This window comes from Tachypleus tridentatus, chromosome 3 (assembly GCF_004210375.1).
Source record: "Tachypleus tridentatus isolate NWPU-2018 chromosome 3, ASM421037v1, whole genome shotgun sequence".
NCBI classification, from domain to species: domain Eukaryota; kingdom Metazoa; phylum Arthropoda; class Merostomata; order Xiphosura; family Limulidae; genus Tachypleus; species Tachypleus tridentatus.
In genome coordinates, this window is record NC_134827.1 from 31717381 (window position 1) to 31861559 (window position 144179).

A 144179-nucleotide genomic window follows, 5' to 3' on the forward strand; every position below is an offset into this window, starting at 1 on the left:
AGTTGTCTCACTGGCGTTATTAAGTTCAGACTGGTATATTTCATAGTTGTCTCACTGGCCTTATTAAGTTCAGACTGGTATTACTTATATATAACGCGGGTCTATATAGCTTACTATGGTTTGTTTAAGTTGCTTTGTATACATTAGTTGGGTTTTAAAGCCTGGTTTTGTATCAAGTTGTTATCGCCCTAACTCGTCTAATAATACAAAACTATACGCACTACATACATATATTATTAGGTGTGTTGTCCTTACTATTTCCTTATATCCTTCTTGCTAAACTTAGGAACGACATATAACAGAACATTATAGTGAAAATATAAACATATCGTCTACAATGTACAACTGTAGTGTAAATAAATGATACATTACGTATATTAATAAAACTGTGTAATCGTGGTCTCGTGTTTTTTGAATGCCCTGCTTTACAACTATACATTATGCGTTACAAACTCCAAGTAGACAAAAATGAAAACTTACTCTATTTAAATTTAATGGCACTTATAAATAGTAAGCAAACAATACGTGGTTCTTTTGTATACCTGTGGTTTTTCGATTAAAATCCGTTTTGCAACCAGTGTATTCAAACTGTTTACATTCTTTAAATACAATTCCCAAATAACTTTTAAGATATTTTAAAGAAATTATTTATTTTACATTACAATCTCCACATTTCACATCAAAATAGGCTTACATTCGCACAAAAGCAGAAGAAAAAAAACAACCCAGCAACAACATATTTACAAAACAAGGCTCACAAGCTACACGTATGAGTCACGTGTCTCTGGCATATAGAAACATTTCGTCTCCAGGTGGCTCCAGTGGTATTGGTGGAGGAAGAAAAGTTGGTTTCAAGGCTTCGTAAAGTCTATCTGGACGGCATTGCTGTTTTGAAAGAATAAAAACTATACTAAGTCAAAGTTTCTTGTATACTGAAACGCTGTTGACGACAGTAATGTAAGAAATCCGAGCGATCAATAAAAGTAAACAGAAAACAATTCCTATTGGTTTAAAGTACGTCATTCTATGCTATTAATATCCTTTGTAGAAAAACACGGTCATTGCTAGTAAGCGCTTATAAAATTACAGTCTCAACCGAAAGGAAAAATAAATCAGACTGAAAACTAAGTCACCATAATATTAAGAATAAAATAAAAAATAAATGTATGTTTGTCTGTAAGAAATAAATAATAAAATGTAGCTACGTGGAAATGTTCTACCGGAGTATGTTCTTAGCCAATAAAACTGCTTCAAGTTACATCAAAATGTTTTAGTAAAGCATTTATGACGACGGTTGACGAAGAGATCCGAATTCGTTTTGTTTTCTTTCATAAGGTTCAGAGATCAGAATGGATTACCCAAGTTGGATTTTCTGCAGATCGAACCCCAGATTTTGGTGTTAAAACGTTAAATCTTTGTTCTCAGCCTCATGGGAAAGGGACAATTTATTGTGTGTAATGTAATTATTTTCTAATAATAAAGCAAGTAATGACAAACGGCAAAAGGGCTGTCCTATCTAACCATAAACCATCAAAAAAGAAAACTAAAACCTTTTAACAACAGGATAGTTTAGAGACACCACATAAATGAAGTAAAAAGTATATTTGTTAATTAATCAAAACCATGACTATACATAATGAATTAATTATTGTTATGCTATATTGTCAATGGTTACTTTATTACTTATTAAGTAATTATGAGTTTAACGTTCTATTTTTGTCCTTACCAGCAAGATACGACTGTTCAAGGAACTTCATAATTTTGACCATGACGGTAATGTTTACCAAATTTTTTCTTTTCTAATTTATACACTTATATTTGGTCAAAGGGAGGTTTTTAATCTCACGTGATGATAACGTGAGAAGATATGAGCAAAATAAGTTGTTATTAAGTGCAACGGGGTAGTTGAGCACTGGCAGCAGGGGTATCGAAAGCCGGTTGTTGGTGGTTTAAGTCTGCAGACATGAAACTGGGAGACCTAAGTAAGATAACCTTGATGAGGAGAAACCCACTTACAAAAACATGCATCTCAGAACGGCTGGTATGGTATTAACTTTTATTGATAAGGAGAGAACAACGTTTCGACCTTCTTGACCTGAAGATCACCTATGAAGGTCGAAATGTTATTCTCTCCTTATCAGTAAAAGTGTTTAGTACCCACACCAGCCGTTCTGAGACACATTAAAATAACCTTGGCTGTTGGTCACTGTGTTAGCGACATTGTTATTGATACATTAAAATAACCTTGGCTGTTGGTCACTGTGTTAGCGACATTGTTATTGATACATTAAAATAACCTTGGCTGTTGGTCACTGTGTTAGTGACCTTGTTATTGATACATTAAAATAACCTTGGCTGTTGGTCACTGTGTTAGTGACATTGTTATTGATACATTAAAATAACCTTGGCTGTTGGTCACTGTGTTAGTGACATTGTTATTGATACATTAAAATAACCTTGGCTGTTGGTCACTGTGTTAGCGACATTGTTATTGATACATTAAAATAACCTTGGCTGTTGGTCACTGTGTTAGCGACATTGTTATTGATACATTAAAATAACCTTGGCTGTTGGTCACTGTGTTAGTGACATTGTTATTGATACATTAAAATAACCTTGGCTGTTGGTCACTGTGTTAGTGACATTGTTATTGATACATTAAAATAACCTTGGCTGTTGGTCACTGTGTTGGCGACATCGTTATTGATACATTAAAATAACCTTGGCTGTTGGTCACTGTGTTGGCGACATCGTTATTGATACATTAAAATAACCTTGGCTGTTGGTCACTGTGTTAGTGATATTGTTATTGATACATTAAAATAACCTTGGCTGTTGGTAACTGTGTTAGCGACATTGTTATTGATACATTAAAATAACCTTGGCTGTTGGTCACTGTGTTAGAGACCTTGTTATTAATACATTAAAATAACCTTCGCTGTTGGTCACTGTGTTAGCGACATCGTTATTGATACATTAAAATAACCTTCGCTGTTGGTCACTGTGTTAGCGACATCGTTATTGATACATTAAAATAACCTTGGCTGTTGGTCACTGTGTTAGAGACCTTGTTATTGATACATTAAAATAACCTTCGCTGTTGGTCACTGTGTTAGCGACATCGTTATTGATACATTAAAATAACCTTGGCTGTTGGTTACTGTGTTGGCGACATAAGAAACACACACACAATAATGATCCTAAAAATATTGTAGGTACAAAACAAATTAGCAAATAAGTGACTGTTTAGCGTTATTTGTGAAATTAGTCCGACCGTTCGTTTGTTTAGTAGATCTTGTAAACAGATGAGTAAAACGCTTTTCTTACCACTAACTGGACTAGACTATCTCCTATTCATCGAACAAGGCTTAGCATGGCCAGGTGGTTAAGGCACTCATCTGAGGGTCGACCGAATTTTTGTTCACATTACAACTTGTCATATTTATATTGTAGTTCGTTTTCGTACCAATAGTCTAAACAAAAGTCGTGTTTAAATTATTTTTGGTGAGAAAAGGAACTTCCAATGATCAAATAAACAGTAACACAGACTCAAACATCTCGGTGATTAGTTTCATAATTTATTTTTATGTCGTGTTTTTGTTTGTTTGTTTATTTATTGTAAGCGTGACATTTGCCGTTTTAAAAAGAGTACATTATTACCGATGTAAAAAGATTATTTCAATTATTTTAATTACATACATGAACTAGCAGCCACTTAACACAATTCATTGAAACAAGAATTTGTTGGATTATAAAAGGTTTTCTTGACTGTCAGTGTATTTTACCAAAATAAACACAAATATAAACATTGAAATTAGAAATGTATTCGTTCGCTAAATTTTCAAATTATCTCATATATTTCAAGTATAAAAATAAACAGATGTAATTTATATTAGGCTGGATATGGATCCTTTTTCTACACAGTCGACGTAAATGTAAACTAATAATACAACAGGTAGACTTGTGCTGTCATCTAGTGACTGATTAGTGTGTTATGAAAATCGTTTCGAATAAGAACAAATAAATTACTTGTGTTGAATTACAACAGTAATTCACCTTTCATGATTAAAAAACCCGATTAAAAAACGCATTATTATATCCAACCTATAAAACTTTAATACAATTACGCCAGTAATACGAGTTTAAGTATTTATCTATCTTATTATTATAGTGTTATAATATGAACCTAAACACTTTGAATCCAAAATAACAATAGTTCCCTTCATCATATTCGTTCAATATGTTTGAAATCAACTAACGATAAAAGTTAGATCTAAAACAACAATAAATATTCCTTGTCTTGTACTTAAGATTGAGAAACCAATTGCATTTCTTTTTGCTTAAATTTAAGTAAGGGAACTAAATGAAAATCTTTCGTTGGTTTGTTTCAGAGCAAAGCCACACTGGGCTATTTGCTGTGTTTACTACGGGGAATTGAACCTTGGGTTTGGCGTAGTAACTCCATAAACTTATGATTGTCCCGTGGGGGACAATGAAGTAGGCTGAGAACGGCTGCAGAAATAAAATGATGGTAAGTGATTTTTCACGCATAAAATCAATAACAAATGCCATCCTTTCTAGGGTTAATAAAAATTAATGTAGTCAGCTATTGTTTCTTCAAAGTAGAAGGTAGGGAAAAAACAAGTTTAATAACGTGCTTAAGTCTCGGTGATTAAATATTTATTTATTGTTCTTATATCAAAGAACCGAATTACTCTATTGATTTACCTCGTCGATAAGATACTGTCCATGTTTACCTGCCTGCTGATGTAGAGATTGTCCCCACGTTTATCCCGGAATCCTCGGGTCAAAGTCCGAATTGCTGAAGTTCCTGGGTCCCCTAAATGATGCTCATGAACTGTGTCGTAAGGAGTTGCGTAAGGATGACCTTCATCGTCCCCAGGTAACAGAACTGGTGAAATATGGATTTCAGACATTTTATTTTTCATTGATTCTCATCTCAAACATTTGTCTTTACTGTTTTAAAACATCTACACGTCCCTATCAAGAGAACAGTTATGACGTACATACACACCCAATGTTTGGGTACAATTACTGACCGTACTACTGGCAGTCTTGGGTTAATACTAGACGTAATAAAAATTTGGAAGGTTTAGACTAATGACAGATCCTTTTTGAAATATATATGTAAAAACGGTTCAGTTTGGGTTGAGAAAATATTTTACGTTGAGGACCGAACAGCGTTTCGACCTTCTTCAGTCATCGTCAGGTTTACAAAGAAAGAAAGAGGTAACTGACCGGAAGCTGACCACATGTTTGAAAGAGGTTGTGTAACTGAGTGTCGGAATGTAGAGGGCATGCTTAGATGTTTGATTATATTTATTAATACAGGTATAAAGGTGTTCCTTTGTATTGGCTTATTTTGGGCTTGAGTTGTTGCATAAGTAAGGCTTCTTTAATACTGCGTTTGTTTATGTTTGTTTCTTTATTTAGTATTGAGTGTTTTCTATAGTTATGTTGTGTTTATTTGATTTGCAGTGTTCAAAAATGCGTGAAGGTGACTTTTTGTGTTCTTTGAATCTGGTTTCCATTTTTCTACTTGTTTCTCCAATATAGAAGTCGTGGCAGTTATCACATTGTATTTTATAAATAATGTTGGTGTGGTGTTTGTCAGTGTAGTTTTTACATAGTATAGACCTCAGGTTTGTGCCTGGTTTTTGAATAAATTTGGTATTAACTGGAATATCATATTTTGTTACCAGTTTTTGCCAAATGTTGGTTATTTTTCTGCTGATGTCGGGAATATATGGTATGCAGCAGTATATGGTTTCGTGATTTTTTTGATTCGTCACCTTCAGATGTTTTCGAACACTGCAAGTCAAATAAACACAACATAACCATAGAAAACATTCAAATACTAAATATAGAAAATATAAACAAACGCAAAATTAAAGAAGCCTTACTTATACAACAACTTAAACCCAAAATAAACCAACACAAAGGAACACCTTTATACCTAAATTAATATAATAAAATAAATAACATTATATATTCAAACATCTAACCCCGCCCTCTACATTCCGACACTCAGTTACACAACCCCTTTCAAACATGTGGTCAGCTTCCGGTCAGTTACCTCTTTCTTTCTTTGTAAACCTGACGATGACCGAAGAAGGTCGAAACGTTGTTCGCTCCTCTACGTAAAATATTTTCTCAACCCAAATGAGCCGTTTTTACATATATATTTCTCTACAAGTGGGTTTTCTCAACATCACAGATCCTTTTTGACAATATGATCGAATGGCAACCAGACAAAAAACACAATGGTTTCTTTTATAGCCCAATAAGAATTATATTTGTATAAGCGTCATCACTGATAAACTGGAAGACATAAAGTAAATTATATGGCAAGAACAAAGAGAATAAAAAATGAAATGTGTAATTTTGTAATTCGTTTCGAAGTTTGACAACGATTTCACATTCTGACGTAGTTTATATTAAGCTAACATCCAGGTACATATGACTCAGTGTCATATTTTCTTTTCCATGTTCATGTTTAAAACGAACTTTAAGTAAAGAGATATTTAACCTCAGACAAAAAGATTGTGTGAGATAAAATTTCCAATAACTGTCAAGACAGTTATGCTATTATTGTAAAAGATAAATCGAAGTACACGTTACCACTGGCAGATGGCACCACTGATGATATAGGACGAGACTGGCTAGAAGAAGATGATCTTTGTGTTCCATCATCACTGGAAATTCCAGTTGACATGCATCCGTGGTTAGGTGGCGCTTCAATTTCCTTCAGAACCATAGTCTCCGCGGCTCGTCTGGATTTAAACTGTGAATTTCTGGATCCTTCTGATAAATCCAACGATTTTTCTCGTTACGAGCTCATCTCTAAATTATTTCTTGTTATTCAAAGAATAAAACTGAACATAGATCACATAAACAATCAACGCAGTATAATATACTAATACGCATGTAACTATTTTTCGAGATAATGTTTCTAACATTGTAGTTCAACTGCATTTGTTCTGTATTTCTTAATTTTGGACGGCAGTACCACATTTCATCACCAGAATCATTGATGTTTTCTGTTGTTTTTTTTTTAATTTCGCGCAAAGTTACTCGAAGGCTATCTGCGCTAGCCGTCCCTGATTTAGCAGTATAAGACTAGAGGGAAGGCAGATAGTCATCACCATCCACCGCCAACCCTTGGGCTACTTTAACCAACGAATAGTGGGATTGACTGTCACTTTATAACGTCCCCATGGCTGAAAGGGCGAGCATGTTCGGTGTGACGGAGATTCGAGCCCGCGATTCTCGGATTACGAGTCGAATGATTTAACCACGTGGCCATACTGGACCTCCGATGGTACTAAAAAATTCATAGTAAAGGTTTATAAATTGTGCTTTTTGAAAAGATAATTCGAGTAAAAATAAACAATGATATAAAAATCAATAATTGGTGTTAAAATAAATAATAATACCTTATTAACCCTTAACCTTATTCGAATTTGCAAATGACTCATATAAAAATTAATAAAATTTATGTTTCACAAACTTCGTCTAGTTCATACCATAACAGTTGTTCTTTATGAAGTTTCATAATAAAAATAGCGTCTCAACCGCCACCAGTGGAACAGCGATATGTCTGCGGACTTACAACACTAGAATCCGGGTTTAAATACTTGTGGTGGGCAGACCACAGACAGTCTATTCTGTAGGTCTGTGCTTAACTTCAAAACAATAGACTCGACATGGCTAGGTTGATAAGGCACTCGACTCGTAATCCTAGGGTCGTGGGTTCGAATCCCCGTCACGTCAAACATGCTCGTCTTTTCAGCCGTGAAAGCGTTATAAAGTGACGGTTAATCCAACTATTCGTTGATAAGAGAGTATCCCAAGAGTTGGAGGTGGGTGGTGATGACTAGCTGCCTTCCCTCTGGTCTTATACTGCAAAATTAGGGACGGCTAGCGCAGATAGCCCTCGAGTAGCTTTTCGCGAAATTAAAAAAAAAAATTCGTATAATTTACTCTATTCTTTATATTCTATTATAAATCACCCCCAGTGTCTCAGCGATATGTCTACGGATTTACAACGCTAAAATCCGGGTTTCGATACCCGTGTTGGGTTGGGCAGAGCACAGAGAGCCCATTGTGTAGCTTTGTGCTTGAATCAAAAACAAGAACAACCTATTATAAGTCATTCGGCTTACGACGTTTAGGTAAGCAGAAGACAGTTAACCCTTTCTGTGACTTCACGACAACCAAATCACTCGTCATTGTGCTCCTCAATATCTCTAGTTAGTTTACAGTAGATTTAGGCTTACCACTGCTGCTGCTGTGATGGAAACTTCTCTTATTACACAGAACACAGCCGACAACAATGATGATGATGATGATAACAACTGAAGTGATAACAGGCACAATTATGGTGACATCCAAGAGGAAAGGTAATGTTAGCTCAGACTCTTCAGGCCTCGGAGGAGTGGTCAGCACTTCTAACACAGGCCCTTCTGTTTCAGAAAAAAAACAAAAAAAGTTTCGTTTTGAGTTACAGCTTTTACAGAAGAAAAATCAGTTTTTAGAACGTACGACGTTTCGATTACTGGTGGAGCGTTTCAGTATTTAAATCAATATTGAACATCCAACAGTGTATTTAAATTGTGGAACTGATTGTGGCTACTTATTCAAAATGCAATACAAAATGCAATGTAACAGTTGCCTGGCCTTTTTACAAAGGTGAAACAGGACATCAATTGAAGATCAGTTTAATTTGTTTGTTTATTTGTTTTGAATTTCGCGCAAAGCTACACGAGGGCTATCTGCGCTCGATCAGGTTAAAAGAACACCAAAAACACCTTTCGAAAAAATCCGTAAGTATATGAATAAAAACAAAGTGTTTTCTTGAACATAACGTCACAGTGCTAGTCATAAGCCTAACACTAAGAGAAGAAAAAAAATCAGAGAAGGTTTACTAATAAAGTCAGTGAACCCCACAGTCAACAAATACCCACGTGCATCTCTATATATCATTATTTCCCCACACATTCCTAAGCTAGGGCAAATATTTTTCATACAATATTCCATATTATTTTTCGTTTAACCGTACATAAAATCTGCAAAATTCATCCAGACTGATATTTACCAGCATGAGTAACTACAATCAACTCTAGAATATAAATATGTTATTAGATTTTGAATACTGAAACATATTTTACTGTAAAACCACCTGTAGTGGATAATGATCGCATCAGTGATCGAAACGGCTTAACTGTTATAATAATTAATTTTACTTACTGTAAAAGCTGTAAACTGTGATAAAATAGATAAATATTTTGCTAAGAAGTATGAATTTAAAAACACCGAACCAAACCTAACAATGGCAACATGGCCCTCAGGTTCAAACAGTTTTCATGACTATTAGAAGTTACTTTATAATATATATAGAGTAAAGTCTGTTAATAAATAACTCTTAGATTCAAATAGTAAAATTTTCATTCAAACACAAGCCTAATAGAAAAATAAAATTATTGAGTCTTGGAAATGGTAAAATATAAATTGGTTTTAACAATGAAATTCCTGCTGATAACAATACATAAAGATAATACAAAACCTGTTATATTGGTGATGAAGATAAAACACGTGGATTTAACAATGATAACAATGCTTATTGATAGATAAAACATATTATATTGTGATGCAAACAGATTACGTGGTTTTATAAACGTTGTTCGTACTTGATAACAATACAAACAAACCAATCCACCTGACAATGTGTTCTGATTGGTAAAAATGTTTATTAACAATACACAACCTGCTATATCTTCTTGGTAAGGTAAACAGAGCACGCACAGTTTACCAACTACAGTAATGTAATATTTAAAAGAAATAATTCTATAATATAATATAAAATCCGATATGTTCGTGATCCACAAACAATAAGTGCAAAACGACTGGTTTGGGTTGAGAAAATTTTTATGTGGAGGTTCGAACAACGTTTCGACCTTCTTCGGTCATTGTCACGTTTACAAAGAAAGAAAGAGGTAACTGAACGATAGCTGACCACATGCTTGAATGCAGTTCTGTAATTGAGTGTGGAAATGTAGAGGGCGTGCTTATATGTTAGATATATTTATTAATATAGGTATAAAGGCGTTCCTTTATATTGGTTTATTTTGGGTTTAAGTTGTTGTATAAGTAAGGCTTCTTTAATTTTGCGTTTGTTTATGTTTGTTTCTTTATTTAGTATTTGAGTGTTTTCTATGGTTATGTTGTGTTTATTTCACTTGCGGTGTTCGAAAACGTGTGAAGGTGAATTTTTATGTTCTTTGAATCTGGTTTTCTCAACCCAAACCAGCCGTTTTTACACAATTTCTCTACAAGTGGGTTTTCTCGTCATCACTGAATAAATGAAGTCTAATAATACGGTTTGTAATAAGGCTTACTGATACTATAGTATCCACGATACTTGTGATACTAAGAATGGCTCAAAGTATATAGTTCCAAGCATTAAATACTGTTAAAATGCATTAAGGATTTTTAGATAACTATGTTTTTGTTATCAAACTCCAAAGAATCAACCAATTAATTATTTATAATTTTATCTATATAATCTATATAATTATATCCATATAATAATATGCTTGTTCTTGTGTCTGTCACGAAAATGACGTGTGTGCGCATGCGCATTTAGATAGTAGTGCGCGCACGCATTATCGTGAGAGACAAAGTAAGTGTTATTACAATATAGCAGCTGAAACTCGCAAGACATTTGCTCTCATATAAGTGTCTTTATTGCAACAGTGCTTTTTAAATACAAGATTTATATAATAATACATATACATTTATATAATCGTATACATAAAAATATTGTCATACTACAACTCTGCTTTCAGTACGCCTTACAAACATGCGCAGTAAGACGTTTACCCAGAAAAACAGCGCAGGCGCGTGCCTGCGCCAGAGAGCTCTAAAACTCAACAAACAAGTCATCACAATTGCTCCATGAACAAAAAATGTGGAAGTAAATACTCTTTATTAAACATATATTAAATTAATATTAAAATATTGAAGTTTTCAAAAAGGTATGACGTTAAGTCTTGGAACAGCACTATAGATTTATTTATAGATAGTACTAAGTACAATATAGTTTAGCCCTAACTAAGCTAATGTTAAAAACGTACAGAGTACAGTGATTATTCATCTCTTTATCGAACTTAGGCCTAACAGTACTAGAGGTTTTATAGCGTACGACCTAGTGGATATACCCATTTCGGTGTCTACAATTACATTTCATTTGCGTTATTATTCAAATCTTGCATTTAAAGAAATGCTGTTACAATAAATATAGGTAGAATGGAAGAAACGTCATCTGTGATATTGTAATTTTCCTGAAAGGGAGCCGAAGATCATCTGGAGAGTCACCTGTTTTAACTATTTACACCTCTATACAGTAGTGTGTCGTCTGTCAGTTAGTCTGTAGACATTAAAATGACGTCACATAAGGGACTCTTACCAGTTGCAATTTGTACTGTTGTGACGTCACTAAAATATGCACATACCATGAACCACGAGAAGAATTATGCACTCTGTATGCTACAACACAGCACGACATATAAATTTCAAAAGGGAAAATTAAATACATTTGTTACTCTTAATTTTGGTTCTATTCACTTTTGAAACAAATTACTTACGGATGCCCTGCACAAATACATCTAATCATATACCGAATTCAAGATACCTTACCTTCATATGTAATATTCAATGTTTGAAACTCATATTGCGCTTCTGTTGCTCCCGCGCTGCTGTAGGCTGTCACTTGGAGGTCGTACCACGTTCCTGGAGAGAGATTTTGTATTGTGTACTGCGATTGGCTGGAGAGTACTCGTTCTTTTATGGTCCTCCAATGAGAAAGGGGCTTTCTTCGTAGCTTTATCGAAAAACTTTCAATGGGACATCCACCACTTTGCCATGTAAAAAGGTTGAGCCTTGCAGACGTTGTATCAGAGAAAATAAAGTCGTTCTTAGAAGGTGATAGAGGAGCTGAGAAACAGGGAAACATTTGTTACTGAGCAATAGCTTAAGATATAAGTAAGTTGTACGTTAACTAGGGTTAGCATAAGTTAGTGTTAGTTGTACGTTAACTAGGGTTAGTATAAGTTAGTGTTAGTTGTACGTTAACTAGGGTTAGCATAAGTTAGTGTTAGTTGTACGTTAACTAGGGTTAGCATAAGTTAGTGTTAGTTGTACGTTAACTAAGGTTAGCATAAGTTCGTGTTAGTTGTACGTTAACTAGGGTTAGCATAAGTTCGTGTTAGTTGTACGTTAACTAGGGTTAGCATAAGTTAGTGTTAGTTGTACGTTAACTAGGGTTAACATAAGTTAGTGTTAGTTGTACGTTAACTCGGGTTAACATAAGTTAGTGTTAGTTGTACGTTAAAAAGAGTTCACATCAGTTGATGACAGTTGTACGTTAAACAGTTAACATCAGTTGTTGATAGTTGCACGTTAACTAGAGTTCCATTCTAAAATATTTACGGATTGCGACGACTCCTTTTAATATAGCTCAAAGGAAAGACCAATAATATCTGTAATTACAAGTCCATGAAAGGACAAGTTCACCTGTAACAAACAAAGTCAACTGTGACTTAATCTCCCAAGTTTGAAGGACTGACAATCTTACATCTTATAAGGATTGACAGAAACAAACACACGCACTTACACGAAAAACTAAATATTAAATTCGCTTTTGTAGAATGGATGGTTTTAAAACTCTCTCCGAGGGCATATAACACTAATAAATCGGATTTAGATATCTGATAAAAGCAGAACACAGAAAGCCCATTGTGTAGTTTAACCACTAATAAGCATACCAAAAGCTTAAATATAATCAAGACATCCGTTTATATAACCAGTTAGAACAGGTGGCACACTGCATGCTTGCGAACTTACAATGTTAAAAACCTGGTTACAATTACCGTGGTGGGCAGAACACAGTGTAGCTTTCTGCTTAATTAAAAAACAAACAAATAATATGGAGCTGGGAATGTTATTAATATGGTGCTGATCCGTTTGTGGTGTTTTATTGAAATCTATCAAAGATTTAAAATATTCCTTGGGTCGTCCATCACATTACGAATACCTTCCAACGAATGACCACGTGATGGTGTTAGAAGTGTAACTGTGTGAACCTACTTCAGCATCCATAATTGGTCTTCAATTCTGAATTTTGCTTTCTTTTAGCCCTAATTACATTTAAAATATGAGGTTTACGAATGATTTTGAAATATGTTGCGCGACGTCCCTCCTATTTTTTTTCTCCATATATTTGTAATAATACAATAAATTATAACATTTCAAGACGGAAAAAACTTACCAGCGCCATCTGTACGACCAGTCAAGAACTCGCTTGGCTCGCTTCTCCCTACACTGTTCACTGACACGATATAAAATTGATACCTAGAACCACATTTAAGCCCTCTAGCGATATAGGACGTTTCTTGAGAACGAAGGGTGGTCTTCACCCAGTCATGGTGCTCCTCTCTCTGGTATAAAATATATTCTAGGAATAATAACAAAAGTTTTGTAAAATGTTAAAAATAACTAACAGAATACATCTCTTTGTTGGCTTTAAAAATCCAAGACGAAATGAAACAAGTCGTGACGATAATATTAATAAGAGAAAAATAATAGTAACTTATGACAACCTACCGGACAATATAAAATTAGGTTTTAATAAACATTCGTATTGTCACAAAACGAGTATGTTTAAAAACACCCTAATACAAAATAAAATTCGATGAGTTACATGACGGTTATTATATTTAGAAACACGACAGACGACTTATGTTAAATTCTACACTCGTCAAGCAAACTGTGATTTGAAATAAATATTTACAGACGTAAGCTGAGATTTACATAACTTACATTCATGCTCTTTGAAATATTTCTGAACTGAAATCGCAAAGAACTTCTCAGCTGTGAGAAGGCTGTGACAACGTTTGTCTGTTCCGTTTGTTTTTGAATTTCGCGCAAAGCTACACGAGGGCCATCTGCGCTAGCCTTCCTTAATTTAGCAGTGTAAGACTAGAGGAAAGGCAACTAGTCATCACCACCCACCGCCAACTCTTAAACGTCACATTATAATGCCCCCACGAGTGAAAATGTGAACATGTTTGATGTAAAAGGGTTTCGAACTCGCGACCTTTGGATTACGACTCGAGTGCCTTAACCACCTTGTTCGTTCCGTGTATTGTTTTCAGTTTTACTTAAAACAAAGAACACTTCTTATGAACTGTGACGGTTTAATATACAATACAATGTAAATTAACTTCAACAATAAAATTATATTGTTTATGAATGAACAGGCTCACAAAAAAAATCTCTTTAATTTTAAATTGTCCTTCCTTTTCTTAACTAACTATAAACTGTCGTTTATTTATGAATTAATTTTAACTGTCATGTATTTTTAATTATTTTTAAATTGTCTATTCCGAAATAGAGTAAACACAAACCCCTCGGTGGACTCAGCAGATAGCCCAATGTGGCTTTGCGATAAGAAAACAGACAGACAAACAGTAAACATAAACTGTTGTTGTTGTTTTAATTAAGCACAAAGCTACACAGTGGGCTATCTGTGCTCTGCCCACCACGGGTATCGAAACCCGGTTTTAGCGTTGTAAGTCCGCAGACATACCACTGAGCCACTGGGGGTAAACATAAACTGACACAAAAATACACATTTATTTTAGAAGATGTAAAATATTTTATTTAGGCTCACTTGTGACACTTGCTGGTTGATTTCGACCTAAAACTGGAGATTTTGGTAAAACCTACCTGTCACAGGACTATCGAACCTCTGTCTGTCTTTCCAGGAGATTGTCAAAGTGTGTGACGTAGATGAGGTGAGGTCTAGTAGTGGCGACGTAGGAGGCACTGTTTAAAGATTCGTACAATGTATAAACTTGTTACGATATCAATCAATAACATGTTCCATGCAGAACTTGTCAAGATATATTTACTGGTTTATCTATCTCCACTAAGTACGTTAAACCTACAGACAGTTCACAATAATTTTTTTTTTTTTCACACAGCTGAGAATGAAAATTCAATCATAACTTGTTTCGTTAAGATCAAAGCTAACCACGTGCTACCTATTTGCACTACAGTAAACTCACTGATCTCAAATGAAGTGACTGCTGGCGTTTAATAGATGAGGTCGAATGAAGTAACAGACTGTTTAATGAATGTCTCTTGAAATTGTCCAAACATTTTAGTAACACAGAAACAAAGCAACTTTAAACAGTAAGTGGTCTTAAACAATAAATCACGATATATATATTTTTTTTCTCATTTAAAGATTCCAGTTTACCAGCGCATAAGAAAAACATTATTATGGTTCTAAATAAATGTGTGTGATTCAATTTTAGAACACCATATGTTTTATTAACCCTAAAGCTAGCTATTTAAGTGCTCACTACGCCTAACTACTGGGTAAACATAGATAGAATAACAGAAAAACGAAAATCTGACATCTAAAGCTGATTAAGAACGAAACAGCTTAGTAGTTTTACTTTAAGACTTAGTGTGTGATTTAATGATACATTAACAGACAGGTCAAAGAAATAACCACTACTGGGAAAACGTGGAGGAAGTGGCCCTCCCCTTAGACTACAATTGACCATTTTATAATGACTCAAATGGCATTTTGTCTTGGACAAGAACGTGTCTAAAACAACCAAAGGAATGTTTTCTTGGCAAAAACTGGGTTTCAATACTTGTGGTGGACACAGCACAGACTGACTATTATGTATGTTTCTGCTTAACTACAAACAGACAAACTCATCATGATAATGCTATCACAGTTTTCACGACTACGAAAAAGTTACGCATTGACTTAACTTATGTTTAATTAGCACCATTATTAATTAATGGATTCTATTTAGTTTATATTACAATATATAATATCGTGCAATGTATCTAAACAACCTGCCAGGCCATATAACAACAAAGGTTCACATATGGTAATTAACCATACGTTGGCAAGTACAAACTACAAATGCTCAAATGTAACATCCCCATTAAACAAATCAAATGTTAAAACGCGGAATAAATTAATTATCCAATAGCTTAAAAATCATATTGTGTCTTAGGCCTTTCTCACCATCAGCCAACGTTTCAATCAGTACACTCTCGGACAGCGGACCTGATCCTTTTCCGTTAAATGCTTGAACCGAAACGGCGTACTTCGTCGATCGCTGCAAGTTTGTCACGTGAGTTTCCATTTCTTTCTTGTCGTTTATTTCTACAGTTTTGTACATAGACGTTTCTGGTGACGTCACTATGGTATATCTGATGTAGTAACCTTTGATTCTGCCGTTCCAGAATTGTTCTTCTGGCGGCTAAGACAAAACATTAACAGTTTTAAAAATAAAGTGTCCTCTGAGCACACCTCAAACCATCATTCTCATTTAACTTATAACAAATACGTATGTATAAGTTTAGAAGCCATTATTAGCGTTGATATATTACAGGAAGCTAACACTATTCTTTAAGTATTGTTTAGAAATCATTATTACATAACAACAGAAGCGAAGTAACTTTCAGAACAGCCAATGAAATCAAATCACAACAAATCAAAATGTTGGTATCGATATTCTGTTTTATGTCATTCACAATAAGTAGAATCTTCCCCGCGAATTATTCATTTTTATTATATTTACATCTTTGTTTTTCAAACCAAAATAATCCTACATAAAATCTATTTTAACATCCTGTAGAATGAATCAAATAGTTATCCGATTGTTGAAATCCGCCAGTTCCTCGTTGCTGTCCAATCAACAGAGCTCATCGTGTGGTCTGATTCTTACCGTCTAATCAACGGAGCTCATCGTGTGGTCTGATTCCTACCGTCCAATCAAAATGTTAGCTATAGTTACTTTTGCTCAGGCTCTTATTATTAACATATTTTTTGTTTACAGTATTGTTAAACGTGCGTATGTAGTGTGAATACGCACCTAAATTCACCAGATCCTCAATGTGGATTTACACCGCTAGAAACCGGGTTTCGATACTCGTGGTGGATAGAGCACAGGTAGCCCTTCATAGAGCTTTGTTCATAATTCAAATCAATCATTCGATCAACCATTTAACCCATTTTCAAAACAAATTCCAAAGATGTCAAAAGTTTCTCCTTTGTTCCCCGAACTTTTGTTTTTCTTTTTTGGTGAAATTTACCCACAATTCATAGTGCAATTTGACCTTTCTGATTTGAGAGATTTTTAAGATATAATGCATTCAGGCGTTAACGAACCAATCAAAAAACGGCAGAATCTAATGATTGGATTATTTGGTTTATTTGTAGGAGAGAAATGTCAGACTTAAATATTTTGTAGTCTTGTGGTGAGTCAGTGCTATGTCTGCGGTCTTATATCGCTAAAATCCCGGACTTTATCCCTTGCGGTGAAAGCAGACAGTCCATTGTGCAGTTTTGTGCTTACAAACATAACAAAATAATAACAACTAACCAAAAAAATTCACGTAAGAACCTCGTTGTCTTTTGAAGTACTCATTAATTTACAAGTTATTTAATGTTTTATATTACTTCACTATAGTTTATTTGCATGCGATCAATAAATTCAATTAACCTTTTGACTGCCAAGTATTTCAGCTGCTACAATACAACTCTAATGGTTCTTCATTTTGTAACTTTTTCGTGACGCCATTTTGGATCGAAAGTGAAATAATTTGTAAGTAGGTCAAATGCATGTATGGTGCTGACATCTAGCGTTGAAGTTAGATATTATTGAGAACGAATTAACTTGTCCGTAGCACTGTGTTACCGATCGGCTTGGACGAGTTATCTCGTCTACGGCACTGAACAGGTTAAGAAAACAGTAAAGAATTTCGACAAATAGTTTTATTTTACGTTTTTGTATGACCAAAAGTGCTTATATGCCCAGAAGTGTTTCTTTCCTAATACAACATAAGAATAAAAAACACGTTTTGTAAAAATAATAAAGATGAAACATTATAGAATGGACGGCAACTGCCTGTGGTGGAGGCACAAGTAAAGAGGACCACGTTTCGAAAGTCTTCCGCCTTTCGTCTTCAGAAGACTTTCGAAACATTGTCCTCTACACTTGTGTCTCCACAACAGGCAGTTGCCGTCCATTCTATATAGTTTCATCATGAATTCTCTGCCTAAACAATCTATCAAATAATAATAAAGATAATTTTTATAATTCTGTTACACAAACTAAAGTATGACTATGCCTACAATATCACAACTGTAACTACGTCTACAATATCACAATTGTAACTACGTCTACAATATCACAACTGTAACTACATCTACAATATCACAACTATAACTATATCCAAACCTATTCACCATCTGAACTGTCGTGTGCTTTGATTCATACTGTCCAATCATCGTCGTGTGGTTTGATTTATATCATCCAATCAGAACTTTACACGTAGTAATTTTTAACACAAAAATAGTTATCTTGGTGCCGGCTCTAAAGGTATGTTTAACTATTGACTTGAGAATAGAGATGACAGTTCGGTGATAACCGTACGACTAAGATGTCTTCTTAAATAAGAAGAAACTTTCCCAATAACGAAGTTAATCAAGTTGATAATAATTTAACTCACTTAATCAACTGCACGCCATAACAACTGCTGTTCATCGAGTTGATACCTTGATCTCTACTATGCTCTGTCTTATAAAAGCCAAGCTGGTATCGAGTGAAAGGTCTCGTCAGCACCGGCTATTGCGGATATAATGTGTTTAACTTATGGTCACGTATTATTATTTATTTATTCTCACACATTTCTGATATTGGCTTGGAACACCAGGTGGCTGCACAAAAAGTTCGCTGGAAGGACTACAAAACTGTGAGGAAGAGGTCACATGGGGGACCTGACTGCATTATATTCGGGTCAGTAGCACGTGTACAGTGTCCAGAAATGTTACCAGCCGAAGAGAATCGAAAATTCTGTATTACAAGCACATATTACGAAGCAATGTGTCATGTTTTGCTTTGCAAACATAAACAGCCCTTCGCTTCGAGCAAGGTTTGGACGATTTAAATTAGAGCAGTAAATTTCGAGTTCGAACCACACAGATATTTAACAATTGCCAATATACTTTTTCCCTGTTCTCCTTGCTCTGGCATACTATCCAATTTCCGGTTATTAAAAGCGGTGGATAGAGCTCCCTGTTCATAGAACTGGTGTTTCATCACTACACCAGTCTCTTGTTCCTACACTGTCTCAGAACTGCATCCACAACTAATGGACGCAAAAAACAAGCAAGCTTCAACATGTGTCTGGAGTGTCGGTATGAGATATTTTGCGGTTAAAGCTCGAGGGATTATTGAGGTAATAAAGAACTTTAGATTTTCTTTGCCCTTTTCGTGGTAGTAGTGAGGGTTGTACTTAAAGATTTATGGTTTTAGAATACTTGAAATGATTAATATGGCATATTTGAAGATGCTTCAAGCAGTCAGGGGAAGTTAAGAGAGCTAGAAGTGACTCGAACAAAGAAATATTAGCTTCCCTTACAAAGATGTAATGTGGTAGGTGTCTGTTAGAAATCATATAAAGAGTTTCCTAACATTATGATATGACAGATGTAATGGCGGTAAATTAAGTTAAAATATCCGATTATTTCATAAAATATTTTACTGAATCTTCGAACCAAAACACACTGAACGAGTATATTACTCAAGAAATTTGACACTACGTAAGAGTTCCATCTATCGGTATACTGTTCAAAAGTACCACTTACTTCCCACGAGACCTTAACTGAATTTGGCCCTGTTGCTGTGGTTTGCACGTTCAGTGGAGGTGCCCCTGGTGCTGAGAACAGTTATGAACAGAACGTTAGAACGACAAAAATAAAACAAAATGCCGAAAACCTTTATCTTTTGTATTTCTAATATTTAGCAATAATTTTTTTTTTTAAATAATCAATTTTTTGGGTAAAATTAACTGTAAAACTAATATTCATTCAAATGTTAACAACACTTCTATAACATTTAGCTATGTAAGTATATTTACTCCAGCTCTGTTATTGAATATTTCTAAATTAAAATGTTACTCAGTGATGGGTTCAACGCACCGCTGTGGAACTCTTTTACAAAATTATCGCTTAGCAACAGCATGACACGAGTAAAAGCGACATCTAACAAAATTCCAATTTAACAATATTTATTTAAAATTCTTTAAGCTGGAATATTATATTATTTTTCGAGCGTAATCTTTTACCTGTAAAAGTAAAATCTAATCACGTGGAATTTTTGAAGTAAAAATATTTTCAACTTAGAGATAAACCCAATCAAATTATCATTCATTAGTTATTTTGTATAATATCTGGTGCAAATATAACAGTGTTCGTGATGTTTATTTACTTTGGATTTCACATTATTTTTTATTAAAGCTTCCAAAATATTTTTTTTTGTTTACACATAATATTTCACACGTTTAAAAAATTTATTTTGTATTAACTAGAATGATATATTCAGGATTACGGTGCTAAATATCGGTTTTCAATACCCGTGGTAGGCACAGCATATATAGCCCATTGTGTAGCTGTGTACTTATCAACAACCAAAGCAATACTTTTGGTTTTTCCATGTTCTTAGCATCTAGTAATTATGTCCTTAGCATCTAGTAATTATGTTCTTAGCATCTAGCAGTTATTTCACCACTTAACTGTTTTATCTATATATAAATGTTTTTGCAGTCCATGCATTTCATTTTACAAATATTTCATTATTATATTTTATTGTTTATTTTTGTAATTCCGTTAGATGTCTCTGTCATCATTGTAGTGCTGTTTCCATGGAAACGTTTGTGAAAGATCCTCAGTGTAATACCAAATGTATCACTATGTAACATTTTGTCTAACGAAGGTTCCAGTAAAGGAGCTAAAGGGTGAAACAACTAGGTGCAATTGTTCTGCGCCCCTTGAATTGAGGATCTAGCCTAACTAAGAAAAAAATATTAAAATATTTAATCAAAAACTGAATTATCATGGGTAAACATGTTTGAAACTGAGTTTTCTATAACGATAGCGATTTTAATTATTTCATATTAACATATTATGTAATTTTTCATTAATACATTCTCACAGCTTGAAATGCTCAGAATATGACTAATAGGTAGTATTTATAGTTTCTTGATCGCTCAATTTGCTGATATACAATACAGCAAACTCGGGTTCGATTCCCGTGATGTACAGAATGCAATATCCCATTGTGTGCATCATACAATGATTTATGTATCAAGTTTCCTTTTGCTAGCCCTACAGAATTATTCTAGGCTATCTAAAGCCTTAACTCGGCCCTGGTAAGTACCATGGACACTTTTATGAACGTTCTCCACTGTTGTGCTGAACCAATGACCAGGTCACATCTTATATGACAATTGTTATTTATGTGGGAAAAATATCTTAGAAATTTGATTTATCCCAACATTTTACTGCGTCAAGTAGCTTCATTTGCTTGGAATGTTTCACTTTTATTGCATAACAATATCTAATGCTTTGTTTGTTTTTGAATTTTGCGCAAAGCTACACGAGGGCTATCTACGCTAGCCGTCCCTAATTTAGCAGTTTAAGGCTACTGAGAAAAGTAGGCTAGACATCACCACCCACTGCCAACTCTTGGGCTACTCTTTTACCAACGAATAGAGGGATTGACCAACACATTATAACGCCCCCACGGCTGAAAGGGCGAGAATGTTGGTACGGCAGGGATTCGAACTCGCGACCCTCAGATTACGACTGGAATGCCTTAACCCACTTCGATGTGTCGGGCAATAAATCTAATCCTAATAGAAATATTATTTACATAGATTAATACTTAAATGATATTATGTTCCACGTAGGAATTGTGCTGAACTAGAATTAGCGTAAAAATTGTAGTATATGTTTATTGTACTACCACGTTCATATCATATTTTAACTCATATTTTGAGCACAAGTGAGGTCAGATGTCAAGTAACACATCTATAAAAAAACTTGTGTTGTATTACGTATTCGAAATACAACTCTAAATAAATATTTATTTTATGATATCTGATGGTAACCAACATATATTATTATTTGATATATAGAAATCCCCGTACAGAGTAATATAATTATAATGAACGTCTGAAATTTAATATTTTATTTTTTTCTGGTTGTTGCATATTTAACTATAAAAATGTACTTCTTCAAAGTGTTAGACGTAATAATGAACATGTAAATAATATAGAAAACTAAAAATATTTTCATTATTTCCAGTTACCTTCTTCTTCTGTTTCTGCCGTAGAGATGGTGCTGTAGTTACTCTTTCCAACAGTGTTCTCGGCAAAAACACGCACCTTGTAAATTGTGGCGGGAGTAAGTCCGTGAATGATTACAAATGTTTGAGGGGAAGGAACACTTATTTCTTGCCACGTGTCTAAACCAATAGAAAAATACAAAAATTTGACATGCGTTCTCAGTAATGTGTAGATTTACATAGAGAAAGTTCTTATATTTTTTGTGAACCACTTATCTAACTAATTATCACAAAACGTTGTTATTTTTTTAAATTCACTAACCTAATATCTACACAGCTGTCTGTTTCTGTCTCTAGTTTGTTCAATATTGATTTGAAACATCTTCATCAGTTAACCTTTCAGCGGCACAGCGATACGTCTGCGGATTTAGAATGCTAGAAACCGAGTTTCGATACCTGCGGTGGGCGGAGCACAGATAGCCCACTTTGTGTATAAAACCAATCAATCTTCATTAATTATTATCGATTCGAAATAATAGGAACCGAAAAGTAGAACAGTAAAGACCAGAGGTCCAATATTACATCTGAAGGCTTATTAAAAAGGATTTCGATGCCCGTGATGGACACACAAACTGATAGTCCACTGTGTAGCTTTACACTTGACAATAAAACAACAACGATCGTGGTGTAACGAGTTTGAATGTTTTATAAGTGGCCCTTTGAAGGTGTATAAGTTATCGTTCCGGGCTGCAGTTTAAAAGATCCAAGGTTTTAACGTTGGTGTGTCACTGAATAAGTTCCGCACGTTTAGGCGTCAGGGCTTTATCACCGTGCTACTAAATCCCACTATTAGATTAGGGGTTTGAGACAGCGAATGATCCTAACTGGTCGTCGTTACATTTGAGCCCGACATGGCCAGGTGGTTAAGACCCTCCAATCACACCAAACATGCTCGTCCTTTCAGCCATGGGGGCGTTAAATGTTTCAACCAATCACACTATTCGTTAGTTAAAAACGTAACCCAAAAGTTGGTATTTGGTAGTAATGACTAGCTGCCTTTCCTCTAGTCTTACACTGCCAGCGCAGATTACACTCGTATAGCTTTGCGGGAAATTCAAAGTAAGCAAACAAACAAATCTTTTCTTTTATCGGCAGTTTACGTTACGTCTCACAACGCTTGGAAACTTAAGAATTTCTTATATGATCGTCAAACACACCTGTCTTACAAAGCGATCTTCGGACTGAGATAATTAATACTAATAGCCTCTATCCTAAAGGGACCCGGCATGGCCAAGCGTGTTAAGGCGTTCGACGCGTAATCCGAGGGTCGCGGGTTCGAATCTCCGTCGCACCAAAACATGCTCGCCCTTTCAGCCAAGGGGGCGTTATAATGTGATGGTAAATCCCACTATTCGCTTGTAATACAGTAGCCCAAGAGTTGGCGGTGGGTTTTGATGACCAGCTGCCTTCCCTCTAGTCTCATCACAATATAACGATCCCACGACTCAAAGGGCGAGAATATTCGGAAAAGGTTATTGAAAAACCATGACCTTGTCCATCAGACTGTTATAGAGGACAATTTAGTTTGGTTTGAATTCCGCGATAGCCGCTCCTGACTTAACAGTGAAATACTAGAAGGAAGGCAGCTAGTCATCACTACCCACCGCCAACTCTTGGGCTACTCTTTTACCAACGAATAGTGAGATTGACCGTAACATTATAATGCCCCCACGGCTGAAAGGGTGAACATGTTTGGTGCGACCTGGATTCGAACCCGCGACTCTCAGATGACGAGTCGAACGCCTTAACCCACCTGGCCATGTCGGGCCTCCAGAGATGGAAATCTGATAATCTTACCCTCTCCTACAAACTGGAGTTGTCAGTATTCTAGTTAAAGCCCCATGATCGTGCACCTCGCTAGTCATTACTATCATGTTCTTAACATATTTTACACCCGATTTTGTTCTAAACACTCAGTTACACATAAACATAGAGTCAAGTATAGAAAGAACATTCATGGTAAAGAATTTCCTCTTTTCATTTATGTAATATACATAACACAGTGGTGTGGGAGAATTATGTAATATACATAACACAGAGGTGTGGGAGAATTATGTAATATACATAACACAGAGGTGTGGGAGAATTATGTAATATACATAACACAGAGGTGTGGGAGAATTATGTAATATACATAACACAGAGGTGTGGGAGAATTATGTAATATACATAACATAGTGGTGTGGAGAACAATGTAATATACATAACATAGTGGTGTGGGAGAATTATGTGATATACATAACATAGTGGTGTGGGAGAATTATGTAATATACATAACATAGTGGTGTGGGAGAATTATGTAATATACATAACACAGAGGTGTGGGAGAATTATGTAATATACATAACATAGTGGTGTGGGAGAATTATGTAATATACATAACATAGTGGTGTGGGAGAATTATGTAATATACATAACACAGTGGTGTGGGAGAATTATGTAATATACATAACATAGTGGTGTGGGAGAATTATGTAATATACATAACATAGTGGTGTGGGAGAATTATGTAATATACATAACACAGTGGTGTGGGAGAATTATGTAATATACATAACACAGAGGTGTGGGAGAATTATGTAATATACATAACATAGTGGTGTGGGAGAATTATGTAATATACACACAACATAGTGGTGTGGGAGAACTATGTAATATACATAACACAGTGGTGTGGGAGAATAATGTAATATACATAACACAGAGGTGTGGGAGAATTATGTAATATACATAACACAGTGGTGTGGGAGAATTATGTAATATACATAACACAGTGGTGTGGGAGAATTATGTAATATACATAACACAGTGGTGTGGGAGAATTATGTAATATACATAACACAGAGATGTGGGAGAATTATGTAATATACATAACACAGTGGTGTGGGAAAATTATGTAATATACATAACACAGTGGTGTGGGAGAATTATGTAATATACATAACACAGTGGTGTGGGAGAATTATGTAATATACATAACACTGTGGTGTGGGAGAATTATGTATTTCCTTTTTTACAGCTTTTGGGTTTACATTGATATCAGCTCATTCATTTATTCACAGTTATCCAGTTTTTTAAAAGTATAAAAAAGTTTTCTGAATGGGTATTGATGTCACAGATGAACAACAGGTGTCTCTTTAAATAAAGTCAACAGAGCTCACCTTACCATCACACAGGATTGGATGTGGCCTTTCACAAAAGATTTCCCATTCAACTCACCTGAAACGTCGGAAGCGTATTCAACACTGTAATGTGTGATGGCGCTGTGACCATCAAAGGGTTTCCTCCAGGTTACAGTCAAACTTCTTCCGGTGCTATTTTCAATTCGTACACCAGAGGGCGCAGACGGCGTCTCTGTAAAGACACTGTTCTATCCGTAAAGCTTGTCAAAGTTGAAAACTGCATGAAAAAGGCAAAAATCTAATATTCTTTATCTGAATAATAGCATGTATGAATAATTGGCTGTTATAACCACTTTGGTTAACTGATAATCCATATTCTCAACCAGAACCGGGAGATTTTATAGTCCAAAAATTGTTTCAGTTACACAAATAACTGGTTAATTTTCTTCTCGTAAGACAGTGAAATCGACTGAATATTAGCTGGAAGAATGAATGAACAAGAGTTCCCTCCTCTTTCGATTTTTTATTTAAAGGTTTTATATATAAGATTGGTATGTTCTTCCTTTCGCTTACATGTCTGATATGGTTATTTTAAAGATTGGTTTAAAGAGATTTTTTAAAGCAATTCTAGGACTGAACTGGATTTCAAAAAGAGCTTGAAGCAAAATTAATAGAATAGAAAGTATCTTGGATTTGATATATCAAGTTGCATGCATACAGTGATTAGATGTTTCCTAAAAAAATGAATTCTACGTCCTTCAACCAAAATGAAATGATGCAGGTCCAATCATATTAATGAAGACATAACGTTCTAAGCAAGCCGTTTTTACAGACTTCAAACGTTACTTATAAAATACTCTGTAATTCAAGAAATAGCAAGTGGTAGTCAAGACAGTATGTATGTGATTCAAAATTACCTTGCCTGCAGAAGTTTTTAATTTCATTCAGAGAATTGTCCTGAGGCAAAAAAAAACAACTGGTGGTCGACAGATGGAGCCACAAACAAAGTAGAGAGATACCGTTTTTACTTTTGTTTTCCCCATCGCACTAAATATGCTCGCCCTTTCAGCCGTAAGGGTGTTATAATGTGACGGTCAATCCCGCTATTCGTTGGTAAAAAAGCAGCCCAAGAGTTGACGGTGGGTGGTGATGACTAGCTGCCTTCCCTCTAGTCTTACACTGCAAAATTAGGGACGGCTAGCGCAGATAGCCTTCGAGTAGCTTTGGACGAAATTCTAAAACAAACAAATAAACATGCTTTTGTTTTTGTTTATTTTCGCCCAGTGCTACACGAGAGCTATCTGCGCTAGCCGTCCCTAATTTAGAAGTGTAAGGCTAGAGGAAAGGCGGCTAGTTATCACAACCCATGACTAGGTGCGAAAAAAGTAGTAAGATGATGTAACGTATGTTTTAATTCGTTTTATTTCTTTAGGTTACTCTGAATTCTGCGAACATAAATGGTAATCATTATTCAGTGAGGAGTCTAGTAGGGGCAAAGAATATTTAGATATCACAAAAACGAATAAAGACACTGCCTTTAATAAAGTAGGACGGGTATTCATCGATTACAAAAATAATACATTAGAAATGATATATATTTATTATGTTTAGTAAGTTTATTTTGCTTTGGCCTAATCTAGAACCAAACGAAATATTAATTGTTTCAGGTTTCAAGACAAATGGCTAATGATAGGAGACGTCGCACATATAAATCTGAACTTGGCCCGGCATGGCCAAGCGTGTTAAGGCGTGGGACTCGTAAGCTGAGGGTCGCGGGCTCGCATCCCCGTTGCGCCAAACATGCTCGCCCTTTCAGCCGTGGGGGCGTTATAATGTGACGGTCAATCGCACTATTCGTTGCTAAAAGAGTAGCCAAAGAGTTGGCAGTGGGTGGTGATGACTAGCTGCCTTCCCTCTTGTCTTACACTGCTAAATTCGGGACGGCTAGCACAGATAGCCCTCGAGTAGCTTTGTGCGAAATTCAAAAACAAACAAACATATAAAACAAGGACTGATACTGGTATTGACTCCATTATTGTCCGTAAGACTTCACGTGGTTATACATATAAATTTTCTTCTTGTTTGTTGTTGTTCTAGAGCAAATCCACATAGCTGTTATGTCCACCGCGAGGAACCAAATTCCGTATTTTAGCGTTGTAAGTGTTTAAACTCACCATGGAACCAGGCTCGACTCGTAATCTGAGGGCCGCGGCTCGAATACCCGACTGAAACACCAGTGAGGTGACGACACTTTGTTTCGGGTTATGCTGTTTCTATGAGGTATTAACGGGACATTATTGGCAAACTAGGGTGCAGATTTAATTTGGTAAAACGTGACCGTGATATCTAATCTAAAATCTGGTTAATTTTTCCAAGGGAACCTGCTCTGATGACGATTTAATTTTAAATATATTTAACTCAAAAAGCATCAACACTAATCACACCATTTTCTAATCAAGACTTGTTTTCATCTACTTAACTGTTTCCAGTGGAAGTCGGTAAACATTCAGGAAAAGAGAAGTCATTAGGTTTAAATAACAACGAATAAACAATTTTCTAAGACAGCTACATTGTTGTAAGTTTTAACTCAAACTTATTGGTACAAATAATCAGTGTAAGTTACTTCTGAGCTACAAATACCTCTTATTGAACTACTTATGACTACGACGTTTGGCTCATCCATTCTGAGGACTCCTCATGGATAATATGTGCAGCTTGTAACCTATACTTAAGTATTAATAAGTTACGTTTAAACAGTGAGAGTTTATTCATATATTACACGGGTGGTCTACTGGTTAACGTATCTGACAAGAGACCCAAGATTTTCGAGTTCAAAACCTGGTACTATAAACACTGCTTAAATACCAACTTTCATGATTCGTATTTTGCTGGAAAGCAGTGATATTATTGGCTACCTTCTCCATCTTTAAACAACAATATAGAGAGGAAACTCCCAATAAGCCTTCACTCCAATCTTTGTACAAAATATCATCTGACAGCAAAGTGTCCTAATAAACCATTGTATCCTCACTGTTGAGGTCCTCATCAAGTCAGACAATTTACTATACTGGATTCCCCTCCAAACAACTGCAATATCTCTAAGCTGAGCCATCTGATATAATTTTATAAATCCTGAGGAGAACTACCTCTACAATCTGATGCACCTGTTACCATCATGGTTCCTGTTGGTACCACCAGTCCAGTTAACACTTTTTTGGAACTCACTTTTTCAACTTCTAACCATACAAGATGTTATCCAATCCATTACACTACAAAATATTTCAACGAGCTTTTTTCCTCTACGGTATCTATTGGGCAGTAAAGTCTGATTTTAAAATCAGTATACATATTCCTGGCTTAGCTCTTGCTTTCGTTTACATCACTTGGGGGGGAGGGGTGCCGAAAGGCGAGGATATATAGAGTCTGTCTGTTAAAATGTTTCTTGTTAAGGTTCTCTTCTATCTAGCAAACCAAGCTCTTTGGGAAGCTTTACTAGATGAGGAATCATACCAGTCCTCAATGAGACCTTCCTGAAAATGACATCAAAGATAAAAGTACCTGAGTAGATCTGCGGCTACCCTTTAAACATTTATTTATCTACCCATTCGTTACATTCTCCGGACCAACTTTTCCTGAGCGCCTTATTTTCCCTGCCTACTTTTCTTCCGGAATCGCCAAATTTTTGTAACTTATTATTATCATTCTGGTTTTACCAAACTGGAGTCTGAATGATCCAGTGAATAGCGTTGAACTATTGTTGTTTTGAATTAAGCACAAAGCTACACAATGAGCCATCTGTGCTCTGCTCACCACGGGTATCGAAACCAGGTTTATAGCGTTGTAAGTCCTCAGGCATACCGCTGAGCCACTGGGAGGGGCACCGATGAACTACCAACCAAGATAACCTGTATAACGTTTTTCAAGTTACCGTAATACCAGTTAGCCATTTTGTAGGATTCATGTTGAAAGAGATACTATTAATTCCTTGACGACCCTTATAACAATCACTCTCACCTTTAGTGGTTCCTTACATGTCCCTGTTTATCATTAAGCACTATAAAGACAATTTACACGTCCATCAGCACTATCAATAGTCAGTTCCCAATCATAGCAGTCTTAATGTATTGGTACACTTACACATCCATTAGCACTATCAATAGTCAGTTCCCAATCATAGCAGTCTTAATGTATTGGTACACTTACACATCCATTAGCACTATCAATAGTCAGTTCCCAATCATAGCAGTCTTAATGTATTGGTACATTTACACATCCATTAGCACTATCAATAGTCAGTTCCCAATCATAGCAGTCTTAATGTATTGGTATATTTACACATCCATCAGCACTATCAATAGTCAGTTCCCAATCATAGCAGTCTTAATGTATTGGTACACTTACACGTCCATCAGCACTATCAATAGTCAGTTCCCAATCATAGCAGTCTTAATCTATTGGTACACTTACACGTCCATTAGCACTATCAATAGTCAGTTCCCAATCCTAGCAGTCTTAATCTATTGGTACACTTACACATCCATTAGCACTATCAATAGTCAGTTCCCAATCCTAGCAGTCTTAATCTATTGGTACACTTACACATCCATTAGCACTATCAATAGTCAGTTCCCAACCATAGCAGTCTTAATGTATTGGTACACTTACACGTCCATTAGTATTATCAATAGTCAGTTCCCAATCATGGCAGTCTTAATGTATTGGTACATTTACATGTCCATTAGCACTATCAATAGTCAGTTCCCAATCCTAGCAGTCTTAATGTATTGGTACATTTACACGTCCATTAGTATTATCAATAGTCAGTTCCCAATCCTAGCAGTATTAATGTATTGGTACATTTACACATCCATTAGCACTCTCAATAGTCAGTTCCCAATCATAGCAGTCTTAATGTATTGGTACATTTACACGTCCATTAGCACTATCAATAGTCAGTTCCCAATCCTAGCAGTCTTAATCTATTGGTACACTTACACGTCCATTAGCACTATCAATAGTCAGTTCCCAATCCTAGCAGTCTTAATCTATTGGTACACTTACACATCCATTAGCACTATCAATAGTCAGTTCCCAACCATAGCAGTCTTAATGTATTGGTACACTTACACGTCCATTAGCACTATCAATAGTCAGTTCCCAACCATAGCAGTCTTAATGTATTGGTACACTTACACGTCCATTAGTATTATCAATAGTCAGTTCCCAATCATAGCAGTCTTAATGTATTGGTACATTTACATGTCCATTAGCACTATCAATAGTCAGTTCCCAATCCTAGCAGTCTTAATGTATTGGTACATTTACACGTCCATTAGCACTATCAATAGTCAGTTCCCAATCCTAGCAGTCTTAATGTATTGGTACATTTACACGTCCATTAGCACTATCAATAGTCAGTTCCCAATCCTAGCAGTCTTAATGTATTGGTACATTTACACGTCCATTAGCACTATCAATAGTCAGTTCCCAATCATAGCAGTCTTAATGTATTGGTACACTTACACGTCCATTAGTATTATCAATAGTCAGTTCCCACTCCTAGCAGTCTTAATGTATTGGTACATTTACACGTCCATTAGCACTATCAATAGTCAGTTCCCAATCTTAGCAGTCTTAATGTATTTGTACATTTACACGTCCATTAGCACTATCAATAGTCAGTTCCCAATCTTAGCAGTCTTAATTTATTGGTGCATTTACACATCCATTAGCACTATCAATAGTCAGTTCCCAATTCTAGCAGTCTTAATGTATTGGTACACTTACACATCCATTAGCACTATCAATAGTCAGTTCCCAATCATAGCAGTCTTAATGTATTGGTACATTTACACGTCCATTAGCACTATCAATAGTCAGTTCCCAATCATAGCAGTCTTAATGTATTGGTACACTTACACGTCCATTAGCACTATCAATAGTCAGTTCCCAATCATAGCAGTCTTAATGTATTGGTACATTTACACGTCCATTAGCACTATCAATAGTCAGTTCCCAATCATAGCAGTCTTAATGTATTGGTACACTTACACGTCCATTAGTATTATCAATAGTCAGTTCCCAATCCTAGCAGTTTTAATGTATTGGTACATTTACACGTCCATTAGCACTATCAATAGTCAGTTCCCAATCCTAGCAGTCTTAATGTATTGGTACATTTACACGTCCATTAGCACTATCAATAGTCAGTTTCCAATCTTAGCAGTCTTAATGTATTGGTACATTTACACGTCCATTAGCACTATCAATAGTCAGTTCCCAATCTTAGCAGTCTTAATTTATTGGTGCATTTACACATCCATTAGCACTATCAATAGTCAGTTCCCAATTCTAGCAGTCTTAATGTATTGGTACATTTACACATCCATTAGCACTCTCAATAGTCAGTTCCCAATCCTAGCAGTCTTAATGTATTGGTACATTTACACGTCCATTAGCACTATCAATAGTCAGTTTCCAATCTTAGCAGTCTTAATGTATTGGTACATTTACACGTCCATTAGCACTATCAATAGTCAGTTCCCAATCTTAGCAGTCTTAATTTATTGGTGCATTTACACATCCATTAGCACTATCAATAGTCAGTTCCCAATTCTAGCAGTCTTAATGTATTGGTACACTTACACATCCATTAGCACTATCAATAGCCAGTTTCCAATCCTAGCAGTCTTAATGTATTGGTACATTTACACGTCCATTAGCACTATCAATAGTCAGTTCCCAATCATAGCAGTCTTAATGTATTGATTCACTTACACATCCATTAGCACTATCAATAGTCAGTTCCCAATCCTAGCAGTCTTAATTTATTGGTACATTTACACGTCCATCAGCACTATCAATAGTCAGTTCCCAATCCTAGGAGTCTTTATATATTGGTACATTTACACATCCATTAGCACTATCAATAGTCAGTTCCCAATCATAGCAGTCTTAATGTATTGGTACACTTACACATCCATTAGCACTATCAATAGTCAGTTCCCAATCATAGCAGTCTTAATGTATTGGTACATTTACACATCCATTAGCACTATCAATAGTCAGTTCCCAATCATAGCAGTCTTAATGTATTGGTATATTTACACATCCATCAGCACTATCAATAGTCAGTTCCCAATCATAGCAGTCTTAATGTATTGGTACACTTACACGTCCATCAGCACTATCAATAGTCAGTTCCCAATCATAGCAGTCTTAATCTATTGGTACACTTACACGTCCATTAGCACTATCAATAGTCAGTTCCCAATCCTAGCAGTCTTAATCTATTGGTACACTTACACATCCATTAGCACTATCAATAGTCAGTTCCCAATCCTAGCAGTCTTAATCTATTGGTACACTTACACATCCATTAGCACTATCAATAGTCAGTTCCCAATCATAGCAGTCTTAATGTATTGGTACATTTACACATCCATTAGCACTATCAATAGTCAGTTCCCAATCATAGCAGTCTTAATGTATTGGTATATTTACACATCCATCAGCACTATCAATGGTCAGTTCCCAATCATAGCAGTCTTAATGTATTGGTACACTTACACGTCCATCAGCACTATCAATAGTCAGTTCCCAATCATAGCAGTCTTAATCTATTGGTACACTTACACGTCCATTAGCACTATCAATAGTCAGTTCCCAATCCTAGCAGTCTTAATCTATTGGTACACTTACACATCCATTAGCACTATCAATAGTCAGTTCCCAATCCTAGCAGTCTTAATCTATTGGTACACTTACACATCCATTAGCACTATCAATAGTCAGTTCCCAACCATAGCAGTCTTAATGTATTGGTACACTTACACGTCCATTAGTATTATCAATAGTCAGTTCCCAATCATGGCAGTCTTAATGTATTGGTACATTTACATGTCCATTAGCACTATCAATAGTCAGTTCCCAATCCTAGCAGTCTTAATGTATTGGTACATTTACACGTCCATTAGTATTATCAATAGTCAGTTCCCAATCCTAGCAGTATTAATGTATTGGTACATTTACACATCCATTAGCACTCTCAATAGTCAGTTCCCAATCATAGCAGTCTTAATGTATTGGTACATTTACACATCCATTAGCACTATCAATAGTCAGTTCCCAATTCTAGCAGTCTTAATGTATTGGTACACTTACACATCCATTAGCACTATCAATAGTCAGTTCCCAATCATAGCAGTCTTAATGTATTGGTACATTTACACGTCCATTAGCACTATCAATAGTCAGTTCCCAATCATAGCAGTCTTAATGTATTGGTACACTTACACGTCCATTAGCACTATCAATAGTCAGTTCCCAATCATAGCAGTCTTAATGTATTGGTACATTTACACGTCCATTAGCACTATCAATAGTCAGTTCCCAATCATAGCAGTCTTAATGTATTGGTACACTTACACGTCCATTAGTATTATCAATAGTCAGTTCCCAATCCTAGCAGTTTTAATGTATTGGTACATTTACACGTCCATTAGCACTATCAATAGTCAGTTCCCAATCCTAGCAGTCTTAATGTATTGGTACATTTACACGTCCATTAGCACTATCAATAGTCAGTTTCCAATCTTAGCAGTCTTAATGTATTGGTACATTTACACGTCCATTAGCACTATCAATAGTCAGTTCCCAATCTTAGCAGTCTTAATTTATTGGTGCATTTACACATCCATTAGCACTATCAATAGTCAGTTCCCAATTCTAGCAGTCTTAATGTATTGGTACATTTACACGTCCATTAGCACTATCAATAGCCAGTTTCCAATCCTAGCAGTCTTAATGTATTGGTACATTTACACGTCCATTAGCACTATCAATAGTCAGTTCCAAATCCAAGCAGTCTTAATGTATTGGTACATTTACACATCCATTAGCACTATCAATAGTCAGTTCCCAATCATAGCAGTCTTAATGTATTGGTACACTTACACGTCCATTAGTATTATCAATAGTCAGTTCCCAATCCTAGCAGTCTTAATGTATTGGTACATTTACACGTCCATTAGCACTATCAATAGTCAGTTCCCAATCTTAGCAGTCTTAATGTATTGGTACATTTACACGTCCATTAGCACTATCAATAGTCAGTTCCCAATCTTAGCAGTCTTAATTTATTGGTGCATTTACACATCCATTAGCACTATCAATAGTCAGTTCCCAATTCTAGCAGTCTTAATGTATTGGTACACTTACACATGCATTAGCACTATCAATAGTCAGTTCCCAATCATAGCAGTCTTAATGTATTGGTACATTTACACGTCCATTAGCACTATCAATAGTCAGTTCCCAATCATAGCAGTCTTAATGTATTGGTACACTTACACGTCCATTAGCACTATCAATAGTCAGTTCCCAATCATAGCAGTCTTAATGTATTGGTACATTTACACGTCCATTAGCACTATCAATAGTCAGTTCCCAATCATAGCAGTCTTAATGTATTGGTACACTTACACGTCCATTAGTATTATCAATAGTCAGTTCCCAATCCTAGCAGTTTTAATGTATTGGTACATTTACACGTCCATTAGCACTATCAATAGTCAGTTCCCAATCCTAGCAGTCTTAATGTATTGGTACATTTACACGTCCATTAGCACTATCAATAGTCAGTTTCCAATCTTAGCAGTCTTAATGTATTGGTACATTTACACGTCCATTAGCACTATCAATAGTCAGTTCCCAATCTTAGCAGTCTTAATTTATTGGTGCATTTACACATCCATTAGCACTATCAATAGTCAGTTCCCAATTCTAGCAGTCTTAATGTATTGGTACACTTACACATCCATTAGCACTATCAATAGCCAGTTTCCAATCCTAGCAGTCTTAATGTATTGGTACATTTACACGTCCATTAGCACTATCAATAGTCAGTTCCAAATCCAAGCAGTCTTAATGTATTGGTACATTTACACATCCATTAGCACTATCAATAGTCAGTTCCCAATCCTAGCAGTCTTAATTTATTGGTACATTTACACGTCCATCAGCACTATCAATAGTCAGTTCCCAATCCTAGGAGTCTTTATATATTGGTACACTTACACATCCATTAGCACTATCAATAGTCAGTTCCAAATCCTAGCAGTCTTAATTTATTGGTACATTTACACGTCCATTAGCACTATCAATAGTCAGTTCCCAATCATAGCAGTCTTAATGTATTGATTCACTTACACATCCATTAGCACTATCAATAGTCAGTTCCCAATCCTAGCAGTCTTAATTTATTGGTACATTTACACGTCCATCAGCACTATCAATAGTCAGTTCCCAATCCTAGGAGTCTTTATATATTGGTACATTTACACATCCATTAGCACTATCAATAGTCAGTTCCCAATCCTAGCAGTCTTAATCTATTGGTACATTTACACGTCCATCAGCACTATCAATAGTCAGTTCCCAATCCTAGCAGTCTTAATGTATTGGTACATTTACACGTCCATCAGCACTATCAATAGTCAGTTCCCAATCTTAGGAGTCTTTATATATTGGTACACTTACACATCCATTAGCACTATCAATAGTCAGTTCCCAATCATAGCAGTCTTAATGTATTGGTACATTTACACGTCCATTAGCACTATCAATAGTCAGTTCCCAATCATAGCAGTCTTAATGTATTGGTACACTTACACGTCCATTAGCACTATCAATAGTCAGTTCCCAATCATAGCAGTCTTAATGTATTGGTACATTTACACGTCCATTAGCACTATCAATAGTCAGTTCCCAATCATAGCAGTCTTAATGTATTGGTACACTTACACGTCCATTAGTATTATCAATAGTCAGTTCCCAATCCTAGCAGTTTTAATGTATTGGTACATTTACACGTCCATTAGCACTATCAATAGTCAGTTCCCAATCGTAGCAGTCTTAATGTATTGGTACATTTACACGTCCATTAGCACTATCAATAGTCAGTTCCCAATCTTAGCAGTCTTAATGTATTGGTACACTTACACATCCATTAGCACTATCAATAGCCAGTTTCCAATCCTAGCAGTCTTAATGTATTGGTACATTTACACGTCCATTAGCACTATCAATAGTCAGTTCCAAATCCAAGCAGTCTTAATGTATTGGTACATTTACACATCCATTAGCACTATCAATAGTCAGTTCCCAATCCTAGCAGTCTTAATTTATTGGTACATTTACACGTCCATCAGCACTATCAATAGTCAGTTCCCAATCCTAGGAGTCTTTATATATTGGTACACTTACACATCCATTAGCACTATCAATAGTCAGTTCCAAATCCTAGGAGTCTTTATATATTGGTACACTTACACATCCATTAGCACTATCAATAGTCAGTTCCCAATCCTAGCAGTCTTAATGTATTGGTACATTTACACATCCATTAGCACTATCAATAGTCAGTTCCCAATCCTAGGAGTCTTTATATATTGGTACACTTACACATCCATTAGCACTATCAATATTCAGTTCCCAATCCTGGAAATATTTAAACGATTTAAGCCTTTCTCCCTTGGAAACTTCAGTGGATCTCATCAACATAATTACCAATCGCTTACATCGTAAATGGAAGAACGTGACGTGTCAGTTCGTCATAAGTCAAGCTACGTCAGGTTTTCAAAACTCTGACAATTAAGTAACCTCCCCGTATTAACAGGAGGCCCGGCATGGCCAGATGGTTAAGGCATTCGACTCGTAATATGAGGGTCGCTGGTTCCCCGTCACACCAAACATGCTCGTCCTTTCAGCCGTGTGGGCGTTATAATGTAACGGTCAATCGCACTATTCGTTGTTAAAAGAACAGTCCAAGAGTTGGCAGTGTGTAATAATCTAGTCTTACGCTGCTAAATTAGGGACGGCTAGCGCAGATAGCCCTTGAGTAGCTTTGCGCGAAATTCAAAACAAACCAATTATCTGGATGTCGTATCTACCAACGAAATGTAGCTGCTCCGTGACAACAAAGAAATGTTTTAAGTTTTTCCTGAGTGTATTATTCGTGAGTATTAGTAATCCATACAAATTTATTTTAAGACTGTTTTGGCCTGCTCAGAAATCTCATTAAACAAGATAGTATATAATATAATACAGTTGAAATAACTTTAAACTGTTGTATCTCTCACAGAAAAACATATCAATAAAAGAAGAAGGGATGAGAAAAACACGTTGAAAATATCTCACCTTGCACTACTACCTGAAATATTCCTGTTGAATTCCCGTACATATTGGAAATGTGACACATGAATAACCCAGAGTCGTTTCTCTGTACATCTGATATGTATAGCACAGACCTGACCATCGATTTTTTGGCTGTTTCTTCCAAAATATACCTGAGACAATTAATTAAAAATATAATTTATAGTATCCACAAAAGAATATATTTTCTCATTGTAACGTTCTACTGATAGATATATTATTGGAATGGTAAATTCATGTTTAACATTTGTTTATACATGGCTATACTTTCTCTGTTCTATGTGGCGCTAATGCGGTTACGAACTGTATAAATGGCTTTTATTTATATATAAACACACTTCATCTGTTCTATGGATCACTTAGATGGTTATGGACTATCTAAATGGTTGTCAACTGATCGGGTGGTTTCAATTACATAGATAGTTGTGAGCCACATAGACCTTCTGTGTACTTACAGATGTCTACCAACTGTCTAGTGGGTATTAATTGACTCATAATTTTATAAACTGTCAGAATGCTTAGAGGTTTTTGTGTCACTTTGAATGTGATTTTCCCATTTTCATTTTAAATTCGAACTGGTATTATCAGTTTCACTGAAAATGCGCATGCGTCAACTCATGAATTTCGTTGTGATGCACATATATAAGCTGTTATTGTTTCTCCAAAAGAACATTTGTTTTTGCTTAAAATTGTTGGAAAAGTCACATTCAAGTTCTATTTATTTATTTGACAAAAGCAATAGTGTTAATATTGACGCTAAAATTTCAAAAACTACAAATAAAAAAAACATACAGGATTAAACCAGAAATTCTGTAACTCTTGCAATAAATATAAAGTTACTTAACCACATCATATCGAACATACCAGAAGGTTATTTTGAGCAACTCACAAATTAACAGTGATCATTATTACATGACGTGAGATACTTCAGTACTCTTGGCATTAAATATTTGGGTTATCTATTAAAGTGAAATCTGTTTTATTCTATTGTGATTATTTTTATTTCCGTCTTCTTTATTAGCTGTATTTTGTGCGACTGGTTATGACAACAAGGAGAGTTAATAACGGTCGAAATGAATGAGGTTTTCTACGTCTTATCTCATTAAATCCAGTTACAATTCTGATGTGAAGATATGTAACTAGTATCTGAAGTTATAATACGTCATTTCCTTTGTAACTGTTTTTTCACTTAAATGTTTGATGGAAGTGAATCAGAAAAGTCAAAGAGATAAAAATGGGAAAACATTAATTTTAAGTTAAGTGGTGGTTTATAAAAAAGTGGAAAAGCGAAAGGAAACGTTGAATACAACAGGATTATACAACACTAACTAAGTATTTATATATCTACATACGTATAGAATAACAGATAGATAAGTGGTTTTCTACACAGACAGATGACTCAAGTTATATTACATTACTGTAAGAAGCAATTCTACACTGGTAAGGGTATTCCCATATTGTCATTTCTAGGGGGTCTGAGAGTATGGTTCCCCAAATGATTTTTGAAAATTTTTAAACTATGAGATTGAATCTTGAGCCATTTTCAGTAGCCGATTTAGGGTCGTGTGGGCCCAAGGGCTAATAATTTTCTGTGGTCCTACATCCCATGTAATTTTACCTAAATACTCCGCTGACCATTTTAACTACAAATACTGTACACACGCAATGTAATGTATTGAATCAAAAGAAAGTTTTAATACGTAAGAAAAAGTGACCAGGTCATGACCTGACTGGTCTTACTGCTTCCTACGGTTCTTTATTATTATATTACATGTAGAAAACAAAATAATGTTTATTTCTCTTGAAATTCATTTCGTCCAAATCATTTAGTAACTCGACATATTTTTTTCACTTCTTTATAATGTTTGATAACTAAACTAATAACGAGGCTTATAAAAGTTTGTAAAAGTTTAGATCAGTTGAAAACTATATATCAATAAGTTCTTCGTGGCTGCCAATTACGCTAACAATAAAGTAAGTGATTAACTAGAAATTAAAGACGAAAAATAAAACAAGTATAAAAAAAATGCTAGGTTAATCCATATTTCACCTCTACATTATCACGTGGATGTATCTTACCTCCCGTCATACGAAGGAGTGATGTAACGATCATCCTTTGTCCACGTGACTTTCATGGGCATATCTCCTACCCCTTCACAACGAATTTCAAGTGTCTCTTCTAACACCACTGTGTGCACTTGGTGCTGTACGTGCACTGTAGGTGGCGCTGGTAGAATATATCAGAAAAATATTGTTGATAAAAACAAGATAATTGTTTCAGAGTTAGACGATATTTACTGTAAATCTCTATCGTAAAACTTCCTTTTATCTTATAACGATATTAGTCACAAAGTATTTGTAGAATTAAAAGAGTTGTGTGTTAGGGTCCTGTTTATTTACGTGCTTAGGTTATATACAAATACCCTCTTTTAAGCAACATTCTCATATATATATGTGCTGTATTAGCGGGGAAAATGCGCCCCGCGCAACGCCTCTGAATACATTTAACACGTTAACGAGCAAACGAACTTAATCTTCACGTGTAATATATTTTTAACTCAATGTAAAAACGGTCTTCTAAGGTGGCCGTTAGGGGACGCTAAAGAGATGACAACTTCTGAAACATCCGTCTCTCAGTTTGTACCAACTACACCCTTATGCAAATTAATTGAAACAAGACGGAAATTACGATTTTTTCAATTTTTTGCGTTTCATTTCTGAGAATCCAAAAATTACTCACAAATTAATACGTGATATGACCGCCTTTATTTTTCAGAAGATTATTAATCCGCTTTGGCATCGAGTCCACGAGTTGACTGCAATCTTTACTAATTTTTGGATCGCGGTACCACACCTCAATTATGGCCTCAATTAGCTTATCTTTCGTAGTATAGTCTTTTCCCCGAAGTCTTTCTTTACAAATCGCCCAAAGATTTTCAATAGGATTTAAGTCCAGCACCTTTATTCGCGTAAAAGTAATAAAATTCTTTTCAAGTTTCGATGTGTGGCAAGGAGCCAGATCTTGCTGAAAAATGCCAGATTCATCTGGAAATCTCTTTTTCAATTCTGGAACGACTCTTCTCTGCAAAACTTCGATGGACTGTGGTCCTCGCATCATACCTTCTACAATATGTAAGCCTCCGACTCCATAGTAGCTGAAAACCCCCAAAAACGTCTTCTTCAAGGAATGTTTTACGAACTGATTGATGTGAGATTCTCGAAGTTTCTCACTTGGAGATCTGCGAACGTGCAGACTTCTTTGACCCTATACCAAGAAATAAGTCTCGTCACTGAATAACACCTTCCTCCATTGTTCTTGCGTCCAGTTCTTGTATTTCAGACCCCATTGATACCGTTTTTTCTTCATTGAGTTGGTAAGAAGTTGTTTTTTAACTGGTCTCCTTGCCCTTCTAACGCAATTTCGAATGACATAATATATCCCAAAAATAGATCGACCGTACTGCAAAACACAACTAATGACGCCATCTGTGTGAAAAAATGGCTATTAAAGGAAATCAGCGGGTCCAGCGAGCCTACAATGGCCGCCATGCTGAAAATATTGTAAAATGACCATTTGTTTCAATTAATTTGCACAAGGGTGTATATAAGTGTGCATACCTGTTGAGCTTAAGTGTAGAAATCTCTATAACATAACTATTTATTTTAAGATATTCAAATAACTAAACAATATAGAGAAATCTATACTACTGTGTTATTGTGTTGTACTATTAGTGTGATTATTACATTGTTAACACTTATAGCATTACTACCGTTTCACACTAGAATTGATCTATATTTTAACATAATAATTAGTGTGTTCCTTACCATAAACAGTAACTGAGATAAGTTTGGTGAGATCCGGTCCCACATTGTTGCTGATTTGACAGAGATAGAAGCCCTCATTTTGTTTAACCACATCTCTGACGGAAAGAGAGCCATTGTCAAAGATGGCGTAGTGTTGGCTATTGTAGAGAGGCACAAAGTCTTTGGGAGCGTCAGCTGAAAACGGTAAACATTCTTAAGAATATGTAAACAGAAAGATAAGTGGACAGATGGATAGATTTTGTTGATGTTGCAAAATGTTGGTTGTGATTTATCAGTTTGTTGATATATATATATATATATATATATACTTCAATTGGACGCATAGCGCAAACTGTCTAAATTCTAAATATACACGTTTGTATGTATTGTAGCTTTATCGTGAAATCATAGTAATTTATCACTGACGTCACTGCTACGGTACAGTGGTACGTAATACTCCTACGACAAGCATAGCCAACATATTTAAGAAAGAGATTGAAAACCGATATAGTTTCAAAACCAAAACACTCCAACGTAAATTGTAGAACAAATTACCGTTTTTAATGTTTGTTATAAATAACTTGGAATGACTAAGCGGATAAGGCACTCGACTCGTAATCCGAGGGTTGCGAGTTCGAATCCTCGTCGCACTAAACATGCTCGCCCTTTCAGTCATAGGAGCGTAATAATGTGACGGTCAATCCCACTATTCGTTGGTAAAAGAGCTGACGGTGGATGATCACGACTAGCTGCCTTCCCTCTAGTTTAACACTACAATATTAGGGACGGCTAGCGCAGGTAGCCCTCGTGTAGATTTGCGCGAAATTGGAAACAAAGCAAGTAACTTGGATGTTGAACAATTCAAGACATCCTCGTGCGGTATATTCATAATTTCGAGAAGTTGACCGTCTAGTTATTTCAACATATTGACAACTCCTTGTTTTATCTCTCCCAGACATGATAAATCGCTCAGCACGAGAAAAGTGGCGGGAAATCACAGCATGATAAACAAGTTTCATTTCCTCTATTCTATCTACTCTTTTCTTCTTGTTGTTCTTGTTTCTTCTCATATAAGGTCGAAGCAAAGTAATACATGTATTTATTTTTCTTTTCATATCTGTAATACGGGTGATACGTAACTGTTAATATTAGAAAATGAATAGAAAGACTAAACATAGAAACACCTCAGAAAGAGAAGGATAAGATACAGACATTTGTAAACAGTTTGTTTGTTTTTGTGTTTTTTTAATTTCGCGCTAAGCTACTTGAGGGCTGTCTGCGCTAGCCATCCCTAATTTAGCAGCGTAAGACTAGAGGGAAAGCAGCTAGTCCTCACCACCCACCGCCAACTCTTGGGATACTCGTTTAACTAGCGAATAGTGGGATTGACCGTTACATTATAACTCCCTCACGGCTGAAAGGGCGAGCATGTTTGGTGACGGAGATTCGAACCCGCGATCCTTAGATTACGGGTCGAATGCCTTAACCCATCTGGCCGTGCCGGGCCCTTTTTAAACAGATACAGAGCATATGTCTCTTAGATTTAGAAGTATTGGAAGTGGAGAGTCATTTCTGAGGATTTTGAATACATTTCGACTTGGTGAAAAATAATTTATGCCTTCCAAAAAAAACACATTTTAATACCAACATAAAAACATTATTATGTATAGGGTCTCCTCAGTTAATATACATAAGTCACATTTTAGTAACTTTATAAAAACATTATAATGTATTGAGTTCCCTTAATTGTTATATATAAACCACATTTCAATAACAATATAAAAGTATTTTCTACTGGGTCCTTTCAATTATTATACGTGAACCACATTACAATAATAATATTAAACATTATTCTATATTAGGTCCTTTCAATCTATAAATAATAAGGATAACATCATTTATCAGTCTGACGTAAAATTATGTAACACAAGTTATGTTCCTGGATAGTATGTGTTAGTTCTTAATTGCTTGTGTTGTAAAAGTACAGAAAATGGTCATTATTCCTTCAAACTTTGCTTGTGTTACCTGGATAATGAAATTTAGAAATTAACCTATTTTCTATGTAAAAACAGGCAAATTTGCACATTTTCATCTACATAAGGTCTGAATAAAACAACATATGAATCAAGATTTACATGTATTTATACTAAAGTTATACAAACATGTTTAGAAGTGAGTAGTTTTTCGAGATTTGCGACTGTAATGTAAATCACTTTCACGTATCAGCCCCCAAATATAGTCTCCCATCATGTTTTCGTTATACGTTTCCAGGTCACAAAAGCAAAGTTTGAAGATAAAAATAGATCTTTTCCATTTACTTTAGGCCTAAACAATTGAGAAATAACACTTTCTGTCCAGGAACAAGAAAAAGTAACAATTTTGTTACATAGTGTAATTCTAAAACTATATTTATTTAAATGGTGAGAGAAAGAAATATATTACTTGTAATAAGGTTGTTCTAGTAACAAAACTGTTTATTATTTTACTTTGTACAGGAGAATCAAACTAAAAAAATATATTTTATATTTATAGTTAACTGTATAAATTTACTAAAGGGGCCGTTTCGTATTATTCTAATAATTTCTGTATAAACTTTCATATTTATAGTTAGGTGTCATAATGGAAGGTTCTGTTATTGTTTCAGTATTTTCTGCGTGAAGTTTTGTAATTCAAAATCATGTTCAAGGTTATTAAAGGGATCTAACCTTATTATTTTTGAATTTTCTGCTTAAATTCTTATACTTATAGATAGATATATAAGTATATTAAAAGGAATATTTCAATATTATCTGACTAACAACAATAAAAGTCAAAAACAGCTTCCGGGACAGTACATATAATTTTCTCTACCTAACTGATATAGATTGATAAAAATATCCACTTTCGTCAATTGAAGTGTTTTTGTTGGGTTTTTTTCTTTTTTTATAATTTCAAACGGTTATTTCGTTTTCGAATTACTGCCTCTTGATAATTCATGTCCGAAAATCCGTAATCAGGTTTGTAGTACATCAGAGACAGTTCAGAAGAACCCAAAATGAAAGCAACGCATACCACTGTCCAATCCTTAAGTTTAAATAAGTCGCATAAATATTACACGCTTTGTTCGTTACCTAGAGGACTGGAAAACTTAGCTCATAATCTACCCTTAAGATCACGACACAGAGACAGACACTTGGAACTTTATAACGACCTTTGCAAGTAGGTCATGTAAAGAAATAAAAGAAAATAACATTATTTTCGAGCTCAAGAGGATTACGAATTTTTTAAAAATATTCTGGTGTTTTGTTTAAGGTGCACGAGCCAATAATGAATGTTCTTTAAAAACTGACATCAAAGAAGCTTTTAATTCAAAATCAAACAGGGTTTATATTGATTACCTTGTGATAAACGAAGCAAAAATTGTTCCAACTCTTAAGACTCATGAAATAATAGCTATTAGGATAATTGTTTTAAAAGTTGAGAGACAGATAACTCGTGTTTAAGATAATTACTAATTTTAATAATGCCACCAAAAGGTTAATTAGCCTGTCATCTCCAAGCTTTTGCAGTTTGTGAGATCTAAAAAGTAGTTTTTCTAATCGTTAACCTCGTTGTAGGACCTGAAGAAGGTTTCTAATCTTTAACCTCACACAGTCAGTCGATAACATTCATTTGGAAACACATGATAAACACGAGCGTGTGTCTAATTTTCTTATAGGAAAGACACATCGGGTTATTTGCTGAGTCTACAGAGGGGAATCGAACCCCTGATTTTAGCATTGTAAATCCGTAGACTTATCACTGTACCAGCGGGGGACAAACACATTTAAGAACTTTTAATAATTCTGTATTATATTAAACCCATTTTCTAATTCCTCTGTCACCTGCTGGTAGAGCGGTAAATCTACGCTTTTACAACGCTAAAACCAGGGGTTCGATTCCCCTCGGTGGACTCAGCAGATAACCCGTTGTGGTTTTGCTGTAAGAACTACAAACAAAACAAAATGATTCCTCTAGTGATTTATTTATGAAGATAACAATTTAAGCGCCAAAAGCAGCGAAACGTTAAAACCCGATAGCCCTAAAATTTGTGATAAAAATCACGTGAAATGTGTTTTTTTTTTTGTTACGCTCTTCTTCAGTTCTGAAGATTCAGAATCAGCGGTGTTTAAAAGTGATGAATCAGATCTCTCTTTTTGTCTCTCACAATTCACTGCCGAAGAGGTTTTTTGGTGACACTAGAATTCGTTAGTTAAACTGCAAGTTTTCTGAAACGCTCTTTATGCGGTATAATAAAAAACAACAAGAGCTGAAAGCCAGTTTTTATCACGAATATTATAAAGTGCATAAGACCACAATGCTACGTTACGCGAGGGCTATCTGCACTAGCCGTCCCTAATTTAGTAGTTTAAGACTAGAGGCAAGGCAGCTAGTCACCACCACCCGCCGCCAACTCTTGGGCTACTCTTTTACCAACGAATAGTGGGATTGACCGTCACGTTGTAACGCCCCCACGGCTGAAAGAGAGAGCATGTTTGGTGTGATGGGGGTTCGGACCCGCGACCTTCAGATTACGAGTTGAGTGCCTTAACCACTTCTCGAGCTCTTGATACATTGTTTAGGTTGAAGACATTCGAAAAGTCGTCCACTATGTTTGTGTTTCTGGAACAGGCAGTTGACGTCCAATCAACCAAAATTCATTATCATAGTTTGCTGCATCTAAATTAACACAAGTATGGATATAAATATCAAGCCCTTTACTTTTATAGAAATCTAATGTCAAAATGTACCAAGATTCCCATGTAGTTCTGAAAATAATCCGTTGAAGAATTAGAGATATTTATGTTTCCTTCGCTGATAGAGACGTTTGTTGCACTTCTTGATATAGTTTTGAATAATAAAAACGAGCAGAGACCTGTATAACGCCTTTGAACATTGGCTTCAACAATAAAAACGGGTAGAGATCTGTATAGCACTTTCTAATATTGTCTTCAACTATAGAGATTGGTAGAAATCTCTATCACACTTTTTAACATTCTCTTCAACAATGAAAACGGGTAAAGATCTGTATAGCACTTCCTAACATTGTCTTCAGCAATAACAACAGATGGTTAAAACCCATTGTCAGGTTCAAGATGGGTCCCAACAGTCTAGAATAAAGTTTATTTTATAGGACTAACTTTTGTTCCCGTGTCTAATATATTTATATTAATATATTAAAAGAGCGTAAGTTAATTATTACTTTACTTGTGTAGTTGCCCTCCAGTAGCTCACCGATATGTCTGCAGACTTACAACAGTAAAAAGCGGGTTTAGATACCCGTGGTGGGCTGAGCACAGAGAGCCCATTGTGTACCTTTGTCCTTAATTTAAAACAACAACTTCTGTAGTTTCAAAGCTAAATGAAAAAATATCTACAATTTACTTAGTCATGATAAAATATTTTGATTAAGTTATAATATCCTTAGTCATTTGACAATACGAGTTAAAGTTTATTTTTAAAAGCATAAAAATACGTATGTGTTAAAAGAACGGAAGTTCGACCCAACAACTTCCTTGTTTGATCGATTTGTATTTTGAAAATCTGCATTATACTTTTTTTTTAACCCTAGTCCTTTGATAATCTGTGTTCATGGAGGCATCTAGTTTTGTCTCCAAATAGCAAAATGAATTATTTATACGGAATAACTTTTCCATTATTCAGTACTACTTTCACAAACGTCTCTTAGAAAATCTTTGAAGAAAATTGATTGAGCTATGAAAACAGACATCTTGTGTTTTCTAAAGTGAGTGAGGCCTACTTTCTTAGAGATTGATTGGGGATCTAAATACAAAGTTTTTGCTCTTGAGTGGACACTTAAGTTTCCAATTCGACCAAGAAGCTGGACAATTACGAACAATTCGAGATTTAAATAGAAACTCGTAGATAAAGTCTTTACGAGTCTTAGAGCAAAGAAACTGAATGATATAAATTTACTGAGTTGTCTGATAACTCAAATTCTTCGGTGGCCAGTGATAAGATTAGAGTTTCTAGGCTTAACGCTGAAACACTCTGGTAAATTAGTGGGAATTCGACTAGTCAACACCATTCACTGCTAACTCGTGGGCCACTGTTTATCAACGAATTGTGGAATTGACTGTGACATTGTAACGCTCCCATGAGTGAAAGGGCGAGCATGTTCGATGACAGGAGAGACGAAACATGGTAACGGGAGAGACGAAACATGGTATCATAAAACACTTTTCGTCATTGAGTAAACAACTTTTCCACCAGTTCACAAACTGCACATTTTATTTAGTTTTGACTACAAGTTCGTCACGACAAAGAACTCAAGCAAAAATGTTACTAACGTCGTTCCAAATTCTTTCTGAACCTTCCAATAATCTCGAATTTTTGGTTAAAGAAGTCTTGGAGAAATTCACTGCTTTCGTTAATACTTATTTTACAGTCTGTACTTCATGGATAATTACTGTATTACAAAACCCAGTAAAGTTAAGTTTTTTCAGATGACTCATCGTTCAGTTAATATTCGTAAGTTGATTTCAATTTTCTTTCACAAACGAATCTGAAATTCACGACTAACATTTTCAACCACAAAATTCCGGAGATCAGTTACTCTACATTTACCTCGTCCGTTAAAAAGGTTCACCACTGTGAACAAAGGTAAGTCTACGGATTTACAACGCTAATATCAGGGATTCGATTCCCCCCGATGGACACAGAAGATAGCCCGATGTGGCTTTTCTATAAGAAAACACATACACGCACCGTTTAAAAAAGGTTAATTACCTTACCGTTCCTTATCATTTAGCGATAATAAGTTAGTAAAGAACAATTTATAAGCATAATAAAGTGATTTATTTTTGAGGAAGAAGACAGGCCAGTGTTCTATAAACATATGTAGCATGTTTCGCAAAATATAATGTAACTTTATTGTGCTTATAAATCGATGTTTACCAACTTATTATAATCGCATAATGTACTGTCTTGCTCAAGTTTCTCATTTAGTACAACAAAACTAATTAATCTTCCTGTTTTGTAAACACATTAATTGGTCTACACATTTTCTCTTTTTTGTAAAAAAAAAAGTATCCTTCAGTTTTTCTTTCCTGTGAAAAGACCAATTATTCTCCAGTTTTTCCCTTTTTGTAAAGAGACCAATTATTCTACAACTTTTCTGTTTTATAAAAAGACTAATAATTTTCCACTTTCTTTTATTTGTAAAGAGACCAATTATTTTCCAGGATCTCCTTTTTGGTAAAGAGACAAATTATTCTTTAGGTTCTTCTTTTTTTTGTAAAGAGACCAATTATTTTACAGGTTCTTCTTTTTTTGAGTAAAGAGACCAGTTATTCTCTAGGATCTTCTCTTTTGTAAAGAAACCAACTATTCTCTAGTTCCTTTCTTTTTTTGTAAAGAGACCAATTATTTTCCAGGATCTCCTTTTTGGTAAAGAGACCAATTATTCTTTAGGTTCTTCTTTTTTTTGTAAAGAGACCAATTATTTTACAGGTTCTTCTTTTTTTGGGTAAAGAGACCAGTTATTCTCTAGGATCTTCTCTTTTGTAAAGAAACCAACTATTCTCTAGTTCCTCTCTTTTTTGTAAAGAGACCAATTATTTTCCAGGATCTCCTTTTTGGTAAAGAGACCAATTATTCTTTAGGTTCTTCTTTTTTTTGTAAAGAGACCAATTATTTTACAGGTTCTTCTTTTTTTGGGTAAAGAGACCAGTTATTCTCTAGGATCTTCTCTTTTGTAAAGAAACCAACTATTCTCTAGTTCCTCTCTTTTTTGTAAAGAGACTAGTAATTTTCCAGTTTCTTCTTTTTTGGTAAAGAGACCAATTATTCTCCAGGATCTTCTCTTTTTGTAAAGAGACCCGTTATTCTCTAGGATCAACACTTTTGTAAAGAGACCAACTATTCTACAGATTCTTCTTTTTTTGTAAATATATCAGTTATTCCCCAGGATCCTTTCTGTTAAAATAGGGACTGGATAAAATACCTTCGAGGGTCAGATCCGTCACGTGAGACACCAGTTGGCCCTCTATGTCTTTGGCCTCAGGATTATACACGATAAATGTAGAACTGGTTGTACGTGAAACGCCAGTTGGCCCTCTATGTCTTTGGCCTCAGGATTATACACGATAAATGTAGAACTGGTTGTACGTGAAACGCCAGTTGGCCCTCTATGTCTTTGGCCTCAGGATTATACACGATAAATGTAGAACTGGTTGTACGTGAAACGCCAGTTGGCCCTCTATGTCTTTGGCCTCAGGATTATACACGATGAATGTAGAACTGGTTGTACGTGAAACGCCAGTTGGCCCTCTATGTCTTTGGCCTCAGGATTATACACGATGAATGTAGAACTGATTGTACGTGAAACGCCAGTTGGCCCTCTATGTCTTTGGCCTCAGGATTATACACGATAAATGTAGAACCGGTTGTATTGATATTTTCACCTCAGCCCCAGTGGCTCATCTGTAGAATGTAGGCTTATAACCTAAGAAAAGGGTTTTGCCTGACGTAGGCACAGCACATATAGCCCGATTGTGATGCTTTGTGCTTAACTGCAAAATAAAACAAATCTTTTGAAAGTTCGAAATCCATAAATACTAAATACCCTTTTTAAGAACATGCCCAAAATGAAATTGGAAGTGGTCTTAAATGAAATTCTTTCCAATGTGTTTTTAACATTCCATGAGTGTTAGGTGCTATAGAATCCGCACATATTCAAAGTGATAACGAACTCCATTCATATATTTGTTATTCATTTAATACTGAATGAAATAAAGCTATATTTCCAATTAAATGTAGTCGGTAATTATGGAGTGTTTATAATAAACTGTATCATATAACAAACTGTTAACTTCCTCAGTGAGCTCTGAACAGCTCATCTGGATATTTGAATTACCCTAACATCGCTATAAAACAAGGATATCATTTTAGTGCATTTTAAACTTTTGCTAGACAATTAACCTAAATACACTAAATATTTACGTAAAACAAATGATACACAGTTATAATATTTATTGAAAAAAAGAGATAAAGATGGAAGGAGTTCTATAATTTTTATTTTAAATTCAAATTGATTAATTAAATCAAAATGAATTAGAACTTTTACTCTGGTGTAAAAACCTTAACTATAATTATGCTTAGAAAAGACATTAACGCTATAACAGTTGCAAATGCTGAAATAAGTAATTTATTTTAAGTGTTCTGACAACAAATTCGTCTTTTGTTAAAAATATGATAGGTTTAATCATATGAACTAGATATTTGTTAATTGAAATGTTTGGTTTTTAACTCTGAAACTGGGGGGTCGAGTGACCTTTAACAACAGGTGAACAACTCATATTTGAACAGATCTAAAACGTTTCAGTATACTGAACTTTAGGAGCTTTTAATTTTTGTTTTATCTTACCCTTGTTGTTTTTACACTTGAACTTGTTTTTTAAACAATTATTCAAAGATAATAAATATTTTAAAACAAATAGAATCACCTGAAGTCGTCTTCTAAAGATGTTAAACCACATGATGAAATTTTAAAAACAAATCCAAAACTCTAACGCTTCCCAATAGTTAACCATTCTTAACCCTTTATTCTCCTGAAGAACAATGATCAACTATTCTAAAGCGTTAGAGTCTTGGGCCTAGTTTTTGTAAAATTAATTTTACCTTTTATACCTGATCCTGTGTGCTGGGGCCCGGCATGGCCGGGTGGGTTAAGGCGTTCGACTCGTAATCTGAGGAACGGGGGTTCGAATACCTGTCGTACCAAACACGCTAGCCCTTTCAGCCGTGGGGGCGTTGCAAGGTTACGGTCAATCCCACTATTCGTTGGTAAAAGAGTAGCCCAAGAGTTGGTGGTGGGTGGTAATGACTAGCTGCCTTCCCTCTAGGCTTACACTGCTAAATTAGGGACTGCTAGCTCAGATAGCCCTCGAGTAGCTTTGCGTGAAATTCAAAAACAAACAAACAAACTGACAAATCTTAAACACACGAATAAATAAAACTTAAAATACTAACGTGTTTAGTTTTAATTTAGGCTACAATATGTCTCTCTGCCAATACCACATTATTCAAAGTACCTGAGGCTTTCTTCCACGTTACATGAGGGGGAGGGAACCCCTCAGCAGCGCAATCAATGACGATAGACTGGCCGAGAATGACGGAAGTGTTAGTTGGCTCCACAATCCAGTGAGGGGGTACTATTTCATAAAAAACAACACCATTTTAAAGTTATTTTTATATACTAAAAGCTGAGCAAACATTGGAATCTTAACATTTGTTAAAAGAAATGTGTTAACAAAGTGTTATATATATATATATTTACTTACTGCTGATTAGTGCTAACGTGTTATTTACTCTTGTACGACATTTGATTAGATTTTTTAAAAAATGAGCAGTCAATGTAGTTAAAGCAGGGTGACTTTACTACTAATTATTGTTACTTTTTGTTACACAGTGATTTCAGAATTTACAAAATAGTAATAAATCTCCCGTGCTAACTTTGTTCAAACTTCCTGAGATAATAATGTATTTATATTTCAATCTTATAACAGCTTTCATCAAGTGGTTTTACGATGTTTATATTTTTTTAAATGTTCTTTGTATTCTGAAATTATAAATCTGTGTTTTTTGTTTTTTTTTTAATTTTTAAGCATCCTGCTGTTAGGAAACATGTGACAGTGTTCTAAAACATTAAGCATCCTGCTGTTAGGAAACATGTGACAGTGTTCTAAAACATTAAGCATCCTGCTGTTAGGAAACATGTGACAAAACCCATCCATGCCATTTTCTACAAAAGCTGCGAGTGGTAATTCGCTACGACATTGTAAGGAAATAAAAAATATATAATATTAAAACACGCAGTAAAAGCATATCCATACCGATACATAAATTACAGTTTGCGTTTTCACAAACGATTATTCTTATAATGTAACTAACCTATAGAAATTTCTATTTTCCGTAATCTATATATAATATGTTCAATTATTCGCGTGTGGTTTGTTCTTCAAATATATTGATATCCGTTGCAAACAGCACTCACACACACTCACGACAGTGGCTAATTGAGGGTTATATTTCTAAACAGTGTGTGTGTCAATTCGTGTTATTGACTAGCTGCCTTCCCTCTAGAGTAAGCAGTTTAGTATTATTGACTAGCTGCCTTACCTCTAGAGTAAACAGTTTAGTATTACTGACTAGCTGCCTTCCCTCTAGTGTAAGCAGTTATTATTATTGACTAGCTGTCTTCCATCTCGTGTAAGAAGTTAGTATTATTGACTAGCTGTCTTACCTCTAGTGTAAGCAGTTAGTATTATTGATTAGCTGCCTTACCTCTAGTGTTAGCAATTGGTATTATTGGCTAGCTGCCTTCCATCTAGTGTTAGAAGTTCGTATTATTAAGTAGCTGTCTTCCATCTCGTGTAAGAAGTTAGTATTATTGACTAGCTGCCTTCCCTCTAGTGTAAGCAGTTTAGTATTACTGACTAGCTGCCTTCCCTCTAGTGTAAGCAGTTATTATTATTGGCTAGCTGCCTTCCATCTAGTGTTAGAAGTTCGTATTATTAAGTAGCTGCCTTCCCTCTAGTGTAAGCAGTTAGTATTACTGACTAACTGCCTTACCTCTAGTGTTAGCAATTGGTATTATTGACTAGCTGCCTTACCTCTAGTGTAAGCAGTTAGTATTATTGACTAGCTGCCTTACCTCTAGAGTAAACAGTTTAGTATTACTGACTAGCTGCCTTCCCTCTAGTGTAAGCAGTTATTATTATTGGCTAGCTGCCTTCCATCTAGTGTTAGAAGTTCGTATTATTAAGTAGCTGCCTTCCCTCTAGTGTAAGCAGTTAGTATTACTGACTAACTGCCTTCCATCTAGTGTTAGAAGTTCGTATTATTAAGTAGCTGCCTTCCCTCTAGTGTAAGCAGTTAGTATTACTGACTAACTGCCTTACCTCTAGTGTTAGCAATTGGTATTATTGACTAGCTGCCTTACCTCTAGTGTAAGCAGTTATTATTATTGACTAGCTGCCTTCCCTCTAGTGTAAGCAGTTATTATTATTGACTAGCTGCCTTACCTCTAGTGTAAGCAGTTAGTATTATTGACTAGCTGCCTTACCTCTAGTGTAAGCAGTTAGTATTATTGACTAGCTGTCTTCCATCTCGTGTAAGAAATTAGTATTATTGACTAGCTGTCTTACCTCTAGTGTAAGCAGTTAGTATTATTGACTAGCTGCCTTACCTCTAGTGTTAGCAATTGGTATTATTGGCTAGCTGCCTTCCATCTAGTGTTAGAAGTTCGTATTATTAAGTAGCTGCCTTCCCTCTAGTGTAAGCAGTTAGTATTACTGACTAACTGCCTTACCTCTAGTGTTAGCAATTGGTATTATTGACTAGCTGCCTTCCCTCTAGTGTAAGCAGTTATTATTATTGACTAGCTGCCTTACCTCTAGAGTAAACAGTTTAGTATTACTGACTAGCTGCCTTCCCTCTAGTGTTAGCAATTGGTATTATTGACTAGCTGCCTTCCCTCTAGTGTAAGCAGTTATTATTATTGACTAGCTGCCTTACCTCTAGTGTAAGCAGTTATTATTATTGACTAGCTGTCTTACCTCTAGTGTAAACAGTTAGTATTATTGACTAGCTGCCTTACCTCTAGTGTAAGCAGTTAGTATTATTGACTAGCTGTCTTCCATCTCGTGTAAGAAGTTAGTATTATTGACTAGCTGTCTTACCTCTAGTGTAAGCAGTTAGTATTATTGACTAGCTGCCTTACCTCTAGTGTTAGCAATTGGTATTATTGGCTAGCTGCCTTCCATCTAGTGTTAGAAGTTCGTATTATTAAGTAGCTGCCTTCTCTCTAGTGTAAGCAGTTAGTATTACTGACTAACTGCCTTACCTCTAGTGTTAGCAATTGGTATTATTGACTAGCTGCCTTACCTCTAGTGTTAGCAATTGGTATTATTGACTAGCTGTCTTCCATCTCGTGTAAGAAGTTAGTATTATTGACTAGCTGTCTTACCTCTAGTGTAAGCAGTTAGTATTATTGACTAGCTGCCTTACCTCTAGTGTTAGCAATTGGTATTATTGGCTAGCTGCCTTCCATCTAGTGTTAGAAGTTCGTATTATTAAGTAGCTGCCTTCCCTCTAGTGTAAGCAGTTAGTATTACTGACTAACTGCCTTACCTCTAGTGTTAGCAATTGGTATTATTAAGTAGCTGCCTTACCTCTAGTGTAAGCAGTTATTATTATTGACTAGCTGCCTTACCTCTAGAGTAAACAGTTTAGTATTACTGACTAGCTGCCTTCCCTCTAGTGTTAGCAATTGGTATTATTGACTAGCTGCCTTCCCTCTAGTGTAAGCAGTTAGTGTTATTGACTAGCTGCCTTACCTCTAGTGTAAGCAGTTAGTATTATTGACTAGCTGTCTTCCATCTCGTGTAAGAAGTTAGTATTATTGACTAGCTGTCTTACCTCTAGTGTTAGCAATTGGTATTATTGGCTAGCTGCCTTCCATCTAGTGTTAGAAGTTCGTATTATTAAGTAGCTGCCTTCCCTCTAGTGTAAGCAGTTAGTATTACTGACTAACTGCCTTACCTCTAGTGTTAGCAATTGGTATTATTAAGTAGCTGCCTTACCTCTAGTGTAAGCAGTTATTATTATTGACTAGCTGCCTTACCTCTAGAGTAAACAGTTTAGTATTACTGACTAGCTGCCTTCCCTCTAGTGTTAGCAATTGGTATTATTGACTAGCTGCCTTCCCTCTAGTGTAAGCAGTTATTATTATTGACTAGCTGCCTTACCTCTAGTGTAAGCAGTTATTATTATTGACTAGCTGCCTTACCTCTAGTGTAAGCAGTTAGTATTATTGACTAGCTGCCTTACCTCTAGTGTAAGCAGTTAGTATTATTGACTAGCTGCCTTACCTCTAGTGTAAGCAGTTAGTATTATTGACTAGCTGTCTTCCATCTCGTGTAAGAAGTTAGTATTATTGACTAGCTGTCTTACCTCTAGTGTAAGCAGTTAGTATTATTGACTAGCTGCCTTACCTCTAGTGTTAGCAATTGGTATTATTGGCTAGCTGCCTTCCATCTAGTGTTAGAAGTTCGTATTATTAAGTAGCTGCCTTCCCTCTAGTGTAAGCAGTTAGTATTACTGACTAACTGCCTTACCTCTAGTGTTAGCAATTGGTATTATTGGCTATCTGCCTTCCATCTAGTGTTAGAAGTTATTATTATTAAGTAGTACCTCTTTCTTTCTTTGTGAACCTAACGATAACCGAAGAATGTCGAAACGTTGTTCGGTCCCCTTAATAGAGTTTTCTCTACCCATACCAACCGTTTCCACATATATATATATATATCGTGTTATTGACTAGCTGCCTTCCCTCTACTGTTAGAAGTTCGTATTATTAAGTAGCTGCCTTCCCTCTAGAGTCAGTAGCTCATCCTAATGACTTCCCCTAATCCATAAGCTCAAAGTTTGTGAAAATTGTGACGAAATAGCTCTCGTGCAGTTTTGTGAGAATATTCTGAAATGTTTCATTTGTTCTTCCAAGCCTGTCGTTAAAACAGCTCAAATGTTTAGTAATGGAATTTAATATTTTAACATTATTCAACAAAGTTCTATACAGAATATCTTATCGTATTTAAGGCACACAAGTTAAACTCTAGTAACTCATCCAAAGAAAGCAGCGAGTCCCTGATTAATATTATTTCACTGTAATCTTAACATTTATTATACAAACTTGTCGACAGATGACGCTAACTAATGAAATTTGGTATTTTTGTGTGTGTTAGCTTACGGCAAAGCCTCATCAGGCTATCTGCTCTGTCCACCGAGTGGAATCGAACTCCTGATTCTAGCGTTGTAAATCCAAAGACTTTCCGCTGTCTCACCAGGGGACTTGGTATTTTTGAGAACAATGTTCTCGCATTCTTTCAACTCAAACTATTTAAAATGAAGATACTAGAAATAGCGGAAGAAGAGAGAAAGGAATATATAAAAATTCGTACTTTAAGGTGATTCAATACAGAACAATCTACATAATGCGATAATATATAAATTTCGAATCATAATGATTATGTTCAGTACGAATGCAAGTTCGCACATAATTGTTCGTCAACGGAATCACGTGAACTCATTTCCAGACGTGACGTCACTCTTGAGACCAGTTATAGACAAAACTGAATATCGCACGTGTTTCGCTAACCCTGGCCATTTTATTATGCTTACTGTTCATATTTAGCATCCACTGTGTAGGTTCTAGGTTGACAATTAAAATATTTGGAAGTTAAATTAGCCACTTCTTAATATCCTGCAGAATATTGATATTGATACAGTCCAGTAAATTAAAACACAATTGAAATGAAGGACTGTGTTAAAAACAACAAACCTAAACCTCTGACTAATGTTAGTTTGTTATAACCAAAAACAAGAAGTAACAAAAATAAATTTAAAAAAAACGATTCACTAATTGATAGTATCCCAGGATACATTTTATATCCCACATTATAGTTAATAAATATATAAAATGCTATATATATAATTATTTATTTATTCACAGTTCGGATTTTCGGGAGTGTTGTATTTCTTGATGTAATAATTTACATGTAATAAGCTCCCAGTGGCTTAACATAATCCAGAGGGCTTACTACCAGTGGTTTAGCAGTAAGGTAGAGGGCTCACTACCAGTGGTTTAGCAGTAAGCTAGAGGGCTTACTATCAGTGCTTTAGCAGTAAGTCAGAGGGCTTACTACCAGTAGTTTAGAAGAAAGTTAGAGGACTTACTTCCAGTGGCTTAGCAGTAAGATAGAGGATTTACTACTAGTGGCTTAGCATAATCCAGAGGGCTCACTACCAGTGGTTTAGCAGTAAGCTAGAGGGCTTACTATCAGTGCTTTAGCAGCAAGTCAGAGGGCTTACTACCAGTAGTTTAGAAGAAAGTTAGAGGACTTACTACCAGTGGCTTAGCAGTAAGATAGAGGATTTACTACTAGTGGCTTAGCATAATCCAGAGGGCTTACTACCAGTGGTTTAGCAGTAAGCTAGAGGGCTTACTACCAGTGGTTTAGCAGTAAGCTAGAGGGCTCACTACCAGTGGTTTAGCAGCAAGTCAGAGGGCTTACTACCAGTAGTTTAGAAGAAAGTTAGAGGACTTACTACCAGTGGCTTAGCAGTAAGATAGAGGATTTACTACTAGCAGCTTAGCATAAGCTAGAGGGCTTACTACCACAGGCGTTTCTAAGCTTTTTTATTTTTATTTTAGAGAGGAAAAAGTAAGTACAGGAAATAAACACTGATAATTTTGGTTTCAAGTCACAGTTTATTGGGTTTGAACATATTAATTGATTATATTTCGGATGGGGTCCACCATGGGAGGCAGAACTTTCTAATGGGACATACCTCCTTCCACACCTCTCCCTACACCACTTCAGTGAACACGCTCCTACTTATCACGCTGAAATTCGAACCTTGATTCCTAAGTAGGATAGAGCGCAGATAGTCCTTTGAACAAATTTTGTCAACACATTATTATTATGTTTAAATACTAATTCATAATCGATTATGAAACCTGTACTGCCTATTATAGGTTCAGGTAGTAATTACCTTGGTTAGCCTAAACCCAACGTATAGATAGAATAATTAGTAATGTCATTCAGACATATCTCATATCTTCCTTTCGAAATGATGTCATTTGCTGAAACGAAAAACCGAATTAAGGGGAAGACATTTCGATAAGGACCAACATTTCGATAAGGACCAACATTTCGATGAGGACCAACATTCGATAAGGACCAACATTTCGATAAGGACCAACATTTGATAAGAACCAACATTTCGATAAGGACCAACATTCGATAAGGACCAACATTCTGTCCTTCATAATTACGTTAACCTTCCAGCGGAAAGTTCAGTGAACTCTGTCTTTGTTCATCCATTAAAACTCACGAAAACAAAATCTATTTTATGGAGTAAATGAAAGACGGTGAACTTCGATATCAAATTGCATATTTTCAATCTTTCCTTTTCTGTCTTCAGCCACCAACTGAAGATTTGTCTCTGGATTACAACTTATAGATTTATTAAAGGTCTTCACAAGATTTGAAGAATTTCATTTGGGAAAACAGAAATCAATACCATCGACCTCTCCGAAAAACATTTTCCCTGTTTGCTCCAGATAGCTAGACTTAACTCTACACGATATTAAACTTCCACGAATATTTTGCGAACTACCAAACCATAACAAGTCTTTTCAAGAATTTTCCATCAGACAAGGTCCCCTTCAGTGCTACAACGGCAGTTATTCTGACTTACAACGTTAAAATCCGAGTTTCAGTGCCCGCGAAGGGGCAGAACACCGATAGCTCACTGTGTAGCTTTCTGCTTAATTGCAAATCAACATGAGATAAGTCCATTTAAAATACACTTTAGTCAAGTGTTCTTACGGATGCTATGCTATTTTTGAATTTGGTTACGAAGGCCACGTCCTCAAGTGGCACAGCGGTATGTCCTGGACTTACAATGTGGCACAGTGGTGTCCTGGACTTACAATGTGGCAGAGCGGTGTGTCCTGGACTTACAATGTGGCACCGCGGTGTGTCCTGGACTTACAATGCTGAAAACAAGGTTTTGATACCCGTGATAGACAGAGCAGAAGTGGCCATTGCGTAGCTTTGTGCTTAACTTCAGAAAAACGAAAGCCACGAAGTTATAGGCCTACAATACCTTCTGATGTAATATCTTGTGGTACAATAGTTATTTAATATTCTCTTCCATTTAATGACTCAAGAAATGTCTCATCTTATATCCACTTTACTCTAATTTAATCTCAGTAGATTACAGAGGGAAATTGCCGATATTTTATAAATATTTTCTTTTTGTGGTTACTAGAAAAGATAACGCACATACTTGAAAGTTAGCCCAGTCTGTGTGATAAATTCTTTAGATGATACACGACAGACGTTTGAGAAATATGACCAATGGTCACCAAAACGTTTGGTCTTCAAAAAATATTTTCAGCTGAAATTTATTTTAAAATACTGCTTCTCTTTCATTTTATTTTTTAAGAGAAGATATTAATAATTAATTAATTAATTATACTACTCAATTTTAGTTATTATTGTATATTTGTTCTGAACTTCGCGCAAAGCTACTCGAGAGCTATCTATACTAGCCGTCCCTAATTTACCAACGATAGAGTAGACAAAAGAGAACTTGTCAACTTCAACCACAGACAATTACTGAACTACTGTTTACTAAGGTTTGGTGAGAATGACCTTGATAGTATAAAGGTCCTACTGCAGGAATCGAATCCTGAAGCAGAACCATAATCACGAAGCCGTAATAACGATAATCACAGAAACATTGTGAATACATTGATACACAATGTGTCTACACATGATAAACAATGTGCACAACCTGAATTCCTGTAGTATTTGGGTCACATGATGTGTAGTCTTTTCACTGAAGTTAAGTCTGAGGACTTATACTGCTAAAATCCGGGTTTCGATACTCGCACAGATAACCCATTTTGTAGGTTTTTTGCTTAAAAAAACATTATTTTGTAATGTTTTATCATCGCCTGTTAAAAAAAAACATTATTTTGTAATGTTTTATCATCGCCTGTTAGAAAGGTTAACCTGAAGATGACCTAAGAAGGTCAAAACATTGTTCTGTACTTTATTTTAATTAAAGTTTTAATACCAATACCTGCAATCTTTAGAATACATTTTTACTTCAACTGGATTTCTCGTTATCATGAGAAAGAGAGTTCGCTAAACTCATAGGGTTTACGTCAGTGTTTCTCAACCATGTTTTGCTCAAGACGACCCACCTATACATAATATACAATTTACACTATACCCTAACGTTTTACAGAGTAGTCAAAAGTGATGTCATAGACATATCACCCGATAGGTCCCGGATGAAACACGTAGAAAAAAAAAAAAAACTCAGGTAAAGTACCCACAAAATAGTTTAAAATATGTGACGTAGCAATTTATTTTATTATTTTTTTACAGTATTTTGCTAAAATTTCGCGGCATCCCAGTTACGAAATAAATGGCTTACTTAGTAATAGGAACTGTTTATAACAAGCCATCTACAACGCCAATTTTATCAGTTCCATGATCATTTATCGAATTTCTGAATGGTTAACTGAAAAGCAGTTATAGTTGTTTCAAGTTTGATAATAGGTAAAATGATTTAATCAATACTGGTGATAACTAAGTCATGGTAAGACTAGAGGGAAGGCAGCTAGTCATCACCACCCGCCGCCAAGTTTTGGACTACTCTTTTACCAACGAATAGTGGGATTGACCGTGACTTTATGACGACCCCATGGCTGAAAGGGCGAATATGTTTGGTGTGACAGCGATTCAAACCCGCGACCCTCAGGTTACGAGTCGAACGCCTTAACATACCTGGCCATGCCGGGGCTCATGGTAATAGAAACCCAGGAAATGTATGTTTCCTAATGACGAGAAACCCACTTGAAATAAAAATGTAGCTCAGAACTGCTCTTATGGGTATTAACACCTTTACTAATAAAACAAAGAACAACGTTTCGAACTTCCTAGCTTATCTTAAGGTTAACAAACACATACCTATACTAATTAATAACCTGACGTCTAACTGAAACTCCCCCTACAATCTCGTACCCGTTTATACTCTCGTCCCTAAGACATATACCCGCCAACTATCCGCACTGTGTACTCTGCTAAAATCCAGGGTTCGGCTCCCAAAGGTAGACATGATAGAAAACATAATGTGGCTTTGGTTTAGAACAATGATTCTTTAACAGTGGGATGTGTGCCACCAGTGGTACGTGGGGCTAATATCAGTGGTACATGACACAATTACAAAATCATAGATACCATAAATAATGAGCTTCCCACATACATACCACTATGACTTACTGACTCGTCAGTATGTTTTTCTTTAAAACTGACAAATGGTGCCACATACGTGCCAGAAAAAACAGTCACATCGTACATGGCTAGGTGATTAAGGCACTCGACTCGTAATCCGAGGGTCGCGGGTTCGAATCCCCGTCACACCTAACATGCTCGTCCTTTCAGTCGTGGGGACGTTATTACGTGACGGTCAATCCCACTATTCGTTGGTAAAAGAGTAGTCCAAGAGTTGGCGGTGAGTGGTGATGACTAGCTGCCTTCCCTCTAGTCTTATACTGCTAAATTAGGGGAAGCTAGCGCAAATAGCCCTCTAGTAGCTTTGCGCGACATTAAAAAGAAGCCAAACCAAACCACATTAATGGGTAAGTGTTAGGAATAAAAATCTTTCTTACTAATTTACTGTTTTAAATTAGGCCTAAGTTTATGATTTTAAAAAAATTAAACAAAAAGTGGTATACGAGCCTGAAACATTCAAGAAGCACTTATCTAAAACAAACACTCATATGTAAACATTTAGATACATTACGTATCTTTCTGCATAGTATAACAACGCAAAGAAATTTAGTCATGACATTCTGGATAAATTTTGTTTGTGTTTTTGTACTCTAGTCGTGATGTTAATAACTCTTCAGAGGTTATAACCATTATCAGTATAATCTAGCCAGAATAGGGAGAAAAACACACATTACAACCAGAATAGTCAAGCCAAAATAATGGGAAATCACACATCTCAACCAGGACAGTCAAGCCAAAATAGTGAGAAAACACACACCACAACAACTAAGAGGTTTCTCTGTGTGTATTAATAATCTCTTATTTCAAAATCGCCCCCCAGTAGCACAACGGTATATCTGCGGACCCTCAACGCTAGAAACTTGGTTTCGATACCTACAGCGGACCGAGCCCAGATAGCCCATTGTGTATCTTAAGTGTTTAATTCGAAACATATAAACAGTATTTCAAAATCATAATGAGAATTGTTTGCACTTCTTAAAGTAAGTTATTGACCTGTGAGGTTCATTATCAATTCAATAAACAACTGTCCATCTTACCGTCCACATTCAGAGAAGAATTATGAGTCCTACTGCCTCCAGAGTTGGAGACGATGCACGTGTAATTACCAGCGTGGTTAGCCTTCACACTGGACACAGCAAGCAAAATGAAACGCTCGTGAACTTGTAGAGTAACCCCGGATTCAGGTGACAGAGGATGGTCATCTTTTAACAACTTTATGTCAAATGGTGGATCTCCTTCATTGACCCCACACGTGATCACGACCGCAGATCCCTCTCGAACTCGGTTAGGAAAATCGAAAGGGATTATCTTCGGTGGTGCTAGACAGAGAATAAAAATAGGCATTTTTAATCTAATACTTTTTTCTGTTTACTTACAATTATTTGTTTGCGAGCAATTCTTCCCTTTGTATTTCAAATTCACACTGTTTTTACTCTTAGGTACAAGTTGTTTGGGAACACAATTTTCCCAAAAGGTGGCATCACTATATAGAACACTTTCGATGATCCTGACATCTGGTACTAAAATATATTTCACATTTATTTAGGACTTTATATATTGCGTTGCTGAATAAAACGAAATATAGTGCTTTTTCTGCCTTTTTTATTCCTTACACCAATCACTGCATGATACCTTTTTGATAGATTGTTTTTAGGTGGAATATTCATTGTAAAAGTAGGTTTAATAGATGACAAGCCTGTTATAGAAACACGGGTATGTAGGACTTTGTGTTTCTACAACACGAAGTTGCCGTCCATTCAAACACATTTCATCAAGTTAATAATTCTTACACCCTCTAGAAACAAATCTATGGGCATACTAGATCCTTGGTTACGTAATTTTTATTACAATCTTCAAAACATTGAAATGACAAATTAATCTCAAAGTGTTAAAAAAGAGATCCAAATAAAGTGGATTTACGAAAGTTCAACAAATTTTCCGTATGAGAATAAAAATAAAATATAATTCTAAACACCAGTGTTTAGTGTTTACTAAACTTTACTTTTAGTGTTTACTAAAGTGTTTGGAAATGAATGGAATGACACACAGAGTTATAGTGTTTATTTGTGAAATTTCGAGTAGAGCTACTCGAAGGCTACCTACACTTGTCTTTCCTGAATTAGAATTAACAGATTAAAAGAGGAGGCAGATAATTAACGAAACGTGCGAGCGATCGTTACATTATAATGTCCCTTAGCAGACTGCGAATTGAACGCTCTAACTACCAGGTTATGCCAGGCTGCAAAGTGTTGAGATAGTTTAGTATTTGAAGTTAAGCCTAAAAACAACATAATGGGCTATCTGTCTTCTGCCCACCACAGATATCGAAACCTAGATTCTAGCGTTGTAAGTCCGCAGATAATCCTTTGTGTCACTAGAGGGCGAGTATTGAAATAGAAACAGGGGCGTTGATTTTTTACACTCGATGGGGGGGATGATTTTTGCAACCAGTTATGTGGACTGTTCAATTTGCAAATTGGTAATCTGTGATTACGTGAAACTGAAAGCTGTAAACATACAGTCACAGAGTAATCTTGTTGCCACGATACTTGCATGTGTACTTAGGCCTATTGACTGATATTTACGAACTGAACTTTCGCTTAGATCGAATAGCTTAGAAGCACGTCTATATTAAAGATGTACATTTCGGCTACTGAAAAAGCCTACATCTAAGCCTAATTATGTAATTCGATTGGTAAGAACACGAAAATCACAAGAACAAAACGCACAATTTGTAGGCCTGTGATGCAATAAAACAATTCAACAGACCAAACTGTAGGGTGGATGATTGTATGCACCATACCCCCCACCTAAAATGAAGAGGGGATGTATACCCTCATCCCCCCAGGATCTACGCCCCTAGATAGAAACGCGTTTATTTTATCTAAAGACTTGGAGTGATAGCTTTAAGAACGCTACTATTTTATTGCAAAGTTTGTTTAGTTTTGAATTTCACGTAAAGCTACACGAGAGCCATCTGTCCCTAATCTCAGAGTGTAAAAGTAGGAGGAACATAACTAGTCACCATCAACTCTTTTACCAACGAGTAGCTGGAGTGACGTTATAATACCATGGTTAAAAAGTACGAACAAGCATGTCCAACGTGACAGGGATTCGAACCTACGACCCTAACATTATGAGTCAAGCATCCTAACCACCTGGCTATGCGAGGCCTCTCTAGAAGCACCCTCTATAATAAATATTTCAAATACACTATGTCTGCTACCGATGACCCGTTTCACTTAATGCTCCGGATGGTTACCCAAACTGGGATACCACAAACAAAGCAGTTCTAAGAACACTATTCATACAACCCGTATGCTGTGAACGCCTCCTCTAAGCCGAAAGTTGCATTCTTATAAATTACGTTTGTCGTAAAACAATAGTGTTAGGCTTAATGTACTTTAAACATTGCATTCTTTATTTGAATTCGTGGCAATGCCAGTGATACACTTACGGATTATAACGCTAAAATTCGGTGTTTGATTCCTTGCCATAGACAGAACGTATATAATTAACTGTGTAGCTTTACGGTAAAACAACAACTTGAGATAATAATATTATTTAACTTCATTTATTAACTGTTATTTTCATCATACAGAGCTACCTTCACTCTGTCCACAACGTGGAATCAAACCCCGGATTTTGCCGTGGTAACTCTGTAAATTTACCACTATCTCACCGAAGGATCGTCTAAACTTACAGTTACTGGGGCTGTTAAATTATATGTCTTTGTGTGAGTTCGTTCGTTGTCTAGTGTCATCGGTTGTTTGTACATACCAAGTAGGTGGGAGGACGGAGGTGGGGGGTGGGACGGAGGTGGTAGAAGAAGTACAATGCAGCATCATAGGCTGGTCCTCTGGTTGAAATTATCTGTTTGATTAAAGTTACAGCAAACTGGGATTTAGTTGAACGAAGTCTCCGTGGTTTTATCTCAGGACTAATGACTGGACATTACCAGTCAAAAAGATTTAGAAATGAATGTTTTATGGGTGAGGGGGGGGGCAAAGGTTATCTAGGTTCACGATCAACATACTTGTCACTTTAACCGTTACGTCTTGATGATCCGAAGCGCCGTCTTCACTGATTGCGTTGCATCGGTACTGTCCTTGATCCGAGTCGCGTTTCACTTCCCGAATGATAAGAGAACCATTTTGAAATACTTGTTGTCGGTGGTTGATGGGAAGTTGTAGACTACCTGCAAACAAATAAAGTTCGAAAGATGTGACTCAGCAGTCAGTGACTGAAACAGTAACAATTTTCTGTTCACGTTTATCACGGAAAGTTGGCGTGACCGGCCGCCAACTTTGTGTTTGGACACGAATGCTCGCGAAAAACCAATCTCTGATTGGAAAGAAAATGATTTTGAATCTAATTTTCCTCACGAAAGAACAAAGATAAAATCGTGATTTCAATATATTATTATAATATTTTATTTGTTATTTCCTTTGTGATTTTTTAAATCCATTTACTGATTTGTTTGAATCACGCCACACACGAAAATAGGAGCAAATGTTTACTGATCTATGAAACTAGCCTGATGAAATCTCCTTGGGCAGATGAACAGTGTTACAAGAATTGTTTAGATATAGGAGATTATTCATTAAATTGTTCATCTTATAATCAGAGAACTTGACGCAAAAGCCGACAGTTTACTGGTGCTAATCCAAATGCTGTAGCGGACTAGTTTTTTTAAGAATTTCGCGCTAGGCTACATGAGAGCTATCTGCGCTAGCCGTCCCTAATTTGACAGTGTAAGACTAGATGGCAGGCATCTAGTCATCACCATCCACCGCCAACTCTTGGGCTACTCTTTTACCAATGAATAGTGGGATTGACCTTCACATTATAACGCTCCCGTGGCTGAAAGGGCGAATATATTTGCTGTGATGGAGATTCGATTCCTTGACCCGCACATTGCGAGTCGAAATCCCTAACCACCTGGCCATGCCAGGACAGTAAGTTGAGTAAGACACTATATTATAATAATTTTTCCCACTGCATCTTGTATAAAATTGGCATTATGGTAGACATCAGCTATTGTTTAATGTGGGTGATACATTACTTGTCACTCAAGGCGTTTTCACGGTTTTGACTTGAAATATTGTTGCCATTCAGTGTAAACTACCGAACGTTCTAGAAGAGAATGATGCACACAGTTCTCTATGAAAATACTAAAAGGAAAAGGTTGTTCTGAAAAAGAATCAACCATTACGTTGAACATAGGTTTGAACTATTTTCTAGAAATATTTAGGCTTAATTTCATCAAAAAAAAATACCTCTTTCCCAAACTATATGTTTTATAGGATAGCCAGCCACTGGACACTGCAGTATCAGTCTCTCTCCTTCAACTACTGTGACATTCTTCATTGGACGGACATATGGTGGGCCATACACGTTCACCTTAGCCACGTGACTCACCAATCCAATACCGTTGCTGGCAACGCACTCATAAAATCCTCCATCTCGAGTATGGATTCTACTGATGTTCAGGAATGCTATAAGTTTACCATTTTCATTTTCTATCTTTCCTGTGTGGAAATGACGACCTTCGGGAAGTGGTAGTTTGTCAATCAGCCACGTCACTTCCGGGAGTGGATGTCCAGAAACTATGCACTGAAGTGACAACGATGCACCAGCGTCCAGCGTGGTTTCTGCAAATCCGTTGTGAAGTTCAGGTGGTACATCTAGAAACATCAAAATTCCAACATTAATTCAATAAATTCGGGTGTGTGTCGTTTTCTTGTTAAGTTATCTTCTATATAGAAATAAAACATTCGTGGCATTTCAGTTTTTATACATACTAAAACTGCTTTGTATCATTTAATACAAAAACTAAAAATTCTATAAACACTGTCACTTTTGGTTTGATTTGTTTAAGTTTAATTAAGTTTTGAATTTCGCGCAAAACTACACAAGGGCCATCTTCGCTAGCCGTCCCTAAATAGCAGTGTAAGACTAGAGGGAAGGCAGCTAGTCATCACCACCCACCGCCAACTCTTGGGCTAGTATTTTACCAACGAATAGTGGGATTGACCGTCACATTATAACGCTCCCACGGCTAAAAGGGCGAGCATGTTTGGTGCGACGGGGATTCGAACCCGCGACCCTCAGATTACGAGTCGAACACCTTAACCCAACTGACCAATTTGTTTGAGCGATCATTTTATTAATGGTCAACTTCAGTTTTTCTAAAAAACATTATTGCCCGTTACAATTTCTGCCCTCCCCCCCCTCGGGAGCTTGGCTGCATCACTGCTGAAAAACGTTAAAATATAACATTTCAATCTCAAAAATAAAACTCGTGTTTAATCTCACGTTAAAGCACACCAACAAAATTATATGTCGCAACCTGACCACGCCCAGCCGTTCGGTGAACTTACCTCCAACTATAAGTTGTGCTGCAGCCTGAACGTTGTTCCCATGGCTGTATACGAAGCACTGGTACATCCCCTGGTCAGCTCTGGTGACAGCTCGGATGTGGAGAACATTTCGTGAACGGAAGTGAATCCGTCCGTCGAAAATTACAGACCGGAAATTTTTCATCCACACTATGGAATCGACAGGATGACCGGAAACAACACATGTCAGTGTTGCGATTCCTCCAGTCAACATCACCAGGGAGTGGGGCTCAACACTGGCTTTTAATGGAGCTGTCAGAGAAATAATTAAAATCATAACACCTGGAATATTTAACGTTTGTTTTAAAAAAAATTTGGTTGGTTGGTTGATATTAAATTTTGCGGGGTCACAAGGGTTTGTTTGTTTGTTTTGGAATTTCGCACAAAGCTACTCGAGGGCTATCTGTGCTAGCCGTCCCTAATTTAGCAGTGTAAGACTAGAGGGAAGGCAGCTAGTCATCACCACTCACCGCTAACTCTTGGGCTACTCTTTAACCAACGAATAGTGGGATTGACCGTCACATTATAACGCCCCCATGGCTGGGAGGGCGAGCATGTTTGGCGCGACTCGGTCCGCGAACCCGCGATTCTCAGATTACGAAGCGCACGACTTAACGCGCTAGGCCATGCCGGGCCCTGCTACACGAGGGCTATCTGCGCTAGCTGTCCCAGATTTAACACTATAAGACTAGAGAGAAGGCAGATAGTCACCGCCACCAACCGCCAGCTATTGGGCTACTCTTTTACCAACGACTAGTAGGATTAATCATAATATTATAACTGCTTCCGGCTTAAAAAACGAGCACGCCCGGTTCAACGGGGATTCGAATCCTCAACTCTCAGGTAACGAGTCGAATGCCCTAACCACCTAGTTATGTTGGAGCTTTCTTTTAGGGAAGAAAAGTTTATAATGTCAGTGGTATTTTTACCAGCCATTAAGTTTTAAACTATCGAAAACATATTAAGATAATAAAACACTTCATTTGGTTTACTTTATAAACTAAAAGCATTCAATTTTATCATAATACATTAAGTGAAGTTAAACATCTCGACTGTTTCTTTACTCTTGAGACAAAAATGTGTTCTCCATTGACTCAGTGGTGCGTTTCACAGCATATAAAACTTTAAATCAAGTTTTTGTATCATTGCGTTTAACAACAAAACAAAAAGACGTGAAAATCTTATGTTGAAATAATACAATATAGAGCCAAACGTCAATAGATTGATCTAAAATAAATAGTTGAATAAATTATCTTCAAAAAATACACTTTTTCTGTCTTATACTTAGTTCTTTATCACCTTGTATTTCTGGTTACATTTCCTTTGTCTTACGTAAAAGCTTACACTATTTTTTAATCTCTTCTCATTAAACAAGAGAAGGATAAGACAAACATTTAATTATGTTGAAAAACGTTCAATATATTGTCACTGAGTAACGTTATTATGTATTGATACTCACTAATGTTATAATGTATTGTTACTGATTAATGTTATGATGCATTGTTACTGACTAATGTTACGATGTATTGTTACTGACTAATATTATAATGTATTGTTACTGATTAATGTTATGATGTATTGTTACTGACTAATGCTATGATGTATTGTTACTGACTAATGTTATGAAGTATTGTTGTTTAGTAAAGTTATAATGTATTGTTACTGACTAATGCTATGATATATTGTTACTGTATTGTTGTTAACTAATGTTATAATGTGTTGTTACTGACTAATGCTATGATATATTGTTACTGTATTGTTGTTAACTAATGTTATAATGTGTTGTTACTGATTAATGTTGTGAAGTATTATTGTTTACTAATGTTATAATGTGTTGTTACTGACTAATGCTATGATGCATTGTTGTTAATTAATGTTATGATGTATTGTTACTAACTAATGTTATGAGGTATTGTTGTTTAGTAAAGTTATAATGTATTGTTACTGACTAATGCTATGATGCATTGTTGTTAATTAATGTTATGATGTATTGTTACTGACTAATGTTATAATGTATTGTTACTGACTAATGTTATAATGTATTGTTACTGACTAATTTTATGATGTATTGTTACTGACTAGTGTTATAATGTATTGTTACTGACTAATGTTACGATGTATTGTTACTGACTAATGTTATAATGTATTGTTACTGATTAATGTTATAATGTATTGTTACTGATTAATGTTATGATGTATTGTTACTCACTAATGTTATAATGTATTGTTACTGACTAATGTTATAATGTATTGTTACTCACTAATGTTAAGATTTATTGTTACTGACTAATGTTATAATGTATTGTTACTCACTAATGTAACGATTTATTGTTACTGACTAATGTTATGATGTATTGTTACTGACTAATGTTATAATGTATTGTTACTGATTAATGTTATGATGTATTGTTACTCAGTAATGTTATGATGTGTTGTTACTGACTAATGTTATGAAGTATTGTTACTGACTAATGTTATAATGTATTGTTACTCACTAATGTAACGATTTATTGTTACTGACTAATGTTATGATGTATTGTTACTGACTAATGTTATAATGTATTGTTACTGATTAATGTTATAATGTATTGTTACTCACTAATGTAACGATTTATTGTTACTGACTAATGTTATAATGTATTGTTACTGACTAATGTTATGATGTATTGTTACTGACTAATGTTATAATGTATTGTTACTGATTAATGTTATAATGTATTGTTACTCACTAATGTAACGATTTATTGTTACTGACTAATGTTATAATGTATTGTTACTCACTAATGTAACGATTTATTGTTACTGACTAATGTTATGATGTATTGTTACTCACTAATGTTATAATGTATTGTTACTGACTAATGTTATAATGTATTGTTACTGACTAATGTTATGATGTATTGTTACTGACTAATGTTATAATGTATTGTTACTCACTATTTTAACGGTTTATTGTTACTCACTAATGCTATGATGTATTGTTACTGACTAATGCTATGATGTATTGTTACTGATTAATGTTATAATGTATTGTTACTGATTAATGTTATGATGTATTGTTACTGACTAATGTTATGATGTATTGTTACTGACTAATGTTATGATGTATTGTTACTGACTAATGTTATGAAGTATTGTTGTTTAGTAAAGTTACAATGTATTGTTACTGACTAATGCTATGATATATTGTTACTGTATTGTTGTTAACTTATGTTATAATGTGTTGTTACTGATTAATGTTGTGAAGTATTATTGTTTACTAATGGTATAATGTGTTGTTACTGACTAATGCTATGCTGCATTGTTGTTAATTAATGTTATGATGTATTGTTACTGATTAATGTTATGATGTATTGTTACTGACTAATGTTATGATGTATTGTTACTGATTAATGTTATGATGTATTGTTACTGATTAATGTTATGATGTATTGTTACTGACTAATGTTATGAAGTATTGTTGTTTAGTGAAGTTATAATGTATTGTTACTGACTAATGCTATGATATATTGTTACTGTATTGTTGCTGACTAATGTTATAATGTGTTGTTAGTGACTAATGTTATAATGTATTGTTACTCATTAATGTTATGATGTATTATTACTGACTAATGTTATGAAGTATTGTTGTTTAGTAAAGTTATAATGTATTGTTACTGACTAATACTATGATGTATTCTTACTGTATTGTTGCTGACTAATATTATAATGTGTTGTTACTGACTAATGTTATAATGTATTGTTACTGATTAATGTTATGATGTATTATTACTGACTAATGTTATGAAGTATTGTTGTTTAGTAAAGTTATAATGTATTGTTACTGACTAATGCTATGATATATTGTTACTGTATTATTGTTTACTAATGTTATAATGTGTTGTTACTGACTATTGTTATAATGTGTTGTTACTGAGTTGTGTTATGAAATGTTGTTACTGACTAATGTTATAATGTGTTGTTACTGAGTTGTGTTATGAAATGTTGTTACTGACTAATGTTATAATGTGTTGTTACTGACTAATGTTATAATGTGTTGTTACTGAGTTATGTTATGAGATGTTGTTACTGACTAATGTTATAATGTGATGTTACTGAGTTATGTTATGAGATGTTGTTACTGACTAATGTTATAATGTGATGTTACTGAGTTATGTTATGAGATGTTGTTACTGACTAATGCTATGATATATTGTTACTGTATTGTTGTTAACTAATGTTATAATGTGTTGTTACTGATTAATGTTGTGAAGTATTATTGTTTACTAATGTTATAATGTGTTGTTACTGACTAATCTTATAATGTGTTGTTACTGAGTTGTGTTATGAAATGTTGTTACTGACTAATGTTATAATGTGTTGTTACTGAGTTATGTTATGAGATGTTGTTACTGACTAATTTTATGATATATTGTTGTTCACGAACGTTATAAAGCACGGTTTCTGACTGACGTGTATAATAACTTCTTAGCTTGTTCAAGCTCTGATTAACATAGTTTGCATGAATAATACAAATAGTTGACCCAATACAGTTGTTCTTACAACTATATAATGAAACAAAACTAAAACATACATATACCCTTATATTATAGCTTAAAATAGGAAAACTTTAAAGAGAGTAATTATGTTTTTCTTGTTTTTTATGTTAAATAAATCCCTTTAAAATGTGCTTTTGTAATCCATAACACACGGATAAACTGCGTGTGTTTTAAAATACAGATATCGTATTACGTTTCATTTAAATAGCAAGGCAAAAGTTTCTTCACAACAAAAAATATAACATTGAATATTCCAAGAAACCAATGAGTGAATTGTTATAATAGACTGTCCATTTAACTGTTATAACGTTTTAAAAAGAAATCTGTAGGCGACAGAAAGACGTGTATATATTTTAGGTTATTTAATGTTATCGATCACTATTCACACTTTCAGCATCACGAATGTATTCAGAGAATTTTACTCACTGGGTTGTTTTATTCATTCAAGATTTCAGTTCAGAATTTGATATGTTTTTCCACTGTAAAGAACTGGCAGGGTTTTTGCCCTCAAAGGAAATCCTCAGAAGGAAAAGTTCAAACTAAAAAACACAATAATTTCTTTCTCTATTTGTTTGTTTTTGAATTTCGCGCAAGGCTACACGAGAGCTATCTGCGCTAGCCGTCCCTAATTTAACAGTGTAAGACTAAAGGGAAGGCAGCTAGTCATCACCACCAACCGCCAACTCTTGGGCTACTCTTTTACCGACGAGTAGTGGAACTGACTGTCACATTACAGCTCCTCCACAGCTGAAAGGGTGAACATGTTCAGTGGAACGGCGATTCGAACCCCTGACCCTTTTGAGTAAGACTTTACGAGCTAAAGATGAATGAATGAAAATAGTGATTTAAGATTATGTCGCAGAAATCATGCCGTATTTTTCCAAGAGTTATTTTGCTAAACCAGTGAAAGCGTTTATATTTTTAAAGATTTTCATCCAGCAGTGCAAAATCATGTAATAAAACTTTAAAAAAAAAACACGTTAAAGAGCGAATAACATTGATAAATGTATAGATTGAAAATTCCAAATTGCTATAAAAAAAGACTTATTGCGAAAACTTAACCAGCAACAATGCTTCTGATATTAGATAGGTGAGCTCATCGTAAAATTTATCGAATGTTTAAAAAAAAAACAGAGTGAAAAAAAACATTATCTCGATCAGGATTCAGGCCAACTGCGGCTCGTATAATATAAGCGTCATACGGATTCAGAGCTTGGATATGAGATATTACGAAATAAAGCCAACACCAAATTCCAGTGAATGATGAAATGAAGTTAGGGCAAAATTAAATGCACGTGGGTATTTCTTTGAAGGTTTTGTTGTTGTTGTTGTTTAAGGTGATTTGGACAACGCCATTTTTAATCAAGGACATAAAAAGAAGAAATTATTGTCTGGGCTTTGTACGAATTAGCTTATAAAGTAAGCAAGAGACGTTTGAGAGGAATTTGTCATTACATGTGTTGAGTGTGTATAGGCTTCACACGAATCCATTATGTTGTGAAATACTGAATGAATTATTGAGATCCAATTTAATCCTAGAGCTCACTTTAGAATAAGATTATGTCATCCGTAAAAACGTGTTTAATTTACGTGGTATTGTTAAGAAATATTAAGTTTTTATTTTTGATTTTATTGTTTTCAAACAGGTGTCTGAAATGGTTAATGCATAAACAGGCCCGGCATGGCCAAGCGTGTTAAGGCGTGCGACTCGTAATCTGAGGGTCGCGGGTTTGCATTCACGTCGCGCCAAACATGCTCGCCCTTTCAGCCGTGGGGGCGTTATAATGTGACGGTCAATCCCACTATTCGTTGGTAAAAGAGTAGTCCAAGAGTTGGCGGTGGGTGGTGATGACTAGCTGCCTTCCCTCTGGTCTTACACTGCTAAATTAGGGACGGCTAGCACAGATAGCCCTCGAGTAGCTTTGTGCAAAATTCAAAAACAAACAAACAAAACAAACTAATGCATAAATAATTCTCCATGATGACGAGAAACGAACTTGAAGTAAAAATGTAACTCAAGACGACTGGTTGTTAACCTGAAGATGACCTAAGAAACGTTGTTCTTTACTTGATTTTAATATCCACACCAGCTGTCTTGAGATACATAAATATATTCATGGAAATTATACGTACTAGTTTGAGAGCAGTAAGTATCATGAGTTTTACACTTGTAAGGAATCTTTCATTAAATATTTTACTCTATAACTTGTGACATCTTGTTGATGAATCAGGTTTCGCGAACGTGTGTTTTTAACATATATTTAGATGAGAAACAGATAATAAAAATAATCCTAAACATCGTGTTATTTTTTTATTGTCGGCCAGACTTGGATAAGCTAACAATGGGAAACAGTACGAAGGGTAACAATTTGATAAGCTAACAATGGGAAACAGTACGAAGGGTAACAATTTGATAAGCTAACAATGGGAAACAGTACAAAGGGTAACAATTTGAGTAAAAGGTTGACTTCAAATTGAATTATTTGGCTAATAGTTTTCGTTTGATGGTTAGAACAATTCTATCTGAAGTTTAGGTGTGAAATAGCTGGGAAGATGAAGGTTTCGATTTCCTTGGCTTTGTCGAAACCTAACTGAATATGGAGAAACCAATCATCTTATACAGAATGCAAAAAAAATCATATACAAATACAGATGTTATTAAACAACAGTTTGGAAATAAGAGACTGTAAATAATTGTGTTGATTTGTATCTGATTCATATAACCCAAGTGGGTATTTTATATGTGTTTAAACGCAGATAAGGATTTTAGGCTTTACCTACAAAAATATTGAATACAAGACCAAATAGGTTATAATTACATATTATAGGTCACTGGTTAGACCACAATTAGAATATTATGTTCAGTCTTGGGCTTCTTACCATAATGAAGACTTTGAATTATTGGAACGTGTTCAGAGGAAGGTTCCTAGAATGGTACTTAGAATAGAGGGATTGTCATAAGAGGAGAGGTTGAAATCTCTCAAATTATTTTCTCTTTAAAGAAGAGTTAGGGGAATTTGATTGAGGCTTTTGTAAAGGGAATTGTTAGTGTTGATGTATCATTTTTTCAAAACAGTTAAACTTGTAGGACTAGGGAACGCAAGTATAATTTTTGGTAAGGTAGAAATCCTCTTCAGCTAAGACAGGATAGCTAGCTGCTTTTGAAATGGATTAGCTTCAGATGTTTTAAAGGTAATAAATTATGAGTCTAAGAAAATCCTTGATAAGTATTTGAATAATAAGGGCTGCTCCAAGATTTTTTCTACTTAATGTGGTTTAGAGAAGAAATAACCGAGTTGGACCAGAAGGTCCCATGTTCATCCAGAATGTTATGTTATCAAAGGGGAATAATTATTTTCACGAAATTGACAAAATGAACGGAAAAAATACCAATATTTCTGTGTCCACCTATGATACTGAGCTTGCTTCTTTGTTTGCTTTGTTTGTTTTGGAATTTCGCACAAAGCTACTCGAGGGCTATCTGCGATAGTTGTCCCTAATGTAGCAGTGCAACCCTAGAGGGAAGGCAGCGAGTTAACACCACTCACTGCCAAATATTCGGCTACTATTTTACCAACAAACAATAGAATAGACCATTACATTATAACGTCCCCACGGCTAGAATGGCGTACATGTTTGGCGGGATACGGATTCGAACTCGCGACCCTCATATTACGAGTCGGACGTCCTAACCGCCTTGCCATGACAATTAGCATGAGCGGTAGAACTATTGATAATTTTGTACTCACCTATGAAAGTTAGCATGAGCGGTAGAACTATTGATAATTCTGTACTCACCTATGACAGTTAGCATGAGCGGTAGAACTATTAATAATTATGTACTCACCTATGAGAGTTAGCATGAGCGGTAGAACTATTGATAATTATGTACTCACCTATGACAGTTAGCATGAGCGGTAGAACTATTGATAATTCTGTAGTCACCTATGACAGTAAGCATGAGCAGTAGATCTATTGACAATTATGTACTCACCTATGACAGTTAGCATGAGCGGTGGAACTATTGATAATTTTGTACTCACTTATGACAGTTAGCATGAGCGGTAGAACTATTGATAATTCTGTAGTCACCTATGACAGTTAGCATGAGCGGTAGAACTATTGATAATTCGGTACTCACCTATGACAGTTAGCATGAGCGGTAGATCTATTGATAATTCTGTACTCACCTATGACAGTTAGCATGAGCAGTAGATCTATTAATAATTATGTACTCACTTATGACAGTTAGCATGAGCGGTAGAACTATTGATAATTCTGTACTCACCTATGACAGTTAGCATGAGCGGTAGATCTATTGATAATTCTGTACTCACCTATGACAGTTAGCATGAGCAGTAGATCTATTAATAATTATGTACTCACTTATGACAGTTAGCATGAGCGGTAGAACTATTGATAATTCTGTACTCACCTATGACAGTTAGCATGAGCAGTAGAACTATTGATAATTATGTACTCACATATGACAGTTAGCATGAGCGGTAGAACTATTGATAATTCTATACTCATCTATGACAGTGACCATGAACGGTAGAACTATTGATAATTCTGTACTCACCTGTGACAGTTAGCATGAGCGGTAGATCTATTGATAATTCTGTACTCATCTATGACAGTTAGCATGAGCAGTAGATCTATTAATAATTATGTACTCACTTATGACAGTTAGCATGAGCGGTAGAACTATTGATAATTCTGTACTCACCTATGACAGTTAGCATGAGCAGTAGAACTATTGATAATTATGTACTCACTTATGACAATTAGCATGAGCGGTAGAACTATTGATAATTCTGTACTCACTTATGACAGTTAGCATGAGCGGTAGAACTATTGATAATTCTGTTCTCACCTATGACAGTTAGCATGAGCAGTAGAACTATTGATAATTATGTACTCACTTATGACAGTTAGCATGAGCGGTAGAACTATTGATAATTCTGTACTCACCTGTGACAGCATGAGCGGTAGAAATATTGATAATTATGTACTCACCAATGACAGTTAGCATGAGCAGTAGAACTATTGATAATTATGTACTCACTTATGACAGTTAGCATGAGCGGTAGAACTATTGATAATTCTGTACTCACTTGTGACAGTTAGCATGAGCGGTAGAACTATTGATAATTCTGTTCTCACCTATGACAGTTAGCATGAGCAGTAGAACTATTGATAATTATGCACTCACTTATGACAGTTAGCATGAGCGGTAGAACTATTGATAATTCTGTACTCACCTGTGACAGTTAGCATGAGCAGTAGAACTATTGATAATTATGTACTCACTTATGACAATTAGCATGAGCGGTAGAACTATTGATAATTCTGTACTCACCTATGACAGTTAGCATGAGCGGTAGAACTATTGATAATTCTGTACTTACCTGTGACAGTTACCATGAGCGGTAGAACTATTGATAATTCTGTACTCACCTGTGACAGTTAGCATGAGCGGTAGAACTATTGATAATTCTGTACTCACCTATGACAGTTAGCATGAGCGGTGGAACTATTGATAATTCTGTAGTCACCTATGACAGTTAGCATGAGCGGTAGAACTATTGATAATTCTGTACTCACTTGTGACAGTTAGCATGAGCGGTAGAACTATTGATAATTCTGTACTCATCTATGACAGTTAGCATGAGCAGTAGATCTATTAATAATTATGTACTCACTTATGACAGTTAGCATGAGCGGTAGAACTATTGATAATTCTGTACTCACCTATGACAGTTAGCATGAGCAGTAGAACTATTGATAATTATGTACTCACTTATGACAATTAGCATGAGCGGTAGAACTATTCATAATTCTGTACTCACTTATGACAGTTAGCATGAGCGGTAGAACTATTGATAATTCTGTTCTCACCTATGACAGTTAGCATGAGCAGTAGAACTATTGATAATTATGTACTCACTTATGACAGTTAGCATGAGCGGTAGAACTATTGATAATTCTGTACTCACCTGTGACAGCATGAGCGGTAGAAATATTGATAATTATGTACTCACCAATGACAGTTAGCATGAGCAGTAGAACTATTGATAATTATGTACTCACTTATGACAGTTAGCATGAGCGGTAGAACTATTGATAATTCTGTACTCACTTGTGACAGTTAGCATGAGCGGTAGAACTATTGATAATTCTGTTCTCACCTATGACAGTTAGCATGAGCAGTAGAACTATTGATAATTATGCACTCACTTATGACAGTTAGCATGAGCGGTAGAACTATTGATAATTCTGTACTCACCTGTGACAGTTAGCATGAGCGGTGGAACTATTGATAATTCTGTACTCACCTATGACAGTTAGCATGAGCGGTAAAACTATTGATAATTCTGTACTCACCTATGACAGTTAGCATGAGCGGTAGATCTATTGATAATTCTGTACTCACCTATGACAGTTAGCATGAGCAGTAGATCTATTAATAATTATGTACTGACTTATGACAGTTAGCATGAGCAGTAGAACTATTGATAATTCTGTACTCACCTATGACAGTTAGCATGAGCAGTAGAACTATTGATAATTATGTACTCACTTATGACAGTTAGCATGAGCGGTAGAACTATTGATAATTCTGTACTCACTTATGACAGTTACCATGAACGGTAGAACTATTGATAATTCTGTACTCACCTGTGACAGTTAGCATGAGCGGTAGAACTATTGATAATTCTGTACTCACCTGTGACAGCATGAGCGGTAGAAATATTGATAATTATGTACTCACCAATGACAGTTAGCATGAGCAGTAGAACTATTGATAATTCTGTACTCGCCAATGACAGTTAGCATGAGCTGTGGAACTATTGATAATTTTGTACTCACCTCTGACAGTTAGCATGAGCGGTAGAACTATTGATAATTCTGTACTCACCTGTGACAGTTAGCATGAGCGGTGGAACTATTGATAATTCTGTACTCACCTATGACAGTTAGCATGAGCGGTAAAACTATTGATAATTCTGTACTCACTTGTGACAGTTAGCATGAGCGGTAGAACTATTGATAATTCTGTTCTCACCTATGACAGTTAGCATGAGCAGTAGAACTATTGATAATTATGCACTCACTTATGACAGTTAGCATGAGCGGTAGAACTATTGATAATTCTGTACTCACCTGTGACAGTTAGCATGAGCAGTAGAACTATTGATAATTATGTACTCCCTTATGACAATTAGCATGAGCGGTAGAACTATTGATAATTCTGTACTCACTTATGACAGTTAGCATGAGCGGTAGAACTATTGATAATTCTGTTCTCACCTATGACAGTTAGCATGAGCAGTAGAACTATTGATAATTATGTACTCACTTATGACAGCATGAGCGGTAGAACTATTGATAATTCTGTACTCACCTGTGACAGCATGAGCGGTAGAAATATTGATAATTATGTACTCACCAATGACAGTTAGCATGAGCAGTAGAACTATTGATAATTATGTACTCACTTATGACAGTTAGCATGAGCGGTAGAACTATTGATAATTCTGTACTCACTTGTGACAGTTAGCATGAGCGGTAGAACTATTGATAATTCTGTTCTCACCTATGACAGTTAGCATGAGCAGTAGAACTATTGATAATTATGCACTCACTTATGACAGTTAGCATAAGCGGTAGAACTATTGATAATTCTGTACTCACCTGTGACAGTTAGCATGAGCGGTGGAACTATTGATAATTCTGTACTCACCTATGACAGTTAGCATGAGCGGTAAAACTATTGATAATTCTGTACTCACCTATGACAGTTAGCATGAGCGGTAGATCTATTGATAATTCTGTACTCACCTATGACAGTTAGCATGAGCAGTAGATCTATTAATAATTATGTACTGACTTATGACAGTTAGCATGAGCAGTAGAACTATTGATAATTCTGTACTCACCTATGACAGTTAGCATGAGCAGTAGAACTATTGATAATTATGTACTCACTTATGACAGTTAGCATGAGCGGTAGAACTATTGATAATTCTGTACTCACTTATGACAGTTACCATGAACGGTAGAACTATTGATAATTCTGTACTCACCTGTGACAGTTAGCATGAGCGGTAGAACTATTGATAATTCTGTACTCACCTGTGACAGCATTACCGGTAGAAATATTGATAATTATGTACTCACCAATGACAGTTAGCATGAGCAGTAGAACTATTGATAATTATGTACTCACTTATGACAGTTAGCATGAGCGGTAGAACTATTGATAATTCTGTACTCACTTGTGACAGTTAGCATGAGCGGTAGAACTATTGATAATTCTGTACTCATCTATGACAGTTAGCATGAGCAGTAGATCTATTAATAATTATGTACTCACTTATGACAGTTAGCATGAGCGGTAGAACTATTGATAATTCTGTACTCACCTATGACAGTTAGCATGAGCGGTGGAACTATTGATAATTCTGTACTCACCTATGACAGTTAGCATGAGCGGTAAAACTATTGATAATTCTGTACTCACCTATGACAGTTAGCATGAGCGGTAGATCTATTGATAATTCTGTACTCACCTATGACAGTTAGCATGAGCAGTAGATCTATTAATAATTATGTACTGACTTATGACAGTTAGCATGAGCAGTAGAACTATTGATAATTCTGTACTCACCTATGACAGTTAGCATGAGCAGTAGAACTATTGATAATTATGTACTCACTTATGACAGTTAGCATGAGCGGTAGAACTATTGATAATTCTGTACTCACTTATGACAGTTACCATGAACGGTAGAACTATTGATAATTCTGTACTCACCTGTGACAGTTAGCATGAGCGGTAGAACTATTGATAATTCTGTACTCACCTGTGACAGCATGAGCGGTAGAAATATTGATAATTATGTACTCACCAATGACAGTTAGCATGAGCAGTAGAACTATTGATAATTCTGTACTCGCCAATGACAGTTAGCATGAGCGGTGGAACTATTGATAATTTTGTACTCACCTCTGACAGTTAGCATGAGCGGTAGAACTATTGATAATTCTGTACTCACCTGTGACAGTTAGCATGAGCGGTGGAACTATTGATAATTCTGTACTCACCTATGACAGTTAGCATGAGCGGTAAAACTATTGATAATTCTGTACTCACCTATGACAGTTAGCATGAGCGGTAGATCTATTGATAATTCTGTACTCACCTATGACAGTTAGCATGAGCAGTAGAACTATTGATAATTCTGTACTTACCTATGACAGTTAGCATGAGCGGTAAAACTATTGATAATTCTGTACTCACCTATGACAGTTAGCATGAGCGGTAGATCTATTGATAATTCTGTACTCACCTATGACAGTTAGCATGAGCGGTAAAACTATTGATAATTCTGTACTCACCTATGACAGTTAGCATGAGCAGTAGATCTATTAATAATTATGTACTCACTTATGACAGTTAGCATGAGCGGTAGAACTATTGATAATTCTGTACTCACCTATGACAGTTAGCATGAGCAGTAGAACTATTGATAATTATGTATTCACTTATGACAGTTAGCATGAGCGGTAGAACTATTGATAATTCTGTACTTACCTGTGACAGTTACCATGAGCGGTAGAACTATTGATAATTCTGTACTCACCTGTGACAGTTAGCATGAGCGGTAGAACTATTGATAATTCTGTACTCACCTATGACAGTTAGCATGAGCGGTGGAACTATTGATAATTCTGTACTCACCTGTGACTGTTAGCATGAGCGGTGGAACTATTGATAATTCTGTCCTCACTTATGACAGTTAGCACGAGCGGTATAACTATTGATAATTCTGTACTCATCTATGACAGTTAGCATGAGCAGTAGATCTATTAATAATTATGTACTGACTTATGACAGTTAGCATGAGCAGTAGAACTATTGATAATTCTGTACTCACCTATGACAGTTAGCATGAGCAGTAGAACTATTGATAATTATGTACTCACTTATGACAGTTAGCATGAGCGCTAGAACTATTGATAATTCTGTACTCACCTATGACAGTTAGCATGAGCGGTAGAACTATTGATAACTCTGTACTTACCTGTGACAGTTACCATGAGCGGTAGAACTATTGATAATTCTGTACTCACCTATGACAGTTAGCATGAGCAGTAGATCTATTAATAATTATGTACTCACTTATGACAGTTAGCATGAGCGGTAGAACTATTGATAATTCTGTACTCACTTATGACAGTTAGCATGAGCGCTAGAACTATTGATAATTCTGTACTCACCTATGACAGTTAGCATGAGCAGTAGAACTATTGATAATTATGTACTCACTTATGACAGTTAGCATGAGCGCTAGAACTATTGATAATTCTGTACTCACCTATGACAGTTAGCATGAGCAGTAGATCTATTAATAATTATGTACTCACTTATGACAGTTAGCATGAGCGGTAGAACTATTGATAATTCTGTACTCACTTATGACAGTTAGCATGAGCGCTAGAACTATTGATAATTCTCTACTCACCTATGACAGTTAGCATGAGCAGTAGAACTATTGATAATTATGTACTCACTTATGACAGTTAGCATGAGCGCTAGAACTATTGATAATTCTGTACTCACCTATGACAGTTAGCATGAGCGGTAGAACTATTGATAATTCTGTACTTACCTGTGACAGTTACCATGAGCGGTAGATCTATTGATAATTCTGTACTCACCTATGACAGTTAGCATGAGCAGTAGATCTATTAATAATTATGTACTCACTTATGACAGTTAGCATGAGCGGTAGAACTATTGATAATTCTGTACTCACCTATGACAGTTAGCATGAACGGTAGAACTATTGATAATTCTGTACTCACCTGTGACAGTTAGCATGAGCGGTAGAACTATTGATAATTCTGTACTCACTTATGACAGTTAGCATGAGCGGTAGAACTATTGATAATTCTGTACTCACCTATGACAGTTAGCATGAGCGGTAGAACTATTGATAATTCTGTACTCATCTATGACAGTTAGCATGAGCGGTAGAACTATTGATAATTCTGTACTCACCTATGACAGTTAGCATGAGCGGTAGAACTATTGATAATTCTGTACTCACCTATGACAGTTAGCATGAGCGGTAGAACTATTGATAATTCTGTACTCACCTATGACAGTTAGCATGAGCGGTAGAACTATTGATAATTCTGTACTCACCTATGACAGTTAGCACGAGCGGTAGAACTATTGATAATTCTGTATTCATCTATGACAGTTAGCATGAGCGGTAGATCTATTGATAATTCTGTACTTACCTATGACAGTTAGCATGAGCGGTGGAACTATTGATAATTCTGTACTCACTTATGACAGTTAGCATGAGCGGTAGAACTATTGATAATTCTGTACTCATCTATGACAGTTAGCATGAGCGGTAGAACTATTGATAATTCTGTACTCACCTATGACAGTTAGCATGAGCGGTAGAACTATTGATAATTCTGTACTCATCTATGACAGTTAGCATGAGCGGTGGAACTATTGATAATTCTGTCCTCACTTATGACAGTTAGCATGAGCGGTAGAACTATTGATAATTCTGTACTCATCTATGACAGTTAGCATGAGCGGTAGAACTATTGATAATTCTGTACTTACCTATGACAGTTAGCATGAACGGTAGAACTATTGATAATTCTGTACTTACCTATGACAGTTACCATGAGCGGTAGAACTATTGATAATTCTGTACTCACCTGTGACAGTTAGCATGAACGGTGGAACTATTGATAATTCTGTACTCACCTATGACAGTTAGCATGAGCGGTAGAACTATTGATAATTCTGTACTCACCTATGACAGTTAGCATGAGCGGTAGAACTATTGATAATTCTGTACTTACCTGTGACAGTTACCATGAGCGGTAGAACTATTGATAATTCTGTACTCACCTGTGACAGTTAGCATGAGCGGTAGAACTATTGATAATTCTGTACTCACCTATGACAGTTAGCATGAGCGGTGGAACTATTGATAATTCTGTAGTCACCTATGACAGTTAGCATGAGCGGTAGAACTATTGATAATTCTGTAGTCACCTATGACAGTTAGCATGAGCGGTAGAACTATTGATAATTCTGTACTTACCTATGACAGTTAGCATGAGCGGTAGAACTATTGATAATTCTGTACTCAACTATGAGAGTTAGCATGAGCGGTAGAACTATTGATAATTCTGTAGTCACCTATGACAGTTAGCATGAGCGGTAGAACTATTGATAATTCTGTACTTACCTATGACAGTTAGCATGAGCGGTAGAACTATTGATAATTCTGTACTTACCTATGACAGTTAGCATGAGCGGTAGAACTATTGATAATTCTGTACTTACCTATGACAGTTAGCATGAGCAGTAGAACTATTGACAATTCTGTACTTACCTATGACAGTTAGCATTGTTTCAACAACACTTTTCCCCTGACTGTTGTTTGTCACACAGTGGTATTGTCCCTCATCTTCAACTTGAACGCCCTCTAACAACAACGTCCCTTCTACTTGCTGAACTCGTGACTGAGAGGTCATCAGCACCCATTCCGAGTTTTTCACATGAAACCAGCTATATGTTGGAGGCGGTTGTCCTTGTCCAGCGCAGGGAAGGACAGCGGTCTCTCCAACATTCGCAGTCACTTGTGGTTTACTGTCCGTTATGGTAGGAGATATTCCTTCATTTGGTTCTAAAAATGAACACAAAAACAATAGTTTTTCTACAACAAAGTAATCTGTAGTTTCGTGTGTCTGAAATAAAACACATTACAACTGTAGGAAATATTCGAGTGATATGCACGTGGTACTTTCAGGTAAAATCGATTTCACTACTAGTATCAGATGGGCAAACCAATTAATAATAGTAGATTGGATCATAAATTAGGATAGTTTTCTATGCTTGATAACTTGATTCTGTTTCTTTAAATGTGATATAATGAGGATAAAATAAATTAACAAACTCTTTATTGTCACGAATAGGAAGAATAGTGTGCACATGCGCAGAAATAGGAACAATAATATGTGCACATGCGCAGAAACAGAAAGAATAGTGTGCACATGCGCAGATGTAATCACACTCGATTCTACTGGAGTGTGCTTAATTTTACAGCTTTCTTTTGGATTGAAATTGCATATACACTTTAAATATACCCTTTAAATATACCCCTTTTTGCACATTTGAGTCCTTAACCATTTACTTTAATGTCCAGTGAAAATAGGCTTAGCTAAACTAAAATTACTTTAAAAGTATGAAAAATAATAGATTTTTCTATTTAATTGTCTTAAATTTGCCCCCCACTCTTATAGCGGTAAGTCTACGGATTTACAACACTAAAATCAGGAGTTCGATTCCCCTCGGTGAACTCAGCAGATAGCCCGATGTGGCTTTGTTACATGAAAACCCACACACACGCCTTCAATTAAATCATGTATCCATAGCAACGCGAAAATCCGAAACAGTTGTTTTCCTTTTTTTCAAACACTTTTAGCCAGTTTGTCTGTAATTCCTCATGGTTATCAAAAGGCTTCATTCTTGCTACCTCCCTTTGAAGTACTGGAATTTTCCAATAACCTTTCATTCGCGAGTCAAATACAAATCGTATGTGTTGAACAGAGAAAGTGTTTTGAGTCATTGCTGTTGTCTAACTTGTCTGCAGAAGTGTTTATTTCCTTGGAATATTTGAGGACGTACAGAAAGAATGAGGATGTACAGAAGGAATGAGGATGTACAGAAAGAATGGTTCTCATCAGTGAACGAAGAAGTCTCATGGTAACAGATTTGCAAGAGACAAACAATTGAGTGAACGTAAGACTGGTAAGCAAGCTTACTAACCACTTGAGTTACCAGAAACTGTGGTACTTCTTATGCAGATACCAGCTCTGACATTTGAAATTTTGAGCAACATTCCAACTGATAAAAAGGTCAAAACCTAGTAACAATACGCAAAAAGTACATGTTACCTTAACCCTTGCAGAACTAAAACGCGACGTATTTCCCTACACGGTCTCCTAGTACAAATTGGTTCAAGAAAACGTGCCTGAATTCATTTGGTTTCAGTATCCAATCGACAGCGTCATCTCGTGACCTTTGTTCTCTCACAGCATTGATTGCCTGTATTGTTCAGGCTTCGTCAATTCGGCCACCAAAGAGTATTACATTACCAATCCTTTCAACATGGTTGATATATATTACTGCAACATCCTCTAGGGCAGAATAGATATTATCTACGATACAGAACAAAGAAACAAAGCCAAGGTGACTACAACGATTCTCTATACAACGCGCTGTTCCTAATAAGCTCGGAAACTAAATAAACGAAGAACTTTTAACTTTTCTATATCACCAAAACAGGCAGAAAACACGTGTTGCTTATCATGGTCGTATGTAATTAAAGTATGAGGAATTGGAATAGCTCAGAAGGAAAATGAAAGACTTCCACGGGAACCAATTTGATTCTTAAAACGAATACGTTGCTACTTTTACGATTGTGGAATGGAAGGACGTTGTCTATCGACCAGTGGAGCGAATTTGTGATTTTGTGCTTATTTGCTTATTGAGTTATAAGAGACAAAGGAAGAAATGTGACTTCATGAGAAATCCACACGATTTCAACGGCTTCGACACTAAGCCATGTACGTCATCACGGTCAAAAAACACAACTTTATATCAAGTGTTTTTTCTGTGAACGAAAACAAATCGAAAGTTTTTACTGTTAGTAAGATTACGTAACCCGAATACAAATGTTTAAGACCGAGACGTTACTCTGACACGTTGAACCTTTCATCTTAAATTATATTTAACACTGGCCTTGTTCTTCTGTCGTGTATTATTTTATACATAATGGAACACTGTCATTTTAAAGTTTCAGCTATAACCAACAGTTGGGATCTACGGCCATTAGGTATGGTGGCTTACAATTTTAGTAGATTAGAAGAGGTAAACTCACGATTCTACATCAGAAAATGTTACAGCAAAAGCTATAAAACTTAGATAAGTTTATACGTACACTTTAAAGCACCGTGTGTGTGCTTTCTTATAACAAAGCTACATTCGGCTATCTGCTGAGCCCTCCGAAGGGAATCGAACCTCTGAATTTAGCATTATAAATCCGTAGGCATACCACTGTACTAGCGGAAGGCTTTGAAGCGCTCTTCAGCCAATTAGTGTAAACCAAAGACAAACGTCAAGCACTCAGTACACGTGCGTAAACAGCGTGAAATTTTTTTTCTTCCATTTTTTAAGGATCTGTTATGTACGAGAAAACTTCGTTAATATGCATAAAAGGTCAGGATACAAATTTTCAGCGTTTAACTGCTGCTCGGGAAAGGTCAAGCCTCATAAGATGAGTTCATGAGCAAATAAAACTAGATCGTGATATTAGATAAACGTGTGTGTAAGACCACAACAGCCACGCTCAAGAACATGTACAGTAAAACAAATATAAATCTGATAACAAAGTTTCACAGAAGAGAGAGTATGTCATACGTCTGACTGTGTGATAAGTGTAACTGTATCATACGTTTAACTCTACCTTAACTTTTAGTGTCATAAATTTAGCTGTTTAACTGTGTCATAAGTTTAACTGTCGTACGTTTTACAGTATAATAATTTCAACTGTGTCATTAGCGTATTTGTATCACATGTTTAACTTTTTCACTGCACCTTAAGTTTTATAATGCTATAAGTGTTACTGTATCATAAGTTTAACTATTTAAGTGTGCCATAAGTTTAACAGCGTGATAAGTTTAATTCTTTAACCGTGCCTCATGCTTAACAGTGTGATAAGTGTAACTGTATTGTACACTTAAATGTTTAACTGTGCCTTAAATTTAACTGTAACACAAATTTAACCGTACCACAAGTACAACTGTATTATAAGTTTAACTACGTCATAATTTTAACTGTACAAGTATAACACACCAACGCTGTTAATACATTCCAAATGAATTGTTTTATAAGTTGAACTATATCATTAGTCATATTTTGTCATAACTTTGACAGTATCATATGTTTAATTGTAACATACGTTTAACTGTGCCATAAATTTTACTCTGTCATACGTTTTCTGTGCTATAACTTTAATTATAAAAATATAACACACCGAATACTGGTAATACATTCCACACAAACTGTGTCGTAAGTTTAGCTGTGTGAGAAGCAAACCAACTTTAATATTACATTCCAGACACTTCTAAAGAATCTTTCATCACGCATGAAAAATTTTTATTTTTTATCCAAATTATACTTTAATTTCCAGTGAGAGTTTGGTAACCAAGTGTACCAAAAGAATCGATTGTAAGTTGAACTAGGACTTTGAGAGACGACCAAAGGAACATTTACAAATATGGAAGTAGGGTTAGGACGACCTATAACAAACGAGCAAAGAAACAACTACAGGTCTTTCGTTTTTGTTGTTTTACAAGCATCCATCCCACTTTATTTGTAAAGGAACTAAATAAAGATTATTAAAAATCGATATGTGGATTGAATTCAAACACAAAGGGACACAGATGCTGCAATTAGTGTTCCTAGCAGACCGTTTACTTTCACGTGAACACAAAATATCATCTTTTAACATAATTGAAAGTTATGTTTTAGCTTTAAAAGTAATGACAAGGATCTAAACATCTTTCCAGCTCCAACTGTAATGATATATAGAAAAATCCTATTTGGTAAAGCCCTAAACGTCCATTCCAGCTCCAACTGTATGATATATGGAAAAATCCTATTTGGTAAAGCCCTAAACGTCCACGTTAGCCATGAGAAATTTCAATGATATCTGAAAACAACACGGAGAGATACGACGTTGGCTTAAGTATGTAATGGAATATTTTGTTCTCCATCTATCAACTGATATGGATCAAATGACTTGTATGATATAATACAAATGATAAAGACATTTTTATGTCATGACTGTGACTACGTATGGCTACCAATACACCCAGATATCTCTTTCTTTGCTGACATTACAACATCGCGACAGTAGTGAGGTTGTAGACATATATATATATATACCTTTACTGTTGCTGGTTGATGGTATTATATATCAGAGAAGTAGCAACATTAACGTGGCAGTCTGAAAGAGGATGTCTCTTCCTTTACCACCAATGATGACATCACATCATAGAATGGGGGTAGAAATAACAAAACGAGAAGACAGTAAGAAAGATGTCTCTCACTTTGTTGAAAAATGATCATTTTAAACCAAAATGGAGATCGAAGTAGCGCCAGTGAAGTTCCAAACTCAGAGAAATAAAAGGAGGAAAAAGTGCTTGATTGGTGAAAACTTTGGAACAGTTTCTGACACACACGTACATATTTGCACCCCCATACATACATATTTGCACCCCACACACACACACCCATTTGCACCTCCACACACATATTTGCACACCCCACATACATATATTTGCACCACACACACATATATTTGCACCCCACACACACCAAAACCTAGTCTTGCGAAAAACGTCTAAAGTGACTGATTTGTTTAGAACAGTGGATATTCCTTAAACGAACGTCTTACTACCGTGTGTTTGTTCGTTAATAATTAAGCACAAAGATAAACAATGGGCTATCTGGGCTACGCTCACCAGGGGTATTGAAATCTGGTTTTTAGCGGTATAACTCCACAGACTGAGGGGTTACTATTGTGTTTTCTGACAAACTGTTTCAGCAAGATAGATCAACCAGTGGGGCGACTCTTCCGTAAACCGTCCTGTTGTACTTAAAACCACATTAGTTAAGGGCATATAGCAAAGATGTCTGAGGGGCATTCTAATATACGTGACTCCTTTCTTCAAAATAAAGACGCGAAGTATACAGATTTTAAACTTGCCTGTAACGTCGTAGCACCATTACAGCTCGGCTATACCAGCAGTGGACACAGCTCAGGTATTCAACTTTGTGCTTAAAAACGAACAAATAAAGCCTACAACATACACAGCACATTGGGTGAGTTACCTGATAAAACACAACTCAAAGCAAGACTTCTAAGTTTCTCTGTCAACCTTACGTAGTATCAATACTGTCTGAAATAAGGTGAGGACAAATGATACAGAAGACAGCTGACATGAATGTAATGTTAAACAAAGTAAATTACATTAATACAGAAGACAGCTGACATGAATGTAATGTTAAACAAAGTAGTTTACATTAATACAGAAGATAGCTGACATGAATGTAATGTTAAACAAAGTAATTTACATTAACACAGAAGACAGCTGACATGAATGTAATGTTAAACAATGTAGTTTACATTAATACAGAAGACAGCTGACATGAATGTAATGTTAAACAATGTAGTGTACGGTTAGTTTCCCGTTAACTCGTCCAGTTTTACACGAATAAGCTTTTGAAAATACTTCAGCGTTAGCACAAACGTTTTCCAAAAATTAACAATCGGCAAACTGAGACCCAACATCACAGGATAGTGGGTCACATTTGCACTTTCAACCATAAAAAATATGATGGGCACATGTGTGAATGTAACTGATGCTCTCCTACGTTATGTGGATGTTTCTGTCTTATGATAACAAAAGTACATAACGAGCTATCGAACCCCGTATTTTAGTGTTATAAGTCCTGAATACCCAGAGGACTACAAAGATATCGAAGATTACAGTTTGGGGAGTAATAATGTTTGTTCGATACGTTTTTACTTTCACCGAAAGTACAATAAGTTACTTTTGTTGTTTTTCTGTCCTAGATATTTCAGTTTAAAATCCAAGTCTTTATCAACATATTTAAACTAGTTACGTATTTTTAATCGTAATTTTTTTCTTTCTTCCATTTCATTTTTTATTTGAAAATATACTTTTTTTTTAGTCTTTAATTACTCACCACTTTTTTTCAAATTACGATATTTTATTTAAAATGGAAGGTGGAAAATTATTAGTTTTTATACGGACACTCACAGTGTCAGATTATACCTGTACGTAATTGTAAGATGGTCCGTCTTATCTATTTACTGTCTAGGCAGGTGGTTAAGGCGCTTGATTCGTAATCTGAGGGTCACGTGTTCGAATCCCCGTCGCACCAAACTTACTCGCTCTTTCAGCTGTGGGGGCTTTATAATGTCACAGTCAATCCCACTATTCGTTGGTAAAAAGAGTAGCCCAAGTGTTGGTGGTGAATGGTGATGACTAGCTGCCTTCCTTCTAGTCTTACACTGCTAAATTAGGGATGGCTAACGCAGATAGCACTCGTGTACCCTTGGGCAAACAAAAAGCAAGCAAACCATATCGTTTACGATCCTTCTTATTAAATTCAGTACGGACTTTAATTCTATCTCTTTATTCAAATTTTTCTATTTGTGTAGGTACGTCCAAACATAATATTTGAGTAAATAAGGCCGTCTGATTTTATATCCGTGGCATCACGGATACCGAGTTTATGTGTTTTTGTACACTATAATGGAAATAGTTCCATCAGGGTTTCTCTTCACATCTAAAAGATGAGAACATTTATTTTACACTATTTCAAATGCGAATGGAATTGTCACGGACGTGTCAACACTGTCAACAGAGTTATACTAATCAGTACTACCATGTGTCACCCACGTAATCTCCACGTATATGCAGTTCATCCAGACTTTGTCTATATACAGGTCACAAAGGCGTGATAGAAGAAAGAAACTCAAAGATAACAATAACTTTGGAAAATAAATTTTGAACAAGTAGCCAAATAAAACTGATAACGTCCGTCATTTCTACAGGTGATAATGAAAGTTTAATTAACCATTTTGAAAGCAATTAATAACTTTTTTATACTGGGATTTCCAAAAAGGAAGGAAGACGTTCTTGTGAATTGATACTTAGGTACTGGTTGTGCGAAGTTGTTTGTTATTAATTTTCTCAGCAAATACAACTTCTATATTTAACCTATTAATACTCGTAATGCCGTACAGTTCTTAGCAATGTACTTCGCACGATACTGTGTAGAAGTCTCTAAGTTAGAAACAATTGTTCTGAAATGTGATTCCAAAACTAAACAAATGGCTGACTAGTATGCCACGTAGATTTTGTGCTCAATGTAAAGTTTATATTAAAGTTGGTGATAAAGCCCTTCATTGCTTTGGTGAGTGTCAAAAATGGTATCATTTAAGATGTAAGAACTTAACTGAACAGGATTTGGAATATTTAAATGAAATTGGGAAAAGTTATGAATGTGATTTTTGTATGAGAAAAAGAAAGTTAAGCCTAAATAGTGAAACTCCATTAAGAAGGACTGTGTCCATTTCGTTAGAGGGGGAGACAGTTAATCTTGTTGAGAATAGTGAGCTTGATTTAAATATGGGGGGAGGCAGATATGAAGTGGCTTAAGACAAAAGTTACTGAAATTTTGTCAAGACTTGATGACTTTCACTTAATTAAAGTAAAGGTCGAAGAATTAGTGACTTCCTTTCAATATTATTCAGAGAAGGTAGAAACTATGAGTGAGGATATCACAACTTTGAGAGCTGAAGTTAAGGAGTGTAAACAGGAAAATAAAACATTAAAGCATGAAAATGAAGAATTGTGGAAGGAGATGGCAAGTTTTCGGAGGAAGATGTGTGAAGCGGAACAATATTCTTATAACTATAATGTTTTGATTGGAGGTATTCCAGAGAAGCCTGATGAGAATTTGCAAGAAGTTGTTCAGAAGATTACAACTACTTTTGGGGTTGACTGTGCTCCTACAGATATTGACACTGTTCATCGTATAGGAAAGAAAACAACTGAAAATAAGAGTCCGAGACAGATTGTTGTTAAGTTTTGTCGTAAGCAAATTAAATTTGATCTGCTTAAACTTAAGAAAACTAAATTTCGCTCTCTTAATACTAATGATATTAAGGTCTGTAATGAATCTTATCCAGTTTATGTTAACGAACATCTCTCCCATATTATCGTGATATTTTCATGCAAGCAAAACGAAAACAGAAAGATCTTGGCTATAAATTTCTTTGGGTATCGAATGGTAATATTCTTATTAGGAAATCAGAAACTACTCAGCCCATTGTTTTACGTTGCTTGATTGATCTTAATCATTTATAAATACTGCAATGGCTGATGATTTTGATGATATTGTTGGTGTTACACCAACTTTGTCTCTCTTTCTGATTTACCAAATGTTTTTCTGTTGGTCATTTAAATTTAATACATGTTAACATTCGAAGTCTTACTCAAAATTTTGACCAATTTCTTGTTTTTTTTACAATCAAGCGTTGTTAAATTTCATATAATAGCTTTTTCTGAAACTTGGTTTGTTGAGGATGGATTTGTTTCCTTTTCGATTCCAGGTTACTCCTTTTATTCTTCATCTTCTGGTCTAAATAAGGCTAGTGGAGTGGCAGTTTTGTTAAATTTGAGATACTGACTATGATAAAAGAAGTGCAGTACATTAAGTCTGATGCTTTAATTTTATTTTGTATGATTCAAAATAAGAAATTTAATCTCTTTGTTGTTTATCGATCTCCTAGATTGCCTGTATTGAAATTTTATTGATGAGCTTTCATTAGAATTGAATTTATACAAATATGATATTAATATACTTGTTGGTGATTTTAATATAGATGTTTTGGCATTTGATGATGTTTGTTATAAAAATGCATATTTTAAGTTTTTGTCTGAGAACAATCTTCGTATTATTATTTCTTCTCCTACACGGATAACCAATGTTACTAATTCTTGTATTGATCATTTTTAATTAGTGGAAATACTATTAAAATTGTTATTCTTATATTGTTGAGAGTTTTTGACCGATCATTTTCCAATTATTTTATGTATAGACATTTTATCGGATCTAGAACATGTCTCAAATGTTCAAAAGATTAAGTTTAATGAATTGAGTTCTTGTTTGAATTTTTTCAGATTGGTCCTGTGTTATGAATTGTTCTGATGTTAATGTTGCTTATGATAATTTTGCTGAAGTGTTAACTGATTGTATTCAAAGTTGTACTACTACTGTTTCTGTGTCACGAAAGTTTAGAAAAATTAAGCCATGGATTACCAGTGAATTGGTTTTGTTAATGATTAAAAGAGATAAGTTAAAAAAGAAAGTACATCAATTTCCTGATGATATTTATCTAAAGATTAGATTTAAGTGTTTAAGGAATTATGTTGTTAGCTTGACCCGTAAGACTAAATGGACTTATTATCATAACCTGTTTAAGAATGCTAAAACTATTAAACAGAATTGGAATATTGTTAACTCTATTATTGATGTTAAAAAAAATAAGAAATTTTGTAATTTTGGTACTACTGATCTATCTGATTTGAATTATTTTTTTGTTAATGTTGCTAAATCTACTTGCTCCAATCCTAAATTTTGTTCTCAGGGCATGCCTCCTGCTCCTTCTTCTTCTTGTTACCTATATCCTGTTACTGTATCTGAAACTATGAATAATATTTTCTCCTTATCAAATTCTGCTTCTAATGGTGTAGATGGTGTTTCGGTTAAGATTTTGAAAGCTAATGCTAATCTTTTTGCACCAATTTTGACTTTTTTAATTAATTTATCTTTTACTCAAGGGAAGTTTCCTAATGCTTTAAAGTTATCAATGGTCATTCCTATTTATAAATCTGGTAATATTTCTGATTTTACGAATTATAGACCTATTTCCTTATTAATACATTTCTCTAAACTATTTGAAAAATCTATGAAGATTAGAATTTTATCATTTCTTGATAGACATTCAGTTTTGTCTCCTTCTCAATTTGGCTTTCGGCCTGGGCTTGGAACGGAGGTTGCTGTTGCTAAACTTGTGGGAAGTATTACAGAAGCTTTGGATTCTGATCTTCATCCAATTGCTGTTTTTCTTGACTTAGCCAAAGCTTTTGATTCTGTTAATCATAAAATATTGTTAAATAAATTATCTTATTATGGTTTTAGAGGCATTGTTTTTGATTGGTTTTTTCTTACTTTCACAATAGAAAGCAATCAGTTTGTATCCATAATAATTATAGTGATTGGCTTACAATTAATGTTGGAGTACCACAAGGTTCTGTTCTGGGCCCTTTATTATTTCTCATTTATATAAATGATATTCTTTACCAACAGTTTTTGAGATATCCAAGCCTATGCCGATGATATTGCTGTTGTTTATAGTAGCCAAATCTAATTAATGAAGCCATTATTTCTAGTGATCTTAATAAAATTAAAAATTGGCTTTTCTGCAATGACTTATCCTTAAATATATCTAAATCTTTTCTTCTTCAGTTTAACCTTTATGGTGTCATTCCAGCTTTTCCTTCTATTTTTTATCATTCTAGTGATTGTTATACTTACCCTAATTGTAAGTGTCCCAAATTGACTCAAGTTTCCTCTGTTAAATATTTAGGAATTATTTTAGATCGAAAATTAAATTGGCAATTTCATATTAATTCTTTAGTTAATAAATTAAAATATAGTTCTATGCTAATTTTGAACTTAGTCATTGTGCTTCTTATCATATTTTGTTAAGTGTATATTATGCTCTCTTTCAATCTTTCTTACAATATTGTATTTCAATTTGGGGTGGCACATATAAGACTTTTTTTAATTCCTATTCACAAGTTGCAAAAAAAGTGTTTTCTCTCTTATTTTTACTCATAGGCTTGATACCGATTTCAGTAAATTTAACTCCCCTCTTTCATATGATAAACTTTATTTATATTTTTTAGCTTTATCTACATTGCATGTTTCTTTTAATAGGCCTTTTAAAGTCACTTCATATTTTACACAACTTCAATCTTTTTTTCCAATTAATGTACCCACACCACGTAAAACAGTTACACTTCATCAATATCTTTATTTGGCACCTCGTATTCATAATTTTATTCCTTATAGTATAAGATCTTCTATTAATCGTGTTAATCAAAAGAAATACTTAAAACAATGGATCTTAAATACTGATGATAATATTCTGGGAACTTTATATTGATTTTGTAAGTTTTGATTTTACATTATTATGTGTTTAACCATCACAGGACGAGTTAACTCTTTGTTGATGGTTTTATATTGATATTTGATTTTTTGTGTCTAATTTATTGCTTAATAAATTTATTATTATTATTATTTATGAGTTTTAGACAAGACGTAAAATAGAAGGCACAGCAGGTCTCATTCAGAATAAAAGGACAGCCTTCATAAACTAAACTTAGAGTGAGTGTTTCTGATTAAACACAAAGCTACACAATGGGCTGACTGTGGTCTGCCCATCATAGATATTAAAACCCAGTTTCTGGCAGTGTGAATCCACTGGAAGGCTGAACGCAAAGTTTTAGTCATTGCTATCTAATTACAAATGGGAATTTTCCCACATTATACTGTAAAAATGTATCTTTGCTAATTCGACTTCGGTTTTAGGGTTAGCTTAAAAAGTTATCTTAGGGTGAAAAGTTTATTATTAGGTCAAGTTGTTGTCCACGAAGATTTGTTTGTTTTGAAAATCGCGCAAAGCTACTCAAGAGTTATCTGCACTAACCCTCCCTAATTTAGCAGTTTAAGGGAAGGCAAGCTAGTTATCACCACCCACCACCAACTCTTGGCTACCATTTTACCAACGAACAGTGGGAGTGATCGTAACTTTATAACGCCTCCACTGCTGAAAGGACTGGTGTGTTTGGTGTGACGGGGATTCGAATTCGCGACCCTCAGATCACGAGTCGAGTGCTTTAACCACCTGGCCATGCCGGGCCCTTTACGATATGTCCAAAGTGATTGAATAATGTTCATATTAAGGTTACACAGTGAGTTATCTGTTTTCTACCTGCCGAAGGAAATCAACTTTTAGTAATACAACACTGTAACTTGCACGAGGAAAGATAGTGAAAATGTACTAGTTAATGTTATCCCGTGAATATTGCATGGTATGAAAAGGATATGTTAATTAAAACTGCGGACAATGGACAAAACTTAACATATGGTTAGTCCCCAGCTGGTACAGCGATAAGTCTACGAATTTACAAAGCTAAAATCAAAGGCTCTATTCCACTCCCTCGGTGGACTCAGCAGATAACCCGATGTGTCTTTACCATAAGAAAACACAAACACACACAACTTCGGTCTTATTGACGTGAATGAGGACACTTGTTTGTAGGCACGATTCTAATATGTTCCGTTTTAAACGTGACGAATATTTATATTATTATTATTCTACAGAATTTGGGAGCCTTTCCCAATAGGGATATTTGTATTAAAGTGGGTTTTAAAACACTAAAAGAGGTAAACGTTTAATCTTATTAAGATTTGAGTGTGTGTGTTTTCTTATAGAAAAGCCAAATCCGGTTATCTGCTGTGTCTACCGAGGGAAATCGAACCCATGATTTTAGCGTTGTAAATCCGTAGACTTGCCATAGCCCTAGCGGAGGACTATGATTAGAAAGGAATTTTTTATATCAGTTGTCCGGTTGGTGGAGACAAAGTCTGCCAACGACGTTACAAAGTATACAGTTTCTACTTTACATGAAAGCAATTGCATTGTAATGGAGGTTTTCCTTTATCCCATAACTGTACTCAGATACGTGTTTTCCACAACAAGACGAGTTTTCTCCCATCTTGTTTTTTTTTTCTCCAAAATAGCAAGGGGTATCTTATACTGAGTTTTTTTGAAACATAAAACATGTTATTTGTGGTCGAGTTATAAAAAATACTGCACCGTGCATTAGTAAATGGAAAATGTAGTAGGTTTACCTGGCTGTTTTCACTCCACTTTAGTACAGTCTCAGAATAGAATACTCTAGAAAGCAGAGATCTGCACACTTTGACTGTTATTTGTTTAGTACAGAATACACAGAGAGCAATAGAATATATAATAAATAAATCCATTTCCTAGTTTTTATATTCTTATAATGGGCTTAAATGAAAAAGAAACCATAGACAGATACCAAAACGAAAATATGTTCCCAAAATTACTTCATCTGGGAGATTTTCTCCAAATTACTTTCTCCATGATATTTTTGCCAAGTTTATTTAATTAGGAAATTTTCCCAAGTTACTTCACCTAAGAGATTTTCACCAAATTACTTTGTCTAAGATATTTTTGCCAAGGTAATTCATTTAGGAGATGTTTATCAAATTACTTCATCCAGAAGATTTAACACAAATTACTTTGTCCAGGATATTTTTGACAAGTTAATTCAATTAGGAGATGTTCAGCAAATTACTTCATCCAGAATATTTAACACAAATTACTTTGTCCAGGATATTTTTGCCAAGTTAATTCAATTAGGAGATGTTCAGCAAATTACTTCATCCAGAAGATTTAACACAAATTACTTTGTCCAGGATATTTTTGCCAAGTTAATTCAATTAGGAGATGTTCAGCAAATTACTTCATTCAGAAGATTTAACATAAATTACTTTGTCCAGGATATTTTTGCCAAGTTAATTCAATCAGGAGATAGATGTTCATCAAATTACTTTGTCCAAGATATTTTTGACAAGTTAACTGAAGGAGAACATTACTTAAGGAGAACATTTTTGTTCATGGTATATTCTCCTATGTTTTTAATACTAATAAGTCAAACAACATTATTAAACAAATAGTTTTACAAAACACACGAAAACATAGTTTTTTATATTTTTTTTTGTAAATGTAGCGTGTTTATATTTTTGACTTTTTAAAAATTTATCGTGTTTTTTAGTCTGAAAAAGAAACCATTACGAAACTGTATTCTCAGTTAATCAGTTTGACAAAAAAAGTCAAACAAAAAGCAAGACATTAAGACAGTTTCCAGTGGTTATTAACAGCAAAATATTTTTGTAATTAATTTGTTTGTGTGCCCAATTAAAGTAAACGATCGAAAAACATATCACTGTACATATTATTTAATATACATTGTTTAAAAATCTGTAAAGTGTATGTCTGTATGTATCTGGAGGAGAATTTCTGATCTATGTTAAAAATAGTTATTTCTTATCATAGTTCGAAAATTAGGGGTTCTACTCGTAATCTAGACGTTTTATTTTTCACTTAATTATTTCATTTTCTCTGTTTCTGAAAAGCAAAATAAAAAATAGCTTTTACTCACAAAATAAGTCAGGTTTTTCTGGATTCATTTTGAAACAATTATATTTAGAAGTCCTCCTAGTGGTTCAGCGATAACTCCTGCGGGCTTACACCGCTATAAACTATGTTTCGATTCTCGCGGTAGGCACAACACAGGTAGCCCATTGTGTAGTTTTGTGTTTGACGACAAAGAATAATAAATAGAGTCTGGACACACACTGATGACCCCCGCTAGTGCAACAGTAAGTTTACGGATTTACAACGCTAAAATCAGGGGTTCGATTCCCCTCGGTGTGCTCAGCAGACAGCCCGATGTAGCTTTGCTATAAGAAAACACAAACTGATTTATGCTTCGCCACTTATTTCAAGTGGATAAACCACACAGCTATCCATGAGGATATTGTAATTATCAGGTCTGTATATGTTTATATCTGCCGTTGTTCTTTACTATTAATAAACAATAGAAACATGGAAAACATTAGATGTGAACATTAATCTGATGGGCATGAAGAACCGTCATCAAGAAGAGAGCTCTGTGTTGATTGGATTATCTATGAAGAACCGTCATCAAGAAGAGAGCTCTGTGTTGATTGGATTATCTATGAAGAACCGTCATCAAGAAGAGAGCTCTGTGTTGATTGGATTATCTATGAAGAACCGTCATCAAGAAGAGAGCTCTGTGTTGATTGGATTATCTATGAAGAACCGTCATCAAGAAGAGAGCTCTGTGTTGATTGGATTATCCAAATTTTGGAGCTCCAGAGAGAACCAGCAAGTCTCTCACAGAATATGTCTCTTGACGATGTCAAATTCTTCCTCATATGGAGTACTCGTGATTTGATTAGTTTAATGACAGGAAATTTATTGCGTATGTTTTCACTTAGTAAACATGGCACAATGGAGACATGTGGATAATTTTATCGTAACATTTGTAGGCAACAAATATTTCATGAATGTTAAACTACTGAAATATGCATAGATATTTAACAAGTTTGGAACTCCAAACAAAACCTTTAACTTCCTTAATAACTGCTTATTACCTGCGGAATTAGTTTCTCAGTTTCATCAAACAGGATATTTAGACCTCCAAGTTTGCAGTATTAGTGACACCTAAGATGTATGTATGCAAACATAAACCATAAATGGTAGTTTTAAATTATCTTCAACGTAAAGTTATATCATAAACATTCTGGTTCTGAATTTCATATTAAAGAAATGATATAAAATCAAAATTAGTTGAATAATCTTAAGATTTTAAACAGTTCGTCATGTATATATCTTTAATTATATGTAATAAAACACGGAGTTAAACAATGAATATAGCAATGAAGACATAACAGCAAAAGTTGCACTAAGATATGTTATGGTAGCAAACTTTATTTGTTGTAGCTTTACTTCAAGATAACTGAGAAAGTAGGCCATAGGTCATATAAGTTACTAAAGACACACTGTCCGCCAGTTTCATTTTCAGTTCTCAAGCCCCACATGTTGCAGGTATAAGCTTATAAAAATATATATATATGTATATGTATGTATGGGTGTCCAACATGTTATTACTAAAACAAACCACTGGAGGTCATATAGATATAGAAAACTAGAGTACGTACATTATTAAGTATATCTTTAGTTGTTGTGTATTTCGGAGTTGCGAGACACTTACCTAAAACTACAAGATGCGCTGTATTGTAACTTCCTTTTGTTTCCCTGTAAGTCGGTTTTTTGTAAAGCATCGAAAGCTCTGTTGCCCGTCCTCTGACGTCACACGATGTATGTGTAATGAACCCTCCGGAAAGAGAATATATTTGTTCCTAGAAACTGAAATTGATACACATTAGATACACAATAGATACACAAGTAATTATATATCATTTCCTGTTTCTTGTTCCATTACGAGACTGTACTTTCCATAAGACACGAGTAATGTTATTAAAAAATAGGCTTAGAAAAATTACCGTTACAATGAAACGCAAAGTTTGTGCTATCAAATCTAAGGCCCTGATAAATCCAACTAGTAAAGAACAAAAGACAACTGATTTTTGTAATATATTCTCTTATGTTTACTGTGGATAAGTATGACTAGCTAAAATGTTCAGTGTCACTTTGATCTTAAGGCTTAGCAGGTATATCGTTCAATCGGTTTAACCAGTAAAGACTGACAGATTCGATTATAATATGTGATATCATCTCGAATCCTCAGCCTGTCTTTTATATTGTGCAATCGCTTACGTTAGGTATCAGTAAAACCTGACATACTCAATTAGAATATACGACAATGTCTCGAATTCTCAGCCGGTATTTCATAGCTTTCAATTTCTTTAGTAAAGACTCGTAGAAGAGTCAAATCTTCGGAGTATAGGCGACAGTACCTCACTCCAATCTCTAAACTGACAGGTGCAACCGTTTCTGGACTATGAAAACATTTATTTCGAATCAAGCAGGAAACTGTAAGGATAGTTTAATCATGTTAATGGATGTCACAATTATTAAAACTTTACCGATGTACAGGGGCGGTCTTAGTTATTTTGGAGTCCTGGGCACAATTCTCTAAAATGGAGCCCCATAATGATAAAAAAAAAACAACTCAAAAGTAGATTAAAAGGCATAGCATCCGGAACTCCTTCCACGTGTGTTGGACTCAGTTTGCCCAATATATAAGACCATCTATGCCGATGTATTTCTTCTATGACCCCATGTCGTATTCATCTTAAGAGGGATTACACGTGTAGTGATTATTAACGTATTACGTCGCGTTTTCTCAATAAGAAAAAACAAAACCTAAGTGTTCGAAATGTAACGTTTGTTAGACTTATGGAAGCCTGTGAAGCTGTATGTTAGTGGCTAGATGCTTTATGAATATCACTTACGTTTAGTTGCCTAATAACCTGCAAAACGAAAGCACAAACGGACAGATATATTGAATGACTTATTGTGATGGGTTTCAAATCCGTCTAATTCCTGTTTGAATCCTTCAGGGTTCTATTCTCACAAATTTAAAAACTGTTATAACTATAAATTAATGTTATACGTCTGTGGTATAAACTCCTGAATTTAATCAGAACTTGAAAATACATAATAATTCGACACGTTACCAGGGTTCTTATATAGACATCCTTATCCGTCTTTCGTATGACTATTATACAATGTTTTGTTTTTATCTTTTGAATGATTTTTAAATGTAAATTTTTGTATAAAAACAAAACATGAAATCCACGCTTTCTCTTTAAATTTAAAAGCTCAAAACTTGAAAGTAATGACTTACTTTTGTTTTGGGAAGAAATTGTATAGTTGTCATCAATTACCCACGAAGACACGTACACGTAATTAGTTACGTGACTGGGGATATAACAGGTTAATACAGCAGTTGTGTCTCTGATGACGTTTTGGTCGTAGACGTGGATGATGTAAGGTTCATACAGAACTGAAAGTAATAGTCGTTATTGAAAGTAAAGCAAAATATATTTAGTAATTTCAATATTATGAGATCAAAAATCGATCAAACAACGTTTACGTATTTGCTCTCTGAAACTGGCTATTTTACCGTGTAACTCACCTGTTCTAACGAAACTTACATAGAATTAACTAGTGGCATAGAATGGTTTCTAAGTACTTTTATCAAAGTAAATTTCTACACAAACACCAAACATCTGTTGGTCAGTCAGTCGATTTGTCTCTGAATTTTGTGAGTTCCACTTTTTCTTCTACAATATTTATTTTAGTTAATTAATTTAATTGCTAAAATAGGCGTATACAGCTCTTCAAACTTTTTGTCTTATAAAAACCTATAAAGGAAGAGATTTCAACAGTGAGATCAAGGTTCTCGTGATGAAGAAAAGCCCCCCAGGTCAACGTTAGCCTGAATGTAACCTAAGAAGGTCAAAACGTTGCACTGTAATTGATTTAATTCGAGTGCTAATACCCATACTAGCCATCTTGAGAATACAAAATCAAGCACTGTGTTGCGTGTATGTCACCACGTCATTATGACGTCAAGATGGGTGAGATCTGAAGAGAAAAGCCAAGAAGACGCCGGTAAAAAGGGAGTAAAAAATCAGAACAAATCTGTGTTTGGGAATTATTGTGGAAAACCTTCTGTTAAAACAGACTGAAGATACCAGTTATTTGTAGGAAGAGAACGACCTCTCATCAGGAGAAGAACACACGTGTACATACAATCACGTGGTGATCGCATGCTTTAGAATTTTATCCAATGGTATTAATATATAGCAAGTTTATAATTTTTAGATAAAGGACGCATTTCTCGTATAGCCTTTAGTTTCCCGAAGCTAGAAAGGTCTGATTTTTTTTTATGTCTGTTTACAGCAGCAGAGTTTCAAATGCATATTGAAATATTCAAACTGTCTAGGTTTTGATTTCCTATCGTGCGTAGGTCTTCAACTAGAAGTGAATTAAAACAAGTGTCAGGTGCCTCGTGATTTTTCCTTTTTTATGAATTTTACTGAATATTTACCGATAAAATGATAAAATGATCGTGCTTCGAACCGTGGTGCAGTATGAAGTTAAAACTTTACACAACGACCCACTTTACAGGGAGTTCAACTTTTTTTTTTTTATTATGCTTTTCCAAGGAAATTACACGAACATGTGAAACGGTTCAATTTGTATTTAGAAAACGGAAAGAAATCTGATGACGTTGTTATGACCAAAGCAGTGAAACAGCTTAACAAAAGGGTTTGCGTTAATGATAAATCAATAAGTTCCGCGTCAGAGCAAACAGTTCAAAATTTGTTAGAATACTGATTTCTGGACAATGTATATTACACTGTAGCTACAGTCATTATGTCGACTTTAAAGATTGTTCGGGCGAGTGTTTGATCAACTATTTGAAAACGAGAGAAAGTATATATACACTTATGTATTATTGATCCAGGATCATATTTAGCGTTTATATTCCAATTGGTTCAACCACGCAATGGACTTAAAGTTTCTTCGATTCGGTTTTAATGATGTACGATATTTGAATATGTTTCAGCGGTACACTTTTTTTTACAAAGCAAAAATTGAAGTAATTGAAGTTAAATACTCATAATTGCAAGGTTAATAAACTTAAAATAAAGTTCTAACTTTATCTATTAAGACTAATTTTACATAATTTTACATAATTCTTGTAATTGGACATTCGTAGAACTATTTCGTTCCTAAAATGAATAGAAAGCCAAGATCACGTGACACGGCTTCTATGAAGCTAAGCCTTATTAATCAATTATAATAATCAGATTTTAGTTTATAGAACTAATCATATTGTGGCCTAGATCATTGATTTCAAATAGTCCTAGTTTATTTATTAGACTTCTTTATAAAACAGATACACTCCCATTTAGTTTCACAATTATTCACGTGACGTGTATTTAAAGGGTAGCTGAGGTACAGCCAACTGTTGCTCAGTTAGTAAAGGCTAATCACCCGTGAAATGCTGGTGACTGGTGCTCAGTTTTTATTGTTCACAGCGAACACCTCACATTAATCCTAGTGACATGCGCACTCACTTTTAAGTCAACTTTAAGTCTACTACGTATAAAATGTTCTTTTCGCCATGTCATGTCAAAGAATGCAAGAGAACCCCATGTGGTACGTATTTCCCTTTGATCATACACTCACAGACAAACATTTTCACCTAGCTCTACAAACACGTTATTCCCAGTGACATGCGCACTCACTTGTAAGTCAACTTTAAGTCTACTACGTATAAAATGTTCTTTTCTCCATGTCATGTCAAAGAATGCAAGAGAACCCCATGTGGTACGTATTTCCCCTTGATCCAACACTCACAGACGAACATTTTCACTCTACACAAAAGAGAAGAAAATTTCCTCTAAAAAACCTTGTCACTTTAAGAGGTAAAAAGCTAAGTTTTTAACTTATCGCAACTAAAAACCATCAACGATGTGCATTTTATCCCAGAATAAATGTTTACTGTTGCTCTTAGTGCAATGATACACAATAAGCTCTTGCTACCGGCTCTCCAGTGGCTCAGCGGTATGCCTGCGGACTTACAACGCTAAAAATCGGGTTTCGATGCCCGTGGTGGGCAGAGCACAGATAGCCCATTGAGTACCTTTGTGCTAAATTGAAAATAACACTCTTTCTACCGAGGGGATTCAAGATCTGGATTTTTTTACGGTTGTATGTCTATAAATTTACTGCTGAACCACGGGAGGACCCAATAAAACAAAATAAATGTGCAGGAAATAGGCATAATAGTGACATAAAGAAAGTCATTCATAAAATTATGTAGCCCCACCCCAAGAAAAGCTATGTATAATGAACGTCTTTCAGTTTGCTCCGGATTACTGAAGGAACACACCAGATGAATATACGTTTTTACCAACAGACGAAATAGTTAAAGCCTTTCAAAATCAAAGTTTAGTTACTAAAAGCTGGTGTTTTTATTAATGGCGTTTTGAAGTTTTATAAACATGAATTTTCGTTTAATTATTGGGGCTGTAAACTTTTCGGAATGTAGTTAACATCATTATTAGTGGTTTCAAATTTCACTTATTTCATAACTTCAGTGTTTTCAAGTTTTTCAAATTTGACTTATTTTATAATATTTGATGTTTTGGGTTTAAAATATTTTGGTGAATTTGAGTCTTCTAAGCTTGGCTTATAAAAATATTCATCCCTCTTTGAAGTTTCCACCTTTTGTTACCGTCTAAACTTGCATTCATGAAATTTTCAAACGGGATTCTATATTTAGAATAAACAAAATGTCCTCCAAAATGAAAAAAAAAGCTAATATTATGTAAGTTAAAGTTAAAAAAGAATTCTCAGTTGCTACATGGGCGTACAGACTTGGTTTTGACTTGAAAGGGAGCAAGTTTTGCCCGAAAATATAAGGGTGTTTACAAAGTATCAATCCAAATTATGAAGGTGAAATCATTGTAATCAGTACACTATACGTGTATTTGTACAGTACATAAAGACGGCATAATTTCGAAGAATGTTATGAAATATAATACATTTTAAAATATATATCAGTGTTAAACAAACTTCTGTCTAAATTTTATCTATTTAGTGTTTAAATTCTAATAATAAGTAATGGGAGAAACCGGAAGCAGACAATGTGATATTGTACTAAATAACACAGCAGAAATTAAGGTTAAATAAAGGTTAATCCAGTCATTGAATATTAAATTAGGCTTAGCAGTTAAAATCTAGGATATATATATTAGTTATTTCTCCAGTAATATTTCATAAATATTTTACGACTTATGGCGATTATACAACAAATACAAACATAATCAGTTTGCAGATATGAAAGTTATACCAATATGTACGGAACTTTTGCCCGAATATTCTTGGTGATTTTTGTCGGATAAACTATTTGGGCCAGAATTTGAGGGAGGGGCAACCTGTCCTTTGACCCCCGTTTTATAGGCCTATAATTGCATAAGTATTGAACCCTTGGCTACGATAGTCCTAGATTAGTTAGGGTGCAAAGTATTAGTTTGAAAGGTCACACAATTAGTGTAATTGTCTCTGTCTAAGTGTAATTAAAGTAGTTTAACTTAACTTCAGAGCAAATGCATCTGTTCAAGTCACAACTCACAAAGTGATACAACAAACCAATCGTGAAGACCAAGGAACTATCCAAACAAGTCCTGGATAAAGTACTAGAGATGTAGATATCAGGAAAATGTTACAAGAAAAGATCAAAGTCGTTGATTATGTCCTTGAGTAAAGTGTTGTCAATTATTAAAAAGACGAATGATCTTCATATCACCCATTCACTACCCAAGTCATGTCGCTCTTACAAACTAAGCAGCTGGGCAAATAGGAAACGGTTATGGGTGCCACTTCGAATACAACAGTGATTTTGAAAGATTTGCAAAGTTCTATGTCCGAGATGGAAATCAATGTTTATACATCGACAATATCCTGGTCTGTATGGGTGACTGGCAAGAAAGAAGCCATTACTGAACAAAGAACCATCTTAAAGCTCGTATAGGGTTTACAACAAAGCATGTAAGCAATACTGTAGACATGTGGTAGAAGGTTTTTGTGGTCAAATGGGACAAAATTGAAGTTTACGGTATACATTCAGTAAATTCAAAGCGTTACATCTGGTGCAAGTCCAACACAGCACATCACCCAGTCAACACCATCCAAGCTGGCAACCATATTGATGGCAACATCATGACATGGGAAAGATTTTCATCATCAACAAGGAATGGGGAGCTTGTGAGGATTGGGGGGAAGATGGATGGTGTACGATACAGGTGAATCAAAGAGAAAAACATGTTTGGGTCGACCAAGAATTTAAAACTGGGTCTAAAATTCACGTTTCAGCAGAACAGTGACCTGAAGCATATGGCTAAAGCCACACTGGAGTAGTTACAAAAGAAGAGAGTGAATGTCTTGAAGTGGCCCAGTCAAAGTCCTGACTTGAATTCAATGGAAACTTTATAGTGAGACTTGAATATTACAGTCTATCAACTATTCACAAGGAACTTATCAGGACTGGTGGAGACCTATCCAGGTAGACTCACAGCAGTAATTGCTACCAAAGATGTTTCAACCAATTACTGAATTAGGGAGCTGCATACTTAATTAATCAGCAAATTTCAATTTATGTATTTTCTTTGCAGGTTTTGCTAACATTCAACCTCCTGCACATATAACACAGTTTTTAATAAAATCAAATTATTTTCAACAAAAATGTTCACATCACTTGTATTTCATTAAAATGTGACATTATTGATGGGGGGAATACATTTACAGTAGTTTTATTATCAATATGCCTTATCCTTTATATGCTAGTGTTTTGGAAGTTTCAAAATTAGAATTTCTTTATCGACTTACGCGCGCTTCAGATATTAGTGTGGAATGTTTCGGATTCCTCAATATAATGTAGAAACGGTATCTTCGAAACGAATTTTCAAGAAAGAACTCACGAATGTTTCATTCTTAGATTGTCATTTTCAGACCTAAATTACATTTCATATGAAACCAAAACACAGGAGCTGGAAACATTATGAAACAACATATCGCGATAAAGTGTTACAAAAATTGTTATTGTCCATATATATACATAAATTAAAATACAAGAAATATGTCGATTATATTGAAGTAACATTTCAAATTCTTAAAACATAAATTTATGTGCAGCTGTGTTTTTCAAATTTTGATATTAAGAATTAAAATATGCATTTCAACTTTTCTTTTTTTGACAAATCAAATATGTAAAAATGTGCCATGGTCTCCTTTCTGACAGCTTTTTTAATAGGCAGATGGTTTCTGTATGTTATTTTAAAACACACTGCAACGTATTCACAATATCTGAAAAATATACGTCGCAAAAAAGTATTGATTACACGAAGGAATCCGTACAACTCGAGCCTATAGGTTTCGAAGACGTTGAAATTTCTCTGCTGCGGTTGTACATAATGCAGACGAGAATTACAAAAATGTATTATTAAATCAAATAAAACGAAACTTAGAACGAAAAGAATAAAAACTAAAGAGACTGCTTGAAACTATAATTACTTAGACCAACTAGAAACATCAGACACTGGAACAAAAACGAACAAAATTATATCTTTAGACGTTACACATCCCAGTACGTTTTTACCTTGCAATTAGGAACACCGTCCTCTACTCATTAGAATTTATTTATTTATTTATAAATGTGTAGAAGTACGAACAAGGTGAACTGTTCGCCATACTGATGATCGCATATTAGTGTATTAGTATGTGTTATTTCATGGGTGTACCGAGGGGAATCGAACCCTCAATTTTAACACTAAGTCCGAAGGCTTTTCGCTGCCCTCCAAGGGGGGACCATATTTAGCGTTAAAGAAATTTCTAGAGGCCATCCACTAATTACTTTGTTAAGTCACTTGCGGTGTAAATAATTAATTGTACTTAACGTTGTAGCAAATGTACCACAGAGAAAGAGCGCCCCCTGAGATATTTCTGTGTTATTTAAGAAATTCTGAGCATATCACCTCAATAATTTATTCGCATGTATTAGATTATTTTATTACGTAATAATGACGATTTTCTTCTTTGAAAAAATACATCGAATTTAATTTTCTTTGGTGAATTTTTTTCTTTAAGAAAGGTTTAAATAATTTTTTTCAACGCATTCATTACATTAATTTATATATTTATATATATTTCTTACATGTGTTTATTTTTCATTATCTTCCAACTCAAACAATTTCCTTTCTGATTTCTCTCATCTTCAATACATTCACCTTTCCATATGCATAAGCCTCGACTCGTAATCCGAAGGTCGCAGGTTCGAATCCCCGTCACACCAAACATGATTGCCTTTTCAGCCGTGGGGGCGTTATAATGTTATGGTCAATCCCACTATTCGTTGGTAAAAGAGTAACTCAAGAGTTGGCGGTGAGTGATGATGACTAGCTGCCTTTCTTCTAGTCTTACACTGCTAAATTAGGGACTGCTAGCGCAGATAGCCCTCCTGTAGCTTTGCGCGAAATTCAAACAAATTCTCTAGTCTTACACTGCCCTGGCCCGGTATAGCCAAGCGTGTTAAGCCGTGCGACTCGTAATCCGAGGGTCGCGGGTTCGCATCCCAGTCGAGCCAAACATGCTCGCTCTTTCAGTCGTGGGGGCGTTATTATGTGACGGTCAATCCCACTATTCGTTGGTAAAAGAGTATCCCAAGAGTTGGCGGTGGGTGGTGATGACTAGCTGCCTTCCCTCTAGTCTTACTCTGCTAAATTAGAGACGGCTAGCACAGATAGTCCTCGAGTAGCTTTGTGCGAAATTCAAAAACAAACAAACTGTTATTTCTGTTCTTACCCCATTTCGAAATTCCATAATCTTTGGTTTATTTAAATAACGTATTATATTATGCCTATCTAAACTTCTTTTCAAAATTTCCAATCATTTCTTACAATCCTTCTTTATCATTTACCAATATGAGGTATATAGAATGGAGGTTTTAAAAAACAAATTTTATTTTTCCAATCACGACTGTTCCAATTTTCTGTCCCTTACTTCTCTCTTACAGATAATATATATATATATTCTTGTCTAACTCATTTCCTGGATCAAATATCTACATGTCTCTCATTTCTTTCTGTTTCCTTACAAATGTCTTTAAATATTGTTTCTTGAACCTATTTCTCTGTACCTTCCAGAACAGTATTTTCTTATCTGCGATACCAAATGCTGACTTCATGTCCATCAAAATCGAACAAACAAATGATTTTCTTTTGATCCATAATTTATTTTCCACAACAAGTTCTTTTCTATCCTGGAATTGATACTTTTTGTCATCGTGACCCCTTGCATTTTTATTTTTACATAACTTATTGTTATTCCACATTTCTAATTATATTTTATTTTTCATTAAATATTCTTCACTCTCCTTACTAAATTTTAATTTTATAATTAATTCAATTTAATTCGTTTCCTTTGCTCATTCATGTTCTACTTGTATTTATATAAAACAAGAACAATATCTTTATTTTTCTGTATATTACATTCATTAAATGTTTCCTCACATCACATGTCCCCCGCCAGTACAGCGGTAAGTCTACGAATTTACGACGCTAAATTCAGGGGGTTCGGTTCCCCTCGATGGACTTAACAGATAGCTCGATCTAAACACACATTTTATTTATAACTTTAAGTAAACGAGAATGTCTTCTTGGCAAGTTTTACAGCGCCGCCTCGCGTAAAACTTCATTTCAAACTTATTTTCTATAGCTAAAAAAAAAACAACCGATCTTCTGAAGGACAAATAAGAAGATAGTATGTATGTAGACACTAATATCCAAACACTATCGTATGTTGATTGTTGTTAATATATCAGTTGTACAACGTTACAAACAAACAAATTAATAATGAAAGTCGCTCTACCGAGTCGCCGTGACGTAATGTAGTGCTTCGAAAATTATATGAGGATTCTTCTAGTTTTTAGGAATATTAATTATGACATGGAAATTTTGCGAAATTAAAAAAAAGGTATTGCATACTCCTAGTTAGAAAGGAATGTTAAATATTCTATTATTAATACTGAGTTAATTGGTAGTTCTGATTAGGAAGGGGTGGCCGTATGGTATAGAAATGGATTTTGAATCTGGTGAACCAGTTACAACCCGTGTAATGCCGCAAAACCTACTCGACTTTTTAAAGTATGAGTGACTTATGAGAACGACAGTTAGCCCTTAACATGGTTGATGGTGTTGACTGGCTTCCCTCCCTGTGGTTAATAGCTTAAAATTAGGGACGGCGACAGGCGGTCTTGGAAAATTTGCCATAATATTAACGATTCGTTAAAATTACCTAAATTACCTTTGAAATAAAATATACATTGTACCTAATAAATTACAAATTACGATTCTGGCATTCTGTACAAGACACATTTCTCATTTATCAAAGGTTTGTTTGATTGTTTGTTTGTTTTGAATTTCGCTCAAAGCTACTCGAGGGCTATCTGTGCCAGCCGTCCCTAATTTAGCAGTGTAAGACGAGAGGGAAGGCGGCTAGTCATCATCACCAACTCTTGGGCTACTCTTTTATCAACGAATAATGGGATTTACCGTCACATTATAACGCCCCCACGGCTGAAAGGGCGAGCATGTTTGGCGCGACGGGGATGCGAACCTGGGACCCTCAGATTGCGAGTCGCACGCCATGCCGGGCCTATTTATCAAAGGAGAACTAAAATCCAGTGGTCTCTGTTAGTGTTGAATAAACTGTGTTGTTCTGTTAACGAACGAATGAAATTGAGTGGTTCCAGTGTGTCAACGTTTCCATTTCTACCGGAGAGCCAAAAGCTCATCGCCTGTTGATGGGGGTGACAAACAGCTAGATTAGGAACTTTGTTTTTCTGCTGCCTTTAGTTTTCCTCTCTACCTTTATTTTTTAAATTTCTTTACGCATCAGTTTCTAGCATTAAAGTAAGGCTTTAATATGGCACAAAATTTTATTAGCTACCTTATTAGTTTTCTTATATCAGCTTTAATATGGCACAAAGGTTTATTATCTATCTTATTTATTTTCTTATATGAACTTTAATATGGCACAAAATTCTCTAGATACTTTATTTATTTTGTTATTAAAGCTTTAATATGGCACAAAAGTTTATTAGCTACCTTATTTATTTTCTTATATCAGTTTTAATATGGCACAAAATATTAATAGGTACCTTATTTATTTTGTTATTAAAGCTTTACTATGGCACAAAATTTTATTAGCTACGTTATTTGTGTTTTTATACCAGTTTTAATATGGTTCAAAATTTTAATACGTACCTAGTTTATTTTGTTATTAAAGCTTTAATATGGCACAAAATTTTAATAAGTACCTTATTTATTTTGTTATTAAAGCTTTACTATGGCACAAAATTTTATTAGCTACCTTATTTGTGTTTTTATACCAGTTTTAATATGGTTCAAAATTTTAATACGTACCTAGTTTATTTTGTTGTTAAAGCTTTAATATGGCACCAAATTTTAATAGGTACCTTATTTATTTTGTATTAAAGCTTTAATACGTCGCACAAATTTATCAACTGCCTTATTTATGTTGTTATTACGTAATTATAATATAACTTATCTGTCACATTTTGAGTATGTTTTCTATAGTTCAATTTCTTAGCTGTGAATATTATATGTCTACACAGATATATGTGTGATATTTTAAATGTTCAAATTGGAGACTCCAGGGCGCTCAGCTGTAATCTAAAGCATTATAATCCAGTGTTCGACCCCCGTCACGAGCACAACGAAGATAATCTGTAATCTGTAATCACACAAGCACGCTGAAGCTGAAATTCGATTTCATAATAAAATGTTTCCCTTTCACTTCTATCCCACCAGTGACTCAGCGGTAAATCTGCGGACTTATAATGCTAAAAATCGGGTTTCGATACCAGTGATGAACACAGCACAGATAGACGATTGTATAGCTTTATGCCTGACTAGTAAAAATCCAAACAATTATTTGGATCTACACAAGACTTGCATTTCAAGGAAAATTAGTTTCTAAACATTTCCTTATAAAAACTCCAACTGGAATATTTTGGTAAAGATTAATTTATTGTACTTTTTAATGAAAAAAACCTCAACATCTTGTTGTTTTATTAAACTTTTGGGTTTTGGCGACATTCTTAATTATATGTATCTACGAAATTTGGAAATTGTAATCTTTATGAAAAACATGACAATTCCTTAGTGCTTTTTAACTTTAATTTTTACATCTGTTTGTTTCTATACAATATCAAATATTATTATCTATTTATTATATTTGTGAATTTTTCTGTATAGCTTCCCACGTGTGTACCTAGACATCTTCTATGCACTACATATATCTATATAATTTATGTTTGTGTGTGTATGTCTTTATGTCTGCGATTATTTACGAATGCTTTGAATATAATTATATATGTATGTTTGTAAGCATGCACCCATGTTAACTGCATAGCACGTCTTAATCTCTTCAATCGATTGTGACAACAGTGTGTATGTATGTATATATATGTGTGTGTGTGCATAAACATACTGCGCCAAATTCGCTGTAAATATATATATTACCATAACCATCTACACATGCATTAAGTTACGTACGTTCAGTAAATATTGGCTGTCTAAAAGGCCAAGTACTGATGGGAGTGATGAACTATACCCAGGAACCTACACGTCGTTGGCTAGGGATTGGGAAATAATTAAAGTGCAGGGTAATTATATCTGGTATCTGGCAAATGTCATCTATTCAGGGAAGGGTATCTATAATTTTGCCCGCGGCACGTGCACTTCCAGCTGTCTGTTTTCCTGATATGCGGCTCGGAACTTATGCAAGTCGAGCCTCCATACAACGTATAATAACCTGTATATATTCCTCAGCAACCTTCTAATTTGATTACCTCGCCGTTAAGCAGCGCTAGATCTTTGTTTACAAAAGCTTTTATAATAAACGGGCAACAAGTTTAGACTGTAGACTAGGTGTGCACCGAGAGTTTTCTAGCAGTATTTACCAAGTCTCCACTTCAGTCACCCCTCTTTCTAATCTGATTTATTTTATGTTGCGCTTTCGACTTCTAATTTCAACATTAATAACTATAATTAATGGTAACCCTTTGTTTCAGACTCTTGTGTTTTACTAATATTAATAACTATAATTAATGGTAACCCTTTGTTTCAGACTCTTGTGTTTTACTAATATTAATAACTATAATTAATGGTAACCCTTTGTTTCAGACTCTTGTGTTTTACTAATATTAATAACTATAATTAATGGTAACCCTTTGTTACAGGCTCTTGTGTTTTATTAATATTAATAACTATAATTAATGGTAACCCTTTGTTTCAGACTCTTGTGTTTTATTAATATTAATAACTATAATTAATGGTAACCCTGTGTTTCAGACTCTTGTGTTTTATTAATATTAATAACTATAATTAATGGTAACCCTTTGTTTCAGACTCTTGTGTTTTATTAATATTAATAACTATAATTAATGGTAACCCTTTGTTTCAGACTCTTGTGTTTTATTAATATTAATAACTATAATTAATGGTAACCCTTTGTTTCAGACTCTTGTGTTTTATTAATATTAATAACTATAATTAATGGTAACCCTTTGTTTCAGACTCTTGTGTTTTATTAATATTAATAACTATAAGTAATGGTAACCCTTTGTTTAAGACTCTTGTGTTTTATTAATATTAATAACTATAATTAATGGTAACCCTTTGTTTCAGACTCTTGTGTTTTATTAATATTAATAACTATAATTAATGGTAACCCTTTGTTTCAGACTCTTGTGTTTTATTAATATTAATAACTATAAGTAATGGTAACCCTTTGTTTAAGACTCTTGTGTTTTATTAATATTAATAACTATAATTAATGGTAACCCTTTGTTTCAGACTCTTGTGTTATATTAATATTAATAACTATAATTAATGGTAACCCTTTGTTTCAGACTCTTGTGTTTTATTAATATTAATAACTATAATTAATGGTAACCCTTTGTTTCAGACTCTTGTGTTATATTAATATTAATAATTATAATTAATGGTAACCCTTTATTTCAGACTCTTGTGTTTTATTAATATTAATAACTATAATTAATGGTAACCCTTTGTTTCAGACTCTTGTGTTTTATTAATATTAATAACTATAATTAATGGTAACCCTTTGTTTAAGACTCTTGTGTTTTATTAATATTAATAACTATAATTAATGGCAACCCTTTGTTTCAGACTCTTGTGTTATATTAATATTAATAACTATAATTAATGGTAACCCTTTGTTTCAGACTCTTGTGTTTTATTAATGTTAATAACTATAATTAATGGTAACCCTTTGTTTCAGACTTTTGTGTTATATTAATATTAATAATTATAATTAATGGTAACCCTTTATTTCAGACTCTTGTGTTTTATTAATATTAATAACTATAATTAATGGTAAGCCTTTGTTTCAGACTCTTGTGTTTTACTAATATTAATAACTATAATTAATGGTAACCCTTTGTTTCAGACTCTTGTGTTTTATTAATATTAATAACTATAATTAATGGTAACCCTTTGTTTCAGACTCTTGTGTTTTATTAATATTAATAATTATAATTAATGGTAACCCTTTGTTTCAGACTCTTGTGTTTTATTAATATTAATAACTATAATTAATGGTAACCCTTTGTTTCAGACTCTTGTGTTTTATTAATATTAATAATTATAATTAATGGTAACCCTTTGTTTCAGACTCTTGTGTTTTATTAATATTAATAACTATAATTAATGGTAACCCTTTGTTTCAGACTCTTGTGTTTTATTAATATTAATAATTATAATTAATGGTAACCCTTTGTTTCAGACTCTTGTGTTTTATTAATATTAATAACTATAATTAATGGTAACCCTTTGTTTCAGACTCTTGTGTTTTATTAATATTAAAAACTATAATTAATGGTAACCCTTTGTTTCAGACTCTTGTGTTTTATTAATATTAATAACTATAATTAATGGTAACCCTTTAATTTTATTACTTTCAGTCATTCTCTAATCATATTCGTTTTTTCTTACAACACTAAAAACTGGGACCTCTCCCAGTGGCTCACTGGTTATTTTATGGAGTTACAATGTTAAAATCTGGAAGGTTGAATCCCTATGGTGTTCACTGCAGACAGCCCAATGTAGCTTTGCTATAAAACCATAACAACTGAAAATCGGGCTTCGATATTCATGGTGGGCAAAGCAGAGTTAGCCCATGGTAAAACTATGCGCTTAACAATAACCAAAGCTTTAATAATTTCAGATTTGTTTCTCATTCTTCGTTCGTATCTTACTTACGTTGTTGTTATCCTTATTTATGTTACACTCTCTCTTTGTTATACGTATCCATCAGACCCAGCATAGCCAAATGGATAAGGCACTCAACTCGTAAACTGAGGGTTGCGGGTTCGAATCCCCGTCACACCAAACATGTTCTCCCTTTCAGCCGTGAGGGCGTTATAACATTACGATCAATCCCACTAGTCGCTGGTAAAAGAGTAGCCTAAGAGTTTGCGATGGGTGGTGATGACTAGCTGCCTTCCCTCTTGTCTTATACTGCTAAATTAGGGACAGCTAGCGCAGATAGCCCTCGTGTAGTTTTGCACGAAATTAAAAAACAAACAAAAATAAACTTAATGTTTCTTCAGCCATGCAATGTCAAGAAGCCGTCATCACCTTTCTAACACATCTGAGTTTCGAGTAAGATAATATAGTTTTGCTAAAAACTGGAAATTTGTAACACGTGAGATAATTTATTACAGTGAATCTGTAGTAAGTACTTGTATTAAGAGATTGTATTATAGTGAATTTGTAGCACGTGTATGTACAAAGAGACTGTATTCCAGTAAATTGTAGCACGTGCGTGCACTAAGAGACTGTATTCCAGCGAATCTGTAGCACGTGCATGCATTAAGAGATTACATTCTGCTGAGGTATTATGTCAATATGTCTGTTTCTTATCGGTCGATGTCTCTCCTGAAATAAGTGATATTTCAATAGAAGATGTCTGACTTTTCCCAAGATGTACCATTTAAATCTCTTTATTTAAGAAAAGCTGGTACTTAGATAAAGGTAAAGAGTTTGAATTGGTTCTGTCTGATTTATCGTAAAAGCTTTCTTCGATATAACATTTTATCTGTTCTAACAAGATGTTTACTTAACTTTAGGCTAATATATATAGTTTCAAACACAGGAACTTTCCTTCAAGATTCTAGAGTTCTTAAAAAAAGAACTCTTTTTGTGTGTGTGGAAAGTTCTACTTACCTATTGATCAATTCTAACTATTGATCTATTCTAGAAACTTTTGTTTCTGTCTTTATTTTGGTAGAAGCGGTAGTTATGTATATTAGAAAAGTACGTTGTTTTCTTTATTATGTAAAATGAAATGAGCAAAGAAGTAAACATCATAAACACAAAAAATATAGTTGATTTGTATATTTAAATAGGCTTAACACAGGCATACCGAAAAACAAAGTAAAGAGATAGATAACAGAAGAAAAGACACACACACACACACACACACACATATATATAGATTCACTTGTATATTTACATAGGCTTAACACAGGCATATCTAAAAACAAACTAAACACACAGATAACAGAAGAAAAGACACACAAATATATATAGGTTGATTTGTATATTTACATAGGCTTAACACAGGCATATCTAAAAACAAACTAAACAAACAGATAACAGAAGAAAAGACACACACATATATATATAGGTTGATTTGTATATTTACATAGGCTTAACACAGGCATATCTAAAAACAAACTAAACAAACAGATAACAGAAGAAAAGACACACACATATATATAGGTTGATTTGTATATTTACATAGGCTTAACACAGGCATATCTAAAAACAAACTAAACAAACAGATAACAGAAGAAAAGACACACACATATATATAGGTTGATTTGTATATTTACATAGGCTTAACACAGGCATATCTAAAAACAAACTAAACAAACAGATAACAGAAGAAAAGACACACACATATATATATAGGTTGATTTGTATATTTACATAGGCTTAACACAGGCATATCTAAAAACAAACTAAACAAACAGATAACAGAAGAAAAGACACACACATATATATAGGTTGATTTGTATATTTACATAGGCTTAACACAGGCATATCTAAAACAAACTAAACAAACAGATAACAGAAGAAAAGACACACACATATATATAGGTTGATTTGTATATTTACATAGGCTTAACACAGGCATATCTAAAAACAAACTAAACAAACAGATAACAGAAGAAAAGACACACACATATATATAGGTTGATTTGTATATTTACATAGGCTTAACACAGGCATATCTAAAAACAAACTAAACAGACAGATAACAGAAGAAAAGACACACACACACACACACACACACATATATATAGATTGACTTGTATATTTAAATAGGCTTAACACAGGCATATCGAGAACAAACTAAACAGACAGATAACAGAAAAAAGACACACACATATATATAGGTTGATTTGTATAATTACATAGGCTTATCACAGGCATATCTAAAAACAAACTAAACAGACAGATAACAGAAGAATAAACACACACATATATATAGGTTGATTTGTATATTTACATAGGCTTAACACAGGCATATCTAAAAACAAACTAAATAGACAGATAACAGAAGAAAAGACACACACATATATATAGGTTTATTTGTATATTTACATAGGCTTAACACAGGCATATCTAAAAACAAACTAAACAGACAGATAACAGAAGAATAAACACACACATATATATAGGTTGATTTGTATATTTACATAGGCTTAACACAGGCATATCTAAAAACAAACTAAACAAACAGATAACAGAAGAATAGGCACACACATATATATAGGTTGATTTTTATATTTACATAGGCTTAACACAGGCATATCTAAAAACAAACTAAACAGACAGATAACAGAAGAAAAGACACACACACACACATATATAGATTGACTTGTATATTTAAATAGGCTTAACACAGGCATATCTAAAAGCAAACTAAACAAACAGATAACAGAAGAAAAGACACACACATATATATAGGTTGATTTGTATATTTACATAGGCTTAACACAGGCATATCTAAAAACAAACTAAACAAACAGATAACAGAAGAAAAGACACACACACACACACACACATATACATTGACTTGTATATTTAAATAGGCTTAACACAGGCATATCTAAAAACAAACTAAACAAACAGATAACAGAAGAAAAGACACACACATATATATAGGTTGATTTGTATATTTACATAGGCTTAACACAGGCATATCTAAAAACAAACTAAACAAACAGATAACAGAAGAAAAGACACACACACATATAGATTGACTTGTATATTTAAATAGGCTTAACACAGGCATATCTAAAAACAAACTAAACAAACAGATAACAGAAGAAAAGACACAAACATATATATAGGTTGATTTGTATAATTACATAGGCTTAACACAGGCATATCTAAAAGCAAACTAAACAGACAGATAACAGAAGAATAAACACACACATATATATAGGTTGATTTGTATATTTACATAGGCTTAACACAGGCATATCTAAAAACAAACTAAACAGACAGATAACAGAAGAAAAGACACACACATATATATAGGTTGATTTGTATATTTACATAGGCTTAACACAGGCATATCTAAAAACAAACTAAACACACAGATAACAGAAGAATAGACACACACATATATATAGGTTGATTTGTATATTTACATAGGCTTAACACAGGCATATCTAAAAACAAACTAAACAGACAGATAACAGAAGAATAGGCACACACATATATATAGGTTGATTTGTATATTTACATAGACTTAACACAGGCATATCTAAAAACAAACTAAACAGACATATAACAGAAGAATAGACACACACATATATATCGGTTGATTTTTATAATTACATAGGCTTAACACAGGCATATCTAAAAACAAACTAAACAGACAGATAACAGAAGAATAGACACACACATATATATAGGTTTATTTGTATATTTACATAGGCTTAACACAGGCATATCTAAAAAAAACTAAACAGACAGATAACAGAAGAATAGGCACACACATATATATAGGTTGATTTGTATATTTACATAGGCTTAACACAGGCATATCTAAAAACAAACTAAACAGACATATAACAGAAGAAACGACACACACATATGTATAGGTTAATTTGTATATTTACATAGGCTTAACACAGGCATATTTAAAAACAAACTAAACAGACAGATAACAGAAGAAAAGACACACACATATATATAGGTTGATTTGTATATTTTGTTTGGCTTAACACAGGCATATCTAAAACAAACTAAACAGACAGATAACAGAAGAAAAGACACACAAATATATATAGGTTGATTTGTATATTTATATAGGCTTAACACAGGCATATCTAAAAACAAAATAAACAGACAGATAACAGAATAAAAGACTCACACACACACACACACACATATATATAGGTTGATTTGTATATTTACATAGGCTTAACACAGGAATATCTAAAAACAAACTAAACAAACAGATAACAGAAGAATAGACTCTCACACACACACACATATATATATTTATAAATATATAAGGTGTTTTTTACTGCGTTAAAGTACAAGAGAAAGCCGTGTAACTGAGCATCTAGTGGTTTGGTTTGTTTTGAACTTCGCGCACAGCTACACGAGGGCTATCTGCGCTAGCCGTCCATAATTTAGCAGTGTGAGACTAGAGGGAAGGCAACTAGTCATCACGACCCATTGCCAACTGTTGGGCAACTCTTTTACCAACAAACAGTGGGATTGACCGTCACATTATAACGCTCCCACGGCTGAAAGGGCAAACATGTTTGGTATGGCGGAAATTCGAACCCACGACCCTCGAATTACGAGTTGAGCGCCCTAATCACCTATCCAATGATAATAGTAGACATCGTTCTTCTTTTGAAAGCAGCTAATATCAAGATATTCGTAGCAATGATAATAGCAGATATTTATTTAAGATAGCAGTTAATATCAAGATATTTATAGCTAATATAACAGTTAATGCCAAGATATTTATAGCTAATATAACAGTTAATACAAAGTATTGATAACAATAATAATAGCAGATATTTATAGCTAATATAACAGTTAATACCAAGATATTTATAACAATGACAACAGTCAATCTAAGATATTTGTAACAATGATAACAGTCAATACTATGATATTTGTAACATTGATAACAGTCAACACCAATATATTTGTAACAATGATAACAATCAATACTAAGATATTTGTAACAATGATAACAGTCAATACTAAGATATTTGTAACAATGATAACAGTCAATATTAAGATATTTGTAACAATGATAACAATCAATATCAAGATATTTGTAACAATGACAACAGTCAATACTATGATATTTGTAACAATGATAACAGTCAATACTAAGATATTTGTAACAATGATAACAGTCAATATTAAGATATTTGTAACAATGATAACAGTCAATATCAAGATATTTGTAACAATGATAACAGTCAATACTAAGATATTTGTAACAATGAAAACAGTCAACAAAACACGTGGTTCTTGAATATACAGTTGTTATTTAGAAATGTGTGTTATACCGATAGCTGCAAATTATTCCGAAAGTTATTTTCAATATATAATATTATAAACTGAGTATATTAAGTAGAAAATCAAATGTAAGTAAACACGATAAACACTCAATCGAAGGGGAAAACATTGTAATAAAACACTGTAGGAAATAAAGGCTTAACTTCACGTGCTGTTCCTAATGTGTGCGTGACAGCAGCATTTGTAACACGTGTAATTTATAAGCAACGTAAACACGAAGTAAACACCACAGAATGACCTACGTTAAATAGATGCTGATGCAATATGATATATATAAATGTATATATGTGTATTAAAATATGCATAAGGGAATATATATGCACACACATCTATCATAACATGTATCCTTAAATTATGTCTCTTTATCCATACATGCATAACCAATACACAAAGAGCAGTAAGCAAGTATTTGTTAGCAAAGAATCGATACTTCTGACTAGTGAACGCATGGAAACAACATGTAGGCTAACGTTTACAATATGTAGGATGTCTTTCTCTTTAGAAGATGTATTTTCCTTCAAAACAAGGAACGAATAAGCCCTTCCGGCTAATGTAGAGCAGGACAATGGAGACGTTTTAGATAAAGCCTCTATAGATGGTTACAGCGTGTGTTCCACAATAATGGTCCTTTACACGAATTTGCATTCCCATTGACTTATTCTAAAAGAAAAAAATAAAAACACAGAAATGTTTGTCATAATGTCTAAACTCAAATTAAAGGTCTACAGAAGCTTACTATAAGAGAAATAGACTAGAAACATTCCAGTGTATTTAAATTTATTTTGTATTTCTGAAAGTGTGTTAAAAATCAAGGTTCCAACCTTGGTGTTACCTTTGAATTCAAGGTTCGATAACTGTAATCACGTGACATATTATTAATGTTTACTTTTACTGTATTATTTTTGTGCTATTGTATTGTATCATATAGGTTTTTTTTTTCAGTTCTCTGTAATATTATATTGTCATACTGTACGCTTTCTGCATATATCTCTTACTGTTTTCTAGATCAAACCACTATTTCACCAATCGTTATAAGGTAATATTTTAACATTATTACAAATATCTTAGATTGACTGTTATCATTGTTACAAATATCTTGGTGTTGACTGTTTTCATTGTCACAAATATCTGGTGTTGACTGTTATCATTGTTACAATTATCTTGGTGTTGACTGTTATCATTGTTACAAATATCTTGATATTGACTGTTATCATTGTTACAAATATCTTGATATTGACTGTTAGCATTGTTACAAATATCTTAGTATTGACTGTTATCATTGTTACAAATATCTTGATATTGACTGTTATCATTGTTAGAGATATCTTGATATTGACTGTTATCATTGTTATAAATATATTAGTATTGACTGTTATCATTGTTACAAATATCTTGATATTGACTGTTATCATTGTTACAGATATCTTGATATTGACTGTTATCATTGTTACAAATATCTTAGTATTGACTGTTATCATTGTTACAAATATCTTAGTATTGACTGTTATCATTGTTACAAATATCTTGATATTGATTGTTATCATTCTTACAAATATTTTAGTATTGACTGTTATCATTGTTACAAATATCTTGATATTGACTGTTATCATTGTTACAAATATCTTAGTATTGACTGTTATCATTGTTACAAATATCTTGATATTGACTGTTATCATTGTTACAAATATCTTAGTATTGACTGTTATCATTGTTACAAATATCTTGGTTTGACTGTTATCATTGTTATAAATATATTAGTATTGACTGTTATCATTGTTACAAATATCTTGATATTGACTGTTATCATTGTTACAAATATCTTAGTATTGACTGTTATCATTGTTACAAATATCTTGGTGTTGACTGTTATCATTGTTTCAAATATCTTAGTATTGACTGTTATCATTGTTACAAATATCTTAGTATTGACTGTTATCATTGTTACAAATATCTTAGTATTGACTGTTATCATTGTTACAAATATCTTGGTGTTGACTGTTATCATTCTTACAAATATCTTAGTATTGACTGTTATCATTGTTACAAATATCTTGATATTGACTGTTATCATTGTTACAAATATCTTAGTATTGACTGTTATCATTGTTACAAATATCTTGATATTGACTGTTATCATTGTTACAAATATTTTAGTATTGACTGTTATCATTGTTACAAATATCTTGGTTTGACTGTTATCATTGTTACAAATATCTTGGTTTGACTGTTATCATTGTTACAGATATCTTGATATTGACTGTTATCATTATTACAAATATCTTAGTATTGACTGTTATCATTGTTACAAATATCTTAGTATTGACTGTTATCATTGTTACAAATATCTTGATATTGATTGTTATCATTCTTACAAATATCTTAGTATTGACTGTTATCATTGTTACAAATATCTTGATATTGACTGTTATCATTGTTACAAATATCTTAGTATTGACTGTTATCATTGTTACAAATATCTTGATATTGACTGTTATCATTGTTACAAATATCTTAGTATTGACTGTTATCATTGTTACAAATATCTTAGTATTGACTGTTATCATTGTTACAAATATCTTGATATTGACTGTTATCATTCTTACAAATATCTTAGTGTTGACTGTTAGCATTGTTACAAATATCTTGATATTGACTGTTATCATTGTTACAAATATCTTAGTATTGACTGTTATCATTGTTACAAATATCTTGATATTGACTGTTATCATTGTTACAAATATCTTGGTGTTGACTGTTATCATTGTTACAAATATCTTGATATTGACTGTTATCATTGTTACAAATATCTTAGTATTGACTGTTATCATTGTTACAAATATCTTGATATTGACTGGTATCATTGTTACAAATATCTTAGTATTGACTGTTATCATTGTTACAAATATATTGATGTTGACTGTTAGCATTGTTACAAATATCTTGATATTGACTGTTATCATTGTTATAAATATATTAGTATTGACTGTTATCATTGTTACAAATATCTTGATATTGATTGTTATCATTCTTACAAATATCTTAGTATTGACTGTTATCATTGTTACAAATATCTTGATATTGATTGTTATCATTCTTACAAATATCTTAGTATTGACTGTTATCATTGTTACAAATATCTTGATATTGACTGTTATCATTGTTACAAATATCTCAGTATTGACTGTTATCATTGTTACAAATATCTTAGTATTGACTGTTATCATTGTTACAAATATCTTAGTATTGACTGTTATCATTGTTACAAATATCTTAGTATTGACTGTTATCATTGTTACAAATACCTTGATATTGACTGTTATCATTGTTACAAATACCTTGATATTGACTGTTATCATTGTTACAAATATCTTAGTATTGACTGTTATCATTCTTACAAATATCTTAGTGTTGACTGTTAGCATTGTTACAAATATCTTGGTGTTGACTGTTTTCATTGTTACAAATATCTTGATAGTGACTGTTAGCATTGTTACAAATATCTTGGTGTTGACTGTTATCATTGTTACAAATATTTTGGTGTTGACTGTTTTCATTGTCATAAATATTTTGGTGTTGACTGTTATTGTTGTTATAAATGTTTTAGTGTTGTAGTTGTTGTTTGTTTATTGTTGTTTTTTGAATTTCACTCAAAGCAACCATCAGGGCTATCTACGCAAGCATTTCCTAACTTAGGAGTGTAAGACTAGAGAGAAAGCAGCTAGTCAGCTCCACCCACCGCCAACTCTTCGGCTTCTCTTTTACTAACGAAATTGGATTGATCGTTACATTATAACTCTCCCGCGGCTGAAAGGGCAAGCATGTCTGATGTGACAGAGATTCGAACCTGAGACGCTCAGATTGCGAGTGGAGCGCTATAACCACCTGGCCATGCTGGGCCAAGACAATACATCTGTAAACGAAAACGACAATACACGTATAGAAAGAAGAAATCTAAAACACACCTGTTCAGGAAATCGTAATGTTTGGTTTGCGTTGAATATCACGTAAATGTTCCCTAGTGCAATCTACAAGAGCCTTCCGTAACGTAACAATGAAAAACTAGTAGAATTGGTCGTACAATTACAACGTCCACAAGTCTGAAAGAGTAAGTATTTTCGATGACAGGGATCCACAAATTGCAGGGCGAGCGCCCCAAACCACAAAACCATGCCTGGCTCGAAACTGACGTAATACGTATGCAAGAGAAATTGACAAGACACGTGTGCGGGAATACAATAACACAGTTATGCAAGGCCCAACTAGAAGCCTGTGTTATTATGACGAAACCTTATTAATGTCTGAATCCTGATAGGTAATTTGTTGTTTTCTGGCAGCCAGAACACACAGGCCTTACTGAACGTCTGAATCCTGATTGGTAATCTGTTGTTTTCTGGCAGCCCGAACAAACAGGCCTTACTGAACGTCTGAATCCTGATTGGTAATCTGTTGTTTTCTGGCAGCCAGAACAAACGCCTTTCTGAACGAATTGCTAAAAAAACAACAAAACTTAAATATATTTCACGACAACACTTACCTCTAATATACAAACACCATATCAAAAATAAATCCAGTTAAAACCCCCACCATTCATTGTTTATTGAACATCTATTTTGGTTCACTTGAAAATAGAGGTTTTAGGTATATTTATGAACATAATTTGGATAGCTCATCACAATGAACACCATCCCCCCACCCCAACCCCATAAAAGTAAGCCATAGTCGTTCATTAGACGATTTTAATATGAAATATATTGTACTATATGATTTGTTTGGAAGTTAAAGAGAAAGCTACGCAATGAGCTATTTGTGTCCTGCCAACCACGGGTATCGAAACCTGGTTTCTAGCTCTGTAAGTCACCCGACATTCGCTGTGTCACTGAGAGGCTGTACGGTACAAAACAGGAGTTATTCGGTCAAAGTTTTTATAAAAGAAAAAAAGAAGCCCCGTGACCTGTTGTTTCACTCACAATCTAGAAGCTAGAATCCCGCACAGGGCATACTTGACCTTTCACCCAAACAGGGCGTTATAGCATAACGAGCAATCCTGTTATTCGTTGGTAAAAAAAAAAGAGAGTCCGCTGTGAGTGGTATTGAACACTTTTCTAGTCTATTACTTCTAAACTGAGGGTGCCCCCCGCTAGTACAGCGATATGTCTACAGATTTACAACGCTAAAATCAAGGGTTCGATTCCCCTCGGTGGGCTCAGCAGATAGCCCAACGTGGCTTTACTATAAGAAAACACACTCTAAACTGAGGACGACTGAAATATATTTCATTCGAGGTGTCTCATAAATAACTTTTTAACTACAAAAAGTATTAGGGGATCTAATAATATCTTAATTAACATGATATAGTAAACAATAATAATACGTCACGTGATTACAGTTATCGAACCTTGAATTCAAAAGTAACACCAAGGTTGGAACCTTAATTTTTGACAGACTTTCAGAAATACAAAATAAATTTAAATACACAGGAATGTTTCTAGTCTATTTCTCTTATAGTAAGCTTCTGTAGACCTTTAATTTGAGTTTAGACATTATGACAAACATTTCTGTGTTTTTATTTTTTCTTTTAGAATAAGTCAATGGGAATGCAAATTCGTGTAAAGGACCATTATTGTGGAACACACGCTGTTACCATCTATAGAGGCTTTATCTAGAACGTCTCCATTGTCCTGCTCTACATTCAAGTCCATGAAAACCCATTAAAACAAAGATTGATTAATCCAACAAGCAGCCGGAAGGGCCTATCTGTTCCTTGTTTTGAAGGAAAATACATCTTCTAAAGAGAAACACATCCTACATATTGTAATGTAAACGTTAGCCTACATGTTGTTTCCATGCGTTCACTAGTCAGAAGTATCGATTCTTTGCTAACAAATACTTGCTTACTGCTCCTCGTGTATTGGTTGTGCATATATGGATAAAGAGACATAATTTAAGGATACATGTTATGATAGATGTGTGTGTATATATATTCCCTTATGCATATTTTAACACACATACATACATTTATATATATCATATTGCATCAACATCTATTTAACGCAGCTCATTTTACGGTATTTACTTCGTGTTTACGTTGCTCATAAATTACACGCGTGACAAATGCTGCTGTCACGCACACATTAGGAACAGCACGTGAAGTTAAGCCTTTATTTCCTACAGCGTTTTATTACAATGTTTTCCCCTCCGCTGAAAATTCTAATGTCTGACAATATCGGTTATGATGCGCACAATTTGACAAACCATGTATCATTCATAAAATTACAATAAACCAGTATAATGAGGTAAAAAACAGACGTTATTTTTATTTATATTCGTTCTAAATAAATGTGTTTTTGTTGTATTAAGATAATGAGATCTCCGTTAGCTTTGAGAATAGTTTCGGATTTATAACGCTAAAAATCAGGTTTCGATACTCGCGGTAATCAGATTACAGATAATAAACTAAGACAAAGGTAACGAATTTCTCATTATTTAAACAGTTTATTTCGATAAAGATAGGAGAGATACAATTGTAATTTCTAAAAAAAACAATTCAACGTATAGCTTAGAACTATAATAGATAAACTAGTTTTCCTGAAAGCCAAATTAAATATTTCAAACTTCGCTATACACTATGAGGTTTCCATATTAATTACCTAGAATTATGTTTCTATCTCACTTTTTTTCCGACTGACGGGTAAGGTAGGAACGCCCTCTTGTGGATCAGCAATAAGTATCACAGCCTACAACGCTGTAATTCGGTTTCCTATACCTGTAGTGGGTACACAGAGCGCAGTTACACTATTATGTAGTTTGGTGCTTAAAAACTAACAAACAATCATGTACTAATTCTAGAGTTCAGGTTTAGTCTAAAACAAGTCGTATAAAAATGGAGATAACCTTTTCTTATGAAAAATAGTAAATGTTTAGACGATTTGATTTTGTTTTTTGACAGTTTTGGTGATCAACTTTGGAAGAAACGTCTATGTCGTATTTCGAGTAAGGCCTAGCTAAAAAGGTGGATAAGTCACTTATCCAGATGTTGTAGCTATCAAAAAATATGAGACTGGTGGAAGGAGGGAAGAGTGGATATGTGGATCAGTGTCATAGTAACCTGACATTTAATTCTTTCAACTATCTATGGTTGTTATACTCGTAATGATGACTAGTTTATCGCAATAACTTAAACTAAAGATGGAAGAATGAACACTGACCAAATGATGTGACTTGTATCTCGATAATAAAAGTAGGTGTTTAAATATAGCCTCGATCTTATTTCTATTACCAGTTTTAGAACAACAAACGTTTTCTTTAAGAGACAATCCTGTTTGGTTTCTAAGTTGCCAATTACCTCTCTTTATGGGACGGCCCGGCATGGCCAGCTGGTTAAGCCGATCGAATCCTAATCTGAGGGTCGCTGGTTCGAATCCTCGTCGCACCAAACATGCTCGCCCTTTCACCTGTTGGGGCGTTATAATGTGACGTTGGTAAAAGAGTAGTTTAAGCGTACGCACTGGGTGGTGATAACTATCTGCTTTCCCTCTGGTCTTAGACGACTAAATTAGGGACGGCTGTGGCAGATAGGCCTCGTGTATCTTCACGCGAAATTAAAAAAACAACACAAACAAACAAATTATTTGTGGGTATAACCCATTGGTAAACGTGCCCGGACTGTAAAATCTGTGTATTTTGTTCGCGTCCCATAGCCGCAAATGTACAGTTCTCACATTGGAAATAAGTGCGTTATAAGAGTAACAATAAAAACCTACAATTTGGTCTATTACGTGCAGCCTAAAACTGGTGAAAGGTGTCGCTGTTGAGTAGCTGCCTTCTCATTTGCTCACCATTTCACAATTAGGGACGACTATGGTCAGATATTAAAATTAAAATAAAAGGACAGAAGTCCAATAGTGTATGGAAAAATAACATCTGTATGCACGTTTCATGAATCATGCTGTGAGAAGGTACCGTTGGATTGTTTTGATAAAGGTTGCATATGTCATTGATTTGACAGGACAAGACAGCTCAGTAGGATAGTTATTGTCATTGAGTAGACAGAACAACACAGATCTCTAGGATAGCTTGTGTCGTTCATTAAACTGGACCAGACAGATCACAAAGATAATGTTATTGATTAGACAGAACAACACAGATCTCTAGGATAGCTTGTGTCGTTCATTGAACTGGACCAGACAGCTCACAAAGATAATGTTATTGATTAGACAGAACAACACAGATCTCTAGGATAGCTTGTGTCGTTCATTAAACTGGACCAGACAGCTCACAAAGATAGTGTTATTGATTAGACAGAACAACACAGATCTCTAGGATAGCTTGTGTCGTTCATTAAACAGGACCAGACAGCTCACTGAGATAATGTTTTTGACTAAACATGACCAGACAGCTCACTAGGATAGTTATCGTCATTGAGTAAACAGGACCAGACAGCTCACTAGGATAGTTATTGTCATTGTTTAGACAAGACCAGACAGCTCATTAGGACACTTATTGTCATTAAGTAAACAGGACCAGACAGCTCAATAGGATAGTTATTGTCATTGTTTAGACAAGACCAGACAGCTCATTAGGACACTTATTGTCATTAAGTAAACAGGACCAGACAGCTCAATAGGACAGTTATTGTCATTGAGTAAACAGGACCAGACAGCTCACTAGGACACTTATTGTCATTAAGTAAACAGGACCAGACAGCTCAATAGGATAGTTATTGTCATTGTGTAAACAGGACCAGACAGCTCACTAGGATAGTTATTGTCATTGTGTAAACAGGACCAGACAGCTCACTAGGATAGTTATTGTCATTGTGTAAACAGGACCAGACAGCTCACTAGGATAGTTATTGTCATTGAGTAAACAGGACCGAACAACTATACTAGGATAGTTATTGTCATTGGTTATACAAGACCAGACAGCTCACTAAGATAGTTATTGTCATTGAGTAAACAGGACCAGACATCTCACTAGGATAGTTATTGTCATTGGTTATACAAGACCAGACAGCTCACTAAGATAGTTATTGTCATTGAGTAAACAGGACCAGACTGCTCACTAGGATAGTTATTGTCATTGAGTAAACAGGACCAGACTGCTCACTAGGATATTTATTGTCATTGGTTAGACAAGACCAGACAGCTCACTAAGATAGTTATTATCATTGGTTATACAAGACCAGACAGCTGACTAAGATAGTTATTATCATTGGTTAGACAAGACCAGACAGCTGACTAAGATAGTTATTATCATTGGTTAGACAAGACCAGACAGCTGACTAAGATAGTTATTGTCATTGGTTATACAAGACCAGACATTTCACTAAAATAGTTATTATCATTGGTTAGACAAGACCGATGTTTGAATTTTCTTTGATACTTTTCATAAGAAGAGGTTATCTGCATTTTTATACGACTTGTTTGAGACTAAACGTGAACTATATAATTAGTACTTGTTTGTTTGTTTTTAAACACAAAACTACATAATAGTGTAACTGTGTCCTATGTACCCACTACAGGTATAGAAAACCGAATTTTAGTGTCGTACGCTGTGATACTTACGCTGATCCACAAGAGGGCGTTCTTACCTTAACCGTGAGTCGGAAAAAAAAGCACTCGGCCACGCCGCACCACAGGAACCATAGAAATGAAGCCCAGTTTATGTGATAAATGAAACTAATAAAATATTTATTTTATGTGTTAAGAATATCATATGTTTATCGTGTTTACTTACATTTGATTTTCTACTTAATATACTCAGTTTATAATATTATATATTGAAAATAACTTTCGGAATAATTTGCAGCTGTCGGTATAACACACATTTCTAAATAACAACTGTATATTCAAGAACCACTTGTTTTATTGGCTGTTATCATTGTTATAAATACCTTTGTATTAACTGTTATATTAATTATAAATATCTGCTATTATTATTGTTATAAATATCTTTGTATTAACTGTTATATTAGCTATAAATATCTTGGTATTAACTGTTATATTAGCTATAAATATCTTGGTTTTAACTGTTATCTTAATTATAAATATCTGCTATTACCATTAATAAAATACCTGGGTATTAGTTATTATCATAACAATAAGTATCTGTTATTATCATTGATATAAATACCTGGGTATTAGTTATTATCATAACAATAAGTATCTGTTATTATCATTGATATAAATACCTGGGTATTAGTTATTATCATAACAATAAATATTTGTTATTATCATTTATATAAATACCTGGGTATTAGTTATTATCATAACAATAAATATTTGTTGTTATCATTGTTATAAATACCTTGGTATTTATTTGTATTTTTTACATTTTGATATTTAGTATTCAGTAGGTTTTATTCACATTTCTGAAGGAGGTTTAACCAGCTTCACATAATTATATACTTTTGTTGAACCCAATTCATGTTTGCTGCTGTCGTAGCAACACTCGTTTTAAATTTCTTATGTTCCTTTGTCGGCTTGTCATGCTCACTCAAAGCTGCCCAAGGGATATTTTCACTAGCAGTCGTTAAGTTTGATTTTACAGAGTTGTGAAAATGTATCTAATTAACAGCACTGACCGCCAAGTTTGGCTTCTCTGTTCTAATAATGAGAAGTTTACCCCTACTTATGGACCTCAAGGAACGATCAGTGGTCAGGAACCACGAACTCTCCGATCCAAAATCTGAGAACATAGCCCGCTGTGCCACGCCCAGTCTTATGTTTTTGTGACGTCATGAATACGTAAAAGCCATACATCGTACGAGGAATATAATACACATCTATAAAAGATTATTATTATATTTTATTAAGAAATAAAAAAATCCATATAACCTTAAACATTTTTCTGCGTTTTTATCTCGTCTTCTTGTATGACCGAAAATTCCATTTTTAAAAGCTGATTTGATTTTTTACTTTTTTTTTTGAATATCTCTTTAGATGGAGCTGTTTTCATACTTTAAACTTTCCTCCAGAGAATAAAAACCTTTCCTTTCACTTCTGATTTGCTCTCTTATTTCATGGGGTTTCATATATATCACTTTTGTATCTGATTTTTTTGACGACTGTGCCTCCACTTTCATGTTGTTCTTATTTTTAGTGCGTTTTGCACGACTATATTTATTTAGTTCTTCATAAATTAATTCTCTTGTTCACGTCACGCAAACGTGCAAACTGGGAACGTGAGTGTGTTATGACTATGATGCTCAAATTCCCGCATTGGGACAGTCGGAGTATTTGTTTATTTGTTTTTGAATTTCACGCAAAGCTACTCGAGGACTATCTGCGCTAGCCGTCCATAATTTAGCAGTGTAAAACTAGAGGGAAGGCAGCTAGTCATCACCACCCACCGCCAACTCTTGGGCTACTCTTTTACCAACAAATAGTGGGATTGACCGTTAGATTATAACGCCCTCACGGCTGAAAAGGCGAGCACGTTTGGTGCGACCGGAATTCGAATCGCGACCCTCGGATTACGAGTCGAACGCCTTAACACACTTGGCCATGGCCAAGTGGTTAGGGTGTTCTACACGTAATACGTGAGTAGCGAGTTCGAATCTCCATTCCACCAAACATTCTTGCCATTTAAACTAAACTATGAGGACAATATTATGTAACAGTCGATCCCACAATTTGTTAGTAAAAGATTACCCCAAGGTTTGGAGGTGGATAAATGAAGACAGCTACGATTGGAAAAAGACCCCTAGGAATACCCCACTGAAAAGATATGATATTTAATAAACACGTAGGGTAAGAAAGACCCCTAAGAATACCCCACTGAAAAGATATTATATTTAATAAACACGTAGGGTAAAAAAGACCCTAGGAATACCCACTGAAAGATATGATATTTAATAAACACGTAGGGTATAAAAGACCCCTAAGAATACCCCACTGAAGAGATATGATATTTAATAAATACATAGGGTAAAAAGAAAATAGATGATTAACATTCTAGGATCAGCCCCTTGGGTTTAATAAAATAAGTTTTTGTTTTGTTTTTCTTCCTGATGGAAGAGCAACTCTCCTAATCCAAAATCCTGGGTCTGCCCCAGCTTTCAAAGGTGACCATTTCCATAAAAGGAAATGTACCCAAGAAATGTTTAAGCTAACTGTTATGCACGAATATTACGAGATGGAATTTATGCCATCTAATTCCAGGATATCAGTTTATTAGTTTGTTTGTTGTTGAGCGCAAACTTACAAAAATGGATTATCCATACTTTGCCCACCGTGGATATCGAATCTCTATTTTTCTTTTCTTTCTTTTTTTTTAGTGTTTTAAGCTCTTGGACGTTTCGCTAAGTTACAGCGGGTTCTCGGTGCAAAAGAAAAACGTTTTTCGACCGAAAATGAAAACATTCAACTAAAATAAAAACAACTAAAGACAGTTCTAATAGAAAACAAAACTCTTTACAAAAGCGGATGAACAAATAATCTTACTTTACATACACGGTTTTTTCCTTTACTGTAGAATATTCGCGCAAAGCTACACCAGGACTTTTTTCTCATAACAATCCCTAATGTTGAACCCCCTAGCGGCTGAGCAGTAATTCTGCTGGCTTACGACTCTGAAAATCGTGTTCTGCTTCCCGTGGCAGGCAGAGCACAGCTAGGTTACTGTGTGTAGCATTTTTCTTAACAACGACCAAACAAAACCCTAATTTTGAATAGATTCCCTAGTGTTACTAAAGGGTAGGCAAAGCCTTCACATACTCTAGGGTCACTTCCTCAGACTGGATAGCAGGATTTGATTGCCACTTCTATAACGAGCCCTCGACTACAAATTCCAAAGCGCTTTCTTGAAGCAACGAGATGCAAACCATAGACCCTCGGGTTCACAGTACTAACACAATAGCCACTGGAACACATTCCTATTTACTTGCCAAGTGATTAATATATAGTGAATAAAACAGCTTTTTTCGCGATAAGCGATAAGTTTCAGAAATGAAAAAATCATAAACAAACAGAAAACTACACAGCTAGAGAACGGGAAACCTCCGCCCCTGTAACGATTTTTGCTTTTTGTATCAACTAAACATGTAGAGCTAGGTACAAATGTCTCCTTTCTATCCTAACTCTGTTGTCGAATTTGCCCTTTTCTCAAAAATCGCAGTTTACTATAATACAATTATAGCGAAAGTGGTTGGCCTTTATTGTGACCTTGACCCTTGAGCTAAGATCATCAAATATTAACCAGAACACTCGGGGAACACTCAAATTTCGTACTAAATTTGATTAACTCAGATGGAACCTCTTTAACTATACTGGTCACATGCGTATACGAGTGGGAAATCAATCACCCATCTACACCCCCTGACCCCCAACCCCATTGGCAGACTTAATAATAGTTCCAATTTCTCCGTATTGTGTTTTGTATTACTTTCAAGTAAAAAATATATTCAAATTTAATGTTGCAGATATCTAAAGAATTCAAATCGAATAAAAATAATAACTGTGTCATATGCTATATATCTATATATATTACAACTACGTTCTACTGTTTTGTTTTATTATGTGCCTTATGGCGATGTTTTGTCAAATCCGCTTAGAGAGAGAGGTTTTACTGGTTCGCTGAATATTGCAAGATGCTGAGACAACAGTTAGGTACATATGTAGGCAAGTGAATTGGAAATTCTTTTTATTATGTCAGGAGCAGTCTAAAAACGTTAGAAAGGAAATAACTAAATCTTCATCTAATTTCGTCTAATCTATCTTTTTATCTTAATAAACATTAAAACCCTTACAAACATTGTCAACCAGATGTCTAGCTATTTAAAACCACCAGCAGTTTTTTTGTTATCAGACACAAAACGACACAAAGGGCTATTTGTGCTCCGCCCACCGCGGGTATCGAAAGTCGGTTTCTAGCGCTATAATTGGGGGCAATCACCAGCAGGAATTTTTTTTCTTTTCAGATAACTATGTCATTAATCTTTTGTCCGCTAGGAGGCTTTAGAAAAGTTTTATTGTTTGTGCGTGTTTTGTTTTTCATATTCTCTACCTAATTCATTTGAGTGTGTGTTTATGTGTGTGCATTTCATAGTAAAGTCACATGGGACTATCTTCTGCGTCCACCGAGAGGAATCGAACCTCTAATTTTAGCGTTCTAAATCTGTAGACCTACAGCTGTTCATCTGAGATTTGGTTTGGTTTGAATTTCGTACAAAGCTACACGAGAGCTATCTGCGCTAGTCGTCCCTAATTTTGCAGTGTAAGACAAGAGGGAAGGCAGATAGTCACCACCACCCACCGCCAACTTTCGGGTTACTCTGTTATCAAGGAATAATGGTATTGACTGTCACACTATAACGCCCCAACGGCTGAAAGGGCGACCATGCTTGTTGTGACGGGAATTCGAACCTTCAGATTACGTGTTCACCTGGCCATGCCGGACCTGAGAGAGAGACAGAGATCAACTGGTCAACAACACGCATCACTAACTCCTGGACTACCCTTACCTACCTGAATAACAAGGACATGCGCAGTTGAAATCACAAAATGTGCCATACATATTTACAGAATCAAGACGATGAAACTGAACCATCAGATTCGTAGTTAGGGCTTGTATCAACTTTTAGGTTACTTCCGACTTGTCCTTAAAGGAATTTTATCAGCCCATATGAGACAAGAACCAAGAAACAGAACATGAAATGTGTTAAGTAGAACCTCCAGTGAACCACTACACAAATACTCTAGATTAAGTTGAACCTCCAGTGAACCAATACACAAATACTCTAGATTAAGTAGAACCTCCAGTGAACCACTACACAAATACTCTAGATTAAGTAGAACCTCCAGTGAACCACTACACAAATACTCTAGATTAAGTAGAACCTCCAGTGAACCACTACACAAATACTCTAGATTAAGTAGAACCTCCAGTGAACCACTACACAAATACTCTAGATTAAGTAGAACCTCCAGTGAACCACTACACAAATACTCTAGATTAAGTAGAACCTCGAGTGAACCACTACACAAATACTCTAGATTAAGTAGAACCTCGAGTGAACCACTACACAAATACTCTAGATTAAGTAGAACCTCCAGTGAACCACTATACAAATACTCTAGATTAAGTACAACCTCCAGTGAACCACTACACAAATACTCTAGATTACGTAGAACCTCCAGTGAACCACTACACAAATACTCTAGATTACGTAGAACCTCCAGTGAACCACTACACAAATACTCTAGATTAAGTAGAACCTCGAGTGAACCACTACACAAATACTCTAGATTAAGTAGAACCTCCAGTGAACCACTACACAAATACTCTAGATAAAGTACAACCTCCAGTGAACCACTACACAAATACTCTAGATTACGTAGAACCTCCAGTGAACCACTACACAAATACTCTAGATTACGTAGAACCTCCAGTGAACCACTACACAAATACTCTAGATTAAGTAGAACCTCGAGTGAACCACTACACAAATACTCTAGATTAAGTAGAACCTCCAGTGAACCACTACACAAATACTCTAGATAAAGTACAACCTCCAGTGAACCACTACACAAATACTCTAGATTACGTAGAACCTCCAGTGAACCACTACACAAATACTCTAGATTACGTAGAACCTCCAGTGAACCACTACACAAATACTCTAGATTAAGTAGAACCTCCAGTGAACCACTACACAAATACTCTAGATTAAGTAGAACCTCCAGTGAACCACTACACAAATACTCTAGATTAAGTAGAACCTCCAGTGAACCACTACACAAATACTCTAGATTAAGTAGAACCTCCAGTGAACCACTACACAAATACTCTAGATTAAGTACAACCTCCAGTGAACCACTACACAAATACTCTAGATTAAGTACAACCTCCAGTGAACCACTACACAAATACTCTAGATTAAGTAGAACCTCCAGTGAACCACTACACAAATACTCTAGATTAAGTAGAACCTCCAGTGAACCACTACACAAATACTCTAGATTAAGTAGTACAACCTCCAGTGAACCACTACACAAATACTCTAGATTAAGTACAACCTCCAGTGAACCACTACACAAATACTCTAGATTAAGTACAACCTCCAGTGAACCACTACACAAATACTCTAGATTAAGTAGAACCTCCAGTGAACCACTACACAAATACTCTAGATTAAGTAGAACCTCCAGTGAACCACTACACAAATACTCTAGATTAAGTAGAACCTCCAGTGAACCACTACACAAATACTCTAGATTAAGTAGAACCTCCAGTGAACCACTACACAAATACTCTAGATTAAGTAGAACCTCCAGTGAACCACTACACAAATACTCTAGATTAAGTAGAACCTCCAGTGAACCACTACACAAATACTCTAGATTAAGTAGAACCTCCAGTGAACCACTACACAAATACTCTAGATTAAGTAGAACCTCCAGTGAAACACTACACAAATACTCTAGATTAAGTAGAACCTCCAGTGAACCACTACACAAATACTCTAGATTAAGTAGAACCTCCAGTGAACCACTACACAAATACTCTAGATTAAGTAGAACCTCCAGTGAACCACTACACAAATACTCTAGATTAAGTAGAACCTCCAGTGAACCACTACACAAATACTCTAGATTAAGTATAACCTCCAGTGAACCACTACACAAATACTCTAGATTAAGTAGAACCTCCAGTGAACCACTACACAAATACTCTAGATTAAGTAGAACCTCCAGTGAACCACTACACAAATACTCTAGATTAAGTAGAACCTCCAGTGAACCACTACACAAATACTCTAGATTAAGTAGACCTCCAGTGAACCACTAGAACCTCCAGTGAACCACTACACAAATACTCTAGATTAAGTAGAACCTCCAGTGAACCACTACACAAATACTCTAGATTAAGTAGAACCTCCAGTGAACCACTACACAAATACTCTAGATTACGTAAAACCTCCAGTGAACCACTACACAAATACTCTAGATTAAGTAGAACCTCCAATGAACCACTACACAAATACTCTAGATTAAGTAGAACCTCCAGTGAACCACTACACAAATACTCTAGATTAAGTAGAACCTCCAGTGAACCACTACACAAATACTCTAGATTAAGTAGAACCTCCAGTGAACCACTACACAAATACTCTAGATTAAGTAGAACCTCCAGTGAACCACTACACAAATACTCTAGATTAAGTAGAACCTCCAGTGAACCACTACACAAATACTCTAGATTAAGTAGAACCTCAAGTGAACCACTACACAAATACTCTAGATTAAGTAGAACCTCCAGTGAACCACTACACAAATACTCTAGATTAAGTAGAACCTCGAGTGAACCACTACACAAATTCTCTAGATTAAGTAGAACCTCCAGTGAACCACTACACAAATACTCTAGATTAAGTAGAACCTCCAGTGAACCACTACACAAATACTCTAGATTAAGTAGAACCTCCAGTGAACCACTACACAAATACTCTAGATTAAGTATAACCTCCAGTGAACCACTACACAAATACTCTAGATTAAGTAGAACCTCCAGTGAACCACTACACAAATACTCTAGATTAAGTATAACCTCCAGTGAACCACTACACAAATACTCTAGATTAAGTAGAACCTCAAGTGAACCACTACACAAATACTCTAGATTAAGTAGAACCTCCAGTGAACCACTACACAAATACTCTAGATTAAGTAGAACCTCGAGTGAACCACTACACAAATTCTCTAGATTAAGTAGAACCTCCAGTGAACCACTACACAAATACTCTAGATTAAGTAGAACCTCCAGTGAACCACTACACAAATACTCTAGATTAAGTAGAACCTCCAGTGAACCACTACACAAATACTCTAGATTACGTAAAACCTCCAGTGAACCACTACACAAATACTCTAGATTAAGTAGAACCTCCAATGAACCACTACACAAATACTCTAGATTAAGTAGAACCTCAAGTGAACCACTACACAAATACTCTAAATTAAGTAGAACCTCCAGTGAAACACTACACAAATACTCTAGATTAAGTAGAACCTCCAGTGAACCACTACACAAATACTCTAGATTAAGTAGAACCTCCAGTGAACCACTACACAAGTACTCTAGATTAAGTAGAACCTCCAGTGAACCACTACACAAATACTCTAGATTAAGTAGAACCTCCAGTGAACCACTACACAAATACTCTAGATTAAGTATAACCTCCAGTGAACCACTACACAAATACTCTAGATTAAGTAGAACCTCAAGTGAACCACTACACAAATACTCTAGATTAAGTAGAACCTCCAGTGAACCACTACACAAATACTCTAGATTAAGTAGAACCTCGAGTGAACCACTACACAAATTCTCTAGATTAAGTAGAACCTCCAGTGAACCAATACACAAATACTCTAGATTAAGTAGAACCTCCAGTGAACCACTACACAAATACTCTAGATTAAGTAGAACCTCCAGTGAACCACTACACAAATACTCTAGATTAAGTAGAACCTCCAGTGAACCACTACACAAATACTCTAGATTAAGTAGAACCTCCAGTGAACCACTACACAAATACTCTAGATTAAGTATAACCTCCAGTGAACCACTACACAAATACTCTAGATTAAGTAGAACCTCAAGTGAACCACCACACAAATACTCTAGATTAAGTAGAACCTCCAGTGAACCACTACACAAATACTCTAGATTAAGTAGAACCTCGAGTGAACCACTACACAAATTCTCTAGATTAAGTAGAACCTCCAGTGAACCACTACACAAATACTCTAGATTAAGTAGAACCTCCAGTGAACCACTACACAAATACTCTAGATTAAGTAGAACCTCCAGTGAACCACTACACAAATACTCTAGATTACGTAAAACCTCCAGTGAACCACTACACAAATACTCTAGATTACGTAAAACCTCCAGTGAACCACTACACAAATACTCTAGATTAAGTAGAACCTCCAATGAACCACTACACAAATACTCTAGATTAAGTAGAACCTCTAGTGAACCACTACACAAATACTCTAGATTAAGTAGAACCTCCAGTGAACCACTACACAAATTCTCTAGATTAAGTAGAACCTCCAGTGAACCACTACACAAATACTCTAGATTAAGTAGAACCTCCAGTGAACCACTACACAAATACTCTAGATTAAGTAGAACCTCCAGTGAACCACTACACAAATACTCTAGATTAAGTAGAACCTCCAGTGAACCACTACACAAATACTCTAGATTACGTAAAACCTCCAGTGAACCACTACACAAATACTCTAGATTAAGTAGAACCTCCAATGAACCACTACACAAATACTCTAGATTAAGTAGAACCTCCAGTGAACCACTACACAAATACTCTAGATTAAGTAGAACCTCCAGTGAACCACTACACAAATACTCTAGATAACATACACTTTTTGATAGCCTAGTGCCCTCTGGTTTCAAATATTACGTTTCTTCTGTTGTTAAGTGCAAAGCTACACAATGGGTAGTCTGTGCTCTATCTACAGCGGTTAATGAAACTCGATTGTTGGTGTTACAAGCCTTCAGAAGTACCACTGAGTCATAGGAAAACAAAATATTACGCTATGCACGATACCGATATAATGCTCTTTGGTTTTTGCTTCTGCTGGTTCCTCAAGTGGTGAATTACCGCAATGTTTGTTTGTTTATTTTTTTGAATTTCTCGCAAGGCTACACAAAGGCTATCTGCGCTAGTCGTCCCTAATTTAGCAATGTAAGAGTAGAGGGAAGGCAGCTAGTCATCACCACCCATCGCCAACTCTTGGGCTACTCTTTACCAAAGAATAATGGGATTAACCATCACATTATAACACTCCCACGGCTGAAAGGGCAAACATGTGTGGTACGATGGGGATTCGAACCCGCAAATCTCAGATTTCGAGTCGAACGCCTCAACCCACCTGGCCATGCCGGGCCCATTGCAATGTCTTCTAGTTATAATACCGAAAACAGTCATGTTGTGTCATTTAATGACCCTCAGTGGGTCATCTACAAATATGTGAAATCATATTTAAAATCCTCTGTTCGATTCTTCGTGGTGGACAAAAGGCATATAGTATAATATGTAGCTCTACGCTAAAAATAAATAAATAAATTGTAATTACGTAAATACTACATTGATAAAAATCTCGAATCTCCTACCGCGGATAACCACCTGTCACACGTCAAAAACAAACCTTCCCTAAATTAATTACATTGTATGAATGAATGATAGTGCTCTGAATTAACCACTAGGAGGTTTTAAGTTAATTGAACGCAATCCTGGTGTCCACTAGTGACACCTAGGTTGCACACTTAATCCGGTTTAGGCTTGTCAGCTATATTGCTACTACCCACTAGTGACAACTAGCGAGAAACGTGTTCTCTCAGATTGGTTAAATGGATTGCTAGTGAGCACTTGAGATAAACAGAAGACATACGTTATTATATAATCACTACATTGATTTAAAATAAAAAAAATGTTGTCCACAAGTGACATCTAGGAGGCATGTATTATTCTGCTTTTATTAAATAGATAGCTAGTGCGCAGTTGAAACCTACGAGGAGGCACACAATCGATAAATTGCTGTAGCCCTCTGGTGACAGATACGTTATCCCAGATTGATTTAATATATATTAAGTACATGAAGTTAATGTTGTTTTATTATTTTTAAGAGATATACTACTTGAGATTCAAACACTGTTTACGGCCTGTTTTTCTTTCGTATAAATGACCTATAATTCTTCTTGTTTTTCACTTCATAATTTATGCATCCAACTTAAAATGACGAACGAGAAATGTTGTAGTTTTTATTATTGGGAAGTTACTATGCTAATGATTCTGAAAACAATATAAATCAATTAAGCCTGAAGCCTACTGACGGTTAACTTGTGTTTCGGAAATAATATCAAATCTGACGTTACACGAAATCATATGTCTTTCTTGTTTGAAATCAATGTCTAAACTTGTTTTTACAAGTTTTGTTTTTTCATATATTTAAATCGATGTCACGAAAACATTATGCTAAAATTACTAATTTCGTATGACAAGAATTTGGGCTCGGCATGGCTAGGTGGGTTAAGGCGTTCGACTCGTAATCTGAGGGTCGCGGGTTCGAATTCCTGTCACACCAAACATGCTCGCTCTTTCAGCCGTAGGGGCATTATAATGTGTTACGGTCAATCTCACTATTCGTTGGTAAAAGAGTAGCCCAAGAGTTGGCGGTGATGACTAGCTGCCTTTCCCCTAGTCTCACACTTCTAAATTAAGGACTGCTAGCGCCGATAGCCCTCGAGTAGCTTTGCACGAAATTAAAAAACAAACGACAAAGGTTTGTTTTTGGCTATAGTAAAATCTTACAAAAATTTTAAAACATAAAAATATTATGAAATTACATGAACAGAAATACTTATATTCCAGAAAAATCATTGATACAATGTACTTATTTTCCGATTAACTTTATTGATATAATTTCGAGAAAGACTTCAACCATATAAAACATGTGCAATCACTTGCTAAGACGGATAGACAGGAAAAGGCATTGATATGTATATTTTTATCCCTCTTCGCTGTTGAAAATGAAACCGTAACCAATAAAAAAGATCAAAACTACATTATTAATTAGATGTGTTTATTAAAATACTCATAACTTTACTAAGTTACTCGACGACTATTTGCGTTAGCCATCCGTTATTTTAAAGTAACACAGTAGGAGAAAGACAGGTAGTCAACACCATCCATTGCCAATTCTTGGGCCACTGTTCCATTACCAACGTTTAGGTCATTGTTCCATTGACAACTCTTGGGCTACTATTTTCCAACAGATCGATCATCATTGAAAGAGCGAGCATGTTTGATGAGAGGATTCGAGATTTGCCCTAACCACAAGGCAAGTCCAGTTATGACGACATGCCTGACACCTGACTATTTCATATTAAACAACAGCGACATCATCCAACTTACAAACTTTCCAGATATTTTTCTTCTATTGTGTTCTCAGTCGTTGACAATGCTATCCAAAGAACACGAAACGTCGGGTTATTACATAAGTAAGTAAAATGTTTTCAAGAACCGAGAAAACCGTATTATAATCAAACGTTTTGATTTAATAAGGTCTGAGACAAGTTGCGCATGCCCTACAAGCAATATGTCGAACGAGGAATGTGGCCGTATTTGACATAACTTTCGTCAAGTCAGGTTACACATAA

The 144179-nt window shown here is 34.9% G+C and overlaps 1 protein-coding gene across 1 annotated transcript; it reads right to left on the reverse strand.

The window, feature by feature from the left end:
• Positions 1 to 631: 631 nt before the first annotated feature.
• Positions 632 to 101048, reverse strand: LOC143245782 (cell adhesion molecule Dscam1-like). Its single transcript, XM_076492036.1, has 21 exons — positions 100979 to 101048; positions 84745 to 85038; positions 67746 to 68015; positions 66642 to 67049; positions 65399 to 65560; positions 62400 to 62681; positions 51517 to 51636; positions 41465 to 41638; positions 39719 to 39866; positions 37625 to 37773; positions 25524 to 25658; positions 22269 to 22424; positions 19766 to 19836; positions 16136 to 16373; positions 14809 to 14907; positions 13349 to 13534; positions 11719 to 12015; positions 8301 to 8486; positions 6643 to 6825; positions 4758 to 4912; positions 632 to 885 (listed from the first exon to the last, which is right to left on the reverse strand). Exons 1-21 carry the CDS (start codon positions 101046 to 101048, stop codon positions 775 to 777), a joined length of 3894 nt encoding a protein of 1297 aa, XP_076348151.1. The 3' UTR covers positions 632 to 774.
• Positions 101049 to 144179: the final 43131 nt, after the last annotated feature.

Bases quoted from the DNA above. Each gene is read 5' to 3' on its own strand.
- LOC143245782 (XM_076492036.1), bottom strand. From the start codon at position 101,048: ATGCTTTACAAAAAACCGACTTACAGGGAAACAAAAGGAAGTTACAAT. The intron at 37,774-39,718 runs GTAAGATACATC...TAATTGTCTCAG, and splicing joins ACTCCTTCGTATGACGGGAG to GTATATTTTGGAAGAAACAG. The intron at 12,016-13,348 runs GTAAGTTTTTTC...CCTGTTTCTCAG, and splicing joins TGGTCGTACAGATGGCGCTG to CTCCTCTATCACCTTCTAAG.